Raw genomic sequence first — 103,303 nt, 5'->3', positions numbered from 1 at the left:
GAAAAAAATGAGTATCCTAATGCTTACCCATTCATACTATGGGCTTCCACTTGCACAAGTTGGTATTGTAAAAACAAGCATAGATCCAGAATAAGTGAGTCTGTGAATCCAGGCTACAAACAGTGGGAGAGAGATTTAAAGACGGTGCTGGGTGTTTTGGTTACATGAAAGAAAGCTTAGCCAATTTTCAGCCATTAAAAAGAATGGTTTTGCTTAGTAGAATGCAGTAAGCCATGTTTTGTATTTCAGCATATGAAGTTCGTGCAGTTGGATTAGTAAACTTACATGGTGGCTTATTCCTGTGAACAGCAGCTTTGGTTAAAACGAGAAGTCACAAGTGGGGCGAGTCTTTAAATATTTCTGAAACACTTATGCAACATTGTCACTTGGATATTTGCCATATTTAAATGTTCATTTAATGGAGAAAGGGTTATAAAATCATATGAAGAATGGTCTGAAACAAGATATCACATAAAAATAATTGAGAATCATCACAGAAAAGCAGAGTTATTGACTAGCAAGGTTTATTTTTTCTCTAGCTCAGATCACAAAATTGTTTTTGACTGATACTCTTGAATCCCGAGGTTTGAGGAACCAAGGGATCTTGACTGAAAGGGGATACTCACTGAGGAACTGTTATGGCAATAAAAGGGAATTTTTCAAGGAAATTTAGTGATGCATACAAAAATGTGCTAGGATGTCTCAAGTTAGTTCAAAGTTTTGCCAATGTACCATCAGATGATCAGTGTTTGACTAAAGCAGGCATGTTCGTAGGTTGCTCATTGTTTTGAGATTTTCATGTCGAACTGCTTTGTCTTCGCTTTGAAGACTTCATTATACATTAGTTTAGAAAGTCTGTCTGACCACCCTTATCTTTGTGTATCTCAGATCCTAAAGGGAAAAAGCTCTGCTATTTAACGCAGTGAGGACTACTGAGTTTAATGTTTAAGGTGATATTGCTTAGTGCTCATTCCAGGAGCAGGAGAATTGCAGATTACTGAGAGAAACACTCCAGGTCTGCTGGTTAAGATGCGAGTGGGTGGCAAAGGCACTGTTCGGCTGAAAGCGTAACATGAATTATCAGTCATAGCTGGGAGGCTCTTAGCTCGCTATCACTGCCAGTTGATCCGTCTCATCTCCAGAGCACTATCTTTGGCTTACAAAAGGCTTTCCTTTGAAAGAAATAAATCTCTTTAGAAACAAAGATCAAAGGATACATATTTGTTATGGTTCATTTTATTTCACAGGTGAGGAATTTGGCAGAGATGAAGACTGTTATAGCTGGGGAGCTATTTTTGCTATATTGATGTTTATATCTCCCCTTCCACTGGTATAAGAAACAGGGAGGAAAAGCTCCCTGTTTTAATTTTGATGGTTCAATGAACACATAAATTTGTGTAATTAATTAGTAAGTGACTCAGCTAGGATCTTCATTGCTTAAATGACTAAGAGTATTGGGAATGTTCCTACTACTGAAGGTTGCTGAAGAATCATTGCACTATATGGACTCCTCACAGAATAGATTATGTAGAAAGTTCTTCTTACAAATTTAGACAGAAAGATATGGAGCTGTAAGTTTTTAAGCCTAATGACTGGGTGGCAGGACTCACAGATTTTTCTACCTTTTCTTTGCTGAAATTACTTTTTATTTTTTTAACTGCTGTAGCCACAAAGTTGTATGTTCCTGACAAGGTTGACCAAAAAGAACCTTCTCCTTTTCTGGCTCCTAAATGCTTCAATGAAGACATCATTATAACAATCAGTTCTTAAAGACAATTGTTGGAAAATAAAACGGGGACAATCGGTACTAGTTTTACCTCAGTGGAAGACCGGTGTCCTGTTATTACTTGAATTAGTGACTTCAGATCTTCAGCTATATTAGGACCTGTCAACTTTCCAAGGTTTTAAAGATTCAGTAGGGATTAGAATAATGATTTCAGACTATGAACTAAACAACAGATAAATGGAGCGAGATGGCTACTATCTTCAAATATATGTGAAATGTGAGTAACCAGTTCTGTGTCACTCCAGAATGAAAATGCATCCCCATAGAATGTCTTCTTTAGCAAATCAAACCAGCAACATGCAGATCTGCAGGCCTAATTACTCTTTTTTTTTTTTCCAATCGAGACAAACTATTGTTTCTATTGAAGTTAATGGCAGTGATATCAATAAAACCAGTGGGAATAAATTTGGGCCAAATGCCACTAAGTTTGGATAAAAATTATAAGGCAAAGCATTAATATATTTTAACATAAACTGCAGTAAAGCATATATCCTACATAACATCAGAAATCACCATGGTAATTCTTTGCAGAGTTTCTTGCTGGATTGAATATTAGTGTTTTTCTAGCCCATGTTAAAATAGACAAAATGAATAATGTTTCAAGACTATTTTAAGTCAACACCTCCCTTACTTGTCTTTCTTATATAAGACAGAAGCACCCAGAAGCTAGCTCTCTTTTGTTGACACCACATTAGCCAGGAGAATAAAGAATTCTATGGGTAGCCCAAGCTACATATGTTTAAAAGCAAAGAAAACCAAACCACTATGCTTCTGTATTTATTTTTTGAGACTATTTAAACAACCTGTCTCTGCAGGAACACAGTTTTTGCCTGCTTCCCTTTGGTGTGTGTTCACTAGCACACACTGCACTGTAAATCACAGGGGCTCCTTTCTTCTTGCTGCATAACCTGTTCCTAATCCTTTGGAAAGCAACAATCCCTCTTCTGAAGGATAAGAGTGAAAGAAACTACGGAAGAAAGAAAATGGATGCTTCTAGCCTAGGATCAAGTTTTCACTTTGGTTCTTCAAGAATGCTCTTTTTATCACTTTCCCTGGACCAGACTTAATTGTGCTGTCCTAAGTTCTCATTATTGGTCCAGCCAGCATTCAGTTTGATTGAGACAGACATACTTAGTCCCAAATACTCCAAATCTGAGAAGTGCCTGATGGATCCTTCAGTAAGCATACACAGAATCACCATTGTGGGCTGTCTGAAAATAATCATAGCTGACATATTAAATGTTTCTTCTTTATAAAGTACAGGTTCAATTTGAAAATACTATATGCACTATAGTTTATAAACAATATCTAGAATCCTTCTGTCTTTTATATGTATACAGATCTGAGCTTGTATATGTAAAAGTTGCACACACGACTTGGAAAGATGAGAGTCGGATAATCTTAAATATACCTATAATAACACGGTGAGTTTAAGATGTACAGAAATAGAACTTTTGTGTTTCTGTAACTCTGAAAGAAATGTAGCAATAAAGGAAGAACAGTCTGGATAGACTATTAGACCAGATGTTTTACAGATTACTCTGTATTTCATCACTCAATCTTTATTTAATCTTAAGACTGTAGTAATTGTAATACTGGAATAGCTCAACGGCCTACATATTATTTTCCTACTTCCAGCTATGCCTGTTCCACGTACCTACCCCTTAAAGCTGGCCAATTATTTATTACTGTGTAAAGAAAAATGTTCTCCTTACCCCATCTGGTAACTCAATGCATGAAAATTGAGAGCTTTGTGATAGTTGTGCTAGCAAAGCTAATTCCCAGCGCTGCTCTTGTTCAGATTACTTATCCAATAAGCAACTGATGCAAACCTGTATTTATCACTAACTTATGTTACCCAGTGACTATGTTAAAGGTGTTTGGGCCAAAATTATGATCTTCAGAAAAGTCTGTTGAAGAGTGTGGACAATCGGAGGCATGCTTTGAACTACCTTTTCCTCTCTGTTGCATGTATGGGGTTAACAGTGTGGGGTGTAAGAGAAAGAAATGGGGGAAGAAAGAGTGTGTTTGTTAGGGAATGTGCTGATTAACTTATGAAATGGTCTCAGGGTTGAGTTTCTTGCCTTTTATGTAAGGTACAAAATACTTGTGGAAGGTACAAAGGTTTGTAAAATGAGACTTTTAGTGTCACTGTTTTTCATACCCATGTGACAAGATTAGATTAGTTTATACTAATATGTTCTAGTGCCAAAGAGAAAGAAAATTTCAGCTTTTTTCCAAAGTGTGAAATATTTTTCAAGTGGGAAAAAGGTAAAGATAACTGAGTATCAAGTGAAATAAAGGTACTGCAAGAATTAGAAAAGAAGGGACGTATTTCCAGAGGTCGAATTCCTTTCACAGCTGTTAAATTTCCAAAGCTACTCTGGATTCAGCTCTAGCTGACCGACTTGCTACAGTGTCTCCTTCTTACTTGCACTACTACTCCTTTGCCAGTTGAGTTTTTAAAGTTGTTGGGATAAGCATTATCTCTCAAACATATCTTTTAAATCCCAGTAAGCTAGGAACTGTAACATTAGTTGAGACTTTTTGTAATAAATAATAGTATTATGTATTAGTTACATGGTAGGAACCTGATCCCATTGGCTCTTTAAGCACCAGGCTTTCTGTGGAAGTTGTTACGAATCCTGTGGACATGAACGTTTGAGCTTGTGACTCTGAGGTGTAGAAAGACTGGTTTTCCTTACCTTTACTTTTTCTTACATCAAGTTAAAAAAAAGTGTAAAAAAAAAAACCAACACCACAACCAAACCCTACCGTCCCCCCATCTATTTGCAATGAAGTAAACTGAACCAACAAACTCAGGAATGTAACTCTAGAGTTAACTTTCTGTTCAATAAAATACTGCATCCTAAAGCAAAGGAGGCATAGAAGGCAGTATTTTGTTCATGAAAGTTCCCAAGAAGCAGAACCTGTAAGAGGAATCTTCTTACCTTAAGCAGAAGATAATTGTTCTTTATTGGTTAATGTTTTATGGTTACTACAGGAATACAAAAACTCTTTAAAAGCAAACAGGAAATAACGACTGCACAGTCAGTTTCATAATATAAGTATTTGTTTACATCCCCTGTCCCTTAATGCATCTCTAGGACATGGTCAGAAATCCTCTTCTTGACAGGTGAAATCTGGACTAGTTGCAGCACTAATTATTGTTGAACAACTTAGTTTCAAGGCCTGAAAAATATTTGCTACCTATTTCAAATATTCTTTACCTTTCTGAGCGCCTTCCTCCTTACTGTCTTAAAGTATTCCAATGAAGCATTTACACAGTTCCAAAAAGAGAAGTTAAAATATTTTTGGTAAAACCTCTCATGGAAATTTCATAGGTTTCGTCTCCACAAGGAAGTTGTACCATTAGCTTGGGTGCTCTTTTCTGTGTGAGTGGAAATGACAGTACTGGCAAAAGGAGCTCGTGAAACTAATTTGGTTAAATCAGTACAACTTTTTTTGTGTAGATGAGATCTACAAGTATAAAAGCACTTTTCTTTGGTTTGTAATATTGTCTGTCTTTACCCCACTTGGGAACACAAAGAACAATGCTGGTAAGTGCTGAGCATTACTGATCTTGGTAAAAGATGCACGTCCTCAGCAACTCCATGGCAGACTTGATACCAAAAAGTGGAGAATGGACACTGGGCTAGAGGGATCTCTCATTCAGTGGAATTAGTCCTATCTATTGGTTGGTTCTAAATCTAGAGTGACCTAGAGTGAATCTAGAGGTTTCAGATACCTCAGAATTGAGGGATATTTGGATTTCTTTTTTTTGGACCAATCTTTTTGTGTAACAGTGAACTCCTGATAACATCTGACTAGTTCTGTCGGTGCTACATTTTCTGATAGCCTGGGTTTGACTGTCTTCTCAGATTTGTTTTTACTGTGCAGGACTGAGTAAAAGGAATAGCCATGACATAAAGTTGGTATAAGGAGAGAACAGATCCCTGATGCATTATGTAATGATGGGCTTAGATCCTCAAATTTATTTCATTTAAGACACAAGCTATAAAGGCAGAAAGAGACAGTGCCTTTCTCATTGCAGCTACCAAATCCATCCAAATAAACATGTTCATTGCCAAATTTTTATTCAGTTTTCATTAAGAAGAATTAGCTATACATGTTCATAACATATATTGCACACAGTATTATTATAACAAACAAGCTTTCAAACATTTCAAGTGTTTTAAGCTGCTGTAGTAAGGAGGGCATGAGGGAGTTACTTCAGATTTTTTTTAATGAAAACATTCTCAGTAACTTTCAGTAAGCTTTTTGTTATCTATTCTGCTTCACAGACAAATATGCAGTGGTGCTGTTTTCCTCCTAATGTGAAATACTTCCTTAGGTTAATGACTCTGAGTATTTAAAATCAGAGCAATCATTTTAAGTGTTTTGTTGTACCAACAGTAGAAGCCTCATTGAGTTAAATTGGTTTCGCTACATTATCTGTTGGATTAGCAAACCGGTTAAGAATTTATGGGAGAGCTTTAACTTGGATAAATGCTCTCAGTTTTACCCAAAACCAGGACAGACATTTCTGTATATTAATCTCTTAATAGTGCTTTGAGTGCCAGCATTATTTTCAAATAAACCATGCAGTATCTTACTCTTCTTCATGTTGTGCTTTCTGATTCTTTTCAACCTCTTGAGACAGGAACAGCTATTTTTTTAACATAAATACAGCAGGGTGCATAAGTGCCCCACGGAAAGCACTCACGAACACAGAATGGTACTTTGTCTTCAGTTGTCACGGCCAAAGTAGAATTTTACAAGTCCTTGGGCACTGAATAGGCAGGATTTCATTACAGGATGAAATCTCTGAGGTTATTTTGATTTTCTTTCTAATGCATTTTGTCTTCCAGTTCAATAGTTTGAATGTCTATTTTGTCCATTTATAGAAGCTCCAATTTCTGTATAACTACATTTTATTAACACTTCACATTTAGTATGATTACATTAACACATATCCCACTCTTTCTCACAGACACGCCAGTCCATAGAGCAGTACTCTAAACTGCTGAAAGGAACAGAAATGCTTTGAGGTACAGCACAGAAGTGCCTTCTGATCTGTCACATACTCCCCCCCTCTTGACGCTGGTACAACCCATCCAAAGTCAGCATCCAACTGATATCAAATTTAGTTTAGTTCTGTTTAAGGGCATCATGAAATTAGAGTTGAATAGGGCATTTGCTTTAGACATTAATGCATCTAAAGCATTCATATCTGATGATTTTTAAGTATGATGACTTTAAATGAAAAAAAAAGTAAAGCACACCCAAAAGTACAGAAGGGTCAGATTTATGCAAAACTCCAATCGTTATCTGAAGTTTATCCTTAAAAGAGTTTGGATGGCATCTGACTTTTCTATTTCTGGCTCTGGAAACAGATTTAAGAAAATTCCACTCTGTGTGGTGGAGGTGTTTTGTCTTGTGCTACTCACGCAAGTGCAGTAACAGTAGGTGAAACACCTGGTCTCCCCTCAGAGTCACCTCCTTCCTGGAGTGGACATGACTGCCATATGTATGCTCACAGTGCACATTTCTGGCTGCCTGCAATGCTTTGAGGTTTTTTTCCCCCTTTTTTGTGCTTCTGTCTACAACATTGTGATAGTCTAGCATTCTGGCTTTAGCTTTTTTTGAGGAAAAGATCGCTGCCACCTTTTACTTTGATCAATCAAAACTGAGCTGCGCAGCTTGAAGATCTGCAGTCAAAATACAGAAAAATTCATTGAATAAATCTTTTGAAGAAGTCAGCAAAGCGTGCAGCTCGTGCCTGTCTCCCAGATGGAGAAGCAACTAATTTTGTCCAATAACCCCATGTGATTACTCAGTTGGCTTCAGTGTAAAGAGTTATGTCAGGTGCACAATTACAAACTATTACTGCTGAAGTAATTAGATTAGACAGTGCCTTTATAATATCTGCAGCTGCCTTCTTGCTAGTTACTCGAAATAACCAGCCACTGCACACTAGAGGGGCTGGGTCAATGCTTTTTTCTCTGCTCTTGAATAACTTTAATTCCAAAATCATGGATTGTTTTCTTATGATTTACTCTCCATAGGAATTTGCTGCGAGTATTTCTTCAGCTGGATTTAGTCAATAATTTCACTCTAAGCAGTAGATACTAACCCTGACAGGCAATGTAATAAACTAATAGCTAGAGAAACCAGCAGGATACAAAAAAAGATTAGACTGCTTTCACAGCACTAGTTAATCTACTGATTTTAATACAAAGATTATTTCTGATTTATGCAAATGTAACAGCGAAGAATAAGGCACTATGGCCTTTCTGAAGGGTGTAGCACTGTTATGGTGATACTGCTCAAAGTGCTGTGCAGAGTATTTCAGCTTTGCCTACCGTCTTTCCTTGCCTATGGAAGTGCATCATTCAAGGGTTACATTTAAACTTCTGTTGCTTCTGAGGCCAGACAAGAATTATATCAGGTGTAAACTGAAAAACTCAGTTTTAAGCTGAAAGGAGAGGCAGAAAGGGGAGTTAAGTTATGTCAAGGACCTGACCCAGGACCGTGGAAAAAGCAACAACTTAATAAGGAAAATGCATTGTAAATTCATGCTTCTGCTGTTTTTATTCCACTCTGCACTTAATCATTATATAAATCAGTAAGAATAATTCAGAAGAGAGCAGGAGGGGTTGAACTTCCTTTGGGAGAAAGTAAATTATGACCAAAAATACACTTAGAAAAATAAAGGTGTAGGTCTGTAATGTAGTATTTCATCGACATCAGGAACAAACACCAAGAAAAATAAAATAGAAAGAGGAGAAGCAGAAGAAGAAAGAGAAGCCTGATTACATGCATGTATTGAAGGAGATGCAGAATTTCACTAGCTTTCTGGATGAGGTGAAAGTTGAGTGATACTTTGCTTTAATTCAGTATGTGAGAGTCTAAGAAACTATGTTAAATAGCACCATAGCAGTACTGGTTGGATGCACTTACCTAGTTGGAGGATAAGAGTTTCTGTCTCTCCTGAAGGGTTTTTCTTCTGTAAAACTCAAAGATATAGGAAAGAAATCAGTATCATTACATCAGTTTTGCAGATGATGCAGTGAAATGGCTTAACTAAGGTTTCCCAACAAGTCACTGGCAAGATCTTGGAGCAGGATCCGCATGTACTAGTGCAGGGCTGGACTGGTGAGAACTTTGTAGAAGAATTACAGCTTGATGTCAGTTTGTGCTTTCCAGCACACTGTTGGCAGGTAGTTTTTCCATTACAACAGAAACTAAAGATTGAGATGAACCTAAGCCTGACTTACGATGGGAGCACATTTTCTATTATAGCTCAGTTTGGGATCATTATTTTTTCTTCAGGGAATTCTTTTACTTCAGTGATATTGAACAAATCTTATTTTAAGTTATGAATCTGTGTTAAAATGCTCTGTCTTTCAGTGCTGGTCATATGAAATCAAACCATATGTCATAGATAAGTGAGGCAGGAGGACTGTGCGCACACTCTACTGTGATCAAATGCTTGTTTCATCCTTATTGCGATTGCAACTATTAGTCATCAGCCACTACATTCAAGATCCCCATCTTCAAAGCCCAGCACTACTCTTACCTACATCTTTTGGCTTGTTTAATCTCACACCTCCCCATGCTCCCTTCCATCATAGCTTTCAGCCACTTGCTCTGCTTCCTTCTTTCCCTCCCTCTCTCGTTTCATATTTCCTTTTGTGTCAGACTCTGTATTTGAAACAACCTTTCACTTCCAAGGCAACAAAATCCTCAAAAAAATGTCCATTTTGAAGTGTCTTACATTGGTTTCCTACAGTAACAATATTTCAATTGTTTTAATCCAAATCCCAATGTATTTGCTGTGGATTTTTTTAGAGATTGATTATGAAATTTGTATTTGTTGTCAATACTGCATTCATTTGCTGAGTTCAGCAGAACTCTTTACAGAACAAAGTGTTATTTTGCATGAGTTGGGTGAGAGGATCTAGTCCTGAATTAAGGAGTGTGTATGACTAACCACAAATTTCATTGTCAAATACTGGAAGTGAAGAGGCCTGACATATTAGGTCAGCCTCTGAATAAAAATGGCAAAAATATCCAAAGCAACCGAGTAACTTAAAGCCATTTATAACATTTTTTTACTTCAGTCAGCCATTTAGGGACAGATGGAAAAAGGATATTTTCAGAGGCACACATGGTAGACTCTCACTGAAAATTAACAGAACAAATTCTAAAGTACTTCCTGCAAATGGAGTCTGAGTTCCTTCGTTATCAAGCACCTTTAAAATTTTTCCCAATCCAACAAAGAAAGCCTGAGCTTTCCCTGTGTTTCTAAATCACTTCCATTTATCTTTGGGCCTATTAAACTAATAAACATTACTGTGTTTAAGTGTTTAAACTTTCATTAGTTTAGACCTGAAATGTAATACAGTCGTTATTAACAATAGAATTTTATGTAGTATATTTTATTTCATGCTGTGACTAAGAGCATTTAAATGTTTTCAATACTTTATCCAAGACAATAATTTAAGAAAAAGCCTGCACTCCCGTCTATTCCCTTTTACTTTGTTCATGAGATCTTTATGATTGAAAACTCCATCTTTACCACTACTGTTAAACTTAGACCATCCTACAGAAGGCCAGATGCAGAAAATCACTTGTGTGGAAGTGAGGAATTAGTTCTTCCATTACAAAAAAGGAAACGATCTGAGTGTGAAAAGCCAAATCTTCATTACTGATCAACCGTTAAAGTGGAGGAAAACCATGGTAATTTAAGATTTAAACTTTTGCTGCAAATATGTACATATGAAAAATTATCTCATGGTAATACAGGAAATAAGGAGCTGGGATTGTTTGGCAGATTACCATTACAACTGGACCAAATCAGATCAGTAATAAACTGCTGTTTTTAGTAGGAAATGATTGCAGGACTTTCTTGACTTTAGAGATGTCTCAAGCTCATCAGAAAGTATTTTGAGAAGAGACGAATCAATACAGTTTCAGCAAGGGCTTTTTAGTCTGTAGGTATTGTTCGATTCGTAGCTCTTCACATGATTTTTCATTTTTCTTTTTTTTTTTACATTGTGTATGCAACCCAGTATATAACATTGACTGCTGCAAAGGCTGCTGGGAACACGGCTCTGGCATATATATCAATGGTATCAGCATCAATGGGCTTAAAGAGGGACTTCAGACCACTCCTTTTATCCAGTTTCATTCTTTGCCGCTGTTTTGTTTCTCCAGTTTCTATTTCTATTGCACCATACGATCCAGGCAGGCTTCTGGGAATTCGGTGCTGCCTATGGGAAATGGCCAGTTCCTGGTTCACACCAGCTATGGAAAGGGAAAACAGAACAATGGCATTCTTCACGTTTATCTGCAAAGGAAAGAGGAGAACCTATAATAGCAATTTGCAGGGCAATGGTACTGTACTTCATCCAAGCTAGCCATGATACTGACATGGTGAAAATACCATAGGTGCTGAATGGTATTTATCACTTGCTTTGGCAGAAGGACCGCTGAAAGACTCTGTGCTACCGCACCTAAATTCTGGTTATAATTTTACATGCTCTGAATTACCAAGGCACCACTGAGACAGCATGCTTAGGCCCTCCTTACTGAAAATAATTGACTGACTTCAGGGAAACAGTTATCCCATTCTGTGGCCAAAGCCAACAGGCAGTTGTAAGGCTTTTGTCAAAGCTGAGAGAACATGGAGGTGGGACAGAAAATGAATATGGATCAGTTATATCTGCTGCAGCTTAATCAAATGAAGTAATAACATTCATAAGTAATACCCAAGGTGCCAGAGAGTTCAAAAATATGTAGGCCTGGACTACAAATTGTGAATTGTCAAACAACAACAATAAAAAAGTTCCTTAATCAGTTCACTCTGCTTCATCATTAACGTGCGAACAGGTACGTGAAGAAAGCAGCAAAGCCATCTGGAGTTCCTGCAAGAAATTTCATCTACAGACTCCTTTGTTCACTTTCACTGGGCTTCATACCTATGTAACTTATATCCATGCTAATTATATCTGTATTTACCTTATGCAGTATAGGTGTAAAAAATGTAATCTCCAGGGGACAACATTCAAGACTTCAGGCCTAGTTTTTGTTTTGCTGACAGCATCTTATTATGCTGTAGCAGAGCTAAAAGAGTCTTTGCTGAAGCAGCTACTGAAGAATACCTTCTGAGCAAAGGCCTTTCTTCCCCATCTCATGTAATACTGTCATAACCACTTTGCCCTGACCCTACAGGAGCAACTCAAGGTTACCGTAACTTACACTGAGGACTGGGCAAATATCAAAGGGTCTAAATATATTCTCAAAGTGTGAGATGTACAAATCTAGCTCAAGACATACTTTGCCTTTCTTCTTACTCATTCTCTCTTATTCTCCATTTGCTATCTTAAATACAGCAACAAACCATGTAAGAATATGTTGTCTTTATTGCTAACCATGCTGCAAGGGGAAATCAGCAGTTGCATTTGTTTCCTTGTCATATTAACGTGACAAAAGAATTAACCAGGAATTTTTTTTTTCAAAAGCGGTAGAAGAATTTGCTTTCATAGTAGAGAAAGGTCATAATGCAGTGTGAATGCTTTTGCAAAATTACTCACAGTATTACGCTTACTGACCTCTGCACTCTGCCTTCTTGCCTTTAACTTGTTCTTTTGCTTTTTCATGTAGTCAGCATTGAAATGTGCAAATGCATATTCTACCAGTGCAGCGAAGACAAACACATAGCAAATCCAGAAGTAAACATCGAGTGCCTTGATGGCAGATGCTCGTGGAAGCGAAGATCGGGCACTGACCATCAGTGTAGTCATAGTAAGAACAGTAGTTATACCTGCAGTGTAGTGTGAGAAAATTTACTTTAGAGTTCACAGAATACACTGTAATAAGTGCATTTACTAATCTGAAGCTGGGGAACATTTTCACAGTAGAGCCACTTAATAGTGTGGCTTCTGATTTTCGAAACAGGGGAGCTTTGTAAAAACCTGTGCATTTGTATGACCAAGGCAGCTTTCAACATGTTATCCTTGGGTTTGTTCTAGATCAGGACAAACAAAAACTGAAGACCTAACCGTCAAAAACTTTTGCATCTGGACTTGCAACCCTTACTCAGGCAAACAGATCCACAAGCTCTAGGAACATATTTTGTCACTGTCCCATTTCTTTCAAATCAATTCTTTCATATATCTGCCTCACATTCACTCTTGCTTTTAACCATCTTTAGGTGGTTATTTTCTGTTCTTCACTGAGGCAGCTGCTCTGATAGCATGACAAATTAAAACACGAAGGAAATCTTTTAAAGGATATTCTCTTCTCCAAATGTAGACATAGTATTCATAAATGCACCTCCATGGAAAATGAGGATTATTAGAGAGCATAATTACAACTTCAGCATACCCTTCCCTGTTAGTTGCCCAAACCATCCGTTTTACCTAATGACACTCTGGCAGGCACAGCAGACTGACTGATCCAGAAGGACACCCACGACATGGCCACGAGCAAGATAGAAGGAACGTAAGACTGAATGATGTAAACTCCTCGATTTCGCCGAAGGTGGAAGTGGAGACTGAGCCTGGGAAACTGACCTGCTGGAAAAAAAAGCAGACAAAGAAAGACTCTGACTGTGTGAATTACAGTTAAACTGACATTAAAAACAACATTTCCTGTAATGACACACATCTACATTCTTAAAAATCTTTTGGACAAGAAGCACAAAAAGCTTTTTTGAATGTTGTTCAATTAGTCTTCATAAACCCTGCACGAGGTACTGCAGTTCTCATCAGCACTGTTAGCTAAGAATAGGTCAAAGGATTTGTCTCAGGTCATATCAATGCCAGATCTGAAAATAAAATCATGAGTCTTCTCAAATAACAGTATTGCTTCAAAATGTGTACTGTCTTATCATCTGCTGTAGAAAGTCCTCCAGATACTAAATTTAGAGTTTTTAAAAGGCCAAGTTAATTTCAAACTGAAAAAAAGAGCTTAGAGGAGATGTGCAGCATAAATGAGAATCTGAATACATGAAAGAGGATGAAAAATCAGCAGGAAAGAAATGACTCCGATATTTTACAAACATTGCAATAAACCCAGTGATACTCATACACACCACTGACTTGGACTGGATAGAATTAGAATGATCTGACTGTACGTCATAAGCCTCATAACATCAGAGCTAATGGAAATTTTTCTTTATCCAAAGTCACAAATTAGGTCAAGAAAATGTGAGCTACACCTCAACTGTTTTTTATCAAGTGCTGTCTGGCTGCTCCATGCAGTATTTTGTCAAACGTACAGAGCTAAAGGACATAATATGCTACAGTGGCTACCTGAAGGCTCAGCAAAGGTTGGCATTTTTTGCAAGTGTAAGCTAAAGAAAACTCTTACCGGAAAGGTTCTTAAATTAATTACTTAAGAGGGATTTTCTATTATAGATATAGGAGGGTTTTCCCTACACAGGAAAAAGTCAGATACTGTCCCTGAATTGAAGACAGATCCTGTTACCAGATTTGAAGTTCATCATTTCTGTTGTGAACTGGTAATTGGTAATTGTGAATTGAGCAAGCTGCAGCTTATCCAGCCCGTGGATCTCCTCCTGGTTTTCTGACCAGTGGTAGACGATGTCCTCTGAGGAGTAGCCATCTGCCAAAAGAACACTAAATAAACACGAAGTTTGAGGACGAAATTCAGAACTTTTAGAAGACTCATAGTGGAAGCCCTCTAATTCCTCTGCTATGCTGATCTTCATCGGTCTCATTGCAAACATGCTGTGATTCAGTCTGGATAATTCATTGTCCTGGCAACATCAGTGTTGCCAGTGTCACGCTGGGGTAGCTTTCCTACAGGGAGAATAATCCAAGTTGATTCACACTGACTAGCATTATGTGGTATGGCAAAATGCACTTCAGTGTCATCAGAAATATTCAGATTCTCTCTCAAAAAGCTCATTTGCATACTCACTTAAAGTAGAGTAACTGTAATGGTAGCCCCAAACTAGCCTACTTCCCCCTGCACTGTGCTTGGATCTCAGAGTCGCAGAAATTTCTGATTGTAAAAGAAAATCACTACCCAATCTAATCTATCTATGCCTATTATACTGGACTGATCAGAGTGTAACTCTATACTGCAAGTTCATCTTCAAGTTCACACACTGGTTTTATGAGATAGGTGCTTTGTACCAGTCAGGCAGTGTCGGGGAAACAGGTTGCCTTTGTCAGAGATTCCCCCAGTGTCCTCAAAAAGTATGTGGCCGGTTGGCTCTGTATCTCCCCTTGCAAGCCCTACAGTGCTTTTACAAATGGGCACTCCATGAAAGTGAAGTACACAGCCGAATTATTCACATGAATCCTCACCCTTGGAAACAACTGTTAGGGCCTCCCCCAGGCTTAAAGTAGTTTAATAAGAAAACAATGTCTATGCAAACTGCCTATGCAGTGTTGTTCTGTCAGCTCTCCTCCTAACAGCTTTTGAACTTCCATAATATTTTCAAGCCAAAATGACAAAAAGGTAAGGGTTTCAAAGATGCTAGATTCTTGCAAGTTTTGTAAGAAATGGAGTGTAGAGAACAGAAAATCAAATTTGTGCATCCTGTTAGAGAACAGCAGCATAACTCAGACCCTGTCCATTCTGGGACGCACCAGCTAGCGTGGCAATCACCATGCCTGTCAGCCTATTAGTGACTGCAGTTTGGCATGGGTGGCAGCTGGGAGAGCACTGCTAGGGAAAGGTCCAGGGCACCAGGGACGTGAGAGAAGGGGGGAATATGTATGAGAGGATTTATGTAATATGCAAAGCCACAGGAAGTCAATCTTTGCTAGTTTTGCTGTTAATGGACAACTTGCTACTAAACCATTCATTTGTTTAAAAAGTGGCTTTATTTCTACATGATTGTTTAACCGAAATCAAACCCCTCAAATTCAATTAAAAAATCCAACCACCACCAAAACTCCCTGCAGAACTTGCTGGGAGAGAGAATTGATTGCTGGTTCACTGTCTGCTGCCTCTGCATTTGGTGATTACATAAGTAAAACTGTAGATTGCTATTTTTGACAGGATAAAATGGTATTGTGGTTAATTGCCTAGAAAACAAAGTCAGTGCTAAAAAAGAAAAAGAGAATCTTGCATCAATAGGCCAGTGGATCTGCTCAGAAACTGCTATTCACAGATCTCTGGAACCCTCAGGACCTGTGGACTCCTTCATATAAAAACCACAAAAGGCCAGATTCATTGCCATTGATTGGGTGCTTGTGCCAGTGGTGAATTTCATTCAGAAGTATTCATGCTCATGGGAATTACATGCTGATCATAGATAAAACACAGGTTAGACAAAACAGAATTTCATTCTTCACCCTCCTTTGTGAGTACAAATGAATTTAAGCCAGTCCATGCGGTATTCTGATTGATTTCTGTGTAACACACAGGAATGCCTAGGCAAGCTAGAGAGCTATGGAATGGTTAGTCACAATGGCATTCATTAAAAGCAGGGAATTCTTTCTTTTTCTTCCTTTTTCATAAAGAAAAAATAGCACATCAAATTTTGCCTGTGGGCTTCTCTACTTGTTCTCACTGGATTTAATGTAAACGTCAGTAATGCTAGTGACTGTCACAATTGTGCTAGGTTTTACATCAAGCACAAAGTTCCAGACATTTGTCAGCAGGACAGCAGGTTGTTCATCTTCACTAATTTGAATCCTATAGTTTTGAGTTGGATCAGAGCTGAACCGGTATTGAAAAGTCCGTAGTCTAATGCCCAACACAGAGAATGAAGGGGTTCATGTTTGTACCCTTTATTTCCAAAACCTGAGGCACCCTTGGCATTTCATTGACTAAAGCAGAATCATTCGAGCAAACTCCAGCAAGCTAAGTACCATGTATGCAGACTTTAAACAAAATACAGATTATATGAAACACTGTACTCAGCCCTTACAGCTCTCCAGATCCAACATGCATTCTTGCTCATCCATTGGATACTTGGAAAGGTCCATGTCACAGGCCACTGTGGAGGTAATCCTGTTCCAAGCAACGTGGACACCAGTTAGTTGCATTCAGATAGAGCCTTTTCCTCAGAACTCAAGGACTAAATGGAAACCTTTGAAGCCTTAATACTAATACAGGAAACGATTTTCAAAATCCTTATGGCTATTGTCTTTACTAAGTCAAAGGTGGGGGGAAATTGAAGAAAGGTCAAATGACTTGTCTAATGTCAGAGGACGCTTCAGCTACTTCTGATGATAAAAAGGATTTTTCTGAGTCAAATCTGCTCTCTTCCACTGTCCCCAAGATCACTACCAATACCTGAAGGGTGACTTTGGACTTACAATTTCAAAGGTGCACACTCATTATTTTTTAGAACATTACACAATTAACTCTAAATATAGCTACTGAGTTCTAACAAGAACACTCTTCCACAGTGAGGAAATACTACTTTCTCTGAAAGATGGGGAAGTTGAGCCTAAATCAGGCTCATAGTTAGTTTGGAGATTAGCGAGGGAGTGGAGAAAGGAATCTTTGCTCAGCATTCAGCATCTCCTTGCCTGGTGACCAAATAGTTATGAGATGCTTGTCTCTCATTAAGGACATTCTGAGAGTGATGAGTGATTATGCAGTGGAAAATGTTAGTGTTGCCAAAGATACCTTCCTGGCAGGGTAATCCTTGTAAAGCAAATGGATCTCTGACAGAAGTCACCAGTACTGTCTTCCATTTTAAATTAATAATTAATTTAGGAAATCATCCTAGGAAAACTGAGTGATTACGCTATAGTCTGTTCAAAAAGTTAATGCAAGCTAGAGTACACTTGGACTCTGTCACTCACCTGATGCTGTATAAAATGACTCCGTCTGGCTGGAGCCTGATAAGTTTGTTTTCCACAGTCACATCATGGAACCAGGCAGACTTGGCATTTACTATGAAAGTATCTGGCAACCAGAGCTTGTCCACAAACCGGCTGTCTAAGCCCAAAGTTTCATTGGTGTGGTTGTAAGACAGACGGTCATCTCGCCAGCTCTGGTGCAAAAATACCGTCATGGTATATTCCTATGACAAGAGAAATCCTAATTAAAAAGTGATGCTAAACTAACACAGTAATGTCTTGGGACTTGGTCAAAAATCACTGTATTAGCCTAGAAATGTCTTAACAGCTTCCAGTGCAAATAAGTATTTTTATACTCAGTCAACCATAGAGCTGCCCAAGCATTTTAATTTCTGTCATAGGCTTCTACCACGGATAAATCCAAGGTATCAAAAAGTGATTCAATGTCAGTGTTATATATAACATGTTGCCAGACTTGCATATGTCTTAATGAAGAAAATCAGTTTGTGTATCTCCACAAGTACAACTTTTGTTTTTGAAGGTTTTTTAAAGCCAAACTAAAAAATAGATGAAATTATGCATCTGTAATGCAGGGAAAGGATGGAGGGAAAGCCAAAGTTTTGGTTTTAAAATTAAATCTGTTAAGTTTCAGAAATGCAGTTAATCCATGCCTATGCTTGTTTATGTGACTTGTAAGTTGTAATACTCCACTGCTTTATTGGAAGGTCTTTACATAAAAAAGAGGAGCATCTCACAACCAATTTTTCCCTTAGCGTCTCTTTGGAAGTATCTGTGGTGAAAAGGAATTTGAACAGAAGTTGGTGTTAATGCTTAAAATCGGGCTTTCTTTTAGTAAGTGCTGCAGAGATCCAACCTTGCTAACTGTAGTAAGAAATCTCAGTGACTTCTACATGGCTAGATTCCTGGAATTGCCAACATCTGCCAGAATAGACTCTGCCTGTGTCTTAAAATACAATGTTTGTTCTTTGCAGTATCTTCTTGTGGTAACTTCTCCACTCCAAACATGTTGGGGATCAACTGTCTCTCTACTTAGTTAGTCTTCCACACTTTCTGTCACTGCAGTACATACGTTCACAACTTGGTAGGTTTAACTGATAACGTACCATGTTCACTTCTGAGATGTGGTCAATGCTGGCTACTTCAATTGCAAGAGCAACATTAACAGGAGGACCTGAGAAAAAATGGTTGAATGTGGTGATTTACATCATCATAGTACCTATGAAAATATAGATGACCCAAGACTGTCAATACTTTCATACAGAGTGAAGTCATAAAAGCTTTTTCCATTATAAGGTACCCTTTCCAAGTAAAGTCTACCTTAAAGCAATAGATTTAAATATTTTGCCGATTGCACCCTCAATTTCCAACAGAACACTTTGTTTCAGTGATAAAAGACATGAAATATAATCACAACTACTGAAAATTATGGAATCCTTTCTGGAAACCACATTATCTAGCTTAAGACAGCATGACTTCAAGCAAATGCAGAAATTACCGCCATGTAACGTAATCCAAAATTCCTTCAACTTAGATATCAGCGATTTAAGAACTGTATCAGCAAGAAGATTGCATTGCTAATTCTGTTATACAATCTGTCTTTTTTCAAAATCAAGCACATTTTTGATTGTTATTATTTCCAGTATCCAAGTAATAGATAATCACAACCTTTTAATCATGTAGAGGATGAAGTTCACATAAACATCAGAGGGTAGAAGGACTGTAAGAAACAAACGAGACACTATTCTCAAAGTCTCACCTCCAATCCCAGGCCTGAAATTACGTGCATACCCTTTGATTAAATCATCCAGGTTGGGTAACCAGGATATTTCGATGTTGGAACCTATGTAATCTCCGATGTCATTCATAGCTCTAGGTAAAGAGAATAAGTATATTTTAAAACTTGGCCATGCTTACAAACAGAAAAATAACTGAAAATGGAAGACATTGACTTCTTTTACACCAGAGACCACCTGCAGTATAATCAGCTATATTGGTAACTTAGTGGAAAAATACTGTATATAGATATGAAAACAATTTCAGATATTTCTGTTTAAATCAAAACACATTTCAGGCAAGACTATGGCCTCTTTCTCAAATACAGTCACATACTTTTTGAAGGTTTTTTCTTTTTTTAAAAAAAGTAGGGGAAAATAAAAGATTTAGAAATGTAGAGAAAGCATGAGGGAAACCAAGAGACTTTGTATACTGCATAAAATGCATGTGGGGATGCTGAAATGCAGCTATCTGGGAAGCAGGACACAGCAGCTGTGACAGCTCCTACTACCACTACGGAACAGCTGAGATCAAGAAGGCTGGTACATTGTCACATGTGATGGGAAAACAGTAAAAATTACACAGCTGGAATTTGGATTTAACATCTTTGATACTGTGAAAAGTATCATTGGGCCTCAGAAATATGAAAAGCAGTGCTAATAGAAGGTGTACAAACACCTGAAAACTGCAAAGATATGGTCAAAAAGGAGATCTTGCTCAAAAAGTGAACAGCTGAAAGCACGAAGTGCTGAAGGGGACATCCCCACGGCCCCAGCCTGGCTCAGAGCTGCCCGTGGCCCGGACCTGAACCTTGGTGAGAGCAGGCTGTGGCACTGCAACTCAGGAAGTGCTGTCCACGGCGTCCGAAAGCCCCAGTAGTACTCCCTTGTTCTGAGCCAAAGAGGTGGCTATCTATGGTCCAGGCAACTCAGGAATCTCCAGAAACCTCGAGGGGCCCATGGTTCTGCAGTGTGAAGAGCTGCCCATAGTGGTGCCCCCGAAGGATTTGGCCATTGTCCTGGAAACTGAGGTGTGCTCCATGATCCTAGAAATGCAGAGCCCTGCCTATGGTCCTGGATTTGGGGCCGTTCCTGTCCATGATCTGGAGCAATAAGTGAGGTATCTGTAGCACTGAAATGTCTCTGCCCAGCAAGACTTTCCCACAGGTGCCCCAGAGTTTTGGGCATGTAGGGATGGTTCCATCATGCTGGGGGGGCCCCAGCTCACCTGCTTGTGCTGGTTTGCACTTGCCAGGATTAGGCAGTGTGGGTGTTTGGCCGTCTGTCCTCAGGCCAGCAGTGTGGGATGCCATAATGCACGCATCCTTTTGTAGTCACTCTTGGGACCCGAGTGAGCCACCAACCAGGCAGTAGGCTTTGTCTGGGAGGTAATGAGTTGCCGTCAGATTTGTGCAGCATGCCACAACTCCCCTCCCAGAAATAAGGCCCCATTTCTCAGGTGCTAGGCATATGCTGCTTGCTGATCCAGTGATGCTCCTCAAACACATTAGCACAGTTTCTTGTTGCCATTTTCCACCACCTGGCAGATGCCAGCCCCTCAACTCTCCTGCTATAGGCAGTTATGTGGATATTCCATAATCTTGTATAAACAAAGGCAAGCTTATATTGTCTTCTTGAACTGTTTAAACTGAGCTGGCAGACTTCATTTGAAGCAGATCTGTGCCTGCTCACACAATTCCTCTTGCCAGCTCAGTGATTGACATGACAGGAACAGATAAATGAAGGACTGTGACAACATCTACCAAAACTATTTGCAAAGAGAAAATTTGCCAGTGGTTTGAGAGGGCCTGTACCTGAATGCAGGTACTATATGAGAAGTGTTTGAGCACTGTTTTAACATCTTCCACTGAGTCCAGCGATAAATATGGCATTTGAGAGATATATATCACTACTAACGGAAGAGAAACTCGTTAAACATCGATGAAAGGCTGCAAAGTAATATACCATAAACATATTCTGCCTTGGTACTTACATAACTTTCTTAGAGCGTTCATGCGACATCGACCCACATAAAGCACATGTTTTTTTCTCTCCAAAATATGCCAGTCTGGGCTCAGCACATGCAGTTACTGCTAGCACAGTAGCGGAGTATCCTGCAATAACCAACTCTTCTTCTCACAGGGGACTGAAAGGAAAATCTCTGATTGCCCTGGTCATAAAATTCTTGCCCCACATATATGGAGTCAATTATATAAGGAAGGAGTTCTGGGATTACAACGTATAAATGGAAGTTCTGAGCAGCAGAGACGCTGAAAGCTTACATTAATGGAGTTGTCAAAGCTTAAGTGACCTTAAAGCATAGGGATGCTGCTCCAAAGTGCAACTTCATTAGTTCACGGAAAAATATTAACATTGGGGAGATATATTAAATTGCATTTATAATGTTTCCTTGCCATGAGCACACTGCTGTACATTAATCTCAAAATACTATCTCAGATATTTCTCAGGTTTCTAGATCTCTTCTGAGTAAGGATGTTGGAAGAGTCAGAACCATGTTTTCAGCTACATAAATTGGAATAACATAACTAATTTAGACAAGGAGTTTGAAGATTTATAACGGATATTGACAGAGTTTTTACCTTCTTTACTGGGTCTCATTAACTACATAAACACATCTTTCTATCAGACTGCTGTTTCCTATGTGCTGGCCTTTCAATCATCCAACTATCAGTGCTTACTTAGATGCAATTATAGTTCCATAATACTTGGCAAGATCCAGGTGCTAAGGTCTGGCTTTCTTCTGCAATACCATCAAACATTGCAGTTCAGAAATTCTTTAATTTATTTTCTTTTACATTCTCTATCCTATTTCTGGAAATACTAAGGCTATCAGTTAATACAGAAAACAAATAATGTTTTAAATGAAGGCCTTGGCAGATTAGATAATATGAGACTATGTGAAAGTATTTTGTTTAAAAATGTACTTATTTGTAACTTGGAAGTCTAAGCCGTAGATATGTAATGATATTCCTAATCAGTAAAATATCTGAGCTCCTTTTATAGGTAAAGAACAATACTTTAAGTCTTTTCATAATTAGAATAAGTAACTAGAATACCCTTGAATTAATATATCTGCCTAAAATCTCTTTGCCTTTTCAGTAGAATATGGTACTTTTTGACTCCTGTTGCTAAAACTGCAGCCAAGTTCTGTAAAGTGTTTTGAAGACAATACTCAAGTCAAAAGGTGACTGCACTGTAGTGCCCTATGTTGCGAGCCTGCTCTGTGAGGGTGGGAGAATCTAGCTTGCGCTTCCTACATACACAATAGTACGAAAGTGCTCGGTGCAAGTCTTGTAAAATTAGAATACTATGAATATTTATGAGTACTCAACCTGAGAAAAATAATAAAAACAAATTCTGCTGCTCCCCTTTCACAATAGGTGTTGCTACTTGCGTGCATCAAGAACTCATCCCCAGATAACTGACTTATAATCAGTCACTTGCTATAAAAGAAGTAGTGTCACTATAAGAACTGCCAGGATCCTCAGCTTTTTTGAAAAAGCATTTACACTATGCATCAGTTATCCTGTGTCAGTATTCTATTTTAATGGCATTAAGGAGAGCCATAGAGCTAAAAGGAAGTGAAAATGACAAGAGCTGGGTTAAAAACTGTGGGCTTTAGCTTGCCATGTGTTTTAAGCAGATTACAATCTAGAGGGAGTTTTACTTAAATACCCATGACACAATTAAAATGAGTCTTGCTTCTATTATTAATAAAGCCTTAGGGTCAGATCTTCAGTGTGACAAATGTGTTGAAGTTAGTGGAGCTATATGCAGTTAATACCAGTGGGGGTTATTAAAGTATTACAGCTGAAATAATTTTATGCCTACATTTACTTTGTTGATGTTTATACTACTGGTTCATTTTTATATTTCTTTGAAATGGGCAAGAAGTTTATTCTTACTCAGTTACTGCCGTTCTCACACACTAGCATGGTGCTCACAGAACGGTTCGCAGATACTCAAAGGGATTATGTGAATCAGAATAACCTACAGTTTCATTTACAAACAGTTATGACTGAGTTACCAAAAGCTTTTGCTAGTATTAGGCTTTTTTCATGTAGATAATTAAGGGACTAGAGCATCTCTCATACGAGGAAAAGCTGAGAGAGCTGGGACTATTTAGCCTGGAGAAGAGAAGGCTCAGGGGGATCTTAAAATCCATACAAATATATAAAGGGAGGGTACAAAGAGGGCAGAGCCAGACTCTTTGCACTGGTGCCCAGTGATGGGACCAGAGGCAGTGGGCACAAACTGAAACACGGGAGATTCTGCTTGAACTCAGAAAACACTTTTCAGAGTGAGGGTGACCGAGGACTGGGACAGGTTGCACAGAGAGGCTGTGGGCTCCCTCCCTGGTGATATTTAAAAGCCGTCTGAACACAGCCCTGGGCAGCTGGCTCTGGGTGGCCCTGCCTGCACATGGGGGTGGCCCAGGTGACCTCTTGAGCTCTTTTCCCTGTGAACCTATGTTTTGCTTTGAAAAAGTGATCACTTTAAACAGCCATATTCTTCAAATTACATTTTGTCAGAGTGACGTGGAGGCTGATAGAGCAAGGGAAGTAATACAGACATAAGAACTCATGTAGCAGGGGCTGTGTGCTTGGGTGTATGATTCAGCATGGTGTAACGGAGTCCAAGTTCTGCTTGTGTCAGTTTGATATGTGCGTTTTAGGTCTAAAGTCATCCCAGGTCCTCCAGCATAGTAGAAATTTCACATTCCCTGCTTTTTTCATCCCTCAAGAATATTGAGGGAGAGGAAAAATAACAAGAGTATTATTCTACTTATCATATTTTCATTTCATTTTTATCTGGTGAAGACAAAAGTGTGAATATTAGCAGCTAGTATAGCAGTCCTCAGTCAAAAATGATGACTTTGGAAAGCAGACCTTTATTTTCACGGCACTTTCCAGGCCAGTCTGTGGTAACTCCTTTGAGCCATTCCTCTAGACTTTTGTCCATCAGATTCAGTGCTTTAAAGTTACATAAAGAACGGTGGGAGAATTGCATTCATCCTTGATAAGCAGTTGGGATTATACACGGCCTAAAATATTATTCATTTATTATACCTGAAAAAGGAAGACCAGCATAGAAAAGATGCATCGGAAAGGACTAACTTTTCATAGTGTAAGCAGTAAAGATGAAAAGAAAGGAAACTACTATTAGTTGATTCAGCAACTTCACTTCCTGACATAAGCTGCTCTAAAGCTTGTTTTAGTAAGAAAAAGACTTTGTAAAATTAAGCTATTGATTTGTAAAATTCAAGGGGCATAACAGCTCATCAAAAAGCTTATCTTTGCTTTGCACCAGGCCAGAGTGGGGGGCCTAGCTGCCTGAATGGCAACATAGTCATGTGTACTCACACCACTCTGGAAGTCATTGCAAATCTAAAGCTGAAGAAGACAGTTTTTCATCCACAGTCTGTCTCTGTAGACATCTCATTTCAAGCAGATATTCTGGAGAATATATTTGTATCTGTGCGTATCTGAAGTTTAAGCATTGTGAGAACTTCAACAGAGCTTGTTTTTAGCAGTAGGAAACAGCTTACTGCTGTTTAAACTATGAGAAGAATAGTTAGTTCTCTTGCACACTAGACAAAGGGGAGAGGAAATCACCATTGATAAACCTGGCAAAACTATGAAGTTCTTCTTTGCCTAACAAAACTGTCCTGATACAGGTTAGGGAAAGCAACTCCAAGCAGTGAATCTCAAATGGCAAAGAAATTAATCTCTTTCAGAGCTACATACTACCAGTTCTAGAATAAAAAGTACATATATCCCAAAATCCTTTCTATCCAAGCTAACATCTTCCTCCCAACTTTCAGTACCATTGGAGTGATCTGGAGGAGAAACATCAATCAGCTTGGACAGTGCATCTTTAAAGGCCTTGTCAGGCAAGTGAGGTATTAGCCTGTCTTCACTATCTTCCAGAACGCTGCTTGAAATGGTTGCTAGAAATTTATCAATATTACTAGAAAAAATCTGGTAAGTATTGAAATTACACCAAGGAAAGAGACAATCTATATGTTCTGTGTGAATGGGAGCACTACAGCAGCTGAACAAGAGATAACATTAGCAATGTTGGTTTTGCACAGCAGTGCCAAAAGCTCTAGCAGCAGTGCAGAAGGCTCAGCCGCATCTTGAAGTCAGTGGCCAATGAGATACCGAGTTCAGGTCACACTTGTAGGGAGAGTGTGCTAACCTTTTGACAGCCATGTACAGCAGTAAGCTGTGGAAAATCACTTTTTGCATCTCCTTTTTCTTCTTTAAATCTGCTAACCTGATTCTTTTTGGGACTGTGACATAGTTGTTTTATGAATTTTTTAACCCAGTAAGATGAAAATACCAGTTTGACTGATACAGAGGACTGGGATAGAGTATATTTCATTTTCTTTGAGATAATCTTTTGGCGGCAAGTGTCCCAGATGTCATTGCCACTCAAGAAAACATTTTCTTGGGAAAAAGACAAATAATGTCCTGCAAGGTCAGTGAACAATCTGGCCTCTGTCAAACGCCAGGATTATCCTGAGCAGAATGTGTATCCTTCCCATCTGCCATTCCTGACTCCAAGTGAAGCTCACTGTAAATATGTTTTGTATTTTGAAACCTAATTGAAAAAGCATTAGGCTTAATTCATGGCAACCTTTTGAAAATAAAAGCTCTTATTTCCTCTCTGTGAGTTTTAAGCTGCAGAAAATGGACCACTCCACACATATTCACGTGTTAAAGCTGATCTGTTTCCCTGAATAGAAGTAAAAGGCTGAGGGAGACACACAACAGAAGAACAATTCTATGCAAATGTATGAAAGTCATTTAACATGGTAGAATCTTAAATATAAAAGATACATCTATTTTTAATTAGGGAACTAAAATCTCTTTCAGTAAAGTATTACAAGGTACGGACATACAGCCCGAAACTTCTGTCAATAGTAGTCTTTCCCTGGGCAAATGAAGAAATATTTCACAAAGTGTATTTCAGCAGATGATCTCATTCACTGTGACACATTTATTACTGCAGCATCCACAGCATATCAAACTCTGATAAAATAGTGGAAGCTACAGTCTTTGCCCCAAAGAGCTGTCAATCATATAAATGCCAAATTTCTTGCCACTAATTACTGCTGCAAGTAGACCAAAAAATACTACTTTTTGAAAATGTTTACCTGCAAACTGCACTGGCATAGGTAGCCTGTGCTGACTGAGGTTGAATTTGGCTCATTCACTTCAGTCAAATAGCACACATGACAGAGAAATGGCTTCAAATACAGCTCTCTAGAGCACCCTGAAAGGATATTCAAAAATGCTATGAGGAAGCAGGCTACACGTATTCCCCATTTCCCTCCTCTGCCAAACCTTCACATTATTTTAATAGGTAGTTTTGCCTTAGGGAAGTCTTAGGTCATACTACTGAGTTCAGAACTCACTGAAATGTTCTTCCATTTTTTAATATGTTTTTGCTTACACCTGTCAATATACAGTCCACAGAACTCACAAGCAGAGAACTTAGTGGTGTTGGATGGCTTCTGTCATCATAGCCATGGATCACATTACATTTAGAAAACAAAATCAGTGCAAGACAATGTAGCAATTGGCAGTTTTGCCCATTATTATAAACCTTCAGTATTAATAAAACACTGCTCTTCATAAAAGCATCTCTTACCAAAAATAATTGTATCTAATATCATATTACAGAACTCCAAGAAAGAAGAATAAGGAAGCTCATGTGCTTCTTGGGTCCTTACACATGGAATTATTTCATAGGTCACCTAAGTGTGAGTAATTTTACTGATGCAAGGCTAAAATTTTAGTTCTGTTTAACTCATCAAAAGTACACATGTAAGCAAGGTTACTCACTTTTTCCAAGATTAAACAATGTTCTGCCATAGCCACGCTAAATCCTGAATCTTCAGAAAACTGTTGTACTAAACAGAGCAGCTTTCTTTGACCACCGAATGTCTTACACTTCAGCACATTTGGAAAACGACTACAAACCAAACAGTTGGAATGTCACAAGCCAGAATTCGCCTTGCCTTACTCTCTGCCATGAGTATATATATTTCTAACAAACAACTCATCACTATTGTGTAACTGGAGGAAGAAAGTCAAGTAACTAGGTAATTAATCCAAATATAAAACAACTTATCCAGCAAATTATAGGTTGCACATATCCCGGCAGTTGCTGTGCCTAGAAACAGACCTTGAAGACAGAGGCTGAGAAGGCTGACTCTTCCTTAAAATTCTTTTTTTTCTTCTTTTATACTCAAACACGACTTTTCAACCAAAATACTTAATGCTAGCCCACGTGCAGATAGAGAAACAGGATCATTGAAATTATGGGCAAGATCTTGATGCCCCGAGGTCATAAGCAGCATTTTCTCTGCCTTCACTGTAATACTGGATTGCTTCAGAGCATGAGGGTGCCAGGATCTGACCCTGCATAACAGGTTCAAGGTCACAGGATAAATCATTGTGTCGGTCCTGAAGAACAGCAGTTGATTTGACACTTCCTCTAGTGCAAGATCCTTTTCCTTCCCAGTGAAAAAAATGCATCTCAACAATTAATTCCAGGAACCCTAACAGCAATGTTATATCTTACTACAGTTCTCACTGCTTCTTATACTGCCCTGAAGCTAATAATAATGTCTATAAAGCAGAAGTAGGAAGACCCCCTTTAATACCACAGCCGTCTGCTCTGGGTGGTGTAGGCATGTTTTTACATGCAGCAAGTTCTGTTTTACTCCCCCTTCTATTTTCATTGCATAATCATGGCAAGCTTTCTCCACATACAGCCTCCAGATCTGTAGAGAATATATAGAGAACATAGCTGGTTGCCTAGCTAACACCTTCAGAATAAATGTGACTGAGAATTGCAAACATATATCTTTACAATTTGTTATTTTAAGAAATGGTTGGCGTTCTTCAAACGTTTTTTCCAAGATCTCTGCCAGTCTCTTCGTCCTATCTCAAGTTCGGGAAACTTAATAAACCCATTAGAAAGAACTGTCTGTATCTGGGGGTTTTTAATTGTGCCTGTGGAGGCCCTGGGCAGAGATGTTCAGTTTGTACCCCACGGGTTGTGCTGGGTTTTAGGGAAGAGTTTCGTGCTGTAGCAGGCCCCCTACAGAGCTGTTTAAGGGGATAAGGCTGCGCCGGGATGCGCAATGCCATTACGAAAAGTGATTGCCCCCAATTCAGACTAAGTGCCTTTGGGAAGAGGTTCCATTGGCATCCTCTTAAAAACATACCCCTAGATTAACCCCAGAAACTGCTGCTCAGCTGGCAGCGCTGCATCCCTGGCTAGAAAAAGCAGAAAGTGGGAAAAGAAAAAAAAAAAAGATGGAGCACATTGAGGAAACTCTTCAGTCAAGACCCGTTTTGGGTCTGAACATTCACTCATGCAGCCGTAGCCCTTACACGGAGAGATCATCCCCGGGGAAAAGTGGGAGTGGGAGCTGCGGGCAGGGGAAGGAGGACCAGCTACAGGCAGACCTGGCGTTTTTCACCCCAGCCACACCGAAAGAACGGCTGCCTAAGGCCAGCCTAAGAAAGAACGATAAGCCTTCTCTTACCTGATACACCTGTGCTGCTGGGTGCACAGTAGAACCAGGGCAGGAAGAACCCAGGTAAGAAATTCCATCTTACTCCCATTGATTAGACAGTGGCAAACGAAACCCCGGTTCCCCGGCTCTCTTGGCAGCTCCGGAGCTCCAGTAGCGTTGCCATCCTCGCTCGCCGTGCCCCGTGGAGGCTGACTTGACAGCAGAGTCTCGTTGCTCAGCAGCGGCGGCCCCCCGGCCCCCCCGGCGCCCGGGAGCTGTGCGGGCAGCCAGAACCCGGGCGCGGGGCAGGGCGGGCTGTGCCCCGGTCACTCCCGGCCGGCTCGGCCGCCCTGCCCCCGCATCCCCGGCCGTGCTCAGGACCGCCCGGCTCTCCCCGCGGCCGCTCTGCCCGGCGGCGGAAAACAACCTCCGGAGCGGCGGATCAGCCCCGCGGGGCGCGGGCGGGAGCTGGCTGGAAGTGGCCCGGAGGGACCGGACATGTCCTGTGCGCACCGACAGTCACGGGAAGAGGGAGCGGGGCGCGGCCCGAGCCGAGGGCGAAGGCGGTCCGGCCATGGAGCGAGCCGGGCTCCCGGTGCGGCGAAGGGTGCGGGGACTGCGGGCTCCGTCAGCAGCGCTGCCGCCGCCCCCCCCGCCGCCGCCCCCGGCCCTCCCCGCGCGGCTCCGCACGGCGCCGGGGCGACCGCAGCCGCGGGAAGAGGGAGCCGGGCGCGGGGCAGCTGCCGCCGGCTGGCGGGCCGGAGGCTGTCCCGGGCTGGCGGCACCGCGCCGCGGGAGCCGGACCCGGGGCTCTGCCAACTTCTGCCTGCGGGGCAGCGAAACGCTGCGGGCGGCTCCGGCCATGCCCCGGCCCACGGCTGCTGGGGGGGGGCCTCGGCGGGCGGCCCCGGGACGCGGCTGGGGCGGGGGGGCCGCGGGGCCGCCCGGCCGGAGGTTTTGCGGGAGTTCGGCGGCGTCTTGACTTGCAAGTCAAACTCGGTTTTCTCCTCCATATTCGCTCTTTTCTGCTCTCCCCCTCCGCCTCCGCTGCTTTTTGGTGCTGTTCGATCTAGAATGACAGTTGTGAAACCAGGCCTCGAACGAAACGCTGCGAAGGACGGGTTGTGAAGAAACTCTATCTTAAAGCAAAAATGAATGTGCAGATACCTTAATCAAATGAGAGGATGCACCTGGGGTAAAGTGTTGGATTTCTCTTTTTGTATGCTTCATTTTCTATTATTCTTTAATACCAATATTTCAAATGGCGAATAAGGGGTGGTGGGTGAGGGGAATAACAGCCCTGTGGGATCCAGGAGAAGAATAAATGTGCAGATTATCTACGACTGTGTGTAGGTGCACACAATACATACACAAATGTACATACACACACATATAAGATGATACATCATAAAGATGTAAGAAGGATGGGGGGGGGTGTTTTCTTTCTGATCTTTTCCTTCCTCTGCCCATTTCAATGGCCATGCCTGCAGCTAATGCACACTAAGGAGGGAAGGACCTACGCTGAAACTCAAGTAGTTGTATTGTTGCCTGAAAACTGTTTTGCTGTAGGAGGGAAACCAAAAGATTTGTAATGGAAATTACAGGATGACACACAGAACAGAATGATTCTGTCTCGCTGTATAATAGAACAGATTTACACCTTTCAGGGTATTTTCAGTTGACATTTTTTCAGATTTTTCCTACTCTTAGGGATGGTGTTCCAGTGAGCTATGTACCCACTCTGAGAATTCCTTGGTATTGTTTTTCTCTGGCTAGACAGCTGTCATCTAATTTACTAGTAATAAAGAACAGTTTTCTATGTCTTCAGCATATATCTGTAAAAACAGCAAAAATCAGACGAGGCAATTTGTACATTTAGAATGAGAGTATAACACATATACCAAGTGTGCGAGTGTGTGTGTTTGTGCGTTGGTGTAAGTACATCATGGCAACGTACACTCTAAAGGGATAGATGTTGCTACAAACTTGACCATTAAAACAAGTGAAAATACAATGGCAATCCTCTAAAAGAATAATTACCGAAAGTATTGTATTTCTACACCAACTACACTTCCAGCACTTACGCACTTTGATCCTGTGAAAAAGTTCTCTGCTGTCAGTGGTTCTGATACTGCAAAAAAAAAGAAAAAGAGGAAGAGTATCAGGTACGTATTTTCTCTGAATTCATGAAGTTGGTTCTCCTTCGTACTTCTGCTTCTACCACTATGCTCCTTTTTCAGCAGCTCTACAGCCAAAACCAGTTAGGTCACCGCCCACAAAATTTTCAATGCAATTGTGATGGGAATATTTTTTTATGGAAAAAAAACAACAAACTGTCCCATTAATTTCACTGGGCATTGCATAGCGATATTTATCCAACTTCTGAAATCATCTTGAATGATCAAGGTTTTATACTGTAGATTTGGATTAATAATGTCATCATGACTGAAAGAAATATATAGGGGGAGTTTTCCATCACCACCATAATAGTGCCTGGGTTTAACAAAATCTCATGTTATTTTCACAGGATTGGTTTAGCTACCGCTGTGTGTCTGTACTTCAGAAAAAGAAATGTTCTAAGACCCATTCCCACAAAATCCTACAATAAATGTGTAAATTCTCTCAAGTAAATAAATTACATTTGATGTATATGGGCCTTAATTATATCCTCTGTATTATATACAACAATGACAAATACTAGGTCATTCAGCCTTGTTTATAGTTGATTCTGCATACAAATACATATTTAAGCAAAACAGGCTGTTACATATCTATACACATATGTATATGTACACCCCCAGTCAAAGTTAATAATTCCTATTAGCTGAAGGGAAGAGAGGAAATAAAATAATAATGATCAACAATATATTTAATTTCCTACAATTGTAGCAGAATACCCCAAACTCTTTATAATCAATGACAGATTAAAATTGCTCAAGAAATAGATTAGAAAACAATTAAAATTGCTATTAAAACCTCAGAACAAAACAAAATAAGTAAGCTCCCCAAATCTTTCTCTTCTAATCCTCTTGAAAGTAATTAAAGCTTTCATTTAGCTACTGGCTTGGAACTGTCAAATATTCTTAAAAAGATGGCCCACGATACTAAATTTTTCTTAAGCCTTTTTGTCACCCTGCTAAATTGCTACCTCTCCTCAATTCATATGGCTGCAGGCACCAGCTTTTATGAAAATACCCATCCTACGATCTGACCTTGCATATGGATCATCAGCGACTGCGCGAGATTAAGCCACGCTCCAGCATGACCAGGTTGTCAGGTCAGAGCTACAGAGTCTGGAAGAAAGGTTCATCTTTGCTGTTGTGCACATCAAGCAACCGCAGATCTGGGAAAGCAGTGTAATAACCACCAACGTGGTACCTAGGTCGGTATTTCCACATTATCTGACCATGTCAGTCTGTCGAACGTTGATGGGCTCCACCTACATCGACAATATTACAAGTAAATATCATTAAAACCAGAAACCCACCTTTCGAAAGCTGTTAAGTATTTTTCTTCTGGAACGTGTAACAGGTGTGACTTTTTCCTGGTCATAGTCATCCATACTTTTGTAACTGCTACCATAAAATAATTTATTGGAGAGCATAATTTGGTGGGATTGAGAAGAAATATGCTCAGTGATTTGGGCCAAATAACAAGCCTTCATAGTCCTTTGTTCCCTTGGGATTTTGAGAGCATACCAAAAGGATATTATTACATTTATTTTACAGTTGCACTGCATTACCTGATATTAGATCATTTTCTAAGCAGGACAGGTGGCTTTACTGCCAGCAAAGTGAAGATGTCATATTGTCACATATAATTTTTAGAGGCAAAAAATGTACCACATGGATAATTAGCTTCAGTCTCCCACGATTCCACATAAACAGATCGTGAAATACTGTTGTGGCAACGTCGCCAAATGTCTCTAGATATATAAATTACACACATATGCCTATTTTTATAAATGAGATTTGGGAATATCAGCAGCAATCGCATGGTGGGAATAAATAGCTCATTTCAGAGGTTGGACTGTACTTGCACTATGTGAACGTCCCATGGCCCTAACACAAATGTGTCTGTATTTAATAAATATCAGTATAACCACAACATTAATTTTCCTTTCACCTAAAGTGCTGGATGAGAAATCTAGTTTTCATCTGTTTCCAAATATTCTGTAGAATATCCAGTTCCTCACTCAGTCTGCATAGGTTTTTTTGATAATCTTGACGCACCGTGTGGCCAGACACTTTGCCCTCTATTTCTTTCCTCTGTGCAACAGATTTGGGACAAATTCCCCACCTTGCCCCTGAGCCAGGGCCAGTTCCAGGGCTGGCGGTGGCTGCCTTACTCCAGAGGAGTTGCTCTCGACGGCACGTTCCCGACCGCTGTCATGCTTGGTCATTCCCCTGTGGAGTGCTCTGAGACCAAATGTCCCTCTCGTTCTTCCTTACTCCGTCTGTAAGGGTGGCTCGCTGGTAAGACACTTGTCAATGTTTTGCCACTGTTTGCAGCCCACCGTTGCTCCGTATCCTGGAATAGGGGCAGAGAAGTTGTTTTATGTAATCTGATGTGAACCACACTGCAAAAATGAAAATTCCGTTATTGGCATGTCTTCCTGCTGAAAAGCTAGAAAGCTCCATATATGAGCTACTGTCACCTTGGAAACGTTCAGAAGAGAAATACCAACCGCCTGTAGAAGCGCAATATGTAACCATATAGCAAACTGAACTGTCCAGTTCTGCTGAGTTTCAAATGGATCATGAGGTGGTACTAAAGAAATTTCACCGAAAGGCCTCTAAATTTAACTTCACAGTAAGAAAACAGCAGAATTTTAATTTATACATGCTCACTCCGCTACCTAGTTTCTCAGAGATGTCTCACTGGTGGTCAGTGCCTACAGCACCTGGAAGAGTAGCATCATCCAGTGCCTTTCTGTAAAACACCTGGAGCTTAAAGCTGCAATAGATTCACTGACTTTTAGTTGATAGACATGAATTGTGGATTGGGAGGTATGAACTTGTCTGGGGAGCCATAATTTAGCATCTTCAGAGGAACTGCAGGTATCTTCTCTCTTCTTGCATTTAGACGGGAGATAAAAATCTAGATTGCCTTTCCCTGGTGACAAATCATCCACCTGACACAAAATCATGGCCAGTGGCCAGGAAATCACGCAGTCGGATGTAACTGGTAGTGTGCACTCCGAAATGGCTGATGCTGGCTGGAAAGGGGCTGTTTTAAAACTTTAATGACAAAACGTCTGGTATTCCTGTATGAAGTTGGATTAGCAATCTGAACTTTGTTCCTGTTCAGAGTGAACACTGTGTCAACATTTCCTACGGAACGACAATTCCACTTTTAATCATCTCAAATGCCAAGTCTCTGCCTGCAGCAGTGGTTAGAATCCGTGACGGTTTACAGCACATTTCCAAATCAGCTATTCTTTTTTGACTCGAGTGCTGGTTAGGTTTTGAGGAAACTGAGAGGTTAAACTCATATTTATTTATTGCTAGAATTACAGTTACCATTTTTTTTGTGATTCTTACGAAAATCATCCAAACAGTTGTAAACTGGGACTGAATAAACAGCCTGAACAAAAATATTACAAAAAACTGAAAATCAGTGGCATTACCAGGTGTTCTTACAAGTGTTTTCCTGAGGGAAAAAACCACGCTTGGATCTCTTACATCCTGGCTATGAGAGTGAGAACTGGCAAGTTCAGAGTTAACAACAGTTACATCTATTCTAGAGCTGCGGAGAGAGCTATACAGTTAATCACTGCATATTTTTAGCCTACATCTTGTAGCTTTAATCCTGCAAATGTCTGTACGTAATTTGTTTTATGTAATATGAATAGACGCCATAAAATCAAGATTCCACCATCTATAGAGCTAAGAATGTCCATGTATTTCTAGAGAATGAGGACGTATAGCAGAAGTGTAGGACAATGCATTGGTCACTGTGAGTAACAGATACTCTGTGCTGGGGGTACCAGTGGAAATAAATACTGAGATTAGCAGCAGGTGCTTACAGAATCACAGCATGGCGGGGGCTGGAAGGGACCTCTGTGGGTCACCCAGTCCAACCCCCTGCCCAAGCAGGGTCACCCAGAGCAGGCTGCACAGCACCGCGTCCAGGTGGGTCTGGAATATCTCCAGAGAAGGAGACTCCACAGCCTCCCTGGGCAGCCTGGGCCAGGGCTCCGTCACCCTCACAGGGAAGAAGTTCTTCCTCATCTTCAGCTGGAGCTTCCTCTGCTTCAGTTTGTGCCCGTTGCCCCTTGTCCTGTCGCTGGGCACCACTGAAAAGAGTCTGGCCCCGTCCTCCTGACACCCACCCTTTGTGTGTGCTTATATGCATGATATTAAAAACCCAGACTTTACTTTTCATAGCAACTATAAAAGACTACAGAAATATTGCTGACAATTGCGGACCATTTTCAGTTCCATAAATCCGAGCATGCCTTCCGTCTCTGTGTACAGAGCAGTGGGTATTTCGGTACAGAGCTCCGCTTAAAGAGCTGTGCCCCAGTATTTTCATAACTGAATCACTTTGCATCTTTGAATAGCTGGATTTCTCTAGCATGTCGTTTAGGCCCGGTGCCAAGAATAAGGGGACAAGAATCTGCTTTTCTGTGGATCTAACTGCACTGTTCCTTACCTTCGTCAAGGTAATACGTGGAGTGGAACAGAAAGGAAACCCAGTTAATTACCAATGAAGAGCTAAAACCTGGTAGCTGAACACACGGTAGCAAACACGCAGGTTCAGAAGGTGCCTCTGAAAAACAGAGTATTCCAACTGAGAACATTTTATGAATACAGACATTTAGCTTTACTGTGTGAATTACTGAAATATCATCGAAACACTTGTTCATTTACTGATTTTGTGCATACATGTGACGATTGCTCAAGTATGACAGGGAACCTCAAAACTGCTGAAGCTAGAGGAAGCGTTCAGCGTGACATTAGAAGTGGGCAGCAGGATCAGTACACGTGATTTTGGCTGTAATAACCTTTAATTAGTAACGAATGGTGACATCCTATTGTCAGCATAGTACAGGCTGAGTTCTGAAAATGCGTTTAAGACAGCGCCGTTCTGGACTGAAACTCGGAACAAATCTTTCGCGTTCTCACATCGCGTTTCGCAGTACTTCATGTTTTAACCTACACTGTGAAAAATAAAATAATCACCAAGCAGAGGGAAAAACACCCCCGATCCACGTGCCCAGCTGGCTCCCGTCTGCCCCCCCTCAGCTGGGGCTGACCCGCGCCCGCCCGCCCTGCGCCGCGCCCAGCCCCGCCCCGCCCCGCCCGGCACGCCCCACCCCGCGGCCGGGGGGGGAACGGCGAGCCGCGCAAGCAGCGCCGCCGTCCTGCGGGGCGCGAGGAGGGTGGCCGGGTGCCCTCGGGCGCCCCTGCCGCGCTCTCGCGGTGGTTTGCACCGTCGCTGTGGCAGCGGCTCCAGCGGGCGGCGGGGCGGGCTGGGCTGAGCCGGGCCGCGGGACGCCTGAGGAGCGCTCAGGCCGCCGGGCTGGCCCTGGCCCTCTCTGCGGGCTCGCCTCCGGGCGCTGTTAGCGGAGAGCGCCCGGTGCGGGAGGTGTTGCCGCGGTCCCGCCGCCGGTCCCGGGCCGCCTGCTGCTGGGGTACGGCGTGAGGCCGGTGTGGGTGTGGTGCTCCGGGAGCGCGGGGCGGGTGCTGTGAGGCGCTCGGTGCCGTGAGGGGCCGGGGGAGCAGCGCGGCCTTCCCTGCGGGGCTGGCGGTTTCACCACGCCGCGGAGTTTGGCCTCGTCCCCCTGAAGCTCCAGGCTGTGGTTGGTGTTCGGCTGGGCAGCAGCCTTTGGGCCGTGGCAGGCGCGTTGGGCGCTCGGTGCCCGCTTGTGTCGCTTTGCGGTGGCCCAACACCCTGAAATCAACCATCGCCCAGCGTGGGGATCCTGCCTTCGTTTCAAGGTGGCTTTTTGTCAATTAGTTCATCTGTTCCATGCTTCAAATTCCGTGGTGTGTTTTCTCTGTTCCTTAGCTAGAGAAAATGGTTACTCTGTTCTAGTTTATGTTTTTGAGCTCTGCAAAAGGAGTTACAGAAAAGCACTCAAAGCTAAGCCACCGTCTTCATTAAAATTAATTGTATGTACAAGTCTCTGTATACAGAGTAAGATCTTGATGAAATGCTCAACCATATGGTAAGGACTCATTCTAGATGACATGTAAAATTTACTGAATTCTAATAAACTGTATCAACACTTGAGAACAGTTTACTTAACATTGGAGAGCTGTGTAAGTTCACTGCAGCGTTTGTTGGAGTTGTTCCCTAATCATTCTGGGTTAAGTGGTTGCCTACACGAATAAAATACATTCTGAGGGCTTGTTCTATTATTGAACTGATTGCTATTAAAAAAAAATAAAATGGCAGTGTCCTTTCTTTTCTATAAGAGGTTTATTGAAGCTGATACTCAAAATGTGTGACTAGTACAAAGGTGAGTGATTGTATCCAGTTATTTAACATGCATGAAGTGTTTACTGAATGCTATTAATTAAGATATAGTCACCGATATTGCAAGTTCTTGGAGATTATATGTATATAAAATGTGTGCTCTTCTTTTTCTTAGCCTGGTCGTTTTGAAAGAACTATCAGTATGGAAGATAATGAGATGAGTTATAGTGAGGAAGAAGAGCAAAAATCTCTTCTGCCGTTTCAGGAAGAAGAAGAAGACAAAGCTGTTCATTTCTCTAATGTGGAAGAACCCTGGGAAGGTGAAAATAATGAATTGTTTTGATAACTCACAAAATCCTAACATTAATGTGTCTTCTGATTTAGTAGGCGGGCTCAGTACAGTTCTGGGGTTGAATGATGTTGCAGGTAAATGCAGTGATTCCAGTAGGCGTTCTCTAGCGTTACGCTACAGAGCTGTAACTAATCCACATCAAACCCGTTATTTCTATAGCAGTAAATTCTCTTTTTAACTCTGTAAGGCCTTTTGATTCAGAGTTATTGATGGTAAAGATCTAGTATTTGACAGGATGGACTTGATTCAGTTGTTCATATATTGGTATTTAATGCCACTTGAAGTGTGCTAGAGTCTCTCGTCTGGCTCCAGAATGGCATAGGCCTTCCACAGATTGAACTCTGTGAAGAGGTTGGATGCCCTAAGACATCTAAATTTGCACCAGATACCTCTTAATAGGCAGCCAATTTCTCTAACTGTGTCTAAAAATATGTTTCAGTATATTATATGAGGCAACATATCTGCCAATTCACAGATTATCATGTATGGTGAGTGCCGAATACCGATCTTTTTGTTAGAGAGTTCTTAATCTATTCTTTTCTCATTGTCATTTTCTTGATCGCATAAATACTTCACCAAAAATTTTCTACCTTCACAGTACAGTAGGATAAGGTAGTGTAAGATAATCAAATTAAAGTGTTGGCCGAAACCTGTCAATACATTAGCCTCCCCTGCTGTGTTTTTTGATCATGGTTTTTTTTCCACATGAATTGGATCGTTGGTGACACTTCCATAAGGAAGGCAGAGAGCATTTTCCTGTTTCGGTTTGCAGGTGTACAATAGTAGTCCTGTGTGGTTTGCCATGTGAATTTTTTTTATGTATGCTGCAGTAATGCTATAAAAAGTCACCTCTGATTCTTCACTTTTTAACTTGACAGCAAGTATACTACAGCTTTGCATTTTAAAGTTCAAAGTTTATATTAAACTGTTGTTTTAATATCTGTTAGAATACAAGCTTGAAGAAGAGTTGCCTGGTGGCAGCAAGATGGGAAACAAGGATGCTTCTGAAGGAGTTCAAGACAAATCTGATTCTAGCGTGTAAATAACTTGTTTTGTTACCAGTTCTAACAGTAATTCCCTTTATAGTGTTAACTTACCTTTCAAGTGGAGGTCTGGTTAATTCAACTATGCATTTTTTGTCAAATTAGTCGTAGGCAGAACAGACCTTTCCACAAAACCCACATGAAATAGGTTGCTACTGTTAAAACAGTGAGCTGAGTAAGATGGACTCTGGAGACTTTTTGATCTGAAGCCAGTGTGGGTATGTACGTACAACACAGTGAATGCACCACATTAACGTGGGCTAATTGGCTCTCTTCAAAGAAGTGTTACACTAACCAATTTACACTTCCTCTAAAACCCAGCCAGCCATTGTTACATATTATTGTAATAATATGTAGTGTTGTGTTTGTATCCCTCTGTACTTGTAGAACATCAGGAGCTGTTGGAAAAAGAGAAGTTTGTCTGCTGAAAAATATCAGTGTTGCATTGTAAGGTTTTTAATATATACAGTTTTGTACCACTGTGTAAAGTCAATTAGCACAGGATTGGTATGATGATAGGTTGATTTTACAAGTAGGTGGTACAGTGGGTTTATTCCTGAAGAAATGAATTTACATGTAATGGAGGTCATGCATGAAAAGGAATTTGGTGGTTTGACTGTGGCCTTATGTAGTTGCTGCTCTCTTCCCAAAGATCAAAGCACAGTTTGGCTTCCTTTGACAAGGCTGTTAATCTCTGCCCTGGAATGACCTGCCGTGGGGTTATAAGGCATGATGAAAAGCTCAAATAATGTTTATTAATATACGTACGTGGGAAGTTGCATAGCACATATGCCTACTGCCAGTAGATGTTGGCAGTGTTACTGTTATCAACAGAGAAACTCAAAATACACTAAAATGATTTAAAAAAATCAAACAAACGAAACCCAGACCAAACCTTCAGACCTCTTCTTGCTCTGTGTTTAAGCAGACCAAAATAAGAGAGATTAGTTCACCTCGCAAACTGGTCAGTTGTGTATAATATGTTTTAAACTAGTTTAGAATATTCCCTTTAAAGTTTAAATTATTCTTCAAGGAAACTAGAATTTGCAAACCCTAGGTATAATCAAGAGGAGCTGCAGGCATTTCAAAACAAAGACATATAATTAGTGCATTAAATGTGGCTATAAACATTCAATGTTAGATATCCAAGTCTAAAAATCTTGGTTTGTGTACATGCATGTAAACTTCTTGTACAGATTATGTTAATTTTTTTCCTTCTTTATACTGGTCATATTTGTAACAGTTCTGCTAGAATAAGAGTAAAATGTAAAACAGCCCACAAATGCATCTGTGGATGAGGTACAAACTTTGTGTAACTTTTCAGTTTCTCATTAAGTTTTAATTGTTAATTGTGTGTTTCAATCCAAAGGGAAAGCTTGGAACACTGTTTGGGCAGCATTAGTAATATGCAGGCTCTGAAACCTACAGATAGAATTTGCTCATTAACCTTACAGAGGAACCTCAAAGAGCTCAACAACATAGCCAAGGAAAAGGAACTTGAGGTCCGAGAAGCCAGGTTCGTGCTTAAGCAAGCATAATTCATCAGCAGAAGTCACCATCAAATAGTGGGAATCTGTATCTGTTATAGATTAATTAGAGTTTGTAAAATTTTTTCATGAAAGTTGTCTGATGCAAACATTTGTTTTAAAGTAATATATTCACTATATACCCAAGCCCTCATAAAGAATTAAGGATCAAAGATAACAATTAATTATTTGAAGAAACGAAGCACAATAATGAATGTTAAAGAAGAGGTGTTTGGTCTGAGAGAGTTAGATGCTAATTCCTTTCAGTGATGTCTGCGCAATCCTGCTGGTTTGACAGTTGGAAACATCAAGTGGAAAATTCATTGTAAACACTTTCTGAACTGTGATGGAAATGGTACATTGGAATCGGTGAAGTTACATACTTTAATCTAAGCACCTGCTGTGAGTGTTTTGCGCTGTTAAAGTCACAGAGGTGTTCTTCAGCAGCAAATGTATCTGAAGAAGGCTAATGCGAAAAGATGCTGTTTGGGCTGTTGTCATTTTTGGTAATATCTGAACTGTGGATGAAGTCAGAATAAACTCATGTTACATTTTTCTGCATTCATGGGGAAAAGGTTTGAAATGAACAAGGGCTTCTGAAAAACGTCTTAAGATCCTAAAATAAAAAGCAGGATGGGGGCGGGGGGGGGGGGTAGCATTGGAAGAGTCCTAGCTGAGAATCTTGCCCCCAAAAGGAAGCATTTCATGGGAAAGAGTAAAGCAGTTACAAAATAAAAATAATCTGTTTGTTTCTTGCAGAGACAAACTGAGTACCTGTCAGCTGCGGATGCAGATGCTGGCAAAGCAGCTGGAGTATGTAGACATTGAAATAGAGAAAGAGGAGGCGGCTGGCAATGTGTAGGTGGAGAGTGTTTCTGGATACCAAAGACTGCAGGCATTCACTGTGCTTGTCTGTGTAATTACTGAGATAAACTTTCCTGTTTTCATCTCTTTGTGTTGTTGAACAGTTGACTGAATTTTTAAGCACGTACATTAAGATGTTAATAGATCAGTGATGAAGCTCATTGCCATTCTCGGGCTAAGATGTAACTGTGTTGGCTTGGAAGGTGTTCTGATACAAGAGCGTTGCGCTTCCAGCTAGTGAGCAATGTGTTCACTCCCACGCTGGTGGACACTAATATGGCAGCCACTTTTTGTTTGATGTATTTCCAGCAATAATTCATCCTTTTGAAATAAAGAATAGTGGTGTATTGGCTTGGGGATCATTGATCCCTAGGCTTTCTGGTCTAGAGGTAATATTCTGTTAGGTAAATCGGTGTAGAAAGAGGTGGAAACATAGGAATGGGTAGGAAAGAGGTATGTATTTCAAAACAGAACAATAACAGGTTATTAAATCAGCCTAGCCCACTACTGTCAGTTGTAGTTATCAGGGTCTCAATCACTTGTATTCAGTATGATGAACCAACACCAAGGTGCTGTGGCAGTTTTGGAGGTCATGGTCTTGCTTCTGGTAACTATTACAATCAGGATATATATGTATATATATATATATGCCATTTCTTTCCCTGTTAGTTTTATGTTGTGAAATGCATGAATGCCTTTCAGGAGTAGCCCTGCATACAGGAGCTGTTCTGAAACACTTTTCGTGTAAAGTGGGAGGCAATTTACTGTACGCTTCACATTTGGTTTAAATAGAAAGAAGTGGGTGGCTTGTGTGCCAGGAACCGGTGTATTGTGAGCAAACTTCGCAGCTGCATTTTATGACCTGTGTTAATCTTTAAGTTAGTATGTCGATGAATGATAGAATGATAAAGGTAGGTTAGCTGCCAGCGTGGAGTAGCTGCTTAAACAAAAATGAGGAGTTGAATGCTAACGGGACTCCTGTGCGGGTTGCTAGTACTCCCTGTCCAGGATCTCGGAGACAGCCTTGGTAACGAAGACCAACAGAGACAGAAGAGCATTGTAGCTTTTATGCTTAGGACGGGTCGAATTGTGAGGTCTTGGCATGCAGAAAAATGGCAATCCTCACAATCTATTGTATTTAGCAAGTGAGTAGTGCAGTAGGAAGATTTGGTAAATTTCTGGCTTACGAAGCTCAAAGGCATTGTGGTTTAGCAATAATGAGAATACTAGCTGAGTTAGCATTACTGATGCCCAATTAAAAATTTTGAAGTTAGGGTAATAACTGCAGGTTGAAGGCCCATTTCCAATTTTCATTTTGAGGAAGGGAGTTTTCTGAATATAGTCAGTTCACTGTCTACTGATTCTGTCGTATACTGTCTACTAGTTTTCCTGGGTAGAGAAGACCAAGAAGACTTATTAGTTCCAATTTCTTTCTGATTGTTTCTTTTTAATGTTAACAGGGCAGCCTTGTCCCGCCTTCAGGCAATGCACAGACGACTGTGTACTGAACTGGAGAAAGAGAAGGATTTTGAGTTGAAAATTGCTTTGACACTAAAAGAGAAAATGTAAGTCAGAGAATGAGAAAACTGTGATGGAAGTCAGTCTTTAGTATGGTCTTCATATGCTGTTTAATGGATTCAGAAGTTAATCACTACGAAAGCTGCTTGTAAATACTGAACTACATAATTTGAGGTCATGTGAGGTTGGTTGACTGCAGGGTAAAGAATCTTGAGAGCAACTTTTAGCCCGAACAGTTCATTGCTTGTGGAATTGGTTGCTGTGGCTCAGCTCCTGAGTTAGTTTTGCACATGTAAATGAAGTTTTGATTTTGTTTGGAGTTGTGCATACATTGTGGGCCTAAACAGCTCTCATTTTAAATGGAAAATAAGCTGAACTAAAGTAGACCTGCCTGTGATACTGATCTCTGAATGAGCATAAACACCTCTAATTTATGCCTCTTAGTGTTTTTTATAGGACAGAAATGAAAAAATTGAAATTGAGAATGATCGAGGCATTGTAGCGGTACTGTGTATTTTTATAAGCTGATATTCGTGCTTGTAATTGCTTGTTCACACAAATGAAATTATTTACTTACATCAGACAGAATAAAACTATATTTTGCAGAAGGCAAGAGGTGAGTACGTTTATATTTTGGCACCAGAGGTACAACTACTAATGCCACCATGTCAAAGGAAGAACACAAGCATGGGCTTATAGATGTGATTAACCAAAATACAGTATGTACTGCTGCAGTGTTGTAGAATAGCTTTAAAATGCTTGACTTGTTTATTGTGTTATTAGCAATAACTATATTAATCTATTTATTTGTATCCTGATGATATCTAAATTCCTTCAACAAAGCATAGCAGAATAACAGCTATGGCCTGTCCTTGAAGTTATGTACTGTTGAAGAAAGCTATTTTCCTAAATTTTCTTGGGTTTCATATTTTATGCTGGGTAAATGTTAATTTGAGAAACAGAACATTGAGCTTTATTTTTCCTTTTTTTTTGACTGATATTTTTTAGGTCTTGGAAATGAGATATGCTATTAAATATAAGCCTTAGTCTGACAGGTACAATACCTGTGTCAGTAACAGGGTATGATTTACAGTATAATTTAAAAAGATAAAACATGGCTAGATTTGCATTTTCACCATAGAGCCTTACCTACTCAATAGCCTGAAGTAAGTGAAAGAATGTCAGCATTTCAGTGAAAGCAGCTCACACTTTGTTTTAAAGGCTTGAGATGTGGCAGATAGAAACTGAGCAGGGAAAATATGAAGTCCTCTGTGAACAGCTTACAAAAGATGAGGAGGAGCTAGAGAAGCAATACCAAGAACGAGCCAAAGTGCGGATTTGGAAGGAAAAAATAGCAGCACTGCAAGCAGAAGAAAATCGGCAGTCTAGAGAAAAGTAAGCGCCTATAAGTCAGACTCTGCTTCCTTTCGCCATATTATTTTTAGCCAATTCACTATTTCGGGTGCTGAGAAGATTAGCTAATTCAAATACTAGTGGAATTGTGCTTCTTAGCTGGGTGTTGCTTCAGGGATGTTTTATGAGGAAATGGAATTGAAATAAGAATTGCCCACAGTCTTGCCGTTATGCAGGTAAAGATTTCCAATATATGAAAATAAACTTGCTAAAGACAAAAACTGTGGATGCGTTTTGTCTAAGGAAATGAAGTTTGTTTGTGTGTGTCTGCATTGTTGTTGGGCACCAGGACCTTCTGAACTTACGATCAAGTTCATCGAGATTTCTTAGAGAGAGAGAGGGGACACCAGTTTATCAATTTGTCCATAGGTTTTGTGAAAACAAGAGACCGTACGGGGCGGGGGAAGACTAATGTCCTCATTTCAGCACTTATTAATAAATGCCCCAGCCCCACCCTCAGCCGTTATTGTGTTGGGACCAAGGTTTCCTTGGTCTGGCTGCAACTGTTGTTCTGCCTGTGTTTTGCAGAAAAAAGGAGGAAGCCCAGAAAGAATGTGAAGAAAGGCATAAAAAAATGCTTGAGGATGCCAAAAGGAACCATGAAAAAGCAGTATGCTTCCTGAGAAAAAGCATGGCAAGGTTATTGTTCACGCCTTTTCTGTCATTGTACGCTCTCTGGTGTGAATACTTCATCCTTTAGTCTTTGAAAAATAATCATTTTTCTGCTAGATGTGTCTTCTGTTACGCTTGGAAATCTGCCACAGCACCAGTGCTGTGAAGCATTCAAATCTTACATGGCAAAAAAGGGCTTTTGAAGAAGAAAATCCTCTTACTATCCTAGTCTGGTCTTCAGAGTTCCTGTAGCTGAAGGGACTGTCTGTCTGATGAGGTGCAGAGGGGTCTGACTATTGTAGGCATTAATAATGATCTGAAACGTTTTGTGTGTGCGTGTGTCATTAACTGGAGTAGTTTGAAGTAGTGTAACTAAATTTCAGATTTGAAACCTGCCCTTGGCCGTTCTATGTTCCCTCATCGATATGTGGTAAAAAGGCTTTCTTGCGGTCTGGTAAAATTGGTTGATAGGCCATTTCTTTGTGCTCCTGTTAATTTCTGGCTGATGGTAAATAAAATGTTCTCATCATAGGTGTATGTTTATATAATTGCTGTGGTGTTGAATTATTTTGCTACTAAGGAAACTGTGAACATTTGTAACTTAATTTTACTTGTATATTAGGACTTAATTGAAGAAGTGATTGAAATAATTGTACTGTTCCTGTGTTGGTTTGTTTTTCATTGGATGGCATGTGCAAACTTATAATTAAGAAAAACAAACAATCAAATATTTATTTTTCCCTCTGACTAATGAATCAAATATATTGCTTTTACTATTTTTTTTCTCGTTTACCATTATATTAGCTGGAATACCCTCAGACTTCATTAATGCCCACATTTCTAGCTTTTAGAGTTTCTGGGGTTTATTTTTAGTGTGGGTACAAGTGGTTGGCTCGTATAAACTTCACTACGTAATTGTTTAGATTTTGGTTATATGAGCAGCACCTGAATTCTTACTTTATTTTAGCGACTAGACATATGTCATAATGTGGAACACATTCTTCATATTCAAAATTAAAAAAAAAGTTGTTGAGCAAACTAGTTGAAAGCCTGTTGGCACTTGTAACTTGAGCGGTACCATATATAGAAGAGTCTTCCAACTGTTCCGCTTTACCCACACCCAGTATCGTAGTAAACACAGAGGCTTACAGGAAGAATGGTGACATTGACAATTACTACTTGTTAGGTTAAACATTCTAATACTAAAAGCTTTCCAGGATATGAGCCTGAAAGGTTTTACTTTGCTTACAGAATTCATGAAAAAAATGCAAAGGAAGAACTGCAAGCTCAGGAGCATATGGAGAGAAGGCTACAAGCTGTGCTTTCCCTGAAAACCAGCATAACTTCCAATAGGGTACTGCTGCTGCTCCGGCTTAGACGGGGAATGGAGAGATGGGCTGGTTAGACCGCTGGGTGGTAATGACAGGAATTTCAGTTCTCTTTGCTGTCACCTCACCGACCATATCTCTTGTTGAAACTGGGGAGGATTTAAATACAGGAGTAATGGTGTTAGATTTGTATGGGCAGATTTTGACACTTCTGCTTATGGAGTTTGTTCTGTCAACAACCTCGTTGTTGTGGTAGGGTAACTCTTTGAAAATAGTGCATACTACAAGTAAGTTCTCTGAAAACTCGTCCAGAAGCATTTCCAGTTATTTGGATCCCAGTGCAGAAATATTTCATATGGAGAAAACATATGGAAGAAAAACAGTTACTTGAGAGTTTAAATGATGTAGATTAAGAACGACTGAGCTATGCTACTTTGCTTTTCTACTTATGTTCTGCAGAATCTGAAGGAATGATCTTAATTTAATACTAATTAGATTAGAACTGTATCTTTTCACATTGCCTCATTGAGTAGTATTTCAAGGGCAGGCGAGAAGGGTAAGAGAGTAGCCCTGACCTAGTTAGAGCTTTCTGCAGCTCAGCACACCGTGACTGCCGTGTATACTACAAACAATTAGCTCTACTTCAGAGAAATCTACAACAAATTTATACTTAGATAAGGGGACCAACACTAGACTCTCTGTTTTAAATTCTTTAATGTGTGAATCAAATATGTAACTGTGGTTTGTATGGCTTCATAGGAAAAACTCCATACTCTCCAGGTTTGGAACAAAGCAAAGGCCTTTAAGGCAAAGAAGCAGGAGATGAAAATGAGGGAAGCTATCCTGGCAGAAGGAGGCAATGTTACCACGGAAATTTTTCTCCATAAACGACTGCTAGAGCAGGAAAAAGAGAAACAGTAAGTATTCATATCTATGTCAAACTCTCAGCTGCTTAGTGATGCTCGTGCAGGAATATGTTGGAGCTCTTGATCAGATCCTGAAAACATAACATCTAGGATGCTGTCTCAAGGGGGTGAACTCATTCTTATACTCCATACGTGTGATATTTGTGTAGTCTGTCGTAAGCGACTTGAACTTCTAGCTTAGGTGTTATTCAGAGAACCAAAGTTAGGAGCCCATGTTCTATGATTGGTGCAAGGAAGATAAAACTACTCCAGGAGGGAAATTCGGTGAACCTAAACTGGATGATGCCTGAAGTAACTGTACTTCTGCATTTCCTGAACGCTGTCTCTGTACAAATTGAATAGCTTTCTTAGGCTAACAATCTCTGGAGGATTGCGCTGCAGGAAGGTCAGAAGCAAGGTGCTCTCCTTTGTGTGTTTTTTTTAATTGAAATTACTGCTGTGCCTTTGTAGTACAGTGGATAGGAATGTGCCTGCATCTCATCTGCTCCAGTGCAAAGCTTAATTGGTTTTTAACCACTTATGGAGATGAATTTGAGCTCAGATGCCAAACCAGGTGGCTGAGGTGTGGGGTTTGCGTGCTGGCTCTGCTACAAAGGCAGTAACCTGCAGCAAATGTTAAAGATTTAATAAGTAAAGATTCAGGCTTAAGTTTTGATTAAATAAAGCTTCAATCTTGATAGCTGCATAACACCACTTCTGCTATCCCTAAATATCTACAAGTCATGTTAATAAAATAATCTTATTTGTTTGTAGCGATCTGCTGGAAATATCCAACTCTATTGAAGTTTAATCCTTTTCACTTTACTCGCTTGTTCCCTTTCACTGTTTCCCTTTGCAAGCCAAGGGAGATCACAGTTTGTTAGTCTTAATGTTAGCTGTGTCCTGTTTCTCACAGCAGTTCTTTTCTAATCTCAGCTACAACCCTGTTAATCTGCTGGAGAACTGCTTAGTTATTTCTCCCAGGGTACTGCCTTTCTCCTTTTCTGTGAAGGGATACGCTCAGTTTTCTCTGAGTATATTTCAACTTGAATATGTATTTCTGAATTATATGCAAACAAAAATAATTTTTTAGTCATTAAAACCATTATGTCATTAATTTGTGTATCGCCTATAGAAAGATTCTTAAAGAACTGATCATAGGAACCAAGGATGGCTTTATACTTAAGGCAGGTAGCACTGGGAGTCAGTGTACCGTCCCCGTGTCTTTGTAACCGTGACTAACTTCTTTGTACCATGATTTTCCAAAGTCACATTATAAAAACAATGTCATTTATCTGCTGCAGTGGGGCATCACGAGGCTAAATTCAGACATTAAAGTGCTTCAGTAGGCAGTAGCCTGTAGTGAAGTGAGAGGTGATATTTTCTTTGCTCCTATTCAGAATCAATAATTATTTATACGGATTAGTTGAAGAGGTGAAATTTTATATTAAAAGCAATCATTAATGTGGATAATATTTGTTGCAGAAAATTGTGTATTAAATTGCTGGTATTTAAACTGAAATTATCTCCTGTCACTTTTGTCACACCACCCAGTGTGTCATGGAATTTGTAGTTGTACATAGCTTTGAATTCATATCTTCCAGTTCAGTACTTGGGTCCTCACCTTTAACTGTCCTTCCTTCCTTTATTAAATCCATTGGATTTCAGACTGGCAGTTTTCTTTAAACAGCTAACTAGGTTAGGAAAATTATTTAAAAATTGTGTTTTCCATAGCGATGACTGGTATGCTTTGTCGGTTTCTCAACTTGTAAAATACTGTAACTGAGTATATTTAGTCCACGAGAATGTATGAATAGCCTCTTAATTGCCTGGTATCTTGACACAAATTGCCACTGCACCCAATTTAAAGACTTGCTATTTAGCTTAAAGGCTTGGAAGAAACTGGATTGTAGTTAATATTATTAGTAAACAACCACAGTTAGTTTAGTATTTCTTACAACATTGGATTACAGAGCTTTTAGAGAACAACAAAAATCAAGAAAAATTGAGATTGTATCTCGAATTTTGCAAGAAAAAGCTGCTCTTCACAAGCAGAAAAAAAGTCAGCCCTGTACTAAGGCAATAAAGAGTGGTGGTAAACTTGGGGAATCTTTGCTGTGGAGAAAGAAAACATGGCAATATATTGAGAAGACTTGCAAGCATTCAGCTGGAGCAACATCGCAGGTAAACAAAGGCCTGAGAATTAACTGTCTTTAGATCTATTTTTTGTCAAAGGTGCAGGGCAGTGAATTCTTTTGCCTGTGAGTACCCCAGGCTATAACCAAATACCAGACAGTACAGAACAAGTGGGGAGGAATTTCTCCGTTAGATCTCTTAATAATTGTTAGTCTCTCTTTTACTTGATTGTTGATGCTTGTATGAATAAAGGCATTGTCCTGTTGGTGCGGGGTGGTTTTTAAGGGCGTTTATAAGAAGAGGTGAATTTTTGAACACGTGAATTGCAAGAGGCGTCAGAAGCCATGCAAAGTACCCTCACTTTGTGTTGAGTTACCTTCACGCCTGGGTCAGGGCGCGGGTCAGTTTGCCAGCACAAGAGAAATGTTTCCACTGCGTTGGAAAGGAGACAGTGGTTCTCTCTAGATGCAAGTTTCCGGGATGGTTTTTTTAATCTGCACAGTATTCCAGGGAGTACTGGCCTGGAAAATGGAGGTGGAGGGAATCGAATTCCCTGATGAAAGTAGTGGCTTCATGCAGTCTTGAACACTGAAAAACTACAGTCAGTATTCTCATGCCTGAGGACTAGTTTCTAGCCTCCTATAATAAACAGTTAAAGTCATATAGGTGCTTTTAACATTAGGCTTTGTCTGTATTCAGTGTCTTAAGAAGGGGTTGACCCTAAGTTGTCATCTCTGGCCTCTCAGCTTTATAGACCTGGGGTTTTTTTTGTGTTAAATTATCTCCTCAGAAGCTATTGAAGTAACTGTCCTCTAGTAATTTTTAACTATATCTTCAAAACTTACTTTCTTTCGCAAAAGACGTGGTGCTCTCCGTCGGCTTGTTCCTCAGCTGGTGAGAAAACTGCTTCTGTAGGAGAGACTTCTGAAAAAATACCCTGTGATGTGCTCTGGGAACATGGTGAAGATGAGAAAGAGGGGGACAAGACCCTAGCAGAACCAGAGTTCCCGGGACTTTGGAGTCAGGACTGTGACTTGCACAAGGTAAATGTTATGATATCTCTTATTAGAAATAGCAAAGGAAAAAAAAAATGTGGGTTGTAGCTGACTCGTGAAGTTGATCTTCACAAAATTTTGACAGGATCCATGAAAGTATTTTAATGGTTTAGAAGAAGTTTCATTTGCCTCTCTAGTAGTTGTAGATATGTGAGGTAATGACACTGGCAAGGGCTGTTTTAGGAACCTTGCTTGAAAACAATAATTATCTATTTTGCAAATAAAATGCAAACTTTATTACGTAGCTGTAGAGATTCAGATGTGAGAATGTCATCAGAGTAGTTGCTGTTTGGTGCTACTCTTGTAGTATTTGTTCTTGTCCAGAGAAAACAACACTTCAGTTTTAGTTCCGAGATATGTGAAGACATACATCACATCATGTTCACTTGTTTCAGTTCAAAAAAACCGAATGTGACTTTCTGTTGAGTTGGCAACACAGATTGCTTTATGTGGAGGCAACTGTTTACGTACCATACCAGGCAAAGAAAAGCATACCTTCTAGCAAAGTAACAGTATTCTATACTCTAAATAGAAGTAAATAATATGCTTTTATAGAGTGGAATTGTGTAGTTAAGATCTTAAATGTTATTCCAAGATATACTCACATATACTGCTTTTTTGAGATGTAGAAGACCATTAAGAGCAGACTTTATGATCAACCAAAAAGAAATAATGGCAGTATATATTCATATATTTGCATGAAAGAGTCACTGGACCATAATGGAAATGTTCCAGTGAAGTTAGCTGTTTTTTTTTCTGAATGAGTATTTGTTGAGGAAGTTGAGGGGGGAAAAAACTCTTCAAGTGCAGAAGAGCTAATAATGACATTAAAAGCACTGTGTCATAGTGTGAGATGACGGTAAGCTGCAGAACAGACAGCTGAGAAGAAATTAAATTCTTCATATAGAATTTGGAAAGATGAGTTTGATCTGGAGAGAAACAGGCAAAGGCTGGCCAGATACTAAAAGACTCCATTTCCAGACTTCTCTACTTGGAGCTATGGATCCTGTGATCGCACTTACAATCATGGTTTGTTTTCCTGATGTTCCTTATTAGATATCCAAAGAAGAAGTGGATCCAAAGCAGCTGGCTACAAGGGTAGAGAAAAAAGAAATTTTTGAGAAAAAACTGGAGGAATTCCAGACCGGAATTTTTCACAAGCAAATAGCATCTGGTCGTGAATGTAAGGGATGTACTTTCTATAGTAAACCAAGCTGCATTCATTTCAAGGTTAGTGGCCATTCTGCGTAGGATCTGTAAAGATGATGTATGTATCTACTGTATATATATACCGATGTCTGGATCAAAGTTCTGTTGCACTGGGAAGAAAAAAAGAAAATTCTTGTTGTCTTGAATAGGCCTTAAGTCAAACCTGAAACAGTACATGCCTTTTTCTCTAGCAATCTCTTAGGTAAGTTATAGTCAGATTAAATAAACTACTTAGCTTTACTACTTAGGTCTAAATTGTGAAATACTTCCTTTACTGAGGGCAATTTAAGTACTGTCAGAAAGGTGAGCAGATGATGAAATATTTTGTTAGACTGTGTTCCATGCTTTTTAAAAGGCAGCGTTAACTGTTACTGATATATTGTTTGTACATATGTTATTACTATAAAATAACGTCCTGAAAGAAGTCACAACTACAATCCAGTCAAGATTTCGGTTTGCAGGTGACCATCGTATTATACTGGTCATGAGGAAACTGAGCTGTGGTTTACCTCTGTATTGTAGTTAACAAGTGCACTGTGAGAAAGCAGAACACTGCCTCGTTCTTCTCTGTACTTGCCAAGGTTGCTGGGGTGGCTGGAGTTTTCTGGCTGCGTCAGAGGAACGTGCTGGCAGTCAGCCTGCAGGACTCTTCTTGTCTGTGTGCTAATGAACGTGCCCAGGTGTCCAGCTCCTGTGGCTTTCTGGTTTCGTTAGGAGCTGGGAGCCTGTGACATGCACAGAAAGCAGCAGATCTCCGTTGGAAGACAGTGGCACCTAGCTCTGTGTTCAGAAAATTGGTATTGTCTTTGCCACACACAGTCTAAATTGTTAAGAACTCCACTAGAGCATGAACATGACGTGATGTCTGTGACATTCACTGCGGGAAAAGCCAGAGTGGCTTGGTGCATTAGCTGTGCCCAAACCCAGATAATGCTGCCCCGTCTGTGGAGCGTGAGCTCCTGGCGTTATAGGCTGTGCGTTTTAACAGGGTTTGTCTGGAGCAAGGCAACACTTGATGGGTTCATACAATACTTTGCACACGGGCCTGTGATCCCCGTGGAGCACAACTGTGAGCACAGCTGTGGTAACAGTAGTTGGTTTTGTCATTGCATGTGTAAATGCTGCTTCCTGTAATTCACACCACCTGATATGTTTGGTATTCCAAGGATTTTGATGTTGGTCAAATCTACAAAAAGAAGATAGTCTTGATAAATGCATCCTACAGCGTTAATTTCTGCAGACTAGTGGGAATCAGCGAATGGCTCAAGGACTTCATCAGTGTTCAGTAAGTAAAAGTAGCTGTAGGGTAGTTGCTTGTGTAACCTTTGTGCCACAGCAGGAGATGCAACCAAATTCTGCAGCACATTAAATAGATTTTAATAAATACATCTAAATTATTATATTCCATTCTTATAAGATGAGGAAAGGAGCTGTGTCTTGAAGCTGAGGAGGAAGAGGCTTACTGAGCCTGAGCTGCACATCGCTGGTTTCTATAGTGGTGATAGCAGGGGACCAGTCCCTGATCTGTGGAAAGCAACATAGACCTGTGGTACCTGTCAGCCATTGAACAAGGAGAAAGCTGTTTTCCAAAGATGTCAGACCCTTTTAAAAAGGGGGAAAAGATCTCTTTGTAGGTGCAAAGAAGTGAAAGAGGATCCAAGCTTCTTTCTAGGCCACCACAAGGGCCTTTAAGCCTAGGCAAAACCTCTTTCACCAGCTGCCATTCTTCGTAGCATGATTCACCCTAACTCCCAGATTACTGCTGCTGAAGCAGCTGATGGAAGAAAGGAATCGATCTCGGAGCAAAGAGCACTTAAAGTGAAACCCTGTGGTCTTTGCCATCAATCCATTCATATAATCCTGATGACAGATTGTGTAATGAAGCACTCTGTTCTTTGCAGTGTTACTGAGCCTCAGCTTCACCTCTTTGGCCACAGTCTCTGTCTGTAGCATGAAGGCAATAATTCTTGCCTTTTCCAAGCGCTTTCAGACTTTCTGAGTAAAACCCCAATGAAGAATCATCCTTTGTAGTTTTACAATTGCAGCAGGGTTCTGTAGCTTTTCATTAATCTGTCACTCATTCTGACTTTTCTAAGTAATTAATCCAAGTGGGGAAGAAAAATAAAAAAAATCTGCCATTGTTACCAGAATAGGAACTGGATGTTTCCTACATAGCTCTAATTTGGAGTTTTATGTTAATTATCTCCGTAGTTTTAACCCACCTGGCAAAATGTCTGCTGGAATGTCCTGTGAAGTAGTGGTGACATTTAAGCCAATGGTAAGTGCGCCCGAGTGCAAAGTTACACAATGCTGAGAATCCTGATGTAATCCACTAGTCGGATTAAAAGCATAATTAATTTAATTTCTCAGCTTGTTTCCTTGTTAACAGTTACACTCCCATCTAGAAAAGGTACTGTTGTACTGGGACAGCTGTGTGCATGTTCAAGCTCTGTTAAATTGGAAGAGGACATGTTCCAAGGGCACATTTTGGAAAAATGACTGTCGCTAAGTATTCCTGGAGTATGCTTTGAAGCTTGCTCCAAACGAAAAGATTTATAATTTTGCCTAGCTAAAGTTAGCCAGGGAGTTACCAAAGACTGTTGTAAGGCAGAAACATAGACGCTGTAGAAACACGTTTTAGTATGCTACTCAAAGAATGAGTGAAAGTGTTTTTCATCAGACTACATAGGCTAAATCTTTGCAAATTACTTCGTTGGGGTTTTTTTGTTTGTTTGTTTCTTTTCTAGGTAAATGAAACGCTGGAAGGAGAAGTCATGTTTATGGCACAGACAGGTGCTTTTTCGGTTCCATTGAAATGTACAGTCAAGAGGTGCATTGTAAGTGACTTCTTAAGCATGTTCAGAGTCAGTATAACGGCAGTAATGGAAAATGTGAGATAGCATGAACATTACTGACAATATTTAGCAAGAGGTATTTATACTGCATTATTTTTTTCCTTTTAAATGGAGAGTGTCTTTCCAGAAAATGATTCATTCCTTAGCTTCCTAGATTACACTGAGATTTATGCATAATTATCGTAGTGGATTTACTTAACCATGAACTGCCACTTTAACTTCAGAGTGGAATGAACTGCAGTAGTTCTGTTTAGAAGCTGATGACAGTGTTACACTGTGAGTGGAGGGAAGAGAAATGGTGGCTGGAAATGAGCTATCTCTTTTCTCCTTGTAATTTTTGGAAATTCCATCCCAGACCTGCAGTAGTTTATTCTTTAATTTTCTATAGACAGAAATCAAAATATCACAATATCTTTGTATCTTTCCTGACATTCATAGAAAGCATATAACCTCTCCTGTAGTTCAGCATCTTAAAATATTTTGAAAATTCTATACCAAATGTTAAGCAACGAACATAATTTTCTTACTGTTAAGAGATGAGGTTACAGGCAGTGCTAACTTTTTTCAGATCCCGTCACTTCCTATGAGCTAACTTGAAGAAAGTCTTTGATAAAAGCAACAACTTTATCTTTTATTTAGTTCCTTCACAGCTAAGAGCAGCTTTGGCTTTACAGGCCAAAAGAAATTATAGGTGAGAATATACAATGCTAGAGGAAAAAGGTTATGCAAGGAGACACCCAGTATTGGAATAAGTCTAGCAAATGCAAAATTTGGGATATACTGGGAGCATACTTAATAATAAAATTAAAAAAAAAATTTTAAAAAGGCTTGAGACATATAAATGTCTTACCAGAGTTTGTGATATTGCGTTTCAGTAAATTGAATGAATAAGATGGCATGTAAAGTTTCTTTACTGGACTGACGGCACACTGAAACTTTTGTGCACAGGGAAATTAAGAATAATTTGTTACACAGAAAATAGAAGGAGGGAAGTAACTGAAAGGTAGCACGCTATAATTATTATATTAGCAATCTGGCAAAGTATTGAAGTATGTGCTTAATTTTAAGCACTTGTAGGAAGTTAGAATGAGATCACATCAATGTGGCATACTTAAATCTGAGTATGTGTAGAGGACACTTTGGTTTTCAGTCAAAAGACCTTGAAGATGAGAAAGCCCAATGCAGTAGGAAGCCAGCACATTGACCTTTGATCAGAGGAGTCATCGTCTTCACCTAGAGAATTCGTACCATCATCGTGTGCTAATTACACACAGGAACTCCTGTTCTTTATGCCCTGAAAGTGGGAAGAGTTCAGCTGTAAGCAGGATACTAGCAAGCAACCAAATTGTCTTTGTCTTTTTGCTGCTTGAACTTGAATCACAAGCCCTTTTTTATCATATACCCAGTTAAAAAGTAATTAAAAATTCTATATGAAGTAGTGTGTTACTTTTTAAACTGGCTGTGAACCGTGATAGCTCAAAGAAACAAGACAGGATGTGTTACAAACTGATACGTGGTCGCTATATGATGTTAAATGCTGCTTGCTTCTCAGCCTGATGCTAGTAAAACCATGTTTCTATGACACAGAGTAACAGTGTTGAATTGGTATGTAAATATTAGCTACTTCCAGAGTAACTACCTGAAGACTTACGCAAGTTGCCAGTATGAACAGACTTTAAACTGTTTTTTCCATTGTCATATGGGGGACTGAAATGGAAGTGGCTCAGTTTAACAAGACATTGTTTTAATGAGTTTGCTTCTACAGAAAGGCGGAAGGATACCCACAGCTCATGTTGTTATTTGATACTGTCTTTGAAATTATAATAAGAACTTTGAAGTCCTGTTCTTGAAAAGGTGGATGCTCATTCACTTGACATTGCTGACTATCTAGGACACTAGTAATTAATGCCTTATCTTGCCACAGCTGGCACTAGATAAAGAGCTCATTGACTTTGGCAGCCATGTGGTGGGAGAGACGATTTCACAGACCATCAGCCTGACGAACAGTGGAGCTTTGGGAACAAGATTCAAAGTTCAGACATCAGCAGGTGACGGTAGTACACACAGAGCAACAGCAAAGTCTTCTCCCGCAAGAGCGGTAGGTTCAAAAGCATTTCCCTACATTCTGCTTTGCAAGGTGTGGTAAAATCATACAGAGTCGTAGAACAGTGCAGGTTGGAAGAGGCTTCAGAAGATCATCTGGTCCCATCTGTAGTAGTTTGTTTACATTTGGGTTGGCATATCTTAATATAATCTTAGACCCCCCAAATACCACAAGACAAACTTAAAAACAGTTATTTTGGGGGAGAGGGAGGAAACCAACAATGATAGGGTTTTTTAACATTTTTGTCATTTGTCGTGATTCCTATTTTCTCCACACCCATGAAAATAAGGAAAAAATACTTTAGTTAAAAGAGGAGGTTCTGACGGAGTCATTTAAAATCCCAGCTCCTGGACTTCAGAAAAATGCCAACTGTTGCGAAACCAGCAATAAAGTAATGAGAATTGGGAGCACTAGCCTGTGATCTTCCTTTAAAAATTCAGAGCTGTTAGTTTAAATTGACAGAAAACTTAGGAATCCTGACAGCTGTACTTCTCCATTCTTCATCTTTGTTCCGTCAGTGCAGCCTTTCATTGCTGCGCTTGTTGAAGAGCAATTGGCTCAGATGGTTTGCAAAATTCTCGACTTGATAATCTAGCCCAGTTTTAAGTTCTAAGAACTGACCTCTCTTTTGAAGCACGACATTCAATAGTGTGCAGTGAAACTGCTGAGCTGTTTGCTGTGATTTTCAGCTCTCGTACTATCTTTACGTTAGAAGTGTGGTTCAGCTAAAGAATTTGTGAAATAGCACCACCTGTATGCGTGGTTTTCCTTCTGTATTCTGTGTTTTGTAGGTGTGTAATGAACAGGAGTCTGGTATTAGCAGACTTAGTTTTGACATAGAACTGCTTGTGTTTCCGCTAGAAAAATGTTAGTTCTGTTAATTGTGAAATAACTAACGTGATATTCTGTTGCTCCCATTATATTATTTACCTGTTTTGGACAGCCAGCAATAATTAAATCTGCTCATTGACAAAGGTCTAGTAGAATGTGCAGTTTTTAGTAAGTGCAACACACTTCTCCATTTATAACATAGAACCGTTGCGAGAAAACACAAGTCTGACTCGCAGCTGCTTGATAAAATGGGAGCTGGTGCAAGCTAGATGAGCAGTCACGGTAGAAAATGGGTTTTCTGTGTTTTCTAACAGGTTACTCAACATTTTAGTGACTGTGTGACTGAAAAGAAAGTCAGCGATAGTCCTGTGACATTGGTAGTTGAAAAGAAGGAACAAATTTATCCTGACCAGAGTGAAGAGATGACCTCGTGTGTAGCCCAGGCGGAGCAGCAGCAGGCTGAGACAAGCCTGAGCAATCGCTCCACAGGTGAGATGGCCGTGTTGGAAAACGGGCAGTGCGGTTTCCCAGGCTAAGCGCTGTCCATTTGTAGAGTTTCCTGTAATGAACTGTGGAATTCAGTTGGCAAAGTTACTCAATAATTAACTAGTTCATCATTCTAGTAGTAATGTTGCATTTCTTTGTATGCTGCCTCACAAAAAATGACTAAAAATAATGTATGATATAATGACACCATTATATCAAAAGCAGCAGAGAATCTCACTTCTCATTAGCGATGAACAATTCAGTCTCAGAAGAATACAGAAACCAACTAGCTTACAGGAACTGCAAAATTGTTATCATTCTTGTCTCAGCAACTGAATACCCACTTCTTGGAATAGAAATCCACATGACAGGTTTATTTTTATAGTCTGTAATTCTAGCAACAAGGAAGCAGAAAGATGAACCTCCTCAGACATTTTCCATCTCATTCCTAATGTTTACTATGTGCTTAATAAAACCCAGTCTTGTAGAAGAAAGACTTTCTTAATTTCTTTGTTATCTGTATTCTTTAAGATTTCTTCTGGATATTGATCATTCCAATTGCAGGGAACTAAAAGTTCCATGAACAGGTTGTGGGTGTTTTTTCTTTTTAAACCCAAGATCTGTATTGTGAAATGGAATGATTCCATAAATTGGGGTCGCTGTCTCCATAGAACATTTACCTGTTAAAGAGGTTTTCAGAGCTTTGAGGGGGGGAAGGGGAGAGAAATTCCATTGCTCTGGCACAGTAACGTATCTCCTGACACCTTGATCTTTTTCCTGGTTAATGTGAAGCATGTGGTTGCCAGTTGATTACTGCCACAGAGTGCAGAGTTAGCTTCGCCTCTCTCGTGATGCATTAGTCTAAGGCACTTTGAAGCCCTTGTGGGAGACTGTTTAATTAGAAGGTACTTATTATTGCAGTTATTTTGAAAATAAAGTGAAGCAGCACCTCCCCTTGCTCTGCAGGCCCTCCTGAGTGCATTGCTTTGTCCCACTGAAGTTGTTCTTAAAGCCCAGTTCACGCTTTCAGCCTAATTGGCATTCCTTGATGTAACAGTCTCTGATACGTACTTTATCTTACTGAAACATTAGTATTGTTAGTTTTCAGTGGAAGGCTCAGGTGCCTAAGGTAGGCTTCTGGACTTGGGCAAAGTCATATGGCCAAACAGAAGTTCCCTTCTAGACATTTGTATTTCCACATCCTTGGTACATATTATTGGATTTGCAATATTGACCAAAACCAGTGCACTTCTGCTCTGTTGGATATTTTTATTTAGTGAACAGATGCACACACCCAGCATCTTGAGGGGTTTTGTTTGTGTGGTTTGTTTTGTTTTGGTTTTATTTCTCCCCAGATCAACTTGGTCAAGATGTATTACATTCCAGATCAGATCTAGACACAGACAATGCACATATTTCAGTGGAACTTTCTCCCGAAGAAACACCAGTCGAAATTGTGCTTGGAAAGGTAATGAATATCCTGAGATCCAGACAAGATTTTCACTGGTCTAAGCCTACATCAGATACATTGCCTTCACTCTGGTGGGAGGTGCTTAAGTACGTGATCCATTTCAAGCCCACTGGACTTCACTGTGTCACAGTTAATTTTTAAAATGAAATCGTATGACATTTGCCATTTATTTTGATGTATAAAGACTTACTTGAGCTGAAAGATTCTGTATACATTTACACTTCTCATAATTTAACTTTTTTGTCAGACTGATTTTTCTGCTGTGTTGTTCTGTGGTTATACAAAGCCTGGTGACAACACAAAAGATGGGCCAGGAAGAATGTCTCGGAAAAGTCCAACTTGAGCCATGTTAAAACTGGGTGTGAGAGTCCAGATAGTAGTTCATATGAGCATCTGTTGCTTCTACCTGTACATACAAAAGGCAGGTGGACTAGATGTGGAAATCAGTAGAGCAGGTCTTTGGATCGTAGCACAAGACAGCTTCTCCATCTTCTAGTTACATGTTCACCAATATATGCTGGAATCACTCTGGTAAACCACGCTATCTAGCTGACATAGAGTCTTGCAGTAGAAGGAGACTTTTAGTAAGATTCTGACCATGCCTGGCCGTGAAACTGTGTGTCCTGCCAAGTCTTTCCCCGCAGTAAACCTCCTAGGGAGCTACTGATACTGATTTTTCCCTTGTATAGTCGTTCAGTCTAGTTACAGACTAGGTGTAGTAGAGTGTTTGCATAGTATGAGTGTATACTGCTCCTTTATTTCAGTACAGTTTATAGCCCACTACAGTAATACAGTCATTTTCATTAAAAACAGGTTCCTTCTTGTTTAGGTTACTGAAGGTGAAATTGGACCTTTCAGCACAGTCAGACTTCAGCTCATATTTGTCCCAGCTGTCCCTGGGGATGTGCGGGCAGACTTTGTGATCGTGTTTGACAACTCAGACTGCAAACCAGTGAGTGATTTTGTGCAAGACTTGCTTCAAAACACTGTAGAAAGATACTTTAACATCCTGCTACTTCTGCTTTTCCCAAGAATTACAAGAGCTCTGAATCCTATATTAGAAACAGGAGATGGGAGGTAACTTTGGGAGGTAATCATGGCCCTTCTTTCTGATGCAGTATGGTTATTAAACCTGTTGATTCCCTTAAATTTCTATGCAAATAATCCTGATATTCCCAGTTTTATCAGACATCATACTGGAAAACCTCTAATGTCCTGGAAACAAACCCAAAAGTATTCTCCTCTATTCCCAACCCACGTTGTTTATTTTCTTTCTGATATATCAGAATTGGAATTATTTAGCATGCAGTAGTGAAACTGATGTGTGAGAGCTGGAAGGGATGACAACTTTAGTTACCACTTCAACATATTTTGATTCTGCACTTTGTTGGAAGCCAAATTCTGCCTGGGAACAGTTGACAGAAGCTTTCCAAAAAAAAATAAACAAAAACTTTCGGTCTACAGACGGAGCTGCAGGTGCATGCTGTGGGCTCCTGGGGGTTCCCTCTCTCTCAGGATCCTTTTATCCAAGTCCGAGCTACATGGGCACTGATGGCAGACCTAAGGCCATTGTAGGAAGTGCAGCACTGTGCTGCCATACTGTGTTCCTTTGCTGGCTAAACAAGCTGCAGTCTCTTGAGTTTCTGAATTATGGCACATTCACTTAAGCTGGGTGCACTTTAACTACTTCTTTTCGATGTCAGGGGCAGCATGCTGTTCCTTCATGTTCTCTGTCAAAGAATCCAAACCAAAATTCTTTTTTTCTCCTGGGACACCATAACATCTAGGTTTTATTTTACAAATTATTTTCATAGCTTTGCCTAATTAAAGAAACTGTTGAAATATGAATAATAAAATACTTTACTCAGCTGTAGTTTATAGCAGAAATTCTTGCTCTGTCTAGATCAGTAAGAATTTGAGACTAACAAAAATAATTACACTTTTGATTTATGTATTAACAGCTGTGCTTTAGTGCCGTTGGAGTCTCTATTGATGTCCCGGTTTGGGTGCCCAATCCCAACATTGATTTAAAGATCTGTATGTATGACCAACTTTACCAGGACTGCATTGTCATTCAAAGCAGGTGAGCTGCCCCTTCACTATCAGCTGCCTTCTATAGCTAGATACTGCGATCATAGGTCTCTAGCTGATGTCTTGAGGTTCTGTTGTGCCAGACCCATCTTGTCATCATTGGAAGCTGAAGAACAGTTTGGGTTTTGCCCTGGCATTTCAGGAGGACATCCTGATCACAAGCCCTTTGAGTTCATTGCTGCCGGGGAAATTGGACGTGGGTATCCTCCTATCCCAGCTACCCAAGGCCAGCCGCAGCTATGAAGTGTCGGGGTTAATACACACCCTTTGCACTCCCACAAGATTCCCTGCGTTGTGCCTGTTCTGTGGCATAACTGTGAAGTCCCTAGGGACTAGCAACTCCACAGAGTTTCATCATGTGGAATTTGCGTACTAAACATTGGGAGATAAATATGTCTAAAATGAAGTGCACATTGGGTACAATTGATTCAGCCAGGAAACTTTATGAAATAATATTTTGTTATTTCTCAACTATTTTACTTTTAATTAAAATCCATGGGACACATGATCTGGAAGCCAACCTCATGCCAGCTGTTCTTGATTGAGAAGGTCAATCACCAGTCTTTCCAGAGTTGGGATATGGTGCTGGATAAATCACCTCAGTCCTTTTTCATTTACTGTAAAATGGGAAGGGTACAACTTTTCCTAACCCATATAGGCCTTAAGCACCGCAGTGGCGTGACAGATACCTTGTGAGGACACAGATAGTGACCAAATAGCAATTCACAGGAGAAAAAATATCTGGGTGTTTCTGTAGTCCAAGTCAGTCACGTCTGAAGACTGGTTCTGTTTGCACTATAGTATAAAGATAATACTTCAGCTCATCGGCTCACAGAGATTTCATGCTGTCAGAGAGGGGTTGCATGAACTTTTGTTCTCTTAATTGTCTCCAGGTGCTGGGTGTCTTTAGCTAACGCAGTCACTATTGAATGCTTATTTTAACAATTTACATTTCTTAGATTCTATTTAAATAGGATTGGGGTGGGTTTGTGGGAGGGTGGGGGAGAGATTGGTTCTGTAGAAGGCATCCATTCTAAACCTCTTACCAGAATTACAGACTGCAGAGATTCTTCACAGTTGGAAAGAAATAAGTAAAGCTGTTATCTCAGAAATTCAGTTTACAGATATGACAAGCACCAGTTCTTATGTAAGTGATTTTACTTGGTCTAGATAACCCAGGGATAAAACTTATAAGTATAGAAGCAGAATAACTCTCCTAATGAAAACTTAAGATTTCAAGGGGATCCTAAAGATAGAAACTGTCAAATTGCTTAGGGCCAAACCTTAACTAAGGGAAAAATCCTGCTGATCCTTTGCCAAGTTTCACTAAACTAAGAGCACTTAATATGTGGTATACTGTCCTTAGTGCCTTGGCAAATCCAGTCTTTGATTTACCACCCAATTCTCTACAGTTAGGAAAAATTGTCTTTGCTATACTTTGAATTTCAGCCCAGATGACTGTATTTCATGTGCAGTAAAACCATGTCTCAACTCTTTATCCTGGAAAAGTAGATAGATTTCATCATGCTGTTAGATGTGGTGCCTGAGAAGTTCCTTCCTCTAGCAGCTATTGAAATTTTTCTGTAGCGTGTAGCAGAAAGGATTCCTCATTGCTACGTGGTATATGTCAAACCACTTCTCAAACAGATGAATTTAAACTGCTGAAAATAGCTGTAAATCACTATTGGTCCAAACCAGTCTCTTAGGTTAGACTAGTAAACAGCTGTGTTTTAATGGCAGTAGTAAAAACCTGGGGAAAGGTAGCCTTGCTAAGGTCTGTGGTCTGGAACTATGCACAGACAAAGGACCCAGAGCCAAGGACAATTATCAGGCTAGCAAAGAAGCGGCCAAACTGCTGTCAGCATACAAACCAAGATAATAGTTTGTTACAGTGGCTTTGTGTGAGAGCTGTGTGTCAGCTACACGGTGCTGTCTGTGAACTCATGCTCGTAGCAAGCACTCACTGGAGCAGACGCAAGGTAAGGTTACCCAGCCCAGCTGAAAGGGCTGCTTGTCCAACAGCTGCTGAAATGCCTGAGCTGGTGAGAACTGAAGTTCAGAGCCAGTAGATATGAAACGTTATTAGCATAACTTCTAGAACACAGGTTCTTTAATTAAATGTTAATTAAATATGTAAATAATCCTACTATTCAGGGATATTCTTACAAATGTCTGCTCTAATCCCTAACTAGTTCTAAGAAGAAAAAAACCACAAACAACTAAAACTTGTAGTGAGAGAATTCTTTAGATTTTTGGGGCAAAATCTGACCCAGGCCTGGGGGAGATGATGTGTTACAACAGCCTTCTGTTCACACCAGTACACACAAACGTCTGGCAGAAGCGGAGCAGAAAGAACTTGCCTGTGTCTTCCTGCTGCTGCAGTCTATGATGTTGTAGTCTGCAGCAGAAGTAGAAGATCAGGTTTTCAAGTCAGATAGCTCTGGCACTGAAGTGCCCAGGCAAGCTCTGCAGAATTGCAAAATGTTAGTTAATACTGGTTTGGGGTTTGTTTTGTTTTTTTCTCTGGTCACACAGAACATGGTAACCAGGAAGCGTAAGTAAGCAGCATAAAGGGTGAAAGAGTCTTGTCAGAATCCTGTCCAGTATAAATTACTTCGAGAAGTAATTTCTTTGGCAGGTTATAATCTGCACTGATTTAATGAAATAGTATCTAGTTCTCGTAGATTGTCAACAGTCAGAAATCATTCCAGGCTCCCAGTACCACACGCTATAGCTGTTGATTTAGAGCAGACCATCTGGACTGACAGCTTGTAAACCAGTCCAAGAGAAGGAAAATGACAAGCTGAAATATTTGTAAATTGCTTGGCAATTGTGCACATGGGCAGAAAATTCCAAAGCAGGGTATGGTTTGTGGCTATTGCTGTATTATAATATGGCCAGAATTCAGTAAACAGGGAGAGGTTTCCTAGCGTCCAGTATGCCATTCACAGAGCAGAGTGACACCTGGTTTTAGCAGACGAACTGGCAGTACCAGCTTAGCCACACTACGGCTTCTTGCCCTGTAGAATCTCCGCTCTCAAAGGAGAAGCGAATTCACGTTATTTAAAAGAAGTTACCGTGGTTTTGGGGAGAAAAACCAACAGCAGCAGTGCTCTCTGTGCATTTCTGGCATTAGAAAGCCCCCTGAGTTTGAGGTTTCTTCCTGCCTGTAAAGGCTTATTTTTTGGTGTTGAAGGTTTTGAGATAATTATGGTGATAATGAGGATGAATGGATTTCACAAACTGGGTACATGTTGATGTTTTAGGTGTATTATGCTCTTTCAGGTTCATTCTCTCGATTCTTCTGACTACAGGCTGGGACATCAGGTGCTTGTTAGCCACTTAAGCAGCATCTAGGCATCCTTGGCCCCACTTAGGGGTCACTGGTCTTTGGTTTTCTGTTTCTCAGACAGAATAACAGGTTTTTATTTGTTGCATCACCCCCCAGTTGTTATACAACCTAGATCCAGCATGATGAGAAGACCACTCCTTTTCTATTTTGGGTGGGTTCTGTGCTGCAGCTAGGACCAATTAGGTGTCTCGAACACTGAGTGAGTGATTCCTGTTGATTCAGATAGAGAGAATGTATGTTAGGAGCAAATAATTAGCTGGTAAGTCACAATAATTTGGCTTTGACTTTCCCCTGACCTGACTTATCACTGTGCTGCACTTTGATAATTATGTTCCAATCAGCTGTGTATATTGCATGAAATACAGCTGGGTTTACTTACAGCGCTTCCAAAATCTTGTTTTCTATACTTATGTTAAAAGAGAATACAACTGTCTGATTTTGCAGTAGCAGTTTTACATGCCTATCATTTTCAAAGGAAGCTTGGAATAGTTGTAACATAGAGTGGGGATGCAAGGGAGGGGGCAGAGGGGGGCCAAACTGCAAGAGCAAATGTTGCCGAGGTGGCAGTACCGGTAGCCTCAAAGCCACCTGAGCACATCTGATCTGTTTGCAGAGCAAAAGCCACGCTGCGTTTGAAGTTTGAAGTATGCAAAGAATTGAGTAAGCACATGGAGCTGCTTCCAAAAACGGGTTACATCCAAGCTCAGTCATCCTTCAGTGTGCAGCTGAAGTTTCTGCCCAGGTAACCTAACAACATTAATCTTGTCACTATTGAAGACAGTATTGGTAGGAGGCTGTCAGTGGAAAACTTGAGCAGGTCAAAGTTTTTTCTTCCTTCACACTGTAGCAGAGTGGACTTCACACTGCTGGTGTCAGTGCGGTCCCAGTCTCCCCCCTCTCTCCCCCTTGGAAGTTGCCAGATGCTCAAGGAGGAAATTAACTTGGATCACAGGCCTGTGAGGAAATGCTGTCCCTGTGGTGACAGCAGCAGTGTGAAAATGTGAGCAGTTGCGTTCCTGGTAGGCTGCTCCCGTTTCTGCGGGGAAGCTATTCTTATACACAAGAGAGGTTATCTGGGCCAGGTGGCTACTTCATGCATCACTGATTAAATAATTTCTGGACAAGAACTCCTGTGCTTGCTAATTAAGGTAAGAATGGTTTGGCTTCCTGTTCATATCTCTTCTACCCCTGTACCTTTTTCTCCAAAATATAAATGTGTTGATCTTGAATTCCATTTTATATAACATCATCTAAAATGCTAAAAGCTTATCCCAGCAAGTTTCTCTTCTGCATTTCATGATACATCTACATAAACATAGCTCAGTTATAGGAAACAAAGAATTCCAGTTTTTAAATACAAAAGCTCCTGTTGACCACTGTTAAGTTTATGTACCTCATCATTGCCATCCTAAAGAATTCAGCAGGACATTTCTTTTCAAATATAAATTAAATTATATAGATCCTAATTCTGGTGTACAGCCAAATACTTTGGCGGCTGCACTGATTGCTGCTTTTTTCATGGAAGTTACCTAGTCCCATTGGTGTGAGCATATTTGGATTTTCACTGATGTGCTCAGCATCTCTGGATTCTAACTTGAGAGTATAATCACCGATTTTGAAATTTTCACCAGGTTAGTGTTCAAAGAACTAAAAGTATTTACAGTTCTTCCAACATCTCAAATCCTATCGGATCACAACAGCAGTAACCATGATTATGACATTTTTCAGTGCCTAAACTTCGGATGCTGTAAAGCACTGTTACACGCACTCAGTGGATAGGAGCATAGGTTGGATTTAGGACGTTAATCTTCCTTTGAGAAATGGGGAAGCTTCAGAAAAGGGATTTGATGAGATTAAGGCGTTTCTGACACACAAAGTACATATCTGGCTGTTTCAGTGTGTAAATCGGTTTTAAAAGACCTAGCACACAGGGGAGGTGTGTGTGTGCAGAGAGATGAGCTTGCTCCAAGCTGACGTGAAGTACTGCGCTAGTGACACATTTCTTTAAATGCCTCCTCACCGACTTTGTATTACAGGCTATATTAGTAGAATAGCTATATTAAAAGTAACGCAAAAGTAAGAAGAAACGCTCATCCAGCAATATGGAGTGAACAGATAGATGGCTGAAGGCTGGGGGAGTTCTCCCGAGTATTCTGTGCTCACTAAAATACTCGGTCAGATGTTACAATACTCATAACTTTCTGGGTGTTTGAAGCAGACGTTTTCTGTTTGTTTGAAGGCAAGTTCTCTCATCTGCTGACTTCCAGAATTCCCAAATATCACATCTTTTAGTTTTTCTGCGTTTGGAACTGGTCCTGCATATGCTGACAGTCTAAATGTGATTTGTCTTTTATGCTTCTCTTTAATTGCTCTTAGGCATGAATATGCCATTTTCAGAGATCTATCTGAAGGATTTCAGTATCTTTTCCCCAAGGCATAACAGCTATATTAGAGTCCATCCCTGTGTACGTACAGTTACAATTATTTTTTCCCTCTGGACTGTTTTGTAACAGATTAATTTCTTCTGCTAGTCTAATGTCCTGTGACAAAGTGAAAGCCAATATGTTATTCCTACCTTGTTTTTAACTCCAGTTCCTATATTTAAACATGTTAGCAATAACTTTGAAGATTACCTTCTAAAGTCACATTTCAGACTTGCAAAATAACAGCCAGCAAGATTTCAAATCACCATGGTGACCAAGTGGGTGCTATTTATTCATTAACTATTCTTTAACAATACGTTAAAAACCTGCATGTAATTCCAGTAGTAGTAGTGGGAACATAATCACTGTGGAGACCTAAGAACAGGAAGCAATTTGCTCCAATGCTGTAAGACACTATAAATAGACCAGCAGAGCTAAAAACGCGAGAGCTTTTGTGTTGTCTTGGCTCAAAGCTCTGAAATTGAGCGTATGATAGCAAGATGCTTCAGCTACAGAAAACCCGCATGTTTCTTACAAATTACGGATCTGGTGTATAATCAGACACTATTGGTCCCCAAGTTTGTTTCACTTCATTTATGTCTCTGTGCTTTGTGATGCAATTGATTGTGGGCTGGTAATTAGCCAACACCGGTGTCAAAAGGAAGTGATTGCCTAGGTTGGGTTGGTTACGTGCAGCAAAGATGCAGAAGGCTTATATTCTGGTTATAAAGTAAGCTTGAAATGACTGGATGACATTTTAAAAAAGGATAAAAGGCTGCAGACCTCTGTGAATAACTCCCTTAAACTCCTGTGGCTCCAAAATCCTATCTTTAAAAAATAAAAAATCCACCATTAATGTAGCAGGTCAATTATTCTCACTTCCTTGCTAGATACCCTTGCGGTCGTGTATAGCTGCTCAGAGCAGACGGTCTGGAGGTGTGCCACTCTACAGCAAACTTGTGACAAGTCCGTACGATTCCTGATCTGACTGCATCTTCTTTTTCTTGGCCAGAAAGTGGAACTTCATAGGTCACTAATTTTTGACTAATTTTCCCTAATACTTGCATAGATCAGATTTTAGTTAGACTGGACTGCAGTGAAGCGATGGAGTTGGTGCTTCACCAGTTATATCTATGAATATTCTATTGGAGCACAAACGCTGTGTTAAGATTAAAAGCTGTGAACAATAAAACTTTGAGACAGGTTTGGGGTTTTTTTTGGTTCAGAAATACATCCATCAAAAATTTATTATTTTTCTTAGCCAGAAAGTAGTCAGAATATTTTATGAGACCAAATATACTTTTTAATTTTTAGGCACTCTCTTCCTGAAGATGCAGGGAGCTATTTTAATGAAGAGACAAGAGTTCTGGAAGTTCCACTGACGATACTGATCATGGATAAAGTTAGTGATTTTTATTACGCTGGTTATCAAGCTGACAATAGATGGAAATTATTTTAGTGAATGTTGGTTTAATGATACCTAATCTTAGATTAGTTATTTACTAGTTGAAGTCCTATAATAATAGTAAAAGGTGCTTAAAGTGGTAATACAGATTTAATAGTTTCTTCTTGTCAGCATGTTTACAATACAGAAAGTTAAATCCTCTCTAGTTAGTGCGCAGCTGTTTCCTGGTAGTTGTTTTGTACCAGAGACTTACCAGATAGCATGGCACAAGCTTTTTATTCTGATCTGCACTGCAGATGTAGCATATTCTTAGAGTTTACATTTCCTGGAGATGCAGGTGTGATTCCATTCTAGCGTATGGAATTTGAGATATGGATATTTTTTTAAATTTTGCTTATCAAAGAGACATTTCCTAAAGCTTATTTTTGGAGAACAATGAGGCTGAAGTTCAAGATAGATATGTTACATTTACATATGTTAGTGTCAAGGAACAGTGCAGAAAAACTTTTTGCAGTTGTATTTTTGGATGACATTTCACTTAAATCCTGTCCTTACAATGCTACAGATGGAGGCTTTTATCCTGTATTCTTCCATTTGTTTCAGGCTAAAAAAGTTAATCTTACTGTCCATGCAATTGTTACTACTTCGGATTTGGAAATCAGTCCAGCACAAATCCATTTTGGATACTGCACAATCTACGAAGCTGTGCAGGCAAATGTCACGCTGACAAACAAATCCATCTTGCCACAAGAGTTTGGATTTGTGGGACTCCCAGAGGTACGTAGTTATCCCACACACACCTCATCTTGTATCAAAATATATTTAATTGTTATGAAAACATATTGCAATGTGAGTGTAAATAAATCCTGACGGTTTCTTGCAAACCCATGGATGCACTGCTGCCTGCAGCACTGTGCAAACACACAGATGAGTTCTGGTACTGGTGTCGGTGAATTTCACCTTGTTATACCCTAAGCATTTTCCAGGCAGTATAAACACCTTGGAGAAGGTTTTACTATTCTCACCTGCGTAACATCAATAGAATAAAGTTAGCCTAATAAAATACCTTTTTTTTTCTTTTTTTTTTTTACACCAAGAAATCTACTAACAGAATACCTGGTACACTTTTCTTTCAGGCTCACATGTCACTTCTGCTACTAAACAAAACAGGCTTAGGGATGTTGCTTTGGCTTTGAGGCTGGGGAATCTCGTGCAGTTTGGATCCAAATGCCTAAACCCTTTGTCTTTAAAGCAGGACGGCCGTGTCCAGACTGCTTATTGGGAATCATCCCCTGAACCATGCCTAGGTATTTTCTGACTGGCTGCAAGCTGACTGGAAGCTAAATTAATCACAGGAGCTGCCAGTTCCGTGTGGGCTAGGTCTGCTGAGGGTTTGGTGGGGGTTTTTTTGCAAAAAGTTAGCTGTTCAAGCTTCAGAATAGCATGATGATCAGAGTGTGAAATGGTTTGGCATATTCCAATTGGAGCTAGAGGAACCTGACATTTAATTAGGCATTTTCCCTTTCTCTGCTGTTTTAGGGATTAAAATCAAGGAGTTAGCTAAAAGAAATTGGAATCTTCAGCTTTTGTTTTTTTGAGCTGGTACTTGTGCCTGTGGTATCTGCCCATCATACAGGGATCAACTCTTCAAAGATACAGGAGGAACTCTTAAGATTGTTATCAAATTTCATACAATTGTCTATGAAGAGTAAATAAACATTATTAGAGAAAGGTGATAACCGTAGTTGCTAAGAAGCTGGGGAATAAATTCTACTGAAGTCTGCGTTAATGGATTTAATGCCTTTCAAGTTACTCTGAGATGAGAAAAATGCATGTCAGTCAGACTCTAGTCACCAACTCCCATGAAGGCTTCTCACTAGATTTCTGTTTTCCTGACACTTGTACATTTAGTAACAAAATTTTCTTATCTTGCCAGTAATGTCTTATTTTATTTATTTAATAAGTTGATAACTAATATTTTATTATTTTAATAACAATAATTTCTTATCCTGACATTTTGAAGTTTGTTGAAATTCAGCCCAATGATGGACTTGGAATTCTTCTTCCCCTTGAAAGCCTGACATTGGACATAATCTTTAAAGCTAACAAGGCGAAAGAATACAGCTTTGAACTAACCTGCAAGTCAGAGATTAATAGGTATGTTATGAAACTGATGGAGTAGTAGGTAATCTAGAAGTCTAACTCACGCCGGATTTCCACTGTTAAGCTAGTTCAGAAATTAAATCCCTCCCTACTTTGAAGAGGTAAGGCCAGGATAAAAATGGGAGGCAGGTGGGAATTCTCCAGTTGACAAGAGTGGCTCAGTCCCTGTTAGTTTTGTCCTTCGTTTACGTGTCTGTCTCTACTGAGATGACATTTACTATCCCACCTGAAACTTATCCTTGTCACATATCCAAGCTGCAAGTTTCCCTCAGGTCCTCTTAACCTGCAATGTTATGCTTGCTTTTTCGGCAGAATTACTGAAGGTTTGTTTTTTGGTTTTTTTTTTTGTGAAAATGCTTCATACATTAAGCTAATGCTACTAAAATAATGATGGCATAAACTTTGATTTGACTGGATGTATTTCCAGAAGTTCGCAGAGGAAGAATTCAAGTAGGGACTCTAGCCAACTGTGTATTAAAAATAGATAGTATTATTGTTCATCTTTAGGCAAAATTCCCATTGCAAGCTTGAAATTCTGCTTAAATAGGGACTACAGGATTAGTTCCCTGTTTTCCAGGCTGATTAAGAGACTATTTTATGCTGAGACAATTTATCATGTGTTTATTTTTAGACAATTCAAGCTGTCATGCAAAGCAGTTGGAGTCCACCCACCTCTTGAATTGTCTCATTCCTTAGTTCAGTTTGCTGCCACAGCTTTAAATGGTGTGTCTACAGCAACACTGTACGTGATGAATGCCCACGTGAGCGCCAGCCGCTTTACTCATGCTGTCCCAAGAATTGGCAATGGGGAAGCTGCCCTTGTTGGACCCACTTCGTTTGAATTCCGTGTGCCCAAAGACTGTCCAGTGACAATCACACCTTCTGTGGGAGCTGTGCTGCCTGGGAAGGTAATGTCACTTTAAATGCCAAGTGTTCTGCCAAATCTTTTGATCGTGTACCTCCCTACAAATGCTGTCACTTGTAAACGCAGCTCAAAACATAAATTATTATTAGAATAGCTGGAATATTTCCCCAGTGTTGTCCATGATGATCTATTTGAAGAATGTTTAAATATCAAAGCTATTGGTCATGTAAAACCAGCCCACTGTAACATAGTGGACTTGCCAAAAGGCTGCAAGTGACCCTAGCCTTTGGATCATCTTATTCACTTGGAAAAAAACCTGTATTTTATTTGTTAATTTTTGGTGTCATGTATATGCTCTTATTGAGCTTTGGAGGTATAGCACACATATGAGAGCTGAATTTTGCCTGTCTTTGTTGTGTGTGCTTTCTCCCTCCCAGAAAAGCTTGATTCAAGTGTCCTTCAGACCAACACTGCCAGATCAGCTAATCAGAGAAGAGGCAGTTCGGAGGCTTTGCAGAGCAGCTGCGACAGGGGCAGAAGTACAAGTAAGGAATGCTAAGAATGAGCACATGCAGTTGGTCTGTTACTTCCAGATATTTGTTTCTCTGGATGGTATTTTTATCATAAAATTATTTGCATATTAATGAAGCCCAAACTCATGTAAGGCCTGCCTATAAACAGCAAGAGTATGACTGTACTGTTGCACTTAATGTGCAGTCTGTTCACTGAGCAGTAATTCTGTTTCATGCTAACAATTTCAAAAGCATCCCTAAAGGATTTTCTTGCAAATGCTAACTGCAAGTACTCTTAAATAAATAAAAAAAAAGTTCCTACACTTCTTGCAGATTCACAGCATACACGGACTTTCTATGCAATGCTGTGGGTCAGTTAGTTTATGTAAGCACCTATGGTTGTCTTTATTTATGAGGTAAATAGGTAAAATTCCCATGAGAGATAGTCTTTTACTCATCTGCTCCAATAGGGGAACTCTTTTTTTTTTTTTTTTAATGGGGTAAAATATGTCCATTTCAACTTAATTTACATTATTAGAAATATGTGTAATAACTGGTGTGCCTATGGCTTGTTACCATAACCCTACTGCTGTTTCCTTGTTTCCTGCACTCTTTCACCTCTTAGGTTCTGTATCCTTGGGCCGGGCACTGGGTATTTGTAAAGTGATGTCATGATTGGATTCCCAGTGATCACCCTCAGTGTATAATGTCTCTGTGTATTTGCAGAAAAGGAAGAAAGATGAAAGGAGAGAGGGAAAGAAATCAAGCATTTCCGTTACCAGACAGCAGTCTTCCAGCCAGCTTGTAAGGGATGGAGGCAGTAAATACCTGACTTCTCTGTATAGTTCTGAACAACAAAAATCCACGGAGTTACAACCTGAGTAAGTCAGCAAAAGCATCTTGTGCTGCATAGACAACATTCTCTTTACAAGCAGTTTAATAAATCTACTACAAGCTATAGGTAGACAAGAAAGCAGTCTGTGGAGAAGAAACAGCTTTAGCGATGTTGCAAAGGCTGTTTCCAAAATTAGTGCTGCTTTTAAGCCACACAGCTGTACCCTCTCATGTAAGGCAAAGAATCCCGTTATGCATCAGAGTGCTTGAAGACTTCAAAGAATGTGTCAGAAAGTGTGAGATGTGGCTGTACGGGCAAATTTGGCTGAACCGACAAGGGTAGTATTTTAAAGGGCAACTAGAAAGCTGAACTTAGTTGCCAGCAGAAACTGCTACTAATGTCCCTTTTCTGAATAGGTCTAATGGAGCTGAATACATTCAACCCAGATGGAAACCCTCTGATAGCTCATACCCATGAGTCTGGGTTAATTTTTTTTTTTGAGGGCTTGCATAGTCCATCATATTAGTGATGGTCATCTTCAGTCCTGGAAAATGAGTGATGCTGTAAAATGTGCATTTTAAATAGTCGTGTTACAGTATGTGTACCTCAGTGCGAATTACCATTAATAGCATGTGCTATCTAGAAATCTGGATACTCAGATGCAAAATCTGATACTTGAGGTCCCTTGTTTAGCATAAATTCAACTTTTTAGAACCACACTTCTGCCTAATCTGAGGAATTTAGAAGTGATTGGAAGTTAAATACATGCTTAAACACCAGGCATATTTGGCTGTATTGGAGGTTAGAAATTTTTGAATAAAATTCCATGTTCATTATGAGCTATTATATATTTAAAATACTTTCAGTACAGGTCATAAAAATAAATTTTATACTTGAAAATTCCCATTGTGAAGTATTGGTTGGCATATTGCGTTATAGAAATGTGATCATGGGTGTTTACATAGCATTAAAATAATGCAGAAGTACTGGAATACTTGATGTACTCAACATAAGGAAATGGCATTGAGGATTTTGCAGTCTTTAGTATAACATCTGTTATCTGGGTTTATAATTTTTATTCTCTTTTGGCAAGAAAAGCAAACCACTTAGTAGGGTGGGTCCATTACTGTGCATCAAGGCAGTTGCTTAGTTTCACTGTTGTGTTCAATTTTGACTGTATGACTAAGGAACAGTAAGCACAAATAGCTCAGTAGATATCCATTTGATTTTTTTTTTTCTTGCTTTCTCACTTACTAAGATGATTCTTATTCCTGGATTTTCTAGTTCTGATGCTTATATGGCAGCCCAGGCTTTCCTGATGAGGAATTTCAGTGGGAGGTTTGAAAAATATATCATACCGTGCTTTGTTGCAAGTGGACATATTGATGAAAAGAAAGGCTCTGAAAACCTAAGCTGCAGGTATTCGCAACTAGATATGTGCAATTAATGATAGTTCAGAAATTTGAGGGGAAAATGGTGGGCAGGTTAATTTCTTCATTTGGGAAGGGAATTAGTTTTCTGACCTTAAGTACTTGATAGGTCAGTAGTGGAAACTCATGGTTACAACCCATTAGTTGGTTAAGAATCAAACAGATTGATATCAAAGCAGCTTAAAGAATAATTGGATGAAAAATTTAAGGCAGAGGTAGTTCATGTTTCTGCTTAGGCATACACAAAAAGTCAGCTGCCAAAAATTATGTATTGTTTTGTAATACCAATTTAATGATATCTTGTCATATGAACTGAATAAGAAGAGATTTCTGACAATAATTTTTATGTCTGTATGATCCAAGAGCGAATACCTTCTCCCTGTCTCTAGCCCTCACAACACCTTGTATCTGGAGTTGCACTGTCCAGCTGTAGCACCGTCTGTTGTGGTCACTTCAGATAATGGAAGAAGCACAGTAAATTTTGGTGATGTTGCAGTAGGTATGAAATTTGAATTCAGGTTTTGAATTTTTTTCTGTCTGATGTTAATTTCTTCTGAGCATGGATTTGCATTTTCTTTTACACGGTTTAGTTAATTTTCAAAAGGCAATAAGGAAATTAGCCCTCTATTAGGTACGTACTTAGGTAAAAAATTAGGAGCCTGGCTGGCTGGCTGAGGCATGTAAAAAGCTGACATGAGCCTGAAACATGGAACAGGGAGCTTTACAAGTGACTGTCCAAATCTGGAAGTGTTTTGGTGAGCTTTGACTAATGTGTCAGCCATAGCAGTGGAACGACTGTTTGGCCCAGGTAGAAGCAGGAGTGAAAAGGAGGAAGGATAATGCATGAGTGAGCTTCACCACTTTTTGAAATGTGTTCATTTCCGTCAGGCCACAGGATGATGAAGCGAATTGCAATACAAAATATCTCCCCAGAGAAGCTGGAAGTATCCTTGTTTGGAACGCGTAGTTAATCTGCCGTTCAGCTTCTGTTTAATTTGCCTCTTTGTCTGTAGGAGGAACTGTTTGACACTAAAGCAAGTAGGAGGTAGCAGATTTCAGACTCAATACACATCTTTCAGAGCGAGACAGGAGGTGATGTGAAGAAGGTACTAGATGAGCCTAGGTGACCTACTGGAAAGCTAATGCCATTCTACCCCGTTAAATGGAAATAATGCTGCATAGAGCCAAGCTTGAGAAGCACTTAAACACTTCCTAAAGAGTACGAGGCACTGATGACACAGCTAGTTTCAATACAGTCTGACGTACGTGTGAAACAGAACCAACAACTCAGTTTCTGCAGAGTGCTTCCCTGGATTTCTGAATACCTTCTAAAAACAGGCTGCTACACTGGCCTGTCTGAGTTAAGCTGTGTGCAGTAATATAGGAGAAGGCATGGCCCAGCTCTTCAGGTGTTAATGACCCATTCCAGGCAAAATCTGAGAATGGAGTTACTTTGAGATCTTAGTAACTGGAAAAGGATCTTGCAGCTATTTGAATTCCATGGGTAAGAAAAGTAATTGGATTAGTTCTTCTTTTCTCTGAGTTAAATATTGATCTCTGAAAAAGCTTATAGGTGGTTAGTTTATACACTGTTCTTACCTTTCTCTCCCCAGTCCTTGTTTATAAACTGTTTTCCTTGAGTTGCACTGTTTTAGCTAGGATTCTCTGTTCTGAATCCCAACGGTCCCTTCCTGTTGGTGAGACCAGTTGGAATGCTTGAGCCAGGTGAAAATAAAACCCTCGTCGTCTCTTTTTGTCCAAATGAAAGTAAATGGGTGAGTAAGAGATACAACAGCAATGGGGGAAAAGAGGAGAGACGGAGGGATGTAACAGGCTGTGCAATATGCACATATTACTGACTGGGATGAGGCCGTATAATAGCAAATACTTCGTTGCCTGTGCGTAGCCCCTCCCAGCATTTGGATATTTCTCTGCGTGCTAAATCCAGAGGTTCCCTAGTAATGGCCCGTTTGTGGGAGGGGGTCAGTTGGGAGGGGTGGGGGGTGTCTTCCTTCGGCAAATGGCCTAACACAGACATCCTCTTGGCAGTTTTTTGATATGCTGGACATCTGGACGGCAAAAAACAGTCTGACCCTAAGTCTGACTGGTCATGGGGTGATGCCATCAATTGTTTGCTCTGTGGGAGAAGCACTCGATATGGGATATGTCATCACCGGAGAGAAGGGGACTTCCACTTTCAAGGTAAATCCCCCTATGCTGAACCAGGAAGCACACCAGCAGTTTTTGTAGGGAGGAAGAAGGGTTCTATAGTTTCTAGTCTGGCAGAACGTAAGGCTGAATGGCAAACTGTAGACAAAAGAACATAGCTTTAAAAGCACATCTGGCAGAGCGATTTGGCGCTGAGACAGTTTCAGGCCAAAGGTAACAAAGCTGTGCAGGAGGATCTTGTTATCTGCTTCTGTCCTGCCTGCAGCCTATACAGCAGAGATCCAGTACCTGCTAGAAAAGAAAAGACCTGTGTGATCTGCTCCGTACAGCCAGCCAGTCTGCAGAGGGATGTGAAGTAGTAGTAGTAGTGTGGTAATGCAGCAAAATAAATTCAGCCAGTTCACTAAATATGGATCCTACAGGCTTGAGAATCAATTTTCCTAATGAAAATGCTGTTGTGTGAATTAATGTCATCAGATACAGAACACTTCCACCCTGACCCTGCGGTACTCCATACGACTAGATTCGCTTTCACCAACAAGGGACAGAGACCAGCAGAGAATTCCATGCTTTCTTACATCGTCTTTGCAAAGAACAGAGTTTGTTGGTAACTGGTTCTTTTTCTTTTTTCTTTTGTTAGAGACTCATGAAGTATAAAGCAGCATCACTTCATCTTGTTAGATCTACACAACTGTCAAAACCTGGGCATCACATCACTGCAATTAAAGACACAGTTTTGTTTCCCCAGTAGGAGCTGTACTAATTCTTTCAGTGTGGGTAGCTGTAAATTTATGCAGCCTGAGCAAATATCCACAAGTAAGGAGATCCCTGTGTTTGACTCTGAATAAACCCGCACAGCTATGCGTGTTAAAGACTGTATTTAGGGATGCCCATCTCTATAAAAACATGTTAGAATATAGGAAGGGTTTGATGATGCTTCTTCAGTTCCTCTAGAGATGAACGTGTTAAACTGATAGTTGGAGTTATCTGGTATTTCTAACACTCTGGTTTGCTGCAAAACCATGCATCAGGTCTTACTTATTTGCTGTTCCAACAAAAAGTAAATGGGTTTAAGATATATGAAGCAGTAAAACGGAGCTGTCCTCCTTTCTTATTTGTACCCTCATTTTTATTTACCAGGAACACAGAATTATAATGGCTTAAGTGTGTTCAGCATCTTTCCAACAGAAGGAGAAATTGTTGCTGGGAAGAGTCAGGATTTTGTTGTTACTTTCAGTCCTGATCATGAAAGTCTGTACTATTCTGACCGTCTCGAGGTTGTGCTCTTTGGGAAGGTAAGACGATCAAGATGCCTGGATTATGAAATCAAATTCTAAACAGGACCTGCAGTGATTTTTCTCAGCATGTGTCTTGATACAATTATTTGAAACTCCTATTTAGTGGACAGCATTTGTAGGTGGAAATGGTATCTTTATCAGATGAAGTGAGGTAGGTAGGAAATGGCAGGTTTGGGGCCCGCAGACTTTTTTTTCAGGTTTTAAATATTCAGTTATTAATTCATGACAATAGTGACTTGGGATTCGGTCCTGTCTTCTGCCTGGCTGTCAGCACTGGGTAAACCAGAGCTGATGGGAGCGAGGTTGCTGCCGCGCCGCTGAGTGCAGCTCTGAGTGGGATCTCTGCAAGCAGCATTCGGTGGTGGTGGAGAGAGGAGCTCTGCCTGCGCAGTGCGAGTGACAGATGCCCTGAGTACCAGGAAGCTGCTTCTGCAGCCGCTCAGCGTGAGGAAGGGGGTTTCCATCTGCAGAGCCGCAGTTGAGCTCAGATGGAGCTCGAGGCAGGATATACAGGCTGGCAGCATAGCAGGGGGCTTTATGCCGCCTTCCAAGAGAGACTGACCAAAAGTTAATGAAGAGTGCCAGCTAAGGACCATCGGCAGGCACTGCAGACACGGAGCAGAAACTGGTAGTGAACAAGTAAGCGCTGTTTCTCTGCTTTCAAGTTTTTTGTATCTCCATATTACCTTTGCAGTTGTGGTACAGAATGCAAATCGGGGTAAGCTGAAGGTGCATGGAGACTAATTCTAGTTCACAAACTTCAGCCAAGTTTGGTGGCAAGATAAGTTTTGCCTCTTCGGTATAAATAGGTTACCCAGTTCCCTCCTGAGGCACATTGCCCAGGAACGAAAGGCCGTTTGAAACGGGAGTGCCTGAGTGGACAAGACAAGGGGAAGATGCAGGATTCTTGCGTCAGAGTCCAGGGCCTCTTGGCTTTTACGTAGGCAGATGATGTAATGATGTCTCTGCAGCTGATGCTGTTTGTCAGTATTCCAGATACATTGGTCCTTAAGCTGTAACCTGTGTTTGAAGTGTTCTTGTCTTATCTAGAAAACAGCCCATGTGATCCACCTGAAGGGCGCAGCAAGGGATCATCCCATGTTTGTGGAAGGGGGGGTTCCACTAGACGTGCCCGTCGAGTCCTTGGCTGTAACACGACCTCTGTCATCCCAGCAGGCACTGAAAGGAGGTAATGTGCTAACACTGACACCTTATTGCAAAACAGTGAGGGATAAGACATGGGCGTGTTCCTCATTCTTTAACTAAAAATAATTCAAGATAACTTTTCCAGAATCAGAACAAATAAGCATTATGGTATAGCCTATATTTGTAACACACACACACAAAAAAATATGCAGGAAACCTTCTCTTAAGGAAAGGTTTTCTCTTAATTTTAATGTAGTTTTAATGAAGATCATCTATCTTTGTAACTTACCTTGCAAAAAATGATTATAATCTAATGCTACTATAAAGTATTTGCTTTCTGCTGCTTCTCTGACTTGTGTTAAATGTTTATGAAATTGCCATATACAGTAATATATCCTGGACACTCCCAATTGTACCGTTATGAAACAGACACGCTTTCAGGGCTTTGAATTTATCCTTCCCTAATTTCTTTGGAAACAGTATATAAGCAGCTCCTAGCACCTAAGCTGTAAATAAATCCAGGCACGCAGCATACACCAATAGGAATATTGTATGTGCTACGGGGCTAGAAAATGAGCATGAACCTTGAGAAACAATTAAAAATTACAGTTTGCAATTGAAAATTTATGTAAAACGTCCTTTTGCTTAATTCTTCACTAGCTCTGTAAGAAGGGTCTCCTTGTCTATGCCAGCTCATGCATTTGCCACAACATCGCTTTGTTTTGAACCATCCTGGTGTAATTTCCACTTGCTTCAAACTGATAATCGCTCAATTTTGACTGTCTCAAAGTTTACTTCATTCATATTTGTTTAGAGCTACAAGTACCAGTGAAGTCCCTGCTCCTCATCCTGGAGTACACCGAGGGAGAGAGTTCTCCAGCTACGGCAGAACTGAAAGTTGGAGCTATACAGACAGCTCAGTTTGCGTTGAAGAAGGTGAAGGAAATAAATGTGTCATAAATAATATGACATAATGTATAACACAGATTGTCAGACGCTGTAACGAATACTGACAGTGTACAAATGGCTACTAGTTCTTTCAGTCAAAAATTCAGGCTATAAATTAAAAAATACAGCTTTCAGGGGTTCTGATAAACTAGGCATTATAAAAGCATCAGTATTTGAAAAGAAAATATTATTTTTCAGGGGCTAGTATGAGGAGTTAGCGCTATCGTATTAAGTCAGCGACAAAATTAATTGAGCAGTTTGCTTCCCCAATTCTGAAATGCCAAGGTCTGAGCACAGAACTGAATTACAGGTCTGATCCTGTTGTTTTAGTGTAGTATTTTGTGACAACTTGACGCAGTGAAGACGACAGACCCTGGCAGTTTCGCAGGGCAGAAGCAATTTGGTGCACGGCAGGCCCGCACACAGCACCCGGGCCGCGCAGCCTTGAGCCAGCAGCCTGGCGCCGGGGGAGCGGTGACGAGGGTGCTGTGCCCGTCTCTCCTAGGGCCTGGAGTTCGCGTTTGAGGGGCTGCCGCTCCTGCAGCAGAAGGGCTTCGCTCTGGACGCCGAGAGGGGAACGGTGGAGCGTGGGCGAGTGAAACGCATCGGTGTTTCTTGGGTGCCGCCTGCTGACTTCCGAGTAAGTGACAATTGCTACAGCTTGTTGCTGCTTCCACCGGGAAAGCGCGGCAGCTGTTCTCACCGGCTTGTAGGAGCAACCCAAAAGCTGATCTCGAAGCTGTCAGCAGTACAGGCTGCTTTGACGTGTTAGGATGACGGAACACGTGTAGTTACCCAAGGGAGTATAGGCTGGTATAAACACCGACATGAGAATGAAAGCCAGGGACAGTGTGTCTGATTTGGAGGCTCGCTACCTCACCATGGACTTCCACTCATCTACGTGATGAAGAGAACAAGCATCAGTCACTTGCTGCTTAGAGAATTTAGAATAACTTACAGGTCACGGCATTATATAGCACCAAAAGGCCAAAATGGTGCTGCTGTTCACCAGAAGATGCAGTTCTGATCACACTGAAGCGAGATTTTTCAATGCTCCCTGTGCGAGAAACTGCCACAGAACTCAGTTTACATGGATCATTCTGCTACGGTGTTCACATTGCTTTGGGCTGGGGGCTGCCTTGCCTTTGGTACATCCCTGGAAGTCAGTGGGGCCTTTTTTGAGTTTCCGCTTTATGAACTGCTTCATGAACCCTATTTCCCTGGCTACTTCTGTCTTTTTGTGTTGCAGAGTCTGGGTATGAGGGCCAAATGTCTTTACAGGGCTGTGACTGCTCTTCCTGATTCATAGTCTCAGGCATTCATGGAAACTGCAAGAATTTACTCCCTTGCTTTTTGTTGTGAGCTGTGTGTGGGATGGCAGAATGGGTAGCTTGTTCCAAAATTAAAAGATTGCTGCTATCACGTGCAGAAAGAAGGCAGTAGATTTCCTGGCATGATGTATGAGGCTGGCATCGTGCCTCTTGGTAACCACTGGTTGTTACACAAGATTTAACGCTGACTGATAGCCAACAGGATCCATCGCTTTCCCAACCCTCACTGCAGCGCACTCTGTTGCTGCTGTGCCCAGTTGTCATGGTTGTCGTGTGGTGACGGTATCCGTAGCACTCTGGAGATCGAATGCTTAGTCATTGCTACTTCACTTACTGCAGTATGAGCATTGCGTGAGAATGTAAAGGAGCCAACGCAGTGGGAAGGGAGATAATCTATAGCTGTAACTGGTACAGCTTACAACTGAGATGTAAAATACATCGTTTAGAACCTGATCGACTAATCTGTTCTATGTACAAAAAAAAAAGGTTAGTTTTATGTGTGGATTTTTTTGTAGGCTGATGACCCTCTGCTTGTGACAGCCCTCCTGACCTTGAAAGGTGACATCAAGGAATCTTACCGTATTCTCTTTATGGCAAAAGTTGTGTCTGCACACTCTCCCACTATGTGAGAGACCCAAGCTAAACGGAAAGGAAGATACAGGCTCCTGTTACTGGGGAGTCACTGGATCTCGGCTGAAACAGGGGAAGATTTTGAGATTGTTGCAAAGGTACGAGGGGAGCAGAGAAGCGGGAAGAGAGGTGACGTGTAATATTTCTGCTTTTTTCCCCACAAAATTCTGTGTAAACTCTGGTTCCACTAGTTTCATTTTCCAGTTGACTCTGTGACAATAATCTTGTGATGGAAGAAAGACTGAATGAGGGGCCCACGTAGATACATCTGCCATTAATCGGTGTCTTCCAAAGGTGGGCAGTCCCTCAGGAGGAGTCGCTTTTTGACGTCTACCTGGGTGAATTTCAAACAGCGTATCTTTTTCCAGTTTCAGATGCATTTTAATGTATTTGGAAAATCCTTAGTTTTTTCCCCTCTTAAGACCAGAATAAAGCTTCTTATTCAAGTCTCCTCCAAATGGTTTGGACAGTCATTTTTACAATACCCTGCGAAATCTTCCTGATGACGCATGGTCAAGCAGGAAATGGTGACCACGCTGTTCATTGAATCGCTGGATATGGTCAGACACTGGTCCCAGATCCTGGCTGTCCAGGAACTTGGTGTTTCTGTGTTTGCTTTCCTCTGAGTTCTGACTAAGAGTAGATTTCTGCCTGTTACTGGGGAAGCTGGAGTGCCCTGCAGGTATGACTTCTGTCAGGAAGCAGTAGCTAGTTCAGGGAAAAATACAGAGGCACTACACTATGGAGAATGAAGGGACCAGGAAGTTAGCAGACATGTAGAGACATAAATGATCTTTTCAATCTTATATCACGCTCTTTCTTGAATCACAGTAAGTCTGTGGCAAAATTCCCTCACCACCACTCCAAAGGCATATTGCCATTTGGCCCTATGTAACTGTTAAAGTTGCTTATTCAGATTATACAGGAAGAAAATAGAAACAGACTCTGTAAATATCCGTGAGGTGAAATGTATCGGGCTAGCTGGACTGCGGGAAGCAGTAAAGCAATTGTCACAAGAAGTACTTCAACTGCTTTCCCCCTTTTGTAGAGGAAGCTTGTGTGGCTGATGAAGAGGGGCTCCTTGTTTTTCCACAGACAGTTAGTTTGATCCATTCAGATCTGTTCTCATTTAATAACAGATCAAGTGGCTGCGAAGCTACTGAACTCCTCAGTCTGAGGCCCTACAGCTGCCAAAGCCGTGACCCGCCACCGCGGGGGAAGAGGAGCTGGGAGGGGGTGGTGGTGCCAGCCAGAGACAGCTCTGCCTGCGTGAGGGAGGCACCGAGCGCTGGACAATGACGTTTGTGTGCTGGTTCTCTTGCCGTCCTTCCAGCACAAAAAGGGAGATTATATACTGCTAGGTAAAATGAAACTGCTGTGAAATAGTACTGCACAGTGGACAGTTACCTAATGACAGGGAGGTTTTCGGAAAGCAAGGAAGGGCAGAGCATGTCGGAGCGGAAGGTTTGTTTCAGGCAGTTGATTTGGGGATGTCCATTGTGTTGAGGAGCCTTTGGATTTCACTCTTGGAAACTGAAAAGTAATGGCTGAGAATAAATTAATCTCCAAACACTCATAACCATATAATGTAGGTCAGGTACTGTGAAAATATTCAAAGGATTGAAAAAAAGTAAAAAAAGTTAAACAATACATTTAAAAAATGTGACGATGTTGAAAAAATGCGGAGGTTGCTTGTAAGAGTAAGAAAAAGGCCTAGTAAGCAGAAAGAAGGTGTCTACCTGAGGACAGGCTCGTCCAACCAACAGCATTTGCTGGGACACGGAGTCTGAAAGACTCGTAATAACTTTGGAGAGCTCTGGGAGGGCCCACTCAGGTGTAGAAGTTGGAGGGTCAAGCACACAGCATTGCCTGAGCGCCTTCAGAAGGTTAACCTGGTTATGAAGAGCAGCGGCCACTGACCAGCTCAAGTCATTGCCTGTACTGAGTAAGCTTAAGGTAAGCAAAGGGTGTGACCCATTGTTAACTGTGTTCTTTGGACTTGATGTTGAAAACTCATATGAATAATTTCACAGAATTGAAGCGAGCGTAAGGTTTTGGGTTTCAATGGTCAAAGTTTCCGTGCTTAAAGCGAAGTGTGTATTCATTCTTTCCAGGGGGAGTGTTGAACCATGATAATGAGAATAGGTTGCTATTTCTGGAGTACTGAAAATAAAGAAAACTATGCTTGCAACACACCAGCTGACACTCTGTGAAGCATTTAGGGAAATATGAAGGTTTTTAATTCTCTTTGATGAGAGAAAAGCCTGTTATTTTATCTTGGGCCTCAAAAGTAATCAGATTTGACTTCTTGGCTGATCCTTGTGGGACTGGGTTTTCCTTTCTGCTTGCATGGGTTTTGTTCTCCTGGCATACGTAGTTCAATGTGCCCAGCTCCTGCATGAAGTAATGATCTGAGACACACACTGTCAGGCTCCTGAAAATTTAGGAATTCTAGGTAGATGCTTCTACCTAAACAATTCTTATGTACAATGTATATGAAAATAGCTCCTTGATCTTTCTCCAATACAGGAAACAGAAAATTGACTGAGGTGACGGACTGCTGGAAGCAATTCCCCTGCTACCTGAGACACACCAAGCTGAACTAGACATAGTGGGTTTGTAGGTAATTCCTCCAGGACGTAGCTGAGAGAGCTATTGCGTTCTACTTGCATGGCTTCACGCCAAGTTCACAGCTACCAGGAGGAGCTCACCACGGCAGCTCTAGCCTTCATGCAAATTGGTCTTTTGAAGAAGCAAAAAACCCCGTTCCATACTGTGCTTCCAAAGCAGGTTGTCAACAACCACAGCACATCTGGTATTGTGATTGCCAGGGGATTCTAACTGTCTAGTCTGATGTTTCTGTTTCCATATTATAGGGCTCCAGTAGGGAGGGAGGCCTTATTCTGAGGAGAATACAGAAAAAAGCTAACTTCAGAAATAGATCTTAGTTTCCTAGAAGCTTAAGTTCTCTACTCCTCTAACTGCCATTCTGAGCGCTATGCTTTCAGGCTGAGTTTTGCAACTGTGATGACTCTTGGATCACTGGACCCAAACTCTTGTGCTTCCAGATTTGGATCCAAATGCAAACATCATCTTCTTGGCTCTGATGCAGCTCTAGTTTCATAAGAGAGCAATTCACATCCCTGTGTGATCTTTATAATCATTACAAGCTATATCTAGCTCATTTCCAAAACAGAAAGGAAGTGAGAGGATAACTAGTAGTGTCATACGCATCTTATTAATACACATTCTGCTTCTCCAGCGACTTCAGAGATTGCTTCACACATATGAATGCAGCTTTTCTTAAATGAGTGATGGTCCCATGACCCTGAGCAGGCCTGTAGGAAAGTCCTTTAGTCAGTGTGCCACGTGCCATCACTGAGCCTTGACACACTGGTTTTGAGCCTTGTGGAGCAAACGTAGTGACTGTCAGCTGGAGAATGGCCTGTCGTGCCCGGTACTGTGCGTTGCTGCTCCCAAGGCCGCGATTGCCCCGTGTATTGGAGCTTATCCATGCTTGTTGTAGAAGACCTCTGTCAACGCAAGTCCAAATAGATTCTCCTCCTGTTGCATTAAAATGTATTTTAGAAAATAAAAATCATTGTATTTTGTCCTGTTCTCATTACCGGAGGAGCTTTTATACATATACCCACATAGACATCTCTCAGGATACCAGGAACCTCAACAGGCCATTCTTTCAGTTGATCATCTTCTTTCTTTTCCTGTTGAAATCTTTATAATCTATTAATTAGCTCCACTGCTTGGCAGCTCTAGGTGTCTTTCTTTTGGTTGCTTGTCCAGTCGTGGGTCATGATCGCCCTGATTCTGATCACTTCTTCCCCTGACTAACATCTTTTTCTGCAGTGTAACTGAGCTCTGCTACATCAGTGCTTCAAAGGTGTGCTTGGAAGCAGAAATAATCCTTGCTCCTTCGTATGGTGGGTACAGTTGGCCTTTGGCGGATAAGGTTGGCCTTTGGCACATGTTTTGTTCTTCCCTGGTGTCAGGAAGACTTCTGTAACTCGCAGCATGTCCTAACTGCTGCAGGGCTTTGAGGAGCTCTTTAACACCATGGGCGATGTACGAGCCTGTTAAAAGAGCTAGGCTTCACCCTGAAGACAGCTGCAGGAAAGCTGCCATGTGGCGATGAGCCAAATTGCTGTAATGATCAGTATGATCACGGCAATGAAGCATTGCTCCAGGAAGTTCCTACCGAAGGGTATCCACAGTAGCAGTTTAGGATGATGGTGCGCACGATGGCCACGGAGCAGCGTGCGGAGATTTCAGCTGCGTTTCTGCCTCTGCAGTGCTGGACACAGTCACTGCGCTCCGGAGCCAGCTCCTCTCCAGGGAGCGGTCCCCTCGCTCGCTCCTGCTCCGCGCCTTCGCGCCAGGCTCTGTCGGCAGGGGGAACGCTCGCTGTTCCCAGCCCTGGCTTCCACCCGGCGCCTCCCGCTCCCGCCGCGCTCCCCGTCCCCTCGGGCCGCGGCGGCCGCCGGGGGAGAGGGGAGGGTGCAGCGCTGGCCCCGCCCCGCCGCGGGCCGCGCCCCTCGCAGCGGGCTCTGCTGCCCGGGCGGCGGGGGCAGTGCGGCCCGGCCGCCGGTATTTATGGCGGGGCCCGGGCGCTCCCGCCGCTGGCCCTGAGGAGCCCCGCGGGCGCTTCTCCGCCGGCCGTTTCCGGGCACCGCTCCGCGCTGCGAGAGCAACGGCGAGAGCTGCCGCCCGTGAGTAACCGGAACCTTCCCGCTCCCGCCCGGGCGGCTGACACTGCCGGCCCCGCCGCTCGCTGCTGCCGTGTTTCCCTCTCGGGTCCTCGCCAGCTTACGGGTTCGACTGGGCTGGCCTTGCTCTGGAGGCTGAGGGGAGCGGAAGGACTCTGAAGGGCCGTCAGCTCGCAGGTCCTCCCCTGCCGCCGCGAGTCCTGCTCTGTTGGTGCTCGGTTACCGGCGGTCGCTGCGTGCCCTTCGCCGCGCGGTGCTGCTGTGGCGGCCGCGCTCCTGCCGTGTCATAGAAACTGTTCTCCTTTTTTTATACTGTTGGCAGATCGGAAAAAAACATTTCTGGCGATACTGGAGCTATGAAAAAGTAACTTCAAAGTGACCGGGGGAAGCAGGCAGCTGTCTCAAGCTGGCATTCTCATCCCGGTTAGCTTTAAAGAACTCTTGGATCTGTTTTTCAAGAACCCAGCAGGTGTAGTTCCCTCTGCCAAGCAACAGTAAAGCAGCACTTTGTAAAACCAGCTATTGATCAGAGGCCAGCTTTTGCAGTGGGGTTATTTGCATGGGCTTACTCAGCCAGAGTAACTTACAACTGTGAAGGACAGCTAAATCTGAAGAGTTTTTGCTCCGTACTCGTATTGCTTGCTTTCCCTTTTTCACCTCAGAAACCGTGTGAAACTTATTCCCTGTCACACATTCGCTGTTTGACTGTCGATATTTAAGTCGGTGAATCATCTCCCTTCCTTCGCAGATGCCCTCAGAACATGCCTGATTGGACAAGTCTGTGGTATGTCTGGTAAGTTTATTATTACTCTTACTAACCCAGAGTAATGTGAAAGTTATTACGGACAGTAGCTGCGGTAAGGTAATGGAAACGCGTTGCTCGGAGACAGGCTGGAGGAGAGGGTTTCTCCTCAGTTTGATGAAGGCGCCGAGGGGAATGCGTTTCAGCTGAGGCCGCAGGGCAGATACGGTGTCGGGCAGGGTGCAGCATTCGTCCAGGGCTATGTCATCTTTCCTTTCCGAGCGCCCTGCAGTTTGGCTGTGGGGCTTGGCAGTTCTTCCTAAATAGACGACTGCTGAGCAGGGCACGGACTTGCTGGGGCTCAGCCCCGCCTTGCCGAACGCGCAGTCCTCAGCGCTCTCCCTTTTACGGGACGGGAGGGTGAGCTTATGGTGCTGCGTTTTCATTCTGAACTCGAGCTGATGACAAACCTGTTTACTGGCTGTTTGGATGACGGAAAGGGGGAGAACAGTGCCAAGTTGAAGAGCAAGCTCTTGCCACAAGCGGGTTTGTCTCTTGCCTGACACATGCATTATAGGTGTCCTGACACTGTATTTATAGTTTGCATGCGCCAGTATCTGGACTTCGATGGTAGCACGCAGAGTGAGTTGGTTAGTTTTAGCTGTCATTCGGTCTGGACTAATTTCAGTCAATGTTCTTTGCTTTCTTGATCCATAGAACGGTTTAAAAAGACACAGTTACATAAAATATTTTAAGAAGACTTCTGTAATTAGGCAGTGTTGAAATCATGAAAGCTACTGAGCTAGCGCTAGGATTTATACTGCCGGGATGCCCTTACCTAGGTGGTTTCTGCCTGCCCCGGGGGGCACCAGCGTAGCAAGGCACCCCGATTTCACAGGACGCACGAGCGTGCAGCTCTTGGAGTGTCGGGAAATACCCGTTCACCAGCAACGAGGTGATGCTCCTCGCACAGCAGGAATGTTTCACTGCAAAGTTCCAGCAGGTTCTTCTCGCGCTGAGTTTCGGGTTGCCTGAAAGCATTTTTCTAAAACAATAATTTGCAAGCAAATGCATGAAATTTGTGGATGCTCTCAAATTCAACTTGTTCAATTCAAGCCTTCCAATTGAGGCTCCTAAATTCAGCTTTTATAGTGAGTGTAGTCTGTGTGCGTATCTGATTCTCATACTAACAGGAGTATACTCTTGCTAAAGTTAAACGAAACAGTTGTGGAAGAAATGCTTATTTTGGAATTGTGATTGTTGTCGGCAAGTACTACCTTTGGTTTGGAAAAAAGAATTGAATGTTAATGAGGCCGTTTCTGTATATATTTAGGGTGGAATATAATTCTAATGAGAAATATGGGAGCAAGACCTGTCAGACAGTAATTCCTGTCAAGCCACTATGAATGTAGTCCAGCTTTGTCCTTGGACCTACTTCTTTATAGGACGTTCAAGCATTTCTCATTACCTTGTCTTCTCATGACCTGTCTTACTGCTCACCTAGCTCCTGAGAAGAGTGGATTCATTTCAGAAAATGGGGGGCGGAAAGGTAGAGTTTCAGCGGAGAGGAGAACCTGAAACACTAGCGTGTCGACCTAGGTACACTATGAATTGTTAAGCAATAAACTTCATTAAACAATAGCTAGAGATAGAACTGCATCTTCAAGACATACTGCAACATATAATTTCTGTGCTTCTTTATGAATATAGATCCTAGACTTGTGAAAGTTTGTACTTGTATTTCCCTCCAAGTCCATACCCACTGTTGAAAGTGGAGCCATTTTCACTACATAAAGGCTGAAAAAACAACACAAGATAATTAACATGGCATCTGTGAGCCAGAAGGCATTGTAGCGATGACTACTTCAGCTCATGAACCTAGGAGGTTTGGCCTGTCTTCACCCATTTAGAGTGAAATTATATTCAGCTCTGGAAGAAGTAAAACATAAGCAATGAAATGATGGTATTCTCCCTCCTTCTCTAAGGTTAATCTTGCTGACTGTGTTCCTGCTCCTGCTCTGTGGGATCACAGCAAGCTGCATCAAATTCTGCTGCCGGAAGAAGAGGCCTCCGGTGGAGGCCTTCCCCAGGCACCCTTGTGACTTGACAGCTATTGGTATTGACAGTGACAGCACTGCCCACAGCACGGTGACCTGTAAGTATCCCCTGGGAGCCCACTGCTCATCAGTGCTTTGCTGTTGAACGTCTGCCTAGAATTCTCTCTCTAGCCCTGGCAGTAACGGGCACTTTCTGATGTGCTCCAGAACAACTTTCAGCCCCACAGGGTGGGTGGGAGAGATGAAGGAGGGTTATCAGGGCAACACTGCAAGTGAGTGCAGAAGACAAGTAGGATTTAACGCCGCAGAGGGTAAAATAAAGTCTGTGGCGGGTTAACCTCTTACGTGTCATCTCCCATATCTGTTCGTATCACCATTCCCTCGTTTTTTTAACTTTTCTGCCCACCTCACTGTCCACCTCACTGTCCAGCTGTTCTAGCCAAAGTTCTCTCTAATGCGAGGAACTGTTCACAGCTATTTGTGTACAAAGCCACCTGAGGCTGCCTCTGCTACAGCACACATGTACTATGTCAGGTATTTCACAGTAATTACTGGATGGTGATATGCAGAGACATTTTCTCTTCTGACTGCTTTCTTTTGGAGAATGTATAGATTCTATCATGGGTAACACTATACTGATAGCTTTTAGTATATAGCATGTATGTTCTGACACCACAAAAACGGGTCCATAATTTCTTGGAGAAAAGTAGAATTAGCCCTTCATATATCAACGTTCCACGCAAGTATTTAATTTGGTTTTAATTCATTTTCTTCACAGCATATAGCTCGTTGCAGTACCCTCTGAGTGCCCCTATTCATTCAATATTTGTGGATATGGATAAGAACGCTGTGTCCCCTCCAGCTTACAGTCTCTATGCCATGGAGTTGCCACCTTCTTATGATGAAGCTGTCCAAATGGGTAAACAGCACACTGAAGTGGCGCGGACAAGCCAGAAACTCAGTGACATCCCTGGACAGGTGACATCAGGTGGGCTGAGTCCCACCCAGGATTCACCCGATACAACCAACAAAGACCCAGCCACACAAGCCAGTTCAGAACATTCAGAAGATGCAACACGAGAACAGCCGCAGCTCTGACTCATTTCGGATGAGGAGTAAAGGAAGGACTGTAAGAGTTGAAGAAGACGTGAAGAGTTTGGTTTTGTAGACAGGTTATGACGGAAAGATGTTTTCTATCATGCTCTTGTAGTGATCTGTTGGTTAGAAGAAATGTTTTCTGTGACTGCTGTAATCTCCTGGTAAAGCTTCTTCAAGCATCTGAAATGGAGTAAAAGGGCAGCAGTCTAAAAATGCCTGTAAAAGTGGGACATGAATACTTGTTCATCTTCTGATTTAAAAAAAGAATTCCTTGCACCCAGCATATGGCAATAAAAAGGTCAGGGGAATTTTGCCGTCTTGGGAACACACATGAAGAGTCAGAACAGTACAAATACGAAGTTGTTGTTCCAGAACAGAAGCTTCCCAAACTGGGATTGAAAGGGGAACCCCAGCGAGTCACACAGAGTTGCCTCTGTAGTTTCTCTTCTTTTGAGAACGTTTACTGTCCAGCGGATTGCTGGAGAGCAAATTGCTACATAATGGCACATGTTCCTTGCACTGAAGGAAGATGGCAAACAAGAAGAGGAAAGTGTGTGGAGGGAAATGCATTATGTTATGTTTCACAACTAGAGTCAAGGAATGAGACAGATAAGAAAAGATTTTTTTTTTTTTTTTTTTTTTTTTTTGGTTGGTCATGAGGGATTGTTTTTGAGGTTTCTTAAATCTTTAAACTTCTATTTTCAAGATGAGCTGGCTTGTGGGTGGGATCCTTTTACTACTTATTTTTGCCAGTTAAAGTACAAATTAGTCTCAAAGAGACACTTGCACACATGGTTAAGTTTTACTAATGTGTTTCGAATATTCATCAAGTATTTCAAAGATGCCTTTATACTTTGTTACCTGCTCAGGTGTCAGGGTCTCCGTCAGTACAGAAAAGAAGAAATCAAAGATTCCTGGCAGCTTTCACCAGCTTAGTGCATAGACGAACTCAGTAATGTGCAGGATGAAACAAAGCATGCTCGAGCTGTGCCATCTAGAATCCGTTACCAATACAAAATACCAGAGTATAGGCTGGTCAATAGGCCAAAGAAATTACTCTTTAGGGATGGTTCTTCATGAAGTACTGATAGCAAGAACAATTGCTAGACGCCATTTTAAAACTGCGAGCTTGCAGTTGATTACAGCGGTCTCAGCCCAAACAAAAATACAGGCTGAGAGACCTTGTTTTAAATGACAGCTCCTTCCCTTGCTTGCCCCTCCCATATTCCAAATAGGATGAATTTTGTCCGCTCCTGAGTAGTGATTTTCTTTGAATCCACTTTCGCAAGGTGCTAATTTGGCTGCTTTAAGAACATGAGCAATCTACAGGATTGTTCATTGCTATGGGCTTGTCTAAGGGATAAGAGCAGGAATGAAAGCGTGAGCACTAGGTGCTGTTAACAAAGGTAACATCAAGTGTGGAGTGCTGGGTCAGCGTTCATGTTGACTGACCTTCTACTAACAAGAATATGAGTGACGCTCTTCCTTTTTGCTAAAGTTGCTTTGGTAGCTGTAAAAAGGGGCTACCTTCTGCAAACATTTTGGTGTCTGTCAATAAACGGTAGAAGTGGTGGGTGCAAAATCTGGCAAAGCTTTTAGAAGACTATTCTCTGACAACCCTCATTGCACGAACTGCCCTGGAAATGAGCACCAATGATTTAAAAATGAAGATCTTTCTGCCAGCCAACTGGACTGAGCCTAGAATCTCTGCTACACATTTATGATGTGTGAGCTGTTCATGAGTCCAGCTCCCTGGAGAAGTGTTGGTTCTATATTTAACTTGCATATAGCTTACTATGAGGCTTGCAGGGAAAGATTGGTTTAATAAATCTGCCTCTCTCCTGTCTCTTCTCTGTCCTTAATTATACTTTTGTTTTATTCTGTCCTCTGCATTCTTTTTCTGTGTCAAGATGAGACTAGCCATAACCTAGTGTAGCTATTTGGATGTCTCTAGGTGGAGGAGCAATATATACCCAGTTCTGAGCATCTCCAAGACACAAACGCAGCAGATGTATTTTATTTATTGAATGTTTCCATCAGGATATTACTCAGAAACAAACCCTGTGCCTTTCCAAAGAAGAAATATCTGCTTCAGGCAAATGGCTGAGTGCTCGCTCACTAACAGAAACAGGAATATAAAACCAGGCAAATGAAAAAGCAGTGACTGACACAAGAGGGCAGTCCTTCACTTTCCAGTGTGCTGCATTGTGTCACCACTGGGAACAGCTTTCTGAGGGACGGGCTCGCAGTGTTGCGGAGGCGAGGGTGCTTCTGAAGCTCGGTTTTGCTCAGATCTTCGGAGATTACTCTGCACTGCAAGGACTGAGCTTGCTTGAGGAGAATGGGGGAATAATCACAGCAGTTTGACTTCCCTTCCTTTCATGCTTTTGCTTGCACAATGCTTCTGTCTTGTGAGTTGTGCGCAGCACCTGGCAGAGCATCTGCCAAAGGGCAAGATCTGTTTCCATTTGGTTATGGGGGATGATAGTTCTAACTGCAAGACCCCAACCAAAGCCCTAAATGTCATGGAGTGCCTACAAATCAGATCTGACTCCGTTACCACCTGGATTAATAGAAAAGCCTGTCTCACTCGGGAGCACCTCTGTTGCCAAGCTAGCCTAGTTGTTATTACCCTGTAGTAACTGTCGCTTCATTGTGTACCTCCACAAGTCATTATCCAGACTAAAAGAAAACAACTGGATTTGTCTCTTCTTTACGAAAATACAGAGTAGGCAAAGAGGGAGTATGGCTGCAGGAACTGAGTTTCCGTGTGTATGTAGGAAGCAAGTGTCATTTGACACAGCATAGTGAATAAAGCACTGAGTTTTTTCCCCTGGCTTCCTAGGAAGAAGGGCGTAATCTGATGTTTTCTTTGTAACACCTAAGGAAAAGTCTTGTGTTTTGCCCAGGTTCTTGCCTTATATCGTGGTTCATTAATTCAAACATAAACTATTTGTTAACATAAACTACTGACCTAATCAGCCTGCAGGAGCACAGAATGTTCTTTGCACATCAAAAGCAGCTCAGTCTGCTCTTCACAATGGTTTCAATAATGATGTCTCAGCCATTTATTGAAATCATCTGACTCCTCACAGAAAGCTGAAAATCAAAGCTGGCCCTGGCCCTCTGCCTTTGAGGAGGCCAATTACCCCCACAACTGTTCATTATTAACATCTCCACTTAGCAGGTTTCTTCAGCTCAGTAGCACTGCAGAATTTATACCCCCTCCAAACAGAAAGATCATTACTAGAGGATTTACAAATTGCTTTTAAATTCTTGCAGCAAACAAAGAGCTCTCTTCCCATCTTGGGAGCAGTTTATACTTGTGTAGAAATCCAGTTCATCAATTAGAATCACTGTTGCATGAGGGAACACAGGGAGAGAAAATGACCCCTTAACGAACTAATATCAGATAAAGGAATTAAAAGGGTGGTCTCCTCAATCCTGGTCTACACAAGCAACACCTTGAAAGTGTTGCTCCCATGTGCCTTACATAGCGTGAAATAGCAGGAAGTAAAATGGAAAAGAGTGTCTATTGGTCACCTGGGCCTCTTCTGTTTTGTTGGGCAAGTCAGAGAAAGACAGACTTTCTTGTTGTTAATGTCTGTGAAAATAGGCTTAGTAGCTAGCTTCTACTCAATGTGCATTTTTGTGACGTGACTAGGAAGAGGATACTATGAGTTCCTAACCCTACTGTGTGGTAAGTTAAAATGAACTTCTTTGTTTTGACTCAGGTTTTAGAACTCACTAACCAAATCCAAGAATGTGGAATGGAGATTAATGCTCTGTCTTCATTTCTATTGCTGTTTTCCATAAAAGTTTCGCTTTTGACTTTTGCTTTGTGTTCTGAAAAGCTCTGTTAACCTCTCAGTGTGGGATCTGACTTTATAAGCCTAGAAATCTTTGTTTTGTTGTTGGTGCTCTTAATGAGGCTCAAACAGCAAGTGGGATACATTTAAATGCTCTCAACCTGGATAGACACAGTGTTCCCTTATGTTTATTCTACTGAACGTGTAAAGGGGAAAGCAGGGATAGAACTATTCTTAAACTTAATTTGTTCTTAGTGGGTATGATGACTGGGTTTCTGGTTTTGTCAGTGAAAGTATTTGGAATGTAAATAGTTAGTTTACCTTTAGCTTTGGATTCTGCTCTATTGAAGTCAGAGGAAATAAAATGAGATTCTGTTGCAGAAAAAGAGTCTGGTTTACATTGTTTTATTCCTCTTAGCCACATATACCTTCCCTCTTGTATTGCCAAACAAATATAAAACACCTCAACTGCTGGTCAGAAATCTTGTGCAGTGCTGCCGTAGGCTCTCAAAGAGCCATCAAATGGCATCCAGAGGTGGGTGTACATCAGTGAGAAATGAGGTGATCTCTATGGATCTATTTCTTACAGCCAGTTTTTAAAGTACTCTGAAGTTTCAAAACAAGGCACTATAACTGATAATGTTTATTAGTGCTATGGTCATCTAAACTGTGAATGTCTCAACCAGAAGCCCTTCATGAGAAATCTGCTAGTCCTGGTGGTAATACAGCAAAGCCTCTCTGGAAGATCCAGGATCAGCATGTTTCTGCTCGTAATTAATCTATTCATTTTTCCCCCTCAAAAATGCTTTTATAATAGAACAGGTTTTTAAGAAAGTTTTCCAGAACACAGAAGTGAATTTAAATGGACAGATTAAAAAAAATCAATTACTTTCTAATAAGGTAGTCTTCATTTAAGCATGTCTAAATAACTTTAAATTAGACAATTAACCAAACAGATATTCACTCATTTTTGGATCTGCTCGGGGTTACTCTGAAATCATTTATCTTTGACAGATATGTAGCACAACACATTTTTCATACAAGTCTATTGCCGTCTGTGTAAAAGATGTAATATTACAGGCACATAAAGAAGCTGCAGGTGTTACAGTGTGGCACAACAAAGAAAGGCAATATGCTTGCCATGTTCCTGGCATCTCTGAAGACTGCTCAGATCTACTGCTAAGCGCTGGCCCCAAATGGAAAATGAACTCTCTCTTCTGTATTGTAGAAGAGGCCTAGGTGGTTAGTCATCTAAGGGCAGGGTTTTTAGAGCATCTTTTATGGCTTCAAGAGCTTGCAACTAAGAGCCCTATTTTTGGAAGACTTGCTCCTGACTATCTGCTTGAGACAGGAGCTCACAGCCATAGTCTGTGTCTAACGTGTCCAAAGGATGCATCTTCCTAAACCACATATTTTAAAAGCTAAGTATTATAAAAGATAAGTGTTATAGATACACTTGTTAGGGATTTCAGAAAAGAGGATTAAGAGAAAACATGTGATGGATGTTTCCTTTCCTTTAACCTTTGGAGTAAAAAGAAATAATCCATTGATGATTCTGATTCTCCCCTGGTACTCAGCTGGTAAAATACTTTTACCACTTGCAGGGGTAAGAAAAGGCCTATTGCAATAACATACCAAAGATTAGTCTGGCCCATGCTGAAGAAATCCACAAACTCTTCTCAGGATTGCTTACACTAAATCAGTTCCGAGGGTCCTGGCAGTACTGGAAGCCATAATCTAGACAGGTTGCTGACGCCCACAGCTAGCTTCGTGACTATGAAATGCAGCGTGCGTCTTACCTAGAGCTACACTGACAGCACGTTGATGCAAGTGCTCGTGTTTTACTGTTGGTTTTATCAGGTTGCTCTCACCTATTGTAGGAAAGCACTGAAAAGTGTGAACTCTTGTCAACATTTCTATTGAAACGATTCCCCTTTCTAATGCTGTAGGCTTCTACTCCCTGGCTACGGAAATCTGCTCGCAGCTGCCTGTGCACGTGCTGTTGAGATGTGTTCTGCGCAGAAGTCTGTTAGGTGACCTCCACCGAGTCATTTCCTCTCTGTGTCTCTGTTTCTTTTCCCACCCTGTCAGTCTGCTGTTTGACACATATTCTCTGGTGCAGGAAATTCTCCCACAGTGCCTACCATAGTGGGAATGTGGTCATAGAGGGATCTTCTCCATATTCAAATACTGACAGTTGGGGAGGGGGGAAAAAACCCTGAAACCCACAAACAAACCCCTCCTCAAACCCTTTGAATTCCTTGAGTAACGGAGCCTGGTTTTCTAGATTTCTAAAGCTTATGACAAAGTTCCCTAACACTTCAGAATATGTAACCTCAGTAGAAGCTTTCCTTATAGTTAGGACACGCATAAGATCTTGTGTGCATTCTCCAGTGCCTAATAAGGGTGAGCTCGTGCTGGCGTCTTTCTTGCCATGGGGGTATTAAAAGATCCCTCTTCCCTACCCAGCTTCTGTTTGAATGAAACATGTAGAAGCTTCATGTCTTTGAAACCTCCAGTTGTTTATCACCTTGCTTGAAACTGGTCAGTGGATTCAGAAATTATTAGCTGGGTGTGGAGAGTGGAAGGAGGGGAGACAGGACACAGATTTGACAGTGTGTTTACAAAGCCTTGCTTCCATCAGAAACCAGGTTTAAAAAGCACATCAGGTGGGAGGCTTGGTCCCGCAGCAGGCTGTGTGCTCAGCTGGATGGAGGAACTAAGAATTCTGATTTGTCAGCCTAGTGTTTTTCGCTGTCACTAGATCCACTCAAGTCTGATTATATCCACACAAGCTTTGTGACATCTCTGAGGGAAAAGCCCCTCTCTGTAATTACCCAAAGTGCATTTTCAATTGTGATTTGAATTTGGTGCTCATATGGCACTGTTCAGCATGCAATTTTTCTTCTCTCATTTGTCCAAAATGATTGTTTTTCCAGTTATTTTCTGTTATTTGCTGGCTATGTGAAAGAGCCTATGATGGGGTGATGTACTGCTAGAGAAGCTGGTGCTTACATTGCTGTCAGCAGCTTGCGGTCCTGTCTCTCTCCTCTCACACACACATGCACTCATCGTGAGCTCTTGTGCTCAGAAAGACAATGCAGACTTGGAAGTAAATTGCCTCAATAATTCATAGGCTTTATAGCCCAGAGCAAATGATACCTTGGCTCTGTCAGGAAATTCAGGTTGCAAATCCCTTTATAGGCAAGCTCGTTAACTATACAAGTAAAGTGGTACATCTATAATGGCTTTTATAATCGATGCGTTACAAGCTTTGGAAAGTATTAAGTGGTAAACCTGCAGCATCCAGAGTGAAACATCAATAGGGTCAGCATACTGTAAGAGTTGGAGAAAAAACATTTCTTTTTCTGCCTTGCAGTTGCCTTTGTCTGCCTTGCTGCCCCCAAACAGCTCAGAAAAAGACTTGTTTTGTTTTTTTCTTATTGCATTTCAACTTCATCAGATGCAGTTTTTAAGGGAGAAGAGTCACTGCTGTTGCCAGTACTGATGAGTGGGACACTTAGATACCTGTGCAAAACCTGCTCACTTATGGAATAAAATAGCTCTCTCAAAATCACTTTCTGGATTCTTGCTCTTGGCTGTCTCCTGGCTCCGATTCTAATCATCTTTACCTGTTGGAACTATTTTTGCTTAGGGAGACACTTACTAATTTTGCTGCAAATAGCAGAGGTTCTTTGCTTTACCCACAACTAAAATTCAAACTGAGAGAGAAGCCTTTGAATCCTATTCAGAGCAGACTATGAAAACGAAGTATCACAGGGGAATTGTGCTCTATAAAAATGGAGAAGACAATAAATATTTTATGAAATATTACATCCTAAGGTTAAATCCAATGAACAAAAAAAGCTTAGGTGTAAAACCACATCACTGGGAAAATATTTTGTTCTGGTCAGTCAAATTTTAGAATATAAAATAGCAGAGATCTTTTTATCTTACTGGGGAGAAAACGGGGCTGTAGAAAAGAATGCACACTTTCAAAGGTATATTTCACATGTTTTAGAATAACAAAGGTCACGTTGGGCACTTGGAGAAAGGAGAAAATCAATTTCTGTTAAAAATCTAGAAATGCCTGTATCTGATTAAAGTGCTTAATTTTTACTCACTTTTTTTTACCCTGATTTCCCAAGTAGCTCAAAAAAGAAACAAAAAATAAGAGCCTGATGTTGGGCTCCGTCTGTGGTGTTTTTTTCTCTTTCCATGCTAACAGTCCATGGCATAAGCCACTTCCTTCCCAAGGGTGAGGAAGTACACTCCCGAGGTCAAAGTCTTGACCTGGGAAACCCAGCTCAGGTGCTTGTTCTGCCACAGACTTCCCGCATGACCCCAGCGAAGTCACTTTGTCTCTGCTGCGCGCTGTTCCTGGTCTGTGAAATGGGGGCTGTAACACTACCTTATCTTGCAAGGAATTTTGAGGATGAATGCGTTAAGCGTGGGCTGCACTGTCATAATGAAGTACAGACACACAGTCAGAGCATGAGGAACTTCGTGTGGGACATGAAGCTGAGAAAAAAACCCTCCCTGGTCCCTCCCCCCGTAAGTGGGGAAATCTAGAGAAGAAACTCAGGCAAAACTGTGTGAGATTTAAAAGAGCCTCTGGACTTCAGGTGCCTAATCCAGTCATCAGTACAACACTCCTAATTAGAGGAAGAAGCAGAGAGGAGAGAAATTAATGCCTGATGAGGTGATGGTAGGGGTCTTGTGACAGCAGCTTACCTTGCAAGATTGCTGACCTGTTGGGGATCAAATGCCCTTTGAGATATAAACCTGAAAGAGAGTGCTACTTCTTTGTCAGTTTGTCCAAGCACTTAATTTTTATAACTTTGATTTCTCTCCTGCTGAAACTCAGCGTTTGTTCTGTAATCTTTTGGTCTAGTTCAGACGTCTCTGTAGTCTGCTTTCCACCCTTCCCACACTTATCAGATCAGACTAGGCAAGACGCTTTGTTCAGCTCCACAGGGCAAGAAATGCTGTCCTTTTTACCCCCGAACAGCACTTGCCAAGGGGCTGCATCTCTTGTCAAACAGCAGTTGTGCTTGTTAGACACCAGTGTCCTGTGAAGAAGGTAGAAAGAAGCACTGCACGTAAGATCACTTCGGCTTTTTTTAAAGGCACTGTAATTGTGGTTATTTTTATGGCCTTCTGGTTAGCTAGCTAAATACACCACGAATATTTGCAGCACTTGCCCGTCTACTTCTATTATTGCGGCTAGACTGCCTTCTTCCACAAGATGGCAGAGGTGAGCCTGCGTGGCCTGCGTGGCTCGGTTTTCCAGACACGGGGCTGGAAGGCAACATGTAGAAAGTCAATTAAATGTTGTGGGCAGATTATTTGGAGGAAAAAACTGTTATACACATTTATTCCTTACTTCAAAATTGCACATATAGAGTAGACTTTTTCATCTTGATAAAATCCCCACACCTGCTGTAAAACACTGAAATTCAACTGACTTGGGCCATAAGGGAAGTAAAAAAAGCATGTGTTCTGTTATTTTCACTGTAATAATCAAGAAGAATTCTGTGATAATGGGAAGGTCTCTCTTTCGATCAAGAAATATCCTGGAGTGTGATGGACTCCAGCTCTACCTCAGGTATCCTGGGCCTCTATACATATACAGCTTTCAATGTCTTTGCCTCAATTTTTCTGTTGGTAAATAGCTACAGAATGGCAGAGGTCGGAAGAGACATTTGGACATCATCTAGTCCGACCCTCCAGCTCACAAGGGGCTTTGGATAGGCCCTCCTGTCCACTCTAGCTTTGAGCTCTCCAAGGCTGGAGATGCCATGGCTTCTCTGGGCGATCGTTTCTAGTGTCTGACAACCCTTAGAGTGAAAGCAGTTTTTTGAATGATGAGTGGAATTTCCTGTATTTCAGGTTGTTCTCACTGCTTCTCACCCTGTCAGTTGGTGTCCATTGAGAAAAGTCTGCATCTGTTGTCCTTATGCCTTTCTATCAGGTATTAACACACATCGATACAATCCCTCTCGAACCATCTCTTCTTGAGGCCAAAGAACCCCAGCTTGTTTGTCCTCTCCTCATGTCAGATGCTTCAATCCCTTAATCATCAAAATATTTAATTTCATCTTTTGTTCTATTTGTCTAAATTGTTCAGGAATTTCACCTGAATTTGGGTGATATCTGGTATACTTCTACGGAATATGGGTCTAGAATAAACAGTTGCATAAAGCAGACCATGGGAAATACTACGTGAGCCAGACACCTTATCACTCTGCTTACGTCCTCGTAGCATGCTGGCAGGCTGTAAGCTTTGCTGATGCTAGCTTTGCTATGTTTTTTATTGCACTACTTAGACTGACATTGCATCATCTCGTACAGTGAGAGCTCAACACAAGCTTGTGATTACAGCGGTCAGCTTGATACGCTGCTGATTTGTGTCCCAAAGCAAGAAAACTGGCAGAATGAAATCAGACAAAAAGCAGAGGAGGAGATGCATCTACATGAACTGTTTAATCAGAAATGGATAAGCTACTTGAAAGAGGGAAAAATAAACGCAGTCTTCCTGCTGCTTTGCCTGGTGATTTTGGGTGGAAGATGCTGTACAAATACCCCTCCTGTGGGAGATCGTGTTTTAGAAGTACAGGAAATTGCCTGGATTAGAAAAAGAACATAAGAAATAGTGCTCTTCCAGGCCAGAAAAGGAAGAGAAATTTCCTTTCCTTTCTCTAGTTTATCTCATTGTCACCAACAAGAAAACTGTATTTCATCAGAGCGTGCCCTTGCTCCCACAGGTTTCCATCAAAATGATCAGTTATTGACAAAAAATATTTGCCCTTGTCTTCTTATGTGAATTGTAGCAAGTGATGCTGTAAATCCACTGCTTGATGCTATGCTATAACAATAAAGAAAAATCAAAGTTTCTGATCAATTCCTATATCTTTATATCCTAACATATCCCACTATTGTAGATATAAAAATCATACCCCAAAATCTCTAAGCTTTAATTGATGTGCAAGATGCTAGGTAACATACGTTATAATTAAACAACAGGAAAAAATTCAGGATAAGGAGAATCTGAGCATCTGTGGGATAAGTTTGGTGACTTCTTCATCCATTTGTAATTATAAAACATAAATCTGCAAGTGTGTACATGTGTCTGATCAGTTGATATTTGTATCACATACAGTCCTTCTCACTTCTTACCTCCCCTGTTTCTCTGCTAGACCCAGTCCTTTAAGAAGGCTGTTTGCCCTGGTTCTTTTGTATCTGTTTGTGCAGTCACTTACCCATGTACCCATGATTAATCCAGATGCCCAAATTGGCTACTTCATAAGAGTCTGAAACAACATTCAGAGAAACAAAACTAAAAAAAGAGGGAGTTTCTCATCAGTCTGGAGGTAGGGTGGAGGATGGAAGAAACAACTGCTAGGTGCAAAAATTAGTCAGATTATTCTTTCTGAATTTGTAAGAAACACATGAATCCCTAATCACAGGTGTGGATGCAGAAGGGTCTTTTTTCAACTCCTGCATGTCTGCCGTTCTAGTGATTCATAGCTTAAGCTGTTGCTACATTGTCTTGAATTCAGGGAAGGCTCCAGTATAAAATCTCTGGCACAGGAAGCTCAGCTTCCTCTCCAGATTTCCTTCCTCCACCTCCTTCTACACAGAATAGCAGTGAATAGGTTTAAGCCTTGCCTGAGCTAAGTGAAAACTCTTATGACTGTAGAGCAGTTTGTGTTTACACCCAGTACCTTCAGCTGAAGTGTTAAAGACAGGCAGCGCAGAAGAGAGTGGTCCTAATCACAATGCTTAATCCCCCAAATATCATAAACTATGGAGTTTCATTTTCATAGAATCACAGAATGGTAAGGGTTGGAAGGGGCCTGCGTTTTGTAGCTGCACACTAAGCTGCACCTAGTCCCTAAAGCAAATATGATCAAAATGGGTGATAACGATAACTCTAATTGACATTCAATCCTATTTCCATAGTGAATTAGGCAAAACTCTTATTGATGACAGTAGGGAATTTAGCTGTAATGTAAATCTGTCAGATTGCAGAGTAAGCAAAATGATGGAAAACCAGGCCTGGATCAAGTCAACACTGAAGCTATCACTAATTTTAATAGGCTAATTTCACTTCCTAGACTTTTATCTAAGCTTTAGTGTCCCTTAAAAACAACTTGCTATTCTCCAGGCTGAGGGCCAGTCAGTCCAGTAGTCCAGTTTGAGCCTCAAACTGAAATAGGTAGAAAAAAATGCAAGATACGTTATAGCTAAGCTCTGGAAGTGCATGATGTATACGATGATGTGACACAATGTTAAAGTCCTCTGAGCTAGCTCTGCAGAAACTGGCACTACTTTGTGGTATCTATGTACACGTGCAAAGATTCTTGCTAGGATCATAGAAGCAATATAGCCCTGATAGTGAAGCACTATATACCAGGGCTAAACTGAAGTATGGCAATACACTAATGTAGCTTATGCTGTTTTCTGTTCTGGAATTTGCCCTTTGAGCCGTCTCTGGGATGTGTGGCTATGCTACTCCTGCTTCAATGTACTGTGTATATGTTCCCTACAAGAATGCTCTCTTGGTATAACAAAACCAGCATGCTGTATTTGCAGAGCGTATATGACTAAACCTTACCAAGCATAGTTTATTCCATCACCTACCTATCTCCAGAACAGAACATGCTATACTGGGGAAAAGAAATAGCGGCAGCACCTGCCTCGGTACCTTTCACCAGCACAGCTAGAATAGACATTGGTGCAGCTGCAATACGAACAGGGGGAGAGAGGCCTGAACAGCTAATTGCTCCTCGAGTGATGCAGGATGCAGGCTGTTCTGGGTAGTTACACCAGGAAGAGGACAGGCAGAGAGCTATGGCACTATTAGCCCCCCTGGATTGAATCTTTCTGTTCTTAAGAAACAGAAAGATTCCCACCCCCTCACTTCTCCGACTGCCCTACGTATGCTGACAGAAGTACACAGATCTGGCTTTAGCTGTAGCACAGGTTCAGCAAGTGCAGTAATGAAAATAAACTAATGCAGTCCATACAGATAGAGCACAACACTGCCCTTGAATTGTATTCAACAGCTTTCTTACGAGAAGTGTTACTAACATGCAGCCTACCACAAGGCTGGCAGAAAGTCCAAATCTGAAAGCATAAAAAGGGGAGTCACCTCACTGACAAATACAACCCCTTGCTTTGGGACGCAGCGAGTGTT

At 41.1% G+C, this 103,303-nt stretch overlaps 3 protein-coding genes across 5 annotated transcripts; 2 read left to right on the top strand and 1 right to left on the bottom strand.

Moving 5' to 3' along the window:
• Positions 1-8,449: 8,449 nt before the first annotated feature.
• GABRD (gamma-aminobutyric acid type A receptor subunit delta) lies at positions 8,450-29,606 on the bottom strand. Of its 3 annotated transcripts, none has more exons than XM_075437654.1 (9): positions 28,972-29,606; positions 19,367-19,479; positions 18,714-18,781; positions 17,593-17,813; positions 16,707-16,789; positions 14,285-14,422; positions 13,216-13,368; positions 12,406-12,617; positions 8,450-11,141 (listed from the first exon to the last, which is right to left on the bottom strand). In XM_075437654.1, exons 1-9 carry the CDS (start codon positions 29,037-29,039, stop codon positions 10,842-10,844), a joined length of 1,356 nt encoding a protein of 451 aa, XP_075293769.1. In that variant the 5' UTR covers positions 29,040-29,606; the 3' UTR covers positions 8,450-10,841. The 3 variants fall into 3 exon arrangements, with proteins under 3 accessions (XP_075293769.1, XP_009932743.1, XP_075293770.1); XM_009934441.2 differs by having other exon boundaries at positions 13,216-13,371; positions 28,972-29,605; XM_075437655.1 differs by lacking the exon at positions 28,972-29,606 and adding an exon at positions 27,600-28,098 and having other exon boundaries at positions 13,216-13,371.
• Positions 29,607-29,667: 61 nt separating this feature from the next.
• CFAP74 (cilia and flagella associated protein 74) lies at positions 29,668-82,097 on the top strand. Its single transcript, XM_075437664.1, has 39 exons — positions 29,668-30,136; positions 37,544-37,688; positions 38,668-38,758; positions 40,133-40,279; positions 41,049-41,147; positions 42,614-42,718; positions 43,893-44,066; positions 44,613-44,723; positions 45,948-46,050; positions 46,784-46,941; positions 48,903-49,113; positions 49,926-50,108; positions 51,177-51,350; positions 52,496-52,614; positions 53,541-53,607; positions 54,077-54,166; positions 56,109-56,282; positions 57,434-57,608; positions 58,961-59,073; positions 59,906-60,028; positions 61,038-61,159; positions 65,133-65,261; positions 68,257-68,344; positions 68,951-69,124; positions 70,371-70,504; positions 71,142-71,418; positions 71,813-71,920; positions 72,614-72,768; positions 74,007-74,141; positions 74,542-74,651; positions 75,041-75,096; positions 75,808-75,927; positions 76,202-76,354; positions 76,799-76,928; positions 77,462-77,616; positions 78,670-78,808; positions 79,580-79,701; positions 80,219-80,353; positions 81,560-82,097. The coding sequence occupies exons 2-39, from the start codon at positions 37,571-37,573 to the stop codon at positions 81,671-81,673; spliced, it is 5,091 nt and encodes a 1,696-aa protein (XP_075293779.1). The 5' UTR covers positions 29,668-30,136; positions 37,544-37,570; the 3' UTR covers positions 81,674-82,097.
• Positions 82,098-86,220: 4,123 nt separating this feature from the next.
• Positions 86,221-94,487, top strand: TMEM52 (transmembrane protein 52). Its single transcript, XM_075437417.1, has 4 exons — positions 86,221-86,398; positions 87,144-87,188; positions 89,123-89,292; positions 89,973-94,487. The coding sequence occupies exons 2-4, from the start codon at positions 87,157-87,159 to the stop codon at positions 90,290-90,292; spliced, it is 522 nt and encodes a 173-aa protein (XP_075293532.1). The 5' UTR covers positions 86,221-86,398; positions 87,144-87,156; the 3' UTR covers positions 90,293-94,487.
• Positions 94,488-103,303: the final 8,816 nt, after the last annotated feature.

The sequence above is a fragment of the Opisthocomus hoazin genome, chromosome 16 (genome assembly GCF_030867145.1).
Source record: "Opisthocomus hoazin isolate bOpiHoa1 chromosome 16, bOpiHoa1.hap1, whole genome shotgun sequence".
Classification (NCBI taxonomy): Eukaryota; Metazoa; Chordata; class Aves; order Opisthocomiformes; family Opisthocomidae; genus Opisthocomus; species Opisthocomus hoazin.
This window is presented reverse-complemented; position numbering and strand designations above follow the sequence as displayed.

Bases quoted from the DNA above. Each gene is read 5' to 3' on its own strand.
- TMEM52 (XM_075437417.1), top strand. From the start codon at position 87,157: ATGCCTGATTGGACAAGTCTGTGGTATGTCTG. The intron at 87,189-89,122 runs GTAAGTTTATTA...TCCTTCTCTAAG, and splicing joins ACAAGTCTGTGGTATGTCTG to GTTAATCTTGCTGACTGTGT. The intron at 89,293-89,972 runs GTAAGTATCCCC...TTTTCTTCACAG, and splicing joins TGCCCACAGCACGGTGACCT to CATATAGCTCGTTGCAGTAC.
- CFAP74 (XM_075437664.1), top strand. From the start codon at position 37,571: ATGGAAGATAATGAGATGAGTTATAGTGAGGAAGAAGAGCAAAAATCT. The intron at 71,419-71,812 runs GTAATGTCACTT...TCTCCCTCCCAG, and splicing joins GAGCTGTGCTGCCTGGGAAG to AAAAGCTTGATTCAAGTGTC. The intron at 74,652-75,040 runs GTATGAAATTTG...CATTTCCGTCAG, and splicing joins TTTTGGTGATGTTGCAGTAG to GCCACAGGATGATGAAGCGA.
- GABRD (XM_009934441.2), bottom strand. From the start codon at position 29,039: ATGGAATTTCTTACCTGGGTTCTTCCTGCCCTGGTTCTACTGTGCACC. The intron at 14,423-16,706 runs GTAAGGGCTGAG...TTCTTTTGGCAG, and splicing joins CATGTTGGATCTGGAGAGCT to ATGGCTACTCCTCAGAGGAC. The intron at 13,372-14,284 runs GTAACAGGATCT...TTTTTTTTCCAG, and splicing joins AATGATGAACTTCAAATCTG to CAGGTCAGTTTCCCAGGCTC.